This window comes from Trichomycterus rosablanca, chromosome 18, assembly GCF_030014385.1.
Source record: "Trichomycterus rosablanca isolate fTriRos1 chromosome 18, fTriRos1.hap1, whole genome shotgun sequence".
In the NCBI taxonomy this organism is placed as follows: Eukaryota; Metazoa; Chordata; class Actinopteri; order Siluriformes; family Trichomycteridae; genus Trichomycterus; species Trichomycterus rosablanca.
The window spans coordinates 28,234,597-28,347,924 of NC_086005.1; the positions used below are offsets into that span (position 1 = coordinate 28,234,597).

A 113,328-nucleotide genomic window follows, 5' to 3' on the forward strand; every position below is an offset into this window, starting at 1 on the left:
ATCCACCAATGATGGCTGGTGGCTCACCACTGTGTTCCAAACGTTGCAAGAGAATCGACACAAGACTGCAAATATTTTAGTGCTTTTACCATCTAGTGTACATAGTATTGTAAAAATAACACTGATGAATGTGTGTAAGCTTCGAACACACAAACAGCACTGCTGCAGTAAGAAACAGTCGTGCTGCAGTAAACAGTGTAAACGCCAACATGGCATGGTTTGGGTAGGTACTCACGCCATGGGCAACCTGCGAATGTGTGGCAATACTGGCATGCCCAGTGTTTTATCAGTAGACTCCGGACGAACTGTGACTCTTAACAGGATAAAGTGGTGAGTGAAAATCAATACATGAATAAATAAATTATTTTAAAATGATAATAAATTAAACATCATATAAGCGTGTAATGATAAACGTTACCAGTAGGTGGCAGTACAGGCTTAATTTTTTTTACTTCTCTCAATTTTTCAAAATTGTTTCTGTTCAGTGTTGCTGTTTAAATCTGTTTTTTTAATCAATCATCTCTAAAATCAGTGAAATAAATTATATATGAACAAATAAAATAGCTGTTTATACATGTTTATACAACAAACCACGGTTCCCTTCAGTGCACTGATTTATTAAGTACACACACGTCACAGTGTGTATGATGATGTTAAACAGTGCAGACATCATTAACTCATCAAACATCTTTTCATCATCATGGCGGTTCGATTGCCAGGGTACTTTCTGTGTGGAGTTTTGCATGTTCTCCCTGTGTCCGTGTTGGTTTCCTCTGGGCGCTCCGGTTTCCTTCCACAAGTACGAAGACATGCAGTCAGGATAATTGAAGATATTAGACATTACACTGTGTGTGTGTGTGCCTTTTGATTGTTACTAGGAATGTTATAGATAGACAGATAGACAGACAGACGGATAGATATACAAATAGATAGACAGATACAGTAGATACAGGGGTTGGACAAAATAACTGAAACACCTGGTTTTAGACCACAATAATTTATTAGTATGGTGTAGGGCCTCCTTTTGCGGCCAATACAGCGTCAATTCGTCTTGGAAATGACATATACAAGTCCTGCACAGTGGTCAGAGGGATTTTAAGCCATTCTTCTTGCAGGATAGTGGCCAGGTCACTACGTGATGCTGGTGGAGGAAAACGTTTCCTGACTCGCTTCTCCAAAACACCCCAAAGTGGCTCAATAATATTTAGATCTGGTGACTGTGCAGGCCATGGGAGATGTTCAACTTCCCTTTCATGTTCATCAAACCAATCTTTCACCAGTCTTGCTGTGTGTATTGGTGCATTGTCATCCTGATACACGGCACCGCCATTGGATGCACATGGTCCTCCAGAATGGTTCGGTAGTCCTTGGCAGTGACGCGCCCATCTAGCACAAGTATTGGGCCAAGGGAATGCCATGATATGGCAGCCCAAACCATCACTGATCCACCCCCATGCTTCACTCTGGGCATGCAACAGTCTGGGTGGTACGCTTCTTTGGGGCTTCTCCACACCGTAACTCTCCTGGATGTGGGGAAAACAGTAAAGGTGGACTCATCAGAGAACAATACATGTTTCACATTGTCCACAGCCTCATGTTCAGACAGCTTCCTCTTGCGTCCACAGTTAATCCTGTTGGATGTGGTTTGTCCTTCTTGGTGGTATGCTGACATTACCCTGGATACCGTGGCTCTTGATACATCACAAAGACTTGCTGTCTTGGTCACAGATGCGCCAGCAAGACGTGCACCAACAATTTGTCCTCTTTTGAACTCTGGTATGTCACCCATAATGTTGTGTGCATTGCAATATTTTGAGCAAAACTGTGCTCTTACCCTGCTAATTGAACCTTCACACTCTGCTCTTACTGGTGCAATGTGCAATTAATGAAGATTGGCCACCAGACTGGTCCAATTTAGCCATGAAACCTCCCACACTAAAATGACAGGTGTTTCAGTTATTTTGTCCAACCCCTGTAGATAGATATACAAATAGATACAAATAGATAGATAGACGGACGGACGGACAGACGGACGGATGGATTACTAGTATTTTATGCTTTGTCTAGGCCGGAAAAAGCTTTAAAGCTTCGGACTGAAAGCTTTCTTAGTACACTGGCCACAGTCGATGATGAATATGCTGTTAAACACTGTAGGGTGGTGCATGATGGGGCCTGATGTGACGCCATAGACTTTAAATATGAGCTGCAGGGACCTGATTGTATTCCTGATTAAAAACTCAAAAACAGCATCATGGTTTCATCTCTGCTAGTAAACAGACATTATTAGATATTCACGGTCGCCTGTGGCATCAGGGCCTGGAGAGGATGCTTATCATCTGGTTGCCTGGTTCCATCACCTCCATTTACTAAACACACACACACACACACACATGGGTGTCTGGTTCCCCTGTTGAAAAGGCTTTGAGGACTGTGTGTGTTTGCTTTTCCTTTGTACACAAATCACACGCAGCATTTATTACAGTTAAAAGAACTGATTTTGTAATTAAAAATAAAAAAATGCACAAAAAGCCACAAATTTTTATTTAAACTTTATTAATAATAATGCAATATTGACTTTTCCTATTTAGGAAACATTTACAAATTGTAAACAAACAAAGTTTAATTATAACAGGCCCACAGACACAACACTGTGTGTGTTTGTGTAATTAGAAAGTAAAGCAACATTAATCGACACAGAACATTAACACAGGATCAAATGTAAAGTCCTCACACAAAGATGCAAATTAAACTGGACACACACGACACGTTTCGGTCAGCGTACAGCGCAGACTGAGAAGTCTTTGGTTACGTCCAGGGTTTTCGCCTTCGCTTGTGTATTTATTTGTTTGGGCATGGCCCAAACCCTGTTCCCATCATTCCCAGTAACTAAAGTAATATGAGAAGCATTCGGTCCATCACAAAACCAAAACAAACCAGATTCAGGATGAACCCACGTCAGAGCCACATGTATATCATAAACTAAACGAAGGCGCTACTACTGAAAGACGTCAGAGGAGCCGCAGGTTTGACCCAGGGATCGACGTCCGAACCAATAATCAATAAATACGTTTATAAATAAATTGTGCAAATCGGGAACAGATGAGTCTCTTGATAGGAGACCTAATACTTTAGCATGTGCCACTTTATCATCATGTGGGACAGTGGTGGTCTAGTGCAGCCACCGTTGGGCTCTTGAGCAAGGCCCTTAACCCTGTCGGCTTCTTTATCGGTCACTAAGGCTATTCTCCATGGATCCAGCCACTGAGGAAATCAGCAAGTGTGACAACAAAAGCTTTTTTGGAAACCTACCTCCTCTAAATATCTGCTTTCTTTATCTTTATGCAGGCATGAATGTGCTACACGGGTGCGCCACATTTGCTCATGAACACACACACACACACACACACACACGCACAACCGCCTCAAAAAGCTTTCAGAGCCTCCATGTGACGCTGACAATCCCACAATCTCACCAATACATGATAGAAAGATCGACAGGTCGATGGATTCTGTGCTGATCCTGAAGGAATTAAAGATAACAGGAGGGAGACAGCGCTGATCACACATCACATCATCAGGTCAGGATCAGGTCAGGAGGGTGAGATTTCGTGTACGAGTCGATGGGGGGAGAGGGGGGCGTCAGTCCCACCCGTTGTCCTTGATCATGTGGGCGAGCTCGATGATGAACTTGCCCTCCTTGTACTTCTGACTGCTCTCAAAGGCGTGTTCCTAACGGGAGGAGAGAGTCATCATGAGTAGCTGCCGATCAAACGCACCAGCTATAAAATGAAGCAGCAGCCACGTTTCAGCGGACAGGTTTACTGACCACATTATACACACTATACACATTATACACACTATACACACTCTCCTCAATATAAACACCAGAAGAATTACAGACGAAAGAGAATCTGGACTTTTTAAAATAGATAAAATGCATTTGTGCCAGTATCACACTATATACTGCATACTGCACTTAGTATATGCTGTATACTGAGTCTATTATGTATACTGCATACTACATTCAGTATATACTCTGTCCTGCACTAAGTATATACTGTATACAACATTCGATATCTACTGTATACTACACTCAGTATATAGTGCATACTGTATATATGGTACACTACATTCAGTACGTATACTGTATATATGGTACACTACATTCAGTACGTATACTGTATATATGGTACACTACATTCAGTACGTATACTGTATATATGGTACACTACATTCAGTACGTATACTGTATATATGGTACACTACATTCAGTACGTATACTGTATATATGGTACACTACATTCAGTACGTATACTGTATATATGGTACACTACATTCAGTACGTATACTGTATATATGGTACACTACATTCAGTACGTATACTGTATACTACACTTAGTATATACTATACACAGTATATACTGCATAGTGTATATACTGTATAATACTGTACACTTAGTATGTGTAATGTATACTGCGTACTACACTCAGTATATATGGTATACTACACTCAGTATATACTGTATACTACACCCAGTATATAGTGCATACTGTATGTATGGTATACTACATTCAGTACGTATACTGTTTACTGCATACTACACTCAGTATATACTGCATACTACATTCAGTATGTATACTATATACTGTACACTTCATACTACGCTCAGTATATACTGCATACTACATTTAGTATATAATACATAGTGTACAGTATATACTGTATACTGCATTCAGTATATCCTCTGTACTACACTCACACTACTTGTAGTGTATACTACATACTGATTCAGAGCCCCATCAGTATACGAGTAGCTATTTGGAACACAGCCGTTGTCCTGTAAGCAAAACTGTGTGTATTTTGCTCTCGGTGAGTGTAACTGCTCAGTGGAAGAGCATCATCATCAAGGACTCACATATTTCCATCCTAAGGTGGTTTTACAGTTCTCACAGTAGATGTCCGCCACGGCATGAAGGCCTGTAAGCAGCACCCTCTCCTCCGCCGGCCCACAACCAATATTCACCCTGAGGAAGGGAGAGACGGGACATGTACAGTACAGATTCCTCCAGAACCCCCAAAAAAGTCTGACTCTGTGTGCTGGGTATGGTGGTGCACCGGTGGCTCGCGGTGGTCCATCACCTTAGTACTAGTGTTTGGACGACGATGCTTCTAGTGTGTATAAAAGATGAACAGAGGTTTACACTTACACAGAATTGAACAGGTACGCTCTGCCCTGACTTCCTTGAAAAGACTGTAAAATAAAAAGTAAAAAATATAGTTAGAAAATAGAATAAAACAAGTAAAGTGAGATCTGATTTATCAGCAGCCTTGTGTTACTGTGTTGACATGCACACTAATAATAATAATGTAATAATAACTGTACTAGTGGGTAGCGCGATCATCTCACAGCAAGAAGAGTTCTTTCTGTGTGGAGTTTGCATGTTCTCCTTGTGTCCTATGCTCGCGTGGGTTTCCTCCAGGTGCTCCGGTTTCCACCCACAAGTCCAAAGATGTGCAGTCAGGCTAACTCGAGCCCAATTGGAGCTCTGCCATGTGATGGACTGGCGGCCTGACCAGGATACAGCGACGAATGAATGAATGATTAATTATTATTATTATTAGTAGCAGTAGCAGTAGAGCTCAAAAGTTTAGGGATTAGTAAAGCTAATCTGGATTTTATTCCTAATGCCCGGACGTGGGCAATTAGCGATCGCTGTGATGCCAGTTACAGCTTGTGGCCCTCAAAGCCCGAGCGGCTTCGTTTAATCTGCCAGGATGCTGGTGTGTCCCACTGACCTACATTCTGCTCAACACGGGGAACTCAGATAATCATAGACATGCCACAACACACACACACACACACACTCACACTCACACACACACACACACACACACACACACACACTCACACACACTCTGTATCAGGGTCATGCAGCAACATACAGACATAATATTATATTTGATTTATTTATCTGTCAGTGTGGGGATTCACCTCACTGTCACTGCTGGACTGAAAATAGTCCACCAACCAAAAATATCCAGCCGTCCTGTGACCACTGATGAAGGTCTAGAAGATGACCGACTCAAACAGCAGCAATAGATGAGCGATCGTCTCTGACTTTACATCTACAAGGTGGACCGACTAGGTAGGAGTGTCTAATAGAGTGGACAGTGAGTGGACACGGTATTTAAAAACTCCAGCAGCGCTGCTGTGTCTGATCCACTCATACCAGCACAACACACACTAACACACCACCACCATGTCAGTGTCACTGCTGTGCTGAGAATCATCCACCACCTAAATAATACCTGCTCTGTGGGGGTCCTGACCATTGAAGAACAGCATGAAAGGGGGTAACAAAGCATGCAGAGAAACAGATGGACTACAGTCAGTAATTGTAGAACTACAAAGTGCTTCTATATGGTAAGTGGAGCTGATAAAATGGACAGGGAGTGTAGAAACGAGGAGGTGGTTGATCAGTGCATGGATATAACCGAGCTCAGTGGATGGTGCCAACCTTGGAGATGAGCTCGTCGTGGTTGGCCAGGTGAGCCCTGCAGTGGATGCAGCTGTAGGTTCGATGGCAGTTGGGCAGGTAGGCCTGGAAGGTCTTGGAGCGCGTCATGGTGGTACCGGCGGGCGAGACGGCGCGGGAGCGGAGCAGGAACGGCCGGTCCGACCAGGATGGCTCGCAGGGGAAGCAGCGGAGGACACAGGTGAGGGCCGTGGTGAAGCTCGAGAGAGGAAGGAGCCCTGCTGCAAGAGGACAGAGGTTCAAATGAATCCAGAAAGTGGTAGAAATCACAAGGTTGTGAGTTCTAACTTCTCAGCATTTATCATTGAGGAATGTGGTCTATTTTGTCCTATGGGAGAGTGATTTTGTATAATCTGTGCTATCGGCCGGTCAGGCGTCTACATACAGACATGATTTGCTGATTGTGGTATGGCTGTCCAGGGTGGGTTACAGCATTGTACTTAGTGATGCCAGGGGTGACCAGACCCTGACCAAAATAAAGCAACACACACACACACACACACACACACACACACTTAGGGCAATTTGTAGTACTTCTGAGCTTGTGTAAGGAAACCGGAGCACCTGTAGGAAACCCACATGAACGCAGGGAGAACATGCAAACTGCACTGGCATTTAACGTTGAGGAATGTGGTCTATTCTGTTTTACGAGTCTTTTTGCATAATGAGTATGAAGGATGGAATTATCCATGGGATGCAGGGTTCGAATCCCCAGCGCTGCTATCAGCCGGTCGGGCGTCTACCTACAGACATGATTTGCTGATTGTGGTGTGGCCGAGGCACCACGATGGATTGGCATCCTGTCCAGGGTGGGTTACAGACCCACTGTGACCCTGACCAAGATTAAGCAACACACACACACACACACCTGGGATAATTTCTAATCGCTCCACTGCATGTCTTCGGACTTGTGGAGTAAAACCGGAGCACCCGGAGGAAACCCGAACACAGGAACAACATGCAAACTGCACACAGAAAGGACCCTGAAGGTCCGGTCGGGGGTTCGAACCCATGCCCTTCTTGCTGAAACTTTAATGCATCATAGCAACCTGCAACAATCCACTGAATGATACAGAGGAGACCAGAACTTGATTCATTTACCTTTGAATGAAAAATCGTGAGTTTTTAGACTCTCCACCCGCGATCTTCAGTGAGTAACGGATTCAGGCGCAGTTTTGGCGCAAACATCCCCGCAGATGAAGTTGGAATAATCGCTCCATTTTGCAGCTCAGCTTGGAGAAGCGCGTCTGTATATAAATACTGCACCGTGGCGCATCGGCCTCATCACACCGCCTCCTGTTTGAGTGGCAGCGAGAACAACCAATCAGTATGCACAGGAGGCTTAGCAACAACAATCTGATTGGTTAATGCGGAAAGCCGAACGAGCCAATGTAGATGCGCTCATACAACCCAAAGCTTATGCTTGTGTTTGTAATTCCTAGTTAGTTAAACTTAATGACGGCCAGATTTAGAATTATAACTCATTATGAAACCCTAATTCATCTATTAATGAGTTATAATGCACGTAAGCATATGTATGTAAGTTTATTCCTGTGTTTAAGCACTTTGTGGAGGGTACGTGATGACTTGAGTTTTACTTTGTATTCCCGTGTGATTCAGCACCCACCGTAAACCTGATCATGGTGGGGCGTTTAATGCAAATGTTTAAGTACAATTGGCTTCACCCTATGTTGTCAATTTTGGTAATCACACTTTGAAGCCATGACCATGATAAAGCAACACACACACTTGGGATGATTTCTAGCACCATCAGTGCATGTCTTTGGACTTGTGGAGTCCCAGACACAGGGAGAACATGCAAACTCCACACAGAAAGGGCCGTATATTGACCTACTTTGCCGCCCCAAGTATTTTTAAGTTGGGGTCCAGAAGCACCGAGATCCTGATCAAGCTTCATAAACAGTTTATGAAAATAAATGATGACTTACACATCTTGGATACGAGTTTTATCTTGCAAAACACTTTGCACAACTTGGGGAAAGCAAATCACACCATCTTAAGAGGTGAAAGAAACCATAAAAGTAGCTAAATTTAGTTTGGTATTAAAATACAGACAAATAAAAAAGTAAAACCGCGATTCTTGGATAAATACACAAAACTTGGTTGTATAGACATTGTCTGTTCTATCTAATACTTATTAAAATCACCTGAAAGGTCACTTAGGACCAAATTTATAAATGTACATATTAACAATATAGAAAACACAATTTATAACCCGTGTGATAAAATTTAAAGAACGGTTCTATGTCATAATAAAAAATATTTTTAAGCTCCACTCAAGAGTAAGCACAATACAATATGATATAAATCATACTGGATGTTCTAATAATAATAATAATAATGAAGGTCTTTTTTATTTTACAGTATAGTATATCAGCTACTGTCTATCCCTTTTTTCTTAAATCCCTACCCAGCTTTGCATAGCCAATTCACCAGCTGGCATGTTTTAGGGAGTTAAGCTTCTTTAATACCCAGAAGAAACCCATGCGAAGACAAAGGACATGTTAAACATCACACAGACCACAGACAGTGAGTGTGTCGCATACAGTATGATTTTGTTTCTTGTATTTTAGCAGTAAAACAAAAGCTCCAAAAGTATTTCAGCAACAATCAGATTTATTTGCTGTAAATCAGATCCAAACATAATTTACAGGTACAGGTTATCAAAATGACTTAAATGCCAAACTTTAAACATAACTTAAGTAAAACTGCGTCTCATAATTAAATCTTTACAGCTGAGCATGAAGCAGTAACAAAGAAAAAGTCCAAACGTCTCATTCGACTCGCCGGTACGTTTATTAAAGTGCTGTGTGTGTGTGTGTGCATCATTGTGCAGGGGAACTGGCAGCGTTGGCACGCAAAATGCCCTTCAGCACTCTGAAGTTGGCCAGCGGTGTGTTCTCTTTAGGGGGGTAGCACGGCCCGCGGTCCGTCACGTAGGAGTACGGGAATCGTAGGACCCACATCCCGTCGGGGGGCAGCACGACCTCCGCCTGCTCGGGGTGGAAAACGGGACACGGCGGGGCGCCCGGCTGAATCTGTTCAGAGAGGTTAAAGAAAAAATATATATTATTAAATAAGAGTATATAAGTATAAATTAAGACTTTTGTTGTGTATATAAATGCTTAATTGACACCGTCAGCCTCCTCTAGTTTCTAGTTATCTTGTATTTGCTCACTATATCCCAAAATAAACAATAACTTACAATAACGTACCCTTGCATAAATATTATAAATTCAAATTCGACTGAGAAGAGATTAAACCCGTGTCATTAAAGCTGTCTGGCATGAGCTGCAACACCTTTCCGGACGTCAATTATCAAGAAAATTACATTTACATTTTCAGCATTTAGCAGACGCTTTTATCCAAAGCGACTTACAGTACTGTGACTGTATACAGTCTAAGCAATTGAGGGTTAAGGGCCTTGCTCAAGGGCCCAACAGCAGCAACCTGGCAGTGGTGGGGCTTGAACCAGCAACCTTCTGGTTACTAGTCCAGTACCTTAACCACTAGGCTACAATGTCCCAAATTAAAAATAACAACTTGACTCTAATAATTTTAGCAGTAAGAGGATAACAAGTGAGAAACTGTACCTGTGGACAGAGCGTGATTTCAATCGAAGCATCAGGAACCACCACAAACAGGCGGATCAGCTGAGCGTAGTGAGGTTTAAGCCCTCGACCCTGGGCGGGCGATGGAATGTACAGAGGCATGTCAGAGTTGAGGGCCCGTGTGGCCGGCTCCTTGGCCCCACCCTGTCCGAGGACCTTCACTATTTTATCAGGTCCGGAGCTGAAGAAGCGGCGGCCTCTGCCGTCCTCGTACTCGAAGCCGACGTACATGCGAGCGACGTCGTCCCGCCTCCGGCCACGCCCTAATCCGACGGAGCCGCGTTTTCCGGTCGGCACTTTGTTGGGAGCCGGCCATGATGACGCCCCGCCGTCGAGAATCTCCGTCAGGCTGGCGTCGTCCTCCGAGCGGCTCCGGATCACCACGTCCCAGGGGAGTAGAAATCCAGAGCCGGGGAGGAAACCCGGCTGCTCCAAACCCACCAGGCTGTTGTAGGATTTAGCTGATCCGAGCTTAACCAGGGACCAGCTGGAGAATTTAGGGAGGAGTCCTTTGGGACATCCGGAGTGGAGCATCCCGGGCAGGTACTCCACCGTGGAGGCCTGTCTGTCCACGCTCGGCCTCTTCTCGTGGCCCTCGGCGCCGTCCCCATATGGACCCAGGCTGCCCGTGGACTGACCCAGGCTGAGCGCCAGACTCAGGCTCGTGCTCTCCCCGGGCGTGTTCGTGATGGTTTCTTTCTCTTTCAGACGCTCGGCTTCGGACGCGGGCGCCTCCTGGGGTCCGGTCGCCTCGTCGCTGACGGGTGCCGGGTCGGGCGTGCTGGCCTGGAACACCGGGAAGTTGATCCTGTCCAATTTACTGCAGCACTTCTCCTCCAGCATCTGAATTACAGAATAAACATAAAAACATAAACAAGGGAGAAATATTAGGAATATTATACAGGCCCTAATCATCAAACTGCTCACATCAAAGGTCTGTTTCATCGCCGGCTTCACCCGGACTGGACAAAGTGACCGTTTAACATCAACGTCCTCATTTAGACTCAATATAATGTTTAAATATTATTTACAGACCAGATAAAAGTCATAGTTGGCAAACTGGATGTCGAACGGATCTTCCCGAGGTGCCTGCTTCCTGCCACAGTTACAGGAACTTGTAGAGCGCCCCCTGCTGTTGTGGTAGAGGATGGGTGGGTTGTGGTCCAGGTCCGGCTTCTCACCTGTCGTAAATAAGTCAATTCACTTTCTAAACTCTTTTGTGCACTTGTGTTGATTTTAAACAGATTTAGTTGCTGTTTTGTCCATAAATCTACATTTAATTACCCCTAATGACAAAGTAAAACGTGTTATTAATGGCCCACGAGTCCAAGGAACTGGCTGTGGATCTTCATGAAACTGGAAACTACACTAACTAACCTATAGTAAAGTTTACCTGGTTTGGGCAGGAGGTGAAACTTGTGTACGCAGTGCTGATCGGTGAGGCTGCGCTCCTCACACAGTTGGTGCCCGTTACTCCAGAACTTGTAGCAGTCCTCGTGAAGCTGCAGGGCGTAGCGCTGGAATGCCACCCCCCTGGCGTGCTGGCTGTACACCCTCAGAGCCTGCGCCAGCTGGTTCTTGTGCACCGTGGTCGTGTAGTTGTGAGGGAGGTTGGACTGGTACGCGCTGTGTGCCAGCGGCAGGGCCTTCTGACACCTGTTCTCAGAGAACTTGGCATCGGCGTCCAGGAAGCCCTCGAGCACCTTGAGCTGCCCCTGGACCTTCAGCGAGGCTTCGTCATCACTGGATTCGATGGTGAGCTGGTAGAACCTGGCGGCGACGTGCGCCCACTTGGAGTAGGTGGGCAGCTCGAAGTGAGCCGGCTGCGGGTTGCGGCCCACGCTGTCGTCGAAGCCTTTCTTGCTCAGGACCAGATCGATGTGCTGCCAGAGGAACTCCTTCAGGGTGCAGTCCACTAGCTGCCCCCCTGAGGACAACAAACCTGCGCTGTCGAGGTTGAACGACGGCTGCCTGTTGGAGTGGCGCATCTGCTGGTAGCGCCTCGGTCCGGGACCAGGCGTGCTCGGGTCGCAGTCGCGTAAGGCGCAGTTGGCACGCAGCTGGCCCAGCAGGGAGCCGACGGGGTCCTCCTCGGGACCCGGGACCACGTAGACGAAAGCCTGGTTGGAGGGCACGGTGAACAGGCAGTTGCTGCTCTGGTTGGTGAGGACCCGGCTCTTGCGGAAGATCCGGTAGATCTGGTCCTCCAAGGCGTGCTGCAGGCGTCTCCTGGGCGAGTGTTTCTTTGGCTTGTCACTCCCGGCAGTCTCATTCCCATTTCCGCCCAGGCCGGATCCGCTGACCCGGAGCGCCCCGTTCATCTGGAACACAAACAGCAGGCGAGGGGGGCAAGGCCTGCAGTTCGCCTTCCATTCTTTGGACACTGGGGAGTCCTTTATGGCACCTCGGAGTAAAGGTAGAGCTTTTTGGCGCAGGGCATCCAGGGCACGAAACAGGCGGTCATAGGTCACATCGAATGAGCAGGTGGGATGAACCAGGAGCAACACATGGCAAACAGAAAACAGGAAGAGCAGCTGTAAACAGTGATCCTTCTCTGCTCCTTTCCAAAACTCATGGGCTTCTGCATGACCCAGTCCCACTGTTAAAGTCTCACAAGCTTGGAGGAGCTGTCTGTTATCGAGAACCGAGGTGAGCACTAAATACAGAACCCGGTTCTCCTGACTGTAATGAGCTTTAATAGAAGCACCGACATCAGCACCGTCCGTCTCACCTCTCACCCCGAACCCAGAAAACACGTGTTTATCCGCCAGAACGTTCACCAGCGCCTCCTTGGTGCAACCGGACTGCAAAGCACTTTTCCCGAATATCCCTAAAACACAAACCCCCTCATCTTTATACACAGAATCCTCGATTAATTCCGACTGCAGTAACGAGCTGATGCTCACGGGCAGCGCCATTCTGGCTCAAAACAACAGACCAGAGGGCGTCAAGCTAATGTTACCGTGACGAAACCACGCAGCTACAGGAATGGTTCCGGACACAAAACTAAACAGAAAGCGATTAAATTACTTTAAAATGCAGTAAAATTCATTTTAAATATCCGCATTTTGTGTCATAGTTATATGTTCAGTCTGTATTTACTCAATTATTTATCATATGTATTTGTTGTGCTTGTGTAATAAGTTTCTAATAAGTTTACTCTTCGGTACATTTACATTTTCAGCATTTAGCAGACGCCTTTATCCAAAGCGACTTACATTACAGTTACAGTATACAGTCTGAGCAATTGAGGGTTAAGGGCCTTGCTCAAGGGCCAAACAGCAGCAACCAGGCAGTGGTAGGGCTTGAACCAGCGACCCTCTGATCACTGGTCCAGTACCTTAACCACTAGGCTACAACTGGCCCCAGATACAGGTACAGATTGTATATAGTACGTTTTGAGTATACAATTAATAAAACTGTTATTTTTATAATATATATTATTATTATTATTAACATAATAACATTATAATTTATTAAACTGTAATTAGTTGTTTTTTTATTTGATATTGTTTATATGATTTTGATGTCCATCATTAATGAGCAGTTTCACACATTCTGTAATAAATAAAACAATAAATTGACATTTATGGCATTTAGCAGACAGTTTTATTCAAAGTCACTAACAACTGTGACTGAATACAATGCAAGCAATTGAGGGTTAAGGGCCTTGCTCAGGGGCCCAACAGTGACAACCAGGCAGTGGCTGTGCTTGAACCAGAGACCTTCAGATCACGGCCCTACATAAGGTCCTTTAAAATAGAAGTACTTTCTGTACATTGATATTACAGACATTAAGACATAAAAACAATAAAATAAACAGCCAAACAAAGACACGATTAAATACTGCAAATACTTAAACACATTTAAATCATAAAAAAAAAAAAAAAAATACACATTATTTGTTCATGAACTTCATGTTTCTTTAAAAAAAAATTAAGCTCACTAGTGTAGAAAGCTTCAAAACACACGGCAGTATAACAGACATAAAGTGATGTGATGTTTATATTTCATTACAATCATCACTTTCACTCAGACACACACATTCATCATTGCAATTTAAAGCAGTACATCGAAACACACCAGAACAAACAAAATAAAAAAAAACTACAGTGGGTGCAGAACAAAGCAAGAAATATGTGCAACAGTCCATAAGAGAACGATAAACAGGCTTCAATGGTTGAGATTCTGTCAGAAAAGCACCCTGAAATACAACAAATATAATATATAAAAGAAGTTAATTAATGAATGCAGGAAGGAGCAAAATTTGAAATGAAAATCTAAACATTTTGGCTACTTTTACACTGCAGATAAACGTCACATTTAATCCATTTCTTCATCAGGTGACATTATTAAACAGTGCTGCTCACCTGCTGATGATTTATTCCTTCATGACGTTTTCTTTATTACACAGCGGGGTGTTTCCTGACCTACTGAGATATAAACACACAGTATTTGTGTAAGAGATTTATTTGAAAGTGTGCTCAGTCGTCTGTACTTGTACAACCCCAAATCAGAAAAAGCTAGGACAGTAGGGAAAATGCAAATAAAATAAAAATGCAGTGTTTGCATGTTCTCCCTCTACAGTGCAGAATATCATTAAATGATTCAAGGAATCAGGAGGAATTTCAGTGCGTAAAGGCCAAGGACACAAGCTTGACCTGAACGCTCGTGATCTTCCATCCCTCAGACGGCGCCGCATCAAGAACCTCCACTCAACACTAGCTGATATAACCACCTGGGTGAGGGATTCGTTTATCAAACCTTTATCAGCTCTACAATACAGAGTTACTGCACTAATCATACTTAAAACTTTACTGTACAAAAAAGAAGCCTTATGTTAACCATGTCCAGAAGCGGCATCGACTTCTCTGGGCTGGGAGGCATCTAGGATGGACCATCACACAGTGGAAACGTGTATTGTGGTCAGATGAATCAGCATTCCAGGTCTTTTTTTTTTTGGAAAAAACATGACTATGTAAACCAACACATTACAAAGGCGTGGCTGCGGAAGGAGAGGGTACGGGTACTGGACTGGCCTGCCTGCAGTCCTGACCCGTCCCCAATAGAGAACGTGTGGAGAATTTTGAAACGACGACGACCCCGCTTACTGTTGCACATCTTAAGACATGTTTGCAGGAAGAACGAGACAAAATAAAAGCTGAAACATTAAATCACTCGGCCTACTCGGTGCCAAAACCTCTTTTAAGTGGTGAAAAGGAACGGCGACATTACAAAGCGGTAAATGCTTTACTGTACCAACTTTTTTGGATTGTGTTGCAGGTATGAAATGCAGGAATGGATGTTTATTAATAAAGGAAATGAAGTTGAGCAGATAAAAGATGAAATATCTCAAGTTAATTCTGTCTGACATCAAATAAAAGTCAATGTAAGAAACTCTGTGTTTTAATTTTTATTTGCACCTTCCATGCTGTCCCAACTTTTTCTGCTTTGGGGTTGTATTATAATTACATGCAGATGAACTTACCGGACACTGTGGACTTTTCTAAGCTGTAGGTGCAGCTTCACGGGACTTGGTGTCCTTCAAGAGATAAATAAAAACACCTCTGCTGTTTATCATATCTTGATATATATTGACATATAATCGATATTTACAAACCCCAGTTCTGGAGAAGATCTAGAATTGACCCTGTTACTGAACCAGACACGAGTGTAAAACCTCACGCTGAAACTCACCTGCTGAGGCTGAGGCTTCGTCTCGTCGGCGTCGTGATGCTGAACTGAGTCCGTCTCAGACGCACCTTCTGTAGGTCGGCCAGTGTGATCAGGGGGGATCGTGTACCGTCAGGAGACTGCAGGAAAACACCACGGGACTCTTGAGCAATCTTGTAAACGTGCTTTATGCTGAATATTATTAGAATGACGAGTTAATAAAATAGAAATATTTACTTACCCGAATTTTCTTGTGGGCGGAAACTTTTCTGAGCTGCACAGCCTGGAGGTCCTTGAGAGTCACCACAGCACATCCATCCTGCTTCTCCTACACAGGGTAAAGTGGACAGGATCAGGTATGAAATATGAACCGTATTTGCTCTTTTCGCTGCTCCTGTATATATTTTAAGCGCCCCACATTTTGTGCATGATTTTAATGCATCTTATTTTTCATATACAGCATGTAACATAAAGCCTCCACAAAGGGGCGCTCACGTACAAGTTTAATAATTATTAATCGTCTTTGTGACCCATTTTTTCGGCTCGCAACCCCTCTTAGGGTTTGAAATCCCCTGTTTTAGGAGTCACTACAGTGGATCTGGTCCACTTCCTTCCTGACGGAACCCTTCTTCTATTTCTATCCGGGCTTGGGACCTGCACTGAGAGCGCACCGGCAAGTGCACCTCCCAAAAGCTATGCTGTTTCGGCCACACCCTTCATCAAACGTTTGCAAATCGCGGCCATGCAGATGCCCGACTGGCTGATAGCGACATATTGATTATCTTTTTATACATTTTACCCCCTTTTCCTCCCAATTCAACCTCATCAATCCACTGCTGGGGACGAGATTCGAATATTAATATTTTTAAAGTAAACAGACCCGTGTTGCTATTTTCTGTCATCCTAGTGTGACAATACTGAAATGTTAGCCGCTTAGGAATATGTTTAGATTATGTTTTTAAATGACGGTGTCTAAATAATGCACAATTCCACATTGTACTGAACAGTCTGTTGACTTTTTGTTGATTTTATGGCATTTAAAGAGCCACTCGACTCATTTAGACTTAAATAAATGAATTTCCTTCTATAACACTGCAGGGTCAGTTCACCTTTATTATTAATGACACTATACTGACAGCGTGCTGTGATTTAGTTTTGTAGTTTTCGAGCGAGTACCTGTAATGTAGACTGTGTTCTCTTTTTAGGGATTGAAGGCTTCTCTGGAGCTTTGATGGTCGGTGCTGAAGGAGTGGGAGGAAGAGGAAGAGGAGGAGGAGGTGGAGGAGGAGGTGGTAGTAAAGGAGGAGCAACAGAGCTGAGCTGATGCTGCTGTGGTTTGACATCATCAGACTGTCCACAGTTACATTTACACCCCTGAGGCATCTTAAAAAACACACACAAACAGGTTTATCAGTATTGTGTACAGAAAGTCACACACTAATCTCCGTTATCCTCCGTCCTTGTGCAGTACAATTGATCAGCCAGCAGAGGGCGTAACTGCAGCACTTATGAGGAATCCCTGTATTTGGCGCTCAAGAGCTCAGCGCTGGTGAGCGAGAGTATTTCACCGCTGCACCTTCTAAGAGCTTTGGTGACCTTTGTTACCCATCTAAAGGTTCTAATGTAAAAAATCAGGCTTTAGTTTCACTAACCAAACCATTAGACCGGAGCAGACGTAGTTCGCTTTGAAGTTCCTCCATTCTCTGGTGAAGAACCTCCACTCTCTGGGCGTACGCTCTCCAAAAAAAGAAAAAGCTCCGAACGTTTGTCCAGACCTTTAAACGAGACAGCTGAATGAGATTTCACACCCAGTGGTCTAAAACGTGGCACAGACCTGGCACTCAGTACTGAATCCTACCTGAGAGACTCTGTTTCTCACTGCATTAAAGAAGAACCCACCGCCCGAAGAGGAGACGAGTTCCACACTGTTCCTGGGTCTGGTCTCCACAACCAGCTCTGTCTCAGGTGGGTCATTTTGAGTCTTTTTACTGAAACCACAAAGATGAATAAAAAAAAGATTACAAAGATACTGACGCACACAAGACTTGAACACCGAGCTGTTCCTGTTAGGGGTCGCCACATCGGGTTACTCACGCTCCACACCAACTTTCATTCCCCTTCTCTCTAGGCTCTCGTCAACCTGCTCCCTACTCTCGCTACCAATCACAGTGTCATCTGCCAACATCACATTCCATGAAGACTGTCCATGACCAGTGCAAACAAGAAAAAACTCAGAGCTGACGCTCGATGCAGTCCTAACTTCATTTTAAACCCATCCATCACTCCTACTCCACATCTTACCACTGTCGCACTGTCCTCATACATAACCTTATACAATACCACTGCTTTTCTCTTATAACAGGCATTATTACAAGCTTCCTCTTCTGGCCTTCCTTATACAATACCCGACATGGACCTACTCACCCTAACAGTTCTCTAACACAGCGTAATTATACTCACATCTTTACTTGACTGTCAGATACTGGTTTTACTGACTTCCTGGCCTTGATGGCCCACCGTCGACTGCTGCCATGCTTTCTACGGTTCCTCTGCAAGGCTCTGCTTAATTGCTAAAAAACAATAATATAATAAAAATAAAACATATAATAAACGCATCAGTTTAGCAACTTTATACCTTTATTTGGACATTAATTCATTTTCAGTAACAGCATCATTCTGATCATGACATCATGATATCAGACCATGTACAACAACATTTATAATATTTATAATCATCATAAAATTTATATTATTATAATATTTATAATCATCATGAATCACTTTATACTATTACACTCATGTTAACCATCTCAATACATGCATTCTTGCATTTTTTATGCTTAATAATAATATTTAATTGCATTTACAAAATTACAATGTTTAAACTTAGAAGATAATGCATACTATATAAGAAAAGATCAAACAGATAATAAATAGATTAAAAATAAAACTTTATACAGACTCTGAACGTCATTCCAGCTTCTTGCAGCCTTTCGCAGGGTTTAAAAAATACCCCGGACATCTCTCTTAGCCAATCAGATCGCGTTTTTTAATCACGTGTACCAGTGGCGCGTTCTGATTTGCTGCAACGGTTGCCTGTGTGTCCCAAATCACACTCTGTTTACTAAGTAGTGCACTACTTATTTACTGTTATTTTCTTACTTCCAAAATGTAGTCTTTAAAACATAGGGCCCGGTCAGGGTCGCGGTTGGTCCAGACAGGACGCTTGTAGGGCAGACAGAGTAGGGAGCAAGATGCCGTTTGAGACATGATTTAGATTTAGACGTTAGAAAGTAAAAAGTACATTCACTCGTTTGTTCGCTGTCTGTTTTAGCGCCTCTTTATTCTGGTCAGTGTCGCAGTGGGTCAAATTCATTAGGCAAAAGACAGGAAACACCCCTGACAGGTCGCCAGTACATCAAAAGGCAAAAACACACACTCTCACACTTTAATTTTTTACACAATTTAAGCGGCTCAAATTAGCCTGACTGCATATCTGTACTGTGGGAGAAAACCGGAGCTTCCGGAGGAAATCCACGAGGACACAGGGAGAACATGCTAACTCCACACAGAAAGGAATTGAACCCAACATGCTGCCCTTCAACCAACCCTTTGAGCGACTGGTTTATTGGTTACTCTAACAACATAGTCCTTATTTAGATGCAGGCCAGTTTAGTTATGGTAGTGGGGGGTTGTAGCCTAGCGGTTAAGGTACTGGACGGTTGCAGAAGGTTGCTGGTTCAAGCCCCACCACTGCCAGGTTGCCACCGTTGGACCCTTGAGCAAGGCCCTTAACCCTCAGTTGCTTAGACTGTATAATGTAAGTCGCTTTGGATAAAAGCGTCTGCTGAAAATGTAGATGTTATGGTCTTAAATCATTCAGTTGTGGTTCGTGAATCTATTACACAGTCATAACATGTTTATGAAAGTGTAATGTTACATACTGTACGTTTTGCTTGTAAACCAGTCATAAGAGGTAACATAATAAAGTATAAGCACCTTGATTTGTCCTGCACAAAAGCCCTGACCTCAGCTCTACTGAACAGCTTTGGAATGAACTGGAACATCAACTTAGACTGTCTTGATTGACTTCAGTGCTCAGCCATACAAATAAATGCTCTTTTGACTGAACGGGCACAAATTCCCACAGACATACTTCAGTATATACTGTACTTCAGTCTTGTGAAAAGCTTCTTAGAAAAGTGGCTGTTATAGCTGGAAAGATCACATAGAGGTCACTGTGTGTTTAATACTGCTTGTTTTTGATATGTGAGGTCCAACAAGGTGTCCAAATACTTTTGGCCATATAGTGTAGCTTACATTAGGCTATGTAATCAGTCGTACACAGAGGTTAAACGCATCTTGACAGTATACGATTACAGTGAGAAGAAAATAGACCATTCTATCATGGAATAACAGGGTGGGGAAGGAGACGCAGGTCGCATCCCAAACAGCAAATAATTTTCTAATAAGTGCACTAGATAGCGCGTACAGTAATGGACCGTCTAAGCCACTATATATCCTAAAAGTAGCTATTTGAAATTGAACCATAAGTGACGCCACGTCGTCGTTCTCTGTGTAAGATTCTGGGTGCGTCTCAAACCGCGTACAGCGTACTACATAGTATGGCAAAATATAAAAGTGTATAAAATTAGCGTACTATGTAGCAAAGTTTTGATCAATTTGGAACGCATCCCTAGTTCTCGTCAGATAACGCACGCCTGTAAAAAAAGCGAAGTGTTTTATAAGAAGTGAAGAATAAACTGTTGTTTCTGTCAGACTGAAGAATATTAAACTCCTGCTAACAGCTAACCGGCTTTATTCAGGCACTAACCGGTATGTTATTTAACCCAAACTCGTTGGGAGAATGTTTACAGGAATGGGAAGAGCTCGAAAAGGATTATCAACAGATACATGTAAGCAATTTTTACTTTTATTTATGTAACCAAACTGTGGTAATAAGAACTGCAGCGATGTGAGCTAACAGGCTAATTTGAAGCTGTGTCTCAAACCGAATATGACAAAACGATAACGACCACATTATATTAATTTAGGTTAATTAGTTTAGAATTCAGCTTTAAGAGTATAAGGCAAGGAAATCTACCAGAAGTGCATCTACATAAATGTATGGAATTGTGTCTATATACATGTAAGAATAATAATAAATAACTATAGCTAGACATTTATTTTTGATTAAAATAGTACTACTGATAATACATATAAATATATAAAGATGTGATTAAATATATAAATATATGGGCAAGCTGTAGCCTAGTGGTTAAGGTACTGGTTTAGTCATCAGAAGGTTATTGGTTCAAGCCCCACCACTGCCAGGTTGCTGCTGTTGGGCCCTTGAGCAAGGCCCTTAACCCTCAATTGCTCAGACTGTTTACTGTAACTGTAATGTAAGTCGCTTTGAATAAAAGCGTCTGCTAAATGCAGAAAATGTAAATGTAAATATGGAAATTAATAAGCTCCTCATGTTGATTTAAATGTGTATAAAATAAATACAAAAATAAATGTATTTTATTTATTTATTAGGATTTGAAGGTGATGTTTTTCCACTTTTGTTCCATTCCTTGCTTACATGTGTTTGTACTGTGGGAGGAAACTGGAGAGCCCGGAGGAAACCAACACACACACAGAGACACGGGGAGAACATGCACACTCCACACAGAAAGGACCCGGACCGCTCCACGTGGGGATCGAACTCAAGACCTTCTTGCTGTGAAGCGACCGATCGAGCAACCGTAACACCCAAATAAATAATAATAATTAAATAAATCACACTGTTTAGCAACGTAGTATGCGGTTTGGGACACAGACTGGACAAAGTAACCATCCTGTATTTACCTGTAGGAAATATACTTAAATGTATAACATTATCCTACTGGCCTGCTTTATAATTAGCAGACGTTTTCTAAACCAAACTTTTGTTATAACTAAATACTAAATGCACTGTCCTAAATGTATTTCTTGATGCATTCCATTAAAACATAATTAATGAATTAATGCAAAGTGCCTGGGTTTGATCCCCCAACTGAGCGGCTGAGTCACGTTCTCACTGTGTCCACGCGCGTGGGTTTCCTCCAGGTGCTCCGGTTTCCTCCCACGAGTCCAAACACATGCATTCAGGTTAATCGGAGCTGACCAGAGTGCTATTTAAAACGTAATTTTACGTGCTTTTAGGAGACTCATCGGATCTACAAACAAAAGCTGGAGGAGGTTTCCAAACTACAGAACAGCTGCTCTGCTTCTATTGCACGACAGAAGAAGAGGCTGAAGGAGCTGTCTGCTTCACTTCAAGGGTAAATTGATCTTTGGCAGGAACTGATTTCAGACTAACGTACCAAAATGTGCTTTTATTTTACTAATTGCTTTCATAAAGGTGCTTTAATGGAAGGTTAAATGTGCCAACACTTGCCAAATCCCACCTGTGTTTAAGAATTTTACTATTTCACCTAAACAGTCTTGGATTTTTTGTATATCTAAGATCATTCTAAATTTGATGGCTACAACAAGGTCCAAAAAAGTCGGGACTGGGCGTGTTTACCACTGTTTTAAATCAGTATCCAGTATCTTGCCTGACATAATAACACTTAGTTGTTATTAGCTGCTTAACAGTCCAGGGTCTGACATGCTGTATAACACTCTTTATAAAGCGCCACACGTTTTAATGGAACAGATCTGGGCTGCAGGCAGGCCAGTCTAGCAGATTCGGTCTCTTACAGTGATGTTACGGTGGTGTAAATGTGCAGAATATGAGCCAGGATGTGTGTGTTGCTCCAAAATGCGCACGTACCCCTCAGAATCAATGGGCACTAACACACCGTGACATAATGCATGTCATCAGGAATTTGCTTATTTACAGAAAAGATTTAAAGACGTTCTCTTGATGGTGTTTTTAGTATAATACAAGTAAAGGACAGTTTACAGTTTAGTTTAGCCTTTATTGTCTTCGACCCACAGATGCCCAGAGAAAGGAAGCCCAGAGGAACTGAGGACCGTAGACGGTATCCAGGAGTCCATGAAAGAAAGACGGAATGTATTTTTTGAGATGGAGGCCTTCCTACCGAAGAAAAACGGGTAAAGGAACCGGGACACGACCACGCCTTTATTACACATTATAAGCCAGATCTGGCGAGCATGGCAGCTGCATTGTTGACACAGGAAGTGCATTTGCCTTCACACTAATAATCAGATGAAGCTCAGGATCCAGCCGTAATTCAGAAACGACTTAACATGATGGATATTAGAGTAAATATAATAATGTATAATGCTGGACCAGATCCACACTGGCAGTGCCTAAATATGGCAGCAGCTGAATACGCTCTGTAGGCTGGTGTGCATGTAAACCCAGCGCCAGTCTGATTTCTTGCAGTTGTTTGATTATTATGTGCATGTAAACGTGCATCAGACATTAACAGCCACGTCTGCACAGTTTAAACCCCTGTTCGTCTGGTCCTGTTTTCCTTTCTGTTGATATTCTGTTGATTTTTCTCACTTCCTGATGCAGGTTGTACCTCAATCTTGTGCTTGGAAATGTCAACGTTACACTCCTTAACAAACATGCCAAGTAAGTACCGGATCACACACTCACTGTGCATGATGTGTAACTTATTAAACTGATTATAACTGAATCTTTTATTCATTTTCCAGATTCGCTTATAAAGACGAATACGAGAAGTTCAAGCTCTACCTGACTTTCATACTTTTACTTTTCTCCTTTACGTGCCGGTTCGTGGTCAGCTACAGGTACGCCCACCCCTCAGTCATTTTTCTTGCTTAATTTTAGTTTTTTATTTCACTATTAAAAGGACGGAGAAACAAAACAATAAAAACTCGGACTAGCAGGCTGCGGAACAGCTTTTTCCCTAGAGCTGTGACCTCCATCCACCTTAAATCTGTGCTGCTGTTATTGACTGACTGCTTGTTCTGTCTGTGTGTTGTTTTCTTGTTGCTGTTGTTTTTCTTTTTATATGGTTCATTCATGTAAATAAAGTTTCTATTCTTTTTTATTCTATTCTAAAAGTGTGAAAATATGAGGGTTTTTCAAAAAGTTTCCGCACTTCTTTCAACTCTATTTATTAAGAATTTCAAAAACAAACTCCAGCATTTTTCCAGCGTCGTATCGACTTTTTAATACCGTTTTTGGTTGAGCTCATAGCCACTGATGCAGCGCTGCTTTCACATCATCACCACATGAAAATCTTCTTCCCCTTAAGGCTTCTTTAGCGTCCAAAAATGTGGAAATCAGACGGAGCTAAATCAGTACTAATCTCTCAGACTCTCAGACACGCTCGATTACTAATCCCACTCTCACCGCTTATAACCAAAAAATAAAAGTGAGGAAACTTTTTGAAGATCTGTCATAGCAACACATTCATGACAGCATGTTTTCTTCATGTACAGGGTCCTAGATGCACTTTTCAATTTTCTGTTGGTCTGGTATTACTGCACGCTGACGATAAGAGAGAGCATCCTGATCAATAACGGCTCCAAGTGAGTAACAACTACATCATAACACACACTGTATGGACAAAAGTATTGGGACGCCACTCTTAATTATTAAGTTTCTGTGTTTTCTGCCATAATTGGTTTCTTACAGGTGTAATAAATCAATGATATAAAGGAAATTCTATGCTTCCGACTTTGCAGCAAAGGTTTAGGGAAGTCCCTTTCCTGTTCCAGCTTTGAAATGATCTGGAACATCAACTGAGGCTTTCTGCTTTCTTTTAAAATCAGCACCCAGCGATAGAAACGCTCTTTTGTATTACTGAGTAGGCACAAATTCCCACAGACATACCTCAGAGTCTTGTGAGAAGCTTCTCAAAGGAGCGGCTGTTGTTCTAGCCCAAAATATAACACAGAGGTCGTTTTATTTTAATAAAGTTTGTTTATGATCGGGTGTCGCAATATTTTTGGTCATATAGTGACATTTCACTCACTCACTCACTTTCTTAACCGCTTATCCAATCAGGGTGGCAGGAAGGGGGGGATGCTGGAGCATATACCAGCTTCTTAATGGGCGCAAGGCACACAGTAACACCCTGGACGGGGCGCCAGTCAATTCAGTGTCTCCAATGAACCTGACTGCATGTTTTTGGACTGTGGGAGGAAACCGGAGCTCCCGGAGGAAACCCAAAACCATGCAGACATGGGGAGAACGTGCAAACTCCACACCCGGACCGCCCCTCCTGGGGATCGGACCCAGGGGATTGCTGTGAGCCACCAGTGTAACATTTGTGACAGATAATGTGTTGAAATTGTTGTTGTTTTTATATTCTAAATATCGGTGCCAAACGTGCTGTTATTCAGGTGTAGCTTCAAATCCTGTTAGCTGCATGTCGAACCCTGTACAGTGTTTTATTTTTGTCTTTACTGGTTGTTTCAGAATTAAAGGTTGGTGGGTGTTTCAACACTATGTCTCAACTTTTCTCTCTGGGGTGATGCTGACGTGGTAAGAGAAAGATATTCGTTCTACAGTCGTCTTCCATCGGCTAAAATCATAAAATCATAGACTGTAGTAGATTATTCCTACAAACTAACTGTAATCCAACTCTTGCTTTTATTGTATTGAAAATTCTCTGTCATTAACACATGAAATTTTCTTTACACATTTTCTTTACTCTCTTTATTTTGTCTCCTAGGCCTGAAGGAGAACTCTACCAAATGTTCAAGAACCAGTTCCTGTCTTACTCCATGTATATAAGTAATGAAGCTTCTGATAAAGTCTTGATGTTACATATTCAGCTATTTGTATATTTGTGGAACGTTTCAGACGTCTCTTGTTTCAAATCTATCACACAGATTTCGTCCAGTTTCTTCAGTATTACTACCAGAGTGGGTGTCTGTACCGGCTCCGGGCCCTGGGAGAGAGACACAACATGGACCTCACAGTGGGTGAGACACAGTGTACTCTAAAATGCCACCAGGAATGTAAAAAAAAAAATCCTCATCAGCTTGGTGTGGCTTTGTGATGGTTGGCTGCACTTTATCTCATGTCGCTTGTAGCAGGCGTTCCACAAGCCCTGACATAACAGTGTTATGATGTATTCAGTGTGATCATGTGGGCGCCTCATCACACGCCCACAGTAAAGTACTTAATGTGGTTCAGTAGCTCATTTTCTGTTCTGGCAGTCACGTACGCTTACTCCGAGTTTGTCATCTTCCTCCTTCCTTCCTTTATTCAGCGTCCAGGATAAACACCAAATATTAAATCTTTACGACTCTTGACTCCCTAACTTCCCACAGTCTTTCTCATACTTCAGGAAGCACTCGTAGTAAAAATGGCTGTTGCTGCGCCTACAAATGCAGATTAGAAGTAAACTACACTGAGCGGACGTCATATTATATATTTTATTGTCTTTGTTCTGTTTTCAGAGGGGTTTCAGTCCTGGATGTGCAGGGGACTGACTTTCCTGCTGCCTTTCCTTTTCTTCGGCCATGTAAGTACCACAATACACTGCTTTTAATTCTAACCAACTCTAGATATGCATGATACACCTGCTTTATTACTATTATTATTTATTACAGAGTAATTACAACACAGTATGAGTCTTAAACAGTTTAAATGTGTGTTAAAATTGTATAAACGACGCATTCGTGTCATTTTGGACAGTTTTGGCAGCTTTACAACGGAGTGACGCTTTTTCAGATGGCTCAGCTGCCCGAATGGAAAGAGTGGCAGGTAACGAATATAAATATTACAGTGGTTTTGTATTTTATGCACAGTTTATGCATAAAACAAGCTTTTAAAGGCTACCCAGAACAAACTGTGGAGATTCCAGTTTGTTAATGAATAGATTTTAGCTGTGGGGCTGGTAACATGCAGCAGTAATAGTTGATGTATTTATTAGGATTTTAACCTCATGTTTTGCACACTTTGGTTACATTCATGACAATTACTGCTTACACAAGATGAAAAAGGTTCAAGATAAAAAAACACCTTCTTGAGGTGCCAGTGCTACCCACCGAGCCAGCGTGCCGCCCCCAGTAGTAATAAAAGAGCACAGAAAAAGCTTACCACGTAATAGCTCAGTCATAATAGCTTAATACAACTTTTATCTTAGTGGGACTGTAATAATAACTATTGTAATAATATTGACGCTGTATTCACGCCTCCCTCAGGCACCGTTTATCTTAGGCTTTAAGGTGCGTCTTATCACAGCCAGTCATTGTTAATAACAAATATTTCCTGCCTAATCATTACACTAACTGTAAACACAACTGCCTCGCTCCCACCCGTCAGGATCATAAACCAGGATTTACTCGTTCTGCAGGAGTACAGAATTCACAAAAAATGCCTTCCTCTCGTACCTCAGCGGTTAATAAATGATCTCTTTTGTGTTCGCAGGTCCTCATGTGTGGCTCCACCTTCCTGGTGCTGTTCATGGGAAACTTTTTCACCACGCTGGGTGTAGTTTACCACAAATACACGAATCAGGACAAAGCCAAAGAGTTATAAGTCATTCAGATCTGTTTAAATAATAAGCTTTCTACGTCTTTATTTTTACGTCGTGTGTTACAGTGTAAGGTTCTTCAAAAAATGTGGAAGGTTTATTGAATATTTGTGGTTTTTACTTTATTAATAAATGTGCGCACAACACAGCAGGCTGAGGTGTGATTATTAACGTCGTCTACCTTTAAAGTGAAATGAATAATCAAATGTTTTTTACTGTGTACAAATGTATGATTTTAATTTAACGGTAATCACAGATACTGTGTCAGGTTGACTGTGGTTTATTTATTTAAGTTTTAACGCCATGTTTAACACATTGGTGTCATTTAATGGCAGTAATAGGTATTATCTATGTGTCTTCATATTTTGGTCCATATTATATGTTCATTTTTATTTTTATGGTTGCCAGGTAGGGTAAAAGTCTTCTTGTGTTGTCTTGTGTGAGAGTCTCTTTGATAGTTTCTGGCATGTGTGCTTGTTCTCTTTCTTTAGTGTATTTTGGGCATTCTATCAATGTGTTTTATTGGTTGACTGTGGTAACTCAACCAACCAGCCAATCACAGAAGCCCTGCATTGTTAGTTCTGGTTCTAGTAGCATTTTTAGTTGCGCTGGTCCGAGATGGGAAGCGCCACAGACCGTCGACAGGCTGTTCAGCATCCAAGACTCATTGCAGCCACTGAGGACAGAAACGCTGTGGCGTCTAGAACACATTAGTGGCTCAATTTGATGAGGTAAATGTGTCCAGACACACCCTGAATCGAGCCTTTTTGTTCTCAAGTCCTGGGCACGGTTGAGAACACCTAGGATGGGACAAGCAGGCACTGGAACCGACCAATCCTGTTTCCTCCACGTGCAATGTTTACCTGAGGAAGAGTTGGCACCCAGATGCCAGTTGAAGGACCTGCTGGTAACGTCCTGGTACCAGACACCACAGGACAGTAGCCTAGTGGTTGAATTACTGGACTAGTAATTGAAAGGTCGCCGGTTAAAGCCCCACCGCTGCCAGGTTACTAGTGATGGGCCCTTGAGCAAGGCCTTTAAACCTTGATTGCTTAGACAATATAGTTTCACAGTACTGTAAGTTATTTGGATAATTGACCATATAGAAGCACTTTGTAGTTCTACAATTACTGACTGTAGTCCATCTGTTTCTCTACATGCTTTGTTACCCCCTTTCACCCTGTTCTTCAATGGTCAGGACCCCCACAGAGCAGGTATTATTTAGGTGGTGGATGATTCTCAGCACTGCAGTGACACTGACATGGTGGTGGTGTGTTAGTGTGTGTTGTGCTGGTATGAGTGGATCAGACACAGCAGCGCTGCTGGACTTTTTAAACACCTCACTGTCACTGCTGGACTGAGAATAGTCCACCAACCAAAAATATCCACCCAACAGCGCCCCGTGGGCAGCGTCCTGTGCCCACTGATGAAGGTCTAGAAGATGAGCGACTCAAACAGCAGCAATAGATGAGCGATCGTCTCTGACTTTGCATCTACAAGGTGGACCGACTAGGTAGGAGTGTCTAATAGAGTGGACAGTGAATGGACACGGTATTTAAAAACTCCAGCAGCACTGCTGTGTCTGATCCACTCATACCAGCACAACACACACTAACACACCAGCACCATGTCATATAAACAACTTACTTTGCATGTATTTACACTATATAAAAACCACAGCATACTTTATTTAATACTTATTTATTATAAAACGTTTGAATTCGTGTTAATTTATGCTGAACGTTGCCTAGGTTACCGGGTTACTCGGAGGCTTGGGATGCCCCGAGTAAGAAGCCTGAGCTGTGGCGTGAACCGTTACGTGTGGCGAAGCACCAAAAGGCCGTGCAGCCATATTTACAGGTGGTCCAAAATGGGGATGGGCATAAGGACCCACTGGCATCCCCGAACTGCCCGCTGTGTGCTGATGACCGTGTCCATGTCCGTGGCTATGTCCATGTCCGCATTCATGGGAATGCCCGTGTCCTTGATGCCCATGGCTTGATTCGAACCTGGGTACGAAGCCGTTCCCGGAGTTTAGTGACGGTACTGCGTAGCCCTGCTGGATGAACGCTGAGTGCGGCCACCCATCGAGAGTGATGGGTGAGGTTCCTGTAGTGAACGTGGGCGCGGGAGCATACGCCTGCACAGGGTAAGACCCCGGTGGTGGGCTGCATCTAAACAAGGAAATGCAGCTCTTATTATTTACATACTTTATTAACTCAGGAGTGAAACAGTAAGTGATAAAGCTTAGACGCTCACGTGGTGTGAAGGATCTTCCTGCGCTCCTCTGCAGACGCAGGGACGAACTGCACACCAGGCATCTTCTTCATCCACTTAAACGGGGACTTCTTCTCGAGCAAGCACGCTCTGGACTCGGAGATCTCCACCAACCTAAACCAGCCCATGCCATCTAACATTACGTCTTCAGTTAAGTACAAAATATGAACCAAGTGTTTCTCACAGGTCTCAAATTAACACTAAATATGAACAACTAAGCACGCAGAGACTCAGTTCAGGGGTTTTAGGTAGCAGGGTAATAAATCGATTCTATAAATTGAATTATATGCCTCTAACTTTATGACAACAGATTGGAAACAGGCTTGTTCTTGTTCCCCTTGTGCACAAAGCACGGCTTCTGAAGACAAGCGTGGAGGAACTACAGTGGCCAGAGTAAAGCCTCGACCCCTGAACAAAACTGAAATAAACGAGAACATCAGTTGTGAGCCAGGCCGTCTCGTCCAACATTAGTGTCGTACCTCAGACACACAGAAATGTAGACTAGTAGTCACAAACGATAAAAAATCAAACAAAAAATAACCTCATATTGCTGCCCATGGTTTAGGATTAAAATGTCCAAGTACTTATAGAAATAAGTGAGCTAATTCGACATACTATTGTTATACTGCACAGATTTTAATTGTTAGAAATGACCATTTAATATCTACACGTGCACAACAGCAGACCAAATGGATACACATCTGCCCCGTGACTACAGCCAGGACGTTGCAGAGTAACACGGTATTCGGGACCAAGAGAGTGACGATGAGCATCAAAAGCCACGGAAGAGCAGCGGTGGGCACGTTAACCCCCATCAAATATGCCTTCCTCATGCGGGAGCTGATGGTCACCGTGCCCAGCATGGCGAGGGACACGGGAATCAGACCCGACACCGAACTCCTGGAGGACGCCGAAAACAGCAGAAGCTCCAGCAGGACGTGAAGGAGGCCGACAGAGGAGGCGAAGAGGAGTAAGAGATGCAGGAAGCGCACCGTGCCGACTCCTTTCTCTAAACCGCTGCAGAACACGGCCAGCACGGTCACGCTCAGCAGGAGCTGCTCCACGTCCGTGTGGTAGAAGCTGTAGGTGAGGAGTCTGTGGACTGGAGTAATGAGAGGAAGAGAAAAATATCTGTGAGATGAAAATACAGTTTTTAACAAGTCGACAAAGTCAAGCGACAGGTTTAATACTTATTACTGAAAATTAGCAGTTAAAATTAAACATGAGTGTTTTCCAGTGTTGTATACAAGACCCAACAGTTCTTTGCCCACATCCCAACTTTTTCGGAATGTGTGATAGCCATCAAATCAGAAATGTATTGTATATTTACAAAAATCAATTCAAGTAATGAAGTTATTTATTTTTTAGGATTTTAGAGATTCATCAGTTCACAAGGTTATATCACACACAGTCATGGACAATTTTGCATCTCCAATTCACCTCACTTGCATGTCTTTGGACTGTGGGAGGAAACCGGAGCACCCGGAGGAAACCCACACAAGACACAGGGAGAACATGCAAACTTCACACAGAAAAGACCCGGACCGCTCCACCTGGGGAATCGAACCCAGGACCTTCTTGCTGAGAGGCCACAGTGCTACCCATCAAGCCACTATGCTGCCCAAGTAATGAAGTAAAACACCTTATCTTTTCTTTGTACTGACATTTACATACCTGTAAAGGTAGATTTTTAAATAAACATTAAAATGCACAATTGTATTTACATGGAATTTGACCAGAAGTGTTTACAGGACTGTATTATTGTACTTTTTCTATAGAAATTAAACATACTATTTGTAAACAATAGAATATATCGTCAGAAAATGTTTTATCTATTAATAACATATTATAAATAAAAATCATTTATACATGTTAGGATGTTATTTATGTAGAACCAGTACTACAATGTACGGAATACTGTGACTTTACTCTAGGCCTGTAACTATAAACCTGACAATGTGCATGTTAAAATAGATGCAGTTTTACACAAACTACTGTTAAACAGAGTATTATTAAATAAAAGCTGACCATGGCCGCGGTGAAACACGCTGGACTCCAGGCTCAGATGATCTGCTGAGATATTAAAGTAACCGGCAACTGCAGTTAAAACACAAGAAACTAAACCTACACACACAATCCCGCTGCTAATCTCCAATCCACACACAAATCTACTAATACTCTGATAAACATGACGGAATCTGTTGCTCACATTCATTTCGGATAATTAAACATAACGTTTAAAGCGAAATAACATCAAATCAAACCGAAAACGAGGAGTTCTCTCGGATTTGTAGTTATATTGTGAAAACTACAAACTTCCGCATCGCGTTGGGTGAATTCAAGGCTCTAGAACTGCGTACCTTTTGCGCAGTGGTTGAAATTTCGGTTCTCTATATGCGCATTTGAGTCTTCGTGTTTAATTTTGAAAGAAAGTTCTTTAAATTCACATATTTCTCTCCTGAGGATGTTCCCAAACCATACACTGTGAAATAGAAACAAAATCCACTTCATCTGACATGTCTGACATGATAGCCCATAGTGGTTTGACATTTCTGGGTCAGATGATCAAGAAGCATAATTGATTATTGGTATAAAAATGACATACAATTAGCCTTATTTAAATGGTTTTTAAAAGCATAACTGATTTTTAAGTTTAATTTATTACAATGTAAATAAAACCTAAACTTATGAACAACATATCTAAAAAAATATGTTTCAAAAACAAGCCACATATATAATTTTTATTTAAAAATAGACAGGTTTATATTTTTTAAACCTTGTGGTACATGAGGAACAAAATTATCTCTGTGTCATATGTGTTTTGACATCTATAAGTCAAATGGTCAAGGAGCATTGATTATTGGTATAAAAATTGTACAAAAAAAAATTACAAAATGTGTAAATTTGTGGTAAATGAGAGAATATTATTCTGTACATTCTGTAAATAAAATACAAAATTATGAAAAAATATTCTAATCTAAAAACATTAAAACATTCAATTAAAAAGAAATTTCAAAAGCAAGCCTTGTAGTACATAAAGAATATTATTATCTATGATTTGTTTTTACATTCCTAGGTTCAATGGTCAAGGAGCATAACACATTAATGTTAAGCAACATTTTTAATTTATTTTGTTTAAATAGACAGATTTATATTATAAATAATACATTGTTATACATGAGGAACATAATTCTCATTTTGTCACATTTGTTTTTAAGTCAAATGTTAGCCAAATGGTCAGGGAGTATAATAGATTACTATTTAAAAAATTCTATATAAAATATACAACAGCATGTATACAGAACAGCTCAAAACTAACTGACCCAAACTTTTCTTTTGCATTAATCACATTATTTGCTGTCTTAAATAACATACTTAGAACCACTCGAGGGAAAGAGCTAAAGTATACTAGACTGATGTTTGAATTGTGAAGATTTAGAATGAGTTAAATATATGAGTTAAATATTCCACTACTGAATAGTTGAGAAAACTTTATTTAAAGTTATTTTGGGGAAAACAACTATTTCAGCATGCAAGTAAATAACGTGGTAAATTGGTACTTTACTATGTTTTAAATGTAAGTCTACATTGTGGTGGCTATAGTGATAGACCTGAAAGGAGAACCAGGGTGAACAAAGCGTTTAAAAGAGGAATTGGGTGAGACGAGGTGTGGACTAAGTGCCAGCAGGTATGATAGAGTTCTGGGTGGATCCGGCTGACGTGAAGGAGCAGAAATCACGCGTGATTCTGTCTGAGACAAAAACAAAGTTTCATTCCATTTTACTTCTGGATAATTTATCGAAATATTTGCTGGTCAGTTTGGTGAAAACGTACTAGAGTTTATCTTGGTCTCGTTTACAGTTTTTCCAGACTTTAGAAACTGGATTCTCGTCATGATCTGAACCTGAATGTTGAGGGACTGAAGTGCTCTCCTGGACTCCTGGACTCCTGGATTAAATCTCTGGTCTCCACCTGATCCACGCTGCAGGTCTGAAAGCTCTCACAGGTACCAGCACCAGTCCACAGACTAAACTGCTTCATTACCAAACCTTCCACTGTGTTCCACGTATTAGTCTTGTTTGCTTAATGGTTTTATTTGCTTTATTTGGTTGTTTTGTTTACAAAGTTGGTTAAAATGCTGGTAACTTGTGAAGATTTTATGTTTTAAAGATCCACTTTTAACAAGCAGAAGCTGCTAAAGTGTTTTATTAATACTCTTCTGTTATTATATTAAACACTTTTATAAGTTCAGGTTTCATCTTCCACGTTGTTGGTGATCAGGAGCTGGAGGTCTGGCAGCTATTAATATTAATATTATTAGTATATTATTGTGGGACAGTATAATGGGGAAGTATATTATAACATTATTACAGAATCAGGAGTGTAATGACTCGAGTAAAACGTGAAAAAACTTAACCTGGTTTAATGTACCAAAACAAAGATCCAGAAACACCAACCAAACTTCTCCCAGTTATTACTGGTTTTAAGTTCCTGGGTCATTGTTTTAGTACAAAAAGTCACATTAAGCTTTTTAAAATAATAATATGTTTTAATGTAAAGAACAAAAAAGCTTAGTGTTCCTTTAGACCACAGGTTCATCATTTCAGCAGGTGAGACTCATGTCCAGTAATAATTAAGAGAAGTTTGTTGTTCCTGGGTCATTGTTGTAGTACATTAAGCCACATTAAGCTTTTAAAAAAAATAATAATAGGTTTTATTGTGAAGAAGAAAAACGTACGTTAAATTATTACATTGTTTTTGGACCACAGGTTCATCATTTCAGCAGGTGAAAGCACTTTTGATAATTGGGAAAAGTTTGGTGTTCCTGTGTCATTGTTTTAGTACATTTAGTATATTTCACATGAAGCATTTCAGACTCTCGCATATTGGGTGTAAATAATGCTTGTAAATGATATGTGTATGATATTATTTTAATGTAGAACTTGCTCAAAAATGTCACATTTTCCTTCAGTGTTTTAGAACGAATGCAGCAGTTTATATCTAATAATATATTAACATATTAAAAGTAAATCATTTCTAGAGTAAAAACAATATCAGTAGTTGAATTAATATTCATACCAGTTATAATACAACACAAGACAAGGAACTCGACAGCATTATTTCACCCATCACATCCACAAAACACATGTTTTTAATAATTCTAGGAGAAGTCCTGATGTAAAATCTCCCATAACATTATTCATAAGGGTTAGATTTTTAAAAGTACTTTAACAACCGTTCTTGTGGTCCATGCTCAACTACTACTCACCAATATGTCAATTCTGCCTACCAACAACACTCACTGATAATACTACTACTTATTACTACTAATTATTATTTATTAAAATTAAATAATTAAAATAGCATACATTATATTCTTATTTTAAACATTATTTCCAATAATACTTGAAAACAATCCACATTTAGTTGTTTTTAAACAGAAATTTTAAGAAACTAGTATTTTATTCAGTAAATGTATTTTTTTGGACTGTGATTGCAGTTGGGAGCCGGAATTATGGAATTGTTCTTTTATCAGTTTATCAGTTTATTTAGTATAGGTCACGTTTAAGATTTGATTGGTTGGTTAATTCCTCTACCTGGCAGACTTGATAAAGTTCAACCGAATTTGTAGTTTTCTTGGTGTGGACTGTTTTTTGGACTATTTATATATCCTAGGCAGGCCAGGGAAGTGATACTGGACTAGTACATAGAGGATTGTTGGTTTAAGCCCCACCACTAGCTGGTTGTCCTTAAATCTCAGTTGCTGATCATAACCAAGTTGCTTTGGATAAAAAATACCAAAGATTTAAACACTGTTCCAAAAGCTTAATGTTGGCCAGACTCAGAACCAGTTTGGAGTGTTTATTTTTTCTGCCGATGTTCCTCTGTAATGTCTGATTGTGAAGCTTCTTTGACTCTGAACAGTGACACCGGCGTCTCACTGAACCGTGTTCCAGCAGCTTCTCATTCATGACAAACCAGTTTTCGGGTGTGTCCCTAATTCTTCAGATTTCTTTTCAGTGTTAGTTTACTGTTACTAAGGTTGTTTTTACCTGACCGCTGTAATACAAACCCTGGGACATTCTGTAAAACGTGGTACAACCTAAAAAAATCCACAAAAATGATTTGCTCTTTATCCTGAACCTTTATTTAATTAAAAAGTACAAATAAATACACGTAAATAAGTGAGGTGACTGACTTTAATGTATTTTGTAAACAAGTTTAAAATTTGAGCACTGTAACACACTCCAGAAAAGGTTGGGAAGTCAGGACAGGGGCGTGTTCCCCCCGTGTTCCATCAGCGTTCCTATTAATGAGAATTTTTAATGCTTTGGGAACTGAGGACATCTGATTCTCCTCTTCATTATGCATCCACTGGACTGCAAGCGGGCCGGTCAGGCACACGCACTCTGTGTCTATAAAGCCACTTGCAGAATGATCGTCCTGCTGAAATAACGATGGACTTTTCGGGAATAGTTGTCACCTTGATGGCAGCATGTGTGTCCTTTAAAATGGCAGTATTTATCACTGGTTACATTTGCTCTCTGACGCCACCTATCTGTTCGCAGAAGAATGATTCTTTACGGATGGTGCGGCCGGCACCAGAAACGTCTGGACCTGGTCCTTCTTACTGTCCTGGTATTACTGTCTCAAACAGGTACGATAAAGTATTTATTATTTATTTATTACACTAATTTCAGGAAAAGTTGGGACATATTGTAAGATTTCTATTTATATCTGGGCTTGGGACCAGCACTGAGAGTGCACTGACAAGTGTGCATCCCTATAGCTAGTCTGTTTCGGCTCTTATAGTCGTTTAATATAGTTAAACCCTGCATCCCCAGATCTCAGCAGTAGTGGGTTGGCGTGCTTTACCACCGCGCCACCAGAGCGCATCCCTGCCTACTATAAAATTGTTTTCACTTTATTAAAGCACAATAGGTGCTGTAGGTGTCGCTGATATTACGTCAGAAGACGGCATTCTGGCACGAAAACATTCCCTATTTATCGGCGTATACCACAATAACCTGACGCAGATAAAACCCAGCCAACCAGCCGGACCGGTCTGATCTCCGACCTCAAGCAAGTACCGGTGTCCTCAGAGGGAGTCAGAGGGAAACGGATACGCCGTAAATAACACATAATACACCTCTGTGCTTCTTCGTAGGTCATCCAGAAGCACTGATATGTTTGTAAACACAGCCCGGCCCAACTCAGGCACTGCCATTCCCAGCAGCATGGCTCTTACCATTACCAAGGGTCATGATGGGTAATTAAGTGTAGATTCATGAGTAAAAAAAGGCATTGTGTCCTTCTGCTTTCCCAAATGTGGCTGACAGAGGGGGCATGGAGGCGCAGATGACTGACGCAGTCCATGCCTAACACAGACTCACAAAACCAGTGCAAATTATACAGTGACAATTGGGAGTGGGGGTCAACTTATATTATATAGCTGTAGCCTAGTGGTTAAGGCACTGGACTAGTAATCAGAAGGTTGCTGGTTCAAGCCTCACAACTGCCAGGTTGCTATTGTTGGGCCCTTGAGCAAGGCCCTTAACCCTCAATTGCTCAGACTGTATACTGTAACTGTAATGTAAGTCGCTTTAGATAAAAAGCACCTGCTCAATGCCGAAAATGTAAAATGTAAATATATATATATCCCTAAAGTGGACCATACCATTTCTCATCTTTACTCATCGTTACAGTTTAGTTAACACCTGACCCCCCCTTTCCGAGCTGTTGTTTTTACCTCTTTTTTGAGGTTCAATTGTTAATTAGGAGGGTTAGACCCCCCCAATCCCCCCATAGTTCTAACCATGGTGTAAATTATAAAGTGAAAACATCTTTCTGATGAATAAGTTCAATAATTTTGGACTATAAGGACACAGTTCTGTAAATAATGTAGATCATGAGTAAAAAAGGCGATCATATCAATTCAAAATCAAATCCCATAATGAGCCCAGCCGCCATGCACAGTGGAGGCTCGGTTATGGAATCGTGTCCTTCTGCATTCCCAAATTTGACTGACAGAGTGGGCATGGAGGCGCAGATGATACACCTGACACAGTCCATGCTTAACATCAAGTCCACCGCTGCATCAAGAAACCAGTGCAAATTATACAGTGTAGTATTTATATACACCGCTACAGTGGACCGTACCACTTCTCATCTCGTGAGAGATGCTTTCCTTCACTTTTTACCTGACGTTACAGTTTAGTTAACACCTGACCCCCTGAGCTGTTGTTTTTACCTCTTTTTGTGAGGTTGAAGTGTTAATTAGGAGTCAGACCCCACCAACCCCCCCTGTAAATCAAAAAAAGTTAAAACATCTTTCTGATTAATAACTTGAGTAAAAGTTCAATAATTTAGGAATATAAGGACACTTCTGTAAAATAATTAGACATATCCAATACTCCAAAGTATTTCTGCTTTTTTACTGTTACTACCAAACCCCCCCCCCCCCCCCCACGTCCCCGCCGGCTCTCCTAGACGCTGCATTTAATGTATCTGTAAATAATTCTTGTTCTCTGTTTGTATTAATGGTTTAGTGATGGTGACAACCAAACAGATCACAACCAGTCCTGTCACCATCAACACCACCAACACCACCACAACCACTACAACCACCACCACTCAGCATGGAACTACGACGAGTGAGTTACAAAACACATCAGCCTTCATTCGTTAATAAAACAGACAACTTGATGAATCTGTAAATACATTTTTTTTATTCCATTTATTTTCATGGTTTAGTGAGCACCAAAATACATTAATTTTTTACGTCTGCCCTGGATTAGTTTTATTAAACTGATTTTACAGTGGACTTAGTAGGACAGCAGGTCACATATTTTTGGCCAAAAAATTAATGTTTTGTACTGGTTTGAGCTCCACATCTGCCAGGTCACCACTGCTGGGCCCTTGAGCAAGGCCCTTAACCCCCGATCGCTTGCAGTTTATGCGCTCTCAATTGTAACCGCTTGTAAAAAGGATAAAGGTGTCCGCTAAATGCTGAAAATGTAAATGTTAAATTTAAAATGAACTAATAATAATAATAAACCAGAGTTTGTTGTTTGTATTCCCCAGACACGACTACGTACTGTTACTGCACCTCCTACTGCAACCATACAGGTAAAATAATCTAATAAATACTAATAATTCATGTGGTCGTTATTTCCTTTTAATGTAATTGGGCTTCGTCTTATTTTCTAGCTTATTATTACACTTTCAACATCAACACGACGAACCAGCAGTATGTCGAATCTCAGGTGAGACTGTAGTGTTTGTGGAGTCAAATATAATAATATTTATATTTATATATTTTTATGTTATAAGGGGTGCTCATTTTATCTGTTTTCTTGCTCCACAGATTTTTGGAATTTTCAACAAGTGCATCAGCAATGAGTACGTGCGCCACCCACTGTCCTACTGTAATAATTCATGATCAGATTAGCTGTACAAATGTTTAAAGATGATTAAAACATACACTGATCTGCTCTTTCTCCATTTAGCTGTACTCAGCTGAAGGACATTTGGAAAGTTTTAGAAGTGAGATTTATTTACGAAAAAAAATAAAAAAACGTTTTGTTTTGTGTCTCGTTTCCTTCTGAGAACGGTTCTAACACTCGACATCTTTTGTTTGTACAGAACATCACAGTGGAACTGCATAACACGAGTGAAGGGTAAGTACAGCTGGAGGAACGTGGAGATCAGTGCGTGACTCTCCATGCGCGGGACCGACCTCACAAAGGGGTCGGTGGCGCGCATATGCGTCGGAGGGAGGGCGTGTCAGGAGAATATACCCTCCTCGTACACCATCGGGGTCTTTAGCAGAGGAAGAGGAACTGGTTACGACTAAACTGGGAGAAAATAGTAAAAACAACAAATAGAAGAAATGAATAGTATCTGTGGCATCATCACCACTGCAGAAATAGCGGCCTCTGCTGGCTGTTCGAGGTACTGCACAGAGACAATGAATAATGCAGACCAGTGCCTGACTCTCCATAACCAAGTCATGGCCAAATATGATTAGGGAATTAGATACGACTCAACTGGGAGGAGATTTCAAAGGGGAAAATGAGTAAAAGTGTGTAATCTAAACTGCTAAATCTAAACCGCTGTACTTTATGTGTATAATGATGAATATTTTATTTAAAAGGTCTGTAGGTCAGGTCTTCTTGAAGCTGAAGAATCCTATAGATGAATGTTCACTTAGGGAAGGACTAAAGACAGCGCTACAACAGAAAGGCATCGAACCTCTGAGCCTGATCACCGAAATAAGTACGTATTTATTATTATGGTATCAATATTACAGTTGGAGTAGAGTCAGAAAGTATTCAGACCCCCTGACTTTGCAATTTTTACTCGTCCATTTAGGCTTGATCACCCGTAACGTTTATTGACTTTTAAAGCATTAATTAACAATCAAAAACTGGAAACTGGAAGTTCCAAAAGTATTCAGACCCCCTGACTTTGCTATTTCTCCCCTTTTTCTCCCCCTTTTGCATCATGCTTCCTCTCTGCCAATGCCGATCCCTGCTCTGACCGAGGAGATCGAAGCTAACCCACACCCCCTCCGATACATGGGCAGCATGCCGCATGCATCTTATCACCCACACATTGACAAGTGTTGTGCCACCTAGCGTTGTGTATGGAGAGACACACCCTAAGAGCACTCCTTCCTCATCTCTGTGCAGGCGCCTCTAATCAGCCAGCAGAGGTCGTAATTGCACCAGTCTAACAGAGAGAGACCCACGTCCGGCTTAGTCCGCCCCACCTGAACAACCGGCCAATCATTGTTCATGTGGCCGCTCAGCCTTCAGCCGGCAAGGCAGAGCTGAGATTCGATACGATGTATTCAAGATCCCAGTCTGGTTGCAGTGTGTGTTTTTACCGCTGCACCACCTGAGCGGCACGTTTATTGACTTTTAAAGCGTTAATTAACAATCAAAAACTGGAAACTGGAAGTCCCAAAAGTATTCAGGCTTCTTTACTCAGTACTGTATACTGCTGAACACACAGCTGAACTGTTTGCATTTGGAGGAGCGCGTCAGTTAAATAAAAGTTCAGTAGATTAAAATTGTGTTTGTATTTTTGACCTGTAATGTAGTTCAATTTCACACTGCTAAACATGTACGCAAATTAATATTAATATATACATGAATTATTTATTAACATAATAATAAGTCTTCTTTTTTTTCTCTTTCAGGCAACACATGTAGCACGAACAGTAGCAGTCCTGAAATCCCGGCGCTTGTGACTCTTTGCCCGAATCAAAAGAACAAGGTCCCAAATTCCTGGTCAGTGCAGCAAATTTTATTCTTTTAAGCTTTAGCTTACTGATACAGCGGTACCCTGAAACTTGACGTCAGCCGGTTCTGGGAGTGGCGTCGATTTTTAAGGTATTTTTTCCCATAAGGATGCTACATGACCACCTTCCCATTGGAAAAACTTGCCCTTGATCCAATATGGCAGCTTTCAAGATGGCGGCCATGTTCCCGGACATAGCCTAAAATACCCATTACTTGCTGGGGTATTCAGTTATGTCATTTTCCCTTTTGTTTCTGAAATAAAAAAGTGTCCTGCGACTTTTGACTCACCCTCTATATTAGTCTAATGTAAAATAATGAGGTTGTTTTTTAACCTTATACACTGAAAAGAACACAAATATAATATAAACACACTGAAATACAATTAAAAACAGTTAAAAATCAATAAAAATACAATAAAAGCTGCACTTTAGTTTTGCTTCTTTATCGTTTACTTATGCTTTTGTGCTGCTTTTTAACCAGAAGCGTTTTAGACTCTGGGAGAAGCTGATTCTGATTCTCACCGTTTCTCAGAAGCTGGAGCTGTAACACAAGTTTAAAAGTGAAACAGGGAGGAGAATCCAGATAAACACAGATACATGTGGAGCTGTAACCCTGGATCTGACGCTTAGATTCACACACTGATCAGGTTTTACCGTTTAAGCCGAGAGCCGAAAAAAGCGGCTGTTTATTGTTAATTTGAAAATAAATAAATATTTTGTTTAAAACAGAAACTGAAAACGTTGAGTTTAATGGTACAAATGTTTTGATGAAGGGCATCAAGTTTTAAAGATTTTGATGTTAAGGGGACGTTGAGTTACAAGGTAGCGCTGTATAGGAATTATAGGAGAAATTAAGCAGAATTATTTTTCATTACAAAAACTATATTATTATTCATTTTAATGATATTTATAAACATATAATTTTTTAACAGTGGAACAAAGAATTCTGTATTCATATTTACACAATGTGCAACCAACCCTCCTCCTACAACCAAATCTCCACCCGGACCATACGGAAATACAGCATCCACCACGGCACTGTCAGCAACGACTAAACTCACCACAGGTTAGTTTCTACACCCCACAGTTACCGGGACACACAGATCTGTTTGTTTTTGTGTTGTATTTACATTAACTTGAGAACTAATTCTGTACAATTATTGTTATCTAAACACTGTATGGACAAAAGCGTTGAAACATCTTCCTAAATATTCTACATTCACACCCGTCTCTTTCAGATAAATGAAATTAATGATGTTAAATAAATATATGAAGGGAAAACATGTTCCCATTTCCTGTAGTATACCTGTTTCCATGCGGAGAAGCCTGACCTTTAACCCTGCCAAACCACCGGATGATTCAGAACCTTGATTGCAAGGCGAGCGAGGTTTTATTGTTCTGCATGGTTAAATAGGCATAAATTCCCACAGTCAAAAGCCTTTCCAAAACAATAAAGCCTGTCATCGCCTTAAAAAGAGGGAGGGGGGTGGTGCCACCATATTATTAACAAGCTCATTGTAAGGTGTCCAGATACATCTGGCCATGTAGTGTAATCAATTTATTGTCAATTTAAACAATTATTTTTTTATGCTTTTGCAGGCATCACCAGCACCAACGGCACCACTGGCACCAACGGCAATGGCACTAACGACACTAGCAGCACCAACAGCACCACCAGCACCACCAGCACTAACTGCATCAACAGCACCACCGGCACCAACTGCACCAGTGGCACCAACAGCACCACCGGCACCAACTGCACCAACAGCACCACCGGCACCAACTGCACCAACAGCACCACCGGCACCAACAGCACCAACTGCACCAACAGCACCACCGGCACCAACTGCACCAACAGCACCACCGGCACCAACTGCATCAACAGCAACAACTGCACCAGCTGCACCAACAGCACCAACTGCACCAACAGCACCACCGGCACCAACTGCACCAACTGCACCAACAGCACCACCGACACCAACTGCATCAACAGCAACAACTGCACCAGCTGCACCAACTGCACCAACAGCACCAACTGCACCAACAGCACCAACTGCACCAACTGCATCAACAGCAACAACTGCACCAACTGCATCAACTGCACCAACTGCATCAACAGCACCAACTGCACCAGCTGCACCAACTGCACCAACAGCAACAACTGCATCAACAGCACCAACTGCACCAGCTGCACCAACAGCACCAACTGCACCAACAGCACCAACTGCACCAACAGCACCAACTGCACCAGCTGCACCAACAGCACCAACTGCACCAACTGCACCAACAGCACCAACTGCACCAGCTGCACCAACAGCACCAACTGCACCAACAGCACCAACTGCACCAACTGCATCAACAGCACCAACTGCACCAGCTGCACCAACTGCACCAACAGCAACAACTGCATCCACAGCACCAACTGCACCAGCTGCACCAACTGCACCAACAGCAACAACTGCATCAACAGCACCACCGGCACCAACAGCACCAACTGCATCAACAGCAACAACTGCACCAGCTGCACCAACAGCACCAACTGCACCAACTGCACCAACTGCATCAACAGCACCAACTGCACCAACAGCACCAGCTGCACCAACTGCACCAACTGCACCAACAGCACCAACTGCATCAACAGCACCAACTGCACCAGCTGCACCAACTGCACCAACAGCACCAACTGCACCAACAGCACCAACTGCATCAACAGCAACAACTGCATCAACAGCATCAACAGCACCAACTGCACCAGCTGCACCAACTGCACCAACAGCAACAACTGCATCAACAGCACCAACTGCACCAGCTGCACCAACTGCACCAACTGCACCAACAGCACCAACTGCATCAACTGCACCAACTGCACCAGCTGCACCAACTGCACCAACAGCACCACCGGCACCAGCTGCACCAACAGCACCAACTGCACCAACTGCACCAGCTGCACCAACTGCACCAACTGCATCAACTGCACCAGCTGCACCAACTGCACCACCGGCACCAACTGCACCAACTGCACCAACTGCACCACCGGCACCAACTGCATCAACTGCACCAGCTGCACCAACTGCACCAACTGCACCAACAGCACCACCGGCACCAACAGCACCAACTGCATCAACAGCAACAACTGCACCAGCTGCACCAACAGCACCAACTGCACCAACTGCACCAACAGCACCAACTGCACCAACAGCACCAACTGCATCAACTGCAACAACTGCACCAACTGCACCAACTGCACCAACAGCAACAACTGCACCAACAGCACCAACTGCATCAACAGCACCAACTGCACCAGCTGCACCAACTGCACCAACTGCATCAACAGCACCAACTGCACCAACTGCATCAACAGCACCAACTGCACCAGCTGCACCAACTGCACCACCAGCGCCACCCCGTCATCAACTGTGCACACCACAATCACATCACACACAACATCAAACACAGCATCACACACATCACACACATCAAACACAACAAACATATCTAACACAACATCAAACACAACATCTAACACAACATTTATCAGTACCACAGCAGCCACGTCATCGCCGGCAACTACCACAAACAAAACAGGTTGGTAACATAAACTTTCCTTAGCTAAAACACTCACAGTCACCTCAGGTGCCACGACCAACCAATATTCAGGAAATGCTGTGACCGTTCAGGATGCCCTCACCTTGGGTGTCACACCGGGCGACCTTGCTTGCACAACATCATGTATCATCCCAAACACCCATAGAAGAGGTGTTTAAGTGCCGAGGTGATATCCAGCCCGATGACAAAGACGAGTAGCTCGTCCTGGTTGAGCAACACTTGGTTTATATAATGGTTGGTCATTTTAGCACGGGGCACTGAGTACCCGAGGAAGGTGCCTGGTGTATCAGCACCAAAGAAAAAAAACATACCACATGAGTTCCTGGAAACCAGACACCAAACAAAAGAGGCCACCGGGAGTCCAGACCAAACCATAAACTGCAGGAAACTAAGTTAATCTGCACCAACATGGCACAGCGGATGGGCACAGTTCAAAAGTAGAATGTTTTTTCAGCCTGTTTTGTTTATTTGTTTGCTTTAAAGCAGATAAAATTAAAGCGGCTGATAAAAATTAGATGAAAAATAAAAGTGAATTGAATAAATGAACTAAGAAACGATTTAATTACAGCGACAGCCGAAGGTCTGATGAATTCGAGCCAGAACGCATCTGCGCTGAACTCTACAGAGATGGAACAGTTGGTGAAAGGACTAGAATCACTTCTTTCTGGACCCAATATCAGCTTTGCTGTGGCGAGCACGTCCATTAACATCATCAGCAATTTAATGGGTGCATCATCCGAGGCGCTGGCGTCGTCTTCAAACAAGTAAGAGGGGAGCCGATGGAACTGTGACCATTAAATTCATTTTAATTTAATAAATAACGTCATTTATGCTCAGCAACCAACTGCTCACTGACTGGTAACACAACATTCATTTAAAAAAGATTAAAATGTTTAACAAACACGCCTGGGTTCTTCATGATGTACCAAAATTCATTCTGGATTGTATTGGGACTCAATCAATTAATCATATAAAGGAATTATATGCTTCCGACTTTGCAGCAACAGTTTAGGGAAGCCCCTTTACTGTTCAAGTCTATAAAGACATCAAGAAAAGCTCCAGCGTCCAGCACAGAGCCCTGAGCTCAGCCCTATTCAACAGCTCTGGGATGAACCGGAACGTCAACTGTGTCAATCATCAGTCAGCGCCTAGCCATACTGATGACTGAATGGGCACAAATTCCCATACTTTGATAATTTAAAGCTATTTACATTTACATTTTCAGCATTTAGCAGATGCCTTTATCCAAAGCGACTTACATTAGTGTGACAGTATACTGTCTGAGCAATTGAGGGTTAAGGGCCTTGCTCAAGGGCCCAACAGCAGCAACCCGGCAGTGGTGGGGCTTGAACCAGTGACCTTGTGATTACTAGTCCAGGACCTTAACCACTAGGCTACAACACCCTCGTCATATATTATTTAGAAGCGCATCTGTATGTTATAGCTGAAACAATCACATGAGGTTGCTCTGTTTTAATAACGTTAGTTTGCTCAGTCAGGCGTCTAAATACTTTTGGCCATCTTGTAAATATTTATTGTTTACGTTTTTTTATTATTATTATTTGAAACGTTGTATTCTTTGTAAATATTAGTTCTGATGAACACGGTACATGCCGATCTTCTTTTTTTGCTTCCGTTCAGGATTATCGGCATCGTGGACACAGTTGGATTGAAGCTGAACGTGGACGGAGAAAGTAAAGATATTCTCACTCAGTCTTTGGCTCTGGCTGTGAAACCGGTGAACGGGGTGAATTTTCAGAAGACCACGTTCACCATCAATAACTCCTCCAGCATCGAGGTACCAACTTTAATCTGTGCCTTTAATTTGAATTGTGTGAATTATTTAACAGCAGACTTCAAAATGTTGGACTGTAGGACCACGTCTGGTCTGGTGGAGTCAAAACTGGTTCATATGAAGCCAAGTTCACAGAAAAAAGGCAGTCAGCATGATGTGCTGTTTGCACCGAGTCTTTAAGGTTCACCTCCTCATGTATTTCAGATGAGCCCCCGGTCCAAGAGGAGTTCAGAGGCCAAGGCGGTCACTTCTCAGGGTTCGATCGATCTCCCGGCCACCCTCACGGAGAACCTCACACCCCAGCAGCAGCAACAGGCCTCCAGACTGCAGTTTAATTTTTACCAGAACGGCGCCCTGTTTCAGGTACATACTGAAGTTTAGTTTTAACCAGCTGTAGCTAAACAGAATCATATTATAAATGAACGTTTTATTGTTTCAACTAATTAATGTTATTGTTTTTGAGTCAGCAGCATTTCTGGATGTTGTTTATTTATGGTTTCTGCTTTGCATAGTAAAGTTAAACTTTGGTGTGTTGATGCTCCACAAACCGATTTAACTGACAGGGATTTTCTGAGCCTGAGTTATTAAATACGCGGTACCTTGAAACTCGACGTCAGTTGGTTTTAAGGTATTTTTCCCCATAAGGATGTTTGGAGAACCTGTTAATGCGTCCATGGTCCCGTGGAGCTGCAGATATTTGAGTCTCATGTAAAATAAGGAGGTTGTTTTTGACACTTATACACTGAAAATAAGACAAATATAATATAAACACACTGAAATACAATTACAAACAGTTAAACATCAATAAAAATACAATAAAAGCTGCACTTTAGTTTTACTTCTTTATTGTTTCCTGATGCTTCTTAATGCTGGAGATGCTCGATCTTGGAATACCATATTCCCTTCAGCACCAGCGCATTCACATGAGAAACTTAGCGTGACTTATTGTAGTAAAACAGCGAGTGAGGAATGTGATTAGTGGAGGAACTTATGAGCAGTAATAATGAAGAGAAGTTTAGTGCTCCTGTCTCCTTATTTTACTACATTAAACCACGTTAAGCTTTATTTTCAACCAGAAGCATTTTAGACTCTGGGAGAAGCTGATTCTGATTCTCACCATTTCTCAGAAGCTGGAGCTGTAACACAAGTTTAAAAGTGAAACAGGGAGGAGAATCCAGATAAACACAGATACATGTGGAGCTGTAACCCTGGATCTGACGCTTATTCCACACTGATGCAGATTCAGCTCAGATTCACACGCTGATCAGGTTTTACCGCTCAAGCCGAGCGCTGAACAAAGTGACTGTCGCACACACGTCGAGTTTAAGGTACAAATTTCTCAATGAAGGGGATCGAGTTTCAAACGTCAAGTTACAAGGTACCGCTGCATACATTTCGGAGGAATTGAGTGCGGTCTAAGGGATAAAAGATCAGAGGCGTTCACCGCTGGTTTTCAGCTTTGCCTTTTACACACAGATCTTCCCAGATTCTACTGAATCTTTTAATAATGCTGTGGACTGTAGATGGCAAATATCTCAAAATTCATGATATTATGACAGTGCTGCATGGTTGTCACACCAAACTACCTAAAGGTGTTTAAGTTTAGAAACTCTCCACTATAACGTTGATTAAAGCCCCAGCTGTACCTGGATAGGTAAAAATCTGAGTTATTTCTTTTGTACTTTTAATGTAAATTCTGTACCTGCATTTACTGCATTACTGTCCCGACCGTCTGTAGGACAAAGCGGTGCAGGCGAACGAGAGCAGACTGATCAGCGGGGTTCTGTCCTGCAGTGTGGCTAACCTGTCCATCTCCAACCTTAGTAAAAACATCACCATCACCCTGAGGAACACACAGACTGTTCAGGTCAGTAAAAGAGAGATAAAAATCATACAAAGACCAATAAATCCACACAAAATTATGTGTTTAATTCTCTGCTGTGTTACTGTCCCTGTGTTTACAGAGTAACCGAACCATTTCCTGTGTATTCTGGGATTTTAAGCTGAATGGTAAGAGCTATAAGAACAATAAAATGTGCATTATGTTGATTTTTTTTGCAGTAGACACTATTAAGCTAGATTGGCTAGATCTCGTTATCTGTAATCTCTGTGCCGGTTGATGATGGATTAGATGAACTGTGTTGTTGACGTTTAGGTGGATCTGGAGGCTGGAGTAATGACAGTTGTACTGTGATCAGTCGAACAGAAAATGAGACGGTCTGTGGATGTAATCACCTAACCAGCTTTGGAGTGCTGATGGTAAGAGAATTGTTTATTATTATTATGTTATTATTATTATCATTATTATATTGTTATTATAATGTTATAAGTATTATTGCTATGATTATTCTTGCTATATTTTTTATAATTTATTATTAGATCATTATTATTATTATTATTATTATTGTGGTTAATGTTATCATTGTTTTTTACTGCTGTTATTATTATTATTAATAATATTTGTTTCTAGGCGCCCAGGTGGCACAGCGGTATATTCCGCTAGCATACCGGCACCGAGATTCTAAACCCCGTCAAAACGCGACGTTGCCACCAGTCAGCTGGGCCCCATCCAGCAGTAATTGGCAGTGCCTACAGGGAGGGATGACCGGAATGTGTGGGTGGGGTCTTCAAACGCTGTGTAAGGACCCTGACTGGCGGATAGAGGCGCCTGTGCAGAATGCATGGGTGAAAAAGGGTTCCGCTAAGGGCTGCGCGCGGGTTGGAGGAGGCGTGAGCAGCAATATACCCACCTCAACTGCAATCAGGGATCCACCAGCAGGGGGAGACAAACTCACTACAAGAAAATTCAGAAATAAAATAGAAATATATACGGTATATATACAGGTCCTTCTCAAAAAATTAGCATATTGTGATAAAGTTCATTATTTTTCATAATGTAATGATAAAAATTAAACTTTCATATATTTTAGATTCATTGCACACCAACTGAAATATTTCAGGTCTTTTATTGTTTTAATACTGATGATTTTGGCATACAGCTCATGAAAACCCAAAATTCCTATCTCAAAAAATTAGCATATCATGAAAAGGTTCTCTAAACGAGCTATTAACCTAATCATCTGAATCAACGAATTAACTCTAAACACCTGCAAAAGATTCCTGAGGCTTTTAAAAACTCCCAGCCTGGTTCATTACTCAAAACTGCAATCATGGGTAAGACTGCCGACCTGACTGCTGTCCAGAAGGCCATCATTGACACCCTCAAGCAAGAGGGTAAGACACAGAAAGAAATTTCTGAACGAATAGGCTGTTCCCAGAGTGCTGTATCAAGGCACCTCAGTGGGAAGTCTGTGGGAAGGAAAAAGTGTGGCAGAAAACGCTGCACAACGAGAAGAGGTGACCGGACCCTGAGGAAGATTGTGGAGAAGGGCCGATTCCAGACCTTGGGGGACCTGCGGAAGCAGTGGACTGAGTCTGGAGTAGAAACATCCAGAGCCACCGTGCACAGGCGTGTGCAGGAAATGGGCTACAGGTGCCGCATTCCCCAGGTCAAGCCACTTTTGAACCAGAAACAGCAGCACTGGACTGTTGCACAGTGGTCCAAAGTACTGTTTTCGGATGAAAGCAAATTTTGCATGTCATTCGGAAATCAAGGTGCCAGAGTCTGGAGGAAGACTGGGGAGAAGGAAATGCCAAAATGCCTGAAGTCCAGTGTCAAGTACCCACAGTCAGTGATGGTCTGGGGTGCCATGTCAGCTGCTGGTGTTGGTCCACTGTGTTTTATCAAGGGCAGGGTCAATGCAGCTAGCTATCAGGAGATTTTGGAGCACTTCATGCTTCCATCTGCTGAAAAGCTTTATGGAGATGAAGATTTCATTTTTCAGCACGACCTGGCACCTGCTCACAGTGCCAAAACCACTGGTGAATGGTTTACTGACCATGGTATTACTGTGCTCAATTGGCCTGCCAACTCTCCTGACCTGAACCCCATAGAGAATCTGTGGGATATTGTGAAGAGAAAGTTGAGAGACACAAGACCCAACACTCTGGATGAGCTTAAGGCCGCTATCGAAGCATCCTGGGCCTCCATAACACCTCAGCAGTGCCACAGGCTGATTGCCTCCGTGCCACGCCGCATTGAAGCAGTCATTTCTGCAAAAGGATTCCCGACCAAGTATTGAGTGCATAACTGAACATAATTATTTGAAGGTTGACTTTTTTTGTATTAAAAACACTTTTCTTTTATTGGTCGGATGAAATATGCAAATTTTTTGAGATAGGAATTTTGGGTTTTCATGAGCTGTATGCCAAAATCATCAGTATTAAAACAATAAAAGACCTGAAATATTTCAGTTGGTGTGCAATGAATCTAAAATATCTGAAAGTTTAATTTTTATCATTACATTATGGAAAATAATGAACTTTATCACAATATGCTATTTTTTTGAGAAGGACCTGTATATATATACTGTATATATATATATATATATATGGGTCATTCTATAATTTGGGGTACATTTCACATCTCCAAAAAAGTACAAAAAAATTGTTCTCTCAATAGAACAATCAGTGGTTCAAATTAATATATTCCTTTAGTGTAACATATCCACTAGTTGCAAAGCTTAAACATAATTATTTTTTATTTTATTTAAAAGGGCAAGTAGATGTAGACTACTAGGTAACTTAGTTGACAGGTAACATAGTTGACAATTTCCCTATTTTGACCCATAACTTCAGTGGTAGACCTTGCCTGGCTGACCACATGTCATTTCTTGAACAGAATAATGTCTAATTTGAACATACATTTGAATTAAAATTATTTAAAAAATTGTAACCATAACAATGTATGTAACATAGTTGACGGTCAATTAATATACTCATTGACAATGTTCTATTATAGATAAAATATTAAAAAAAATAAGAGAACATTCACCACAGTTTGTTCAATATGCCCTCCACAGAGAAAAATTATATCATGTCATGCTGGTCACATAGTTTTAGAACAAACCATTTTTGAGTTGCTGAGTGGAGTTCTGTTAGTAACATAGTTGACAGAACTTTTGCGGACAATAATAAATAAATATATTTAAATTATTTAAAAGAGATATTTAAAATATAAAATATTATTTTTCTTTAGTATTTAAACTATTTAAATAAAATAATAATCTTAATAAATCTTAATAATTTTATTCATTATTTTGAAACCAAGGCACCCTCAACTTAAAAAACAGACACAGCAAAAACTGTTCATTTAGGAACATCATGACAAATTTCAAGCTAAATGAAGCATAGGATGCACATAATGTTTTTGTGATATTACAACATGTTTTCCATTAATAGGTAAAATATGACATTTTTAAAGAAAATAGTTAGAATAAATATAATTATCATCATTGGACATGGAATGTACCCCAAATTATAGAATGACTCATATATATATATATATATACAGTGTATCACAAAAGTGAGTACACCCCTCACATTTCTGCAGACATTTAAGTATATCTTTTCATGGGACAACACTGACAAAATGACACTTTGACACAATGAAAAGTAGTCTGTGTGCAGCTAATATAACAGTGTAAATTTATTCTTCCCTTAAAATAACTCAATATACAGCCATTAATGTCTAAACCACCGGCAACAAAAGTGAGTACACCCCTAAGTGAAAGTTCCTGAAGTGTCAATATTTTGTGTGGCCACCATTATTTCCCAGAACTGCCTTAACTCTCCTGGGCATGGAGTTTACCAGAGCTTCACAGGTTGCCACTGGAATGCTTTTCCACTCCTCCATGACGACACCACGGAGCTGGCAGATATTCGAGACTTTGCGCTCCTCCACCTTCCGCTTGAGGATGCCCCAAAGATGTTCTATTGGGTTTAGGTCTGGAGACATGCTTGGCCAGTCCATCACCTTTACCCTCAGCCTCTTCAATAAAGCAGTGGTCGTGTTAGAGGTGTGTTTGGGGTCATTATCATGCTGGAACACTGCCCTGCGACCCAGTTTCCGGAGGGAGGGGATCATGCTCTGCTTCAGTATTTCACAGTACATATTGGAGTTCATGTGTCCCTCAATGAAATGTAACTCCCCAACACCTGCTGCACTCATGCAGCCCCAGACCATCGCATTCCCACCACCATGCTTGACTGTAGGCATGACACACTTATCTTTGTACTCCTCACCTGATTGCTGCCACACATGCTTGAGACCATCTGAACCAAACAAATTAATCTTGGTCTCATCAGACCATAGGACATGGTTCCAGTAATCCATGTCCTTTGTTGACATGTCTTCAGCAAACTGTTTGCGGGCTTTCTTGTGTAGAGACTTCAGAAGAGGCTTCCTTCTGGGGTGACAGCCATGCAGACCAATTTGATGTAGTGTGCGGCGTATGGTCTGAGCACTGACAGGCTGACCCCCCACCTTTTCAATCTCTGCAGCAATGCTGACAGCACTCCTGTGCCTATCTTTCAAAGACAGCAGTTGGATGTGACGCTGAGCACGTGCACTCAGCTTCTTTGGACGACCAACGCGAGGTCTGTTCTGAGTGGACCCTGCTCTTTTAAAACGCTGGATGATCTTGGCCACTGTGCTGCAGCTCAGTTTCAGGGTGTTGACAATCTTCTTGTAGCCTTGGCCATCTTCATGTAGCGCAACAATTCGTCTTTTAAGATCCTCAGAGAGTTCTTTGCCATGAGGTGCCATGTTGGAACTTTCAGTGACCAGTATGAGAGAGTGTGAGAGCTGTACTACTAAATTGAACACACCTGCTCCCTATGCACACCTGAGACCTAGTAACACTAACGTGTCACATGACATTTTGGAGGGAAAATGACAAGCAGTGCTCAATTTGGACATTTAGGGGTGTAGTCTCTTAGGGGTGTACTCACTTTTGTTGCCGGTGGTTTAGACATTAATGGTTGTATATTGAGTTATTTTGAGGGAAGAATAAATTTACACTGTTATATAAGCTGCACACAGACTACTTTTCATTGTGTCAAAGTGTCATTTTGTCAGTGTTGTCCCATGAAAAGATATACTTAAATATCTGCAGAAATGTGAGGGGTGTACTCACTTTTGTGATACACTGTATATATGTTTTTAGTACTGTATTATTATTATTATTGCTGTTATCATTATTATTATTATTTTATTAGAATATTACAGCCTGGTTGTGTGTTGTAATTGTTCTTAACAGGACATTTCGAGAGGCGGCTCAATCAGTAAACTGCAGGCCATGATCCTGACCTACATCACGTATATCGGTTGTGGGATCTCGGTTATCTTCCTGTCTCTCACCCTCCTCACGTATCTGGCTTTTGAGTAAGTCAAGTCAAGTCAAGTCAACTTTATTTATATAGCGCTTTTTACAATAGACATTGTCACAAAGCAACTTTACAAAATCCATGACCAATAGATACAAAAACCCCTATTGAGCAAGCCGAGGGCGACTGTGGCAAGGAAAAACTGCCTGAAAATTACAGGAAGAAACCTTGAGAGGAACCAGACTCAGCAGGGCCCATCCTTCTTGGGTGGTCTGGAGGATACTTTAAATAAATACATAATTTACACAAAGCATCTAAACACAGAATTAAATGAACTAAAAGTTATAACTGGTAATAAATAGATAAATAATCTTCAATAAAGTCTGTAGTGATTTCTTGTCATTCTTGGTGGAAATTACTCCAGACCCGTCACATCCGGCAGGAACAGTGTCGTCGCCACGGCAGTCTCGACTTTAATCCTTAACCTTGGCGTGTAAACAGGTTCCCACCAGAATGCCCTTGGAGTAAAACAACAAAGAATGTAGTTAATAATGTACAATGCTAGTTGAGTAAAACAGTTTTACAGAGAGTTTTAGTAAGTCAGTCACGTCAATGTTTATGTTACACAATAATGTACAGTAAGCGCCAGGATTACATTTATTACATCGGTCAGCTCGGCACACGCACATTTGGACAGTGAACTGACATCTTCAGGGTCCTCCTGGGCCACTCGAGGACATTCAGAGACAGTACTGAAGCTGTTCTGATGGTTTTGGGTCTATGCTTTGGTTTAATGTTGCTCTGAAAGATGAACTGTTGTCTTATTACATTAGTGAATTTGAAGAAGGTGAAATATCTGTTTCCGCTCCTGCAGGAAGCTGCGTAAGGACACGCCGTCGAAGATCCTGATCCACTTGTGCTTGGCTCTGCTCCTGCTGAACCTGGTGTTCCTGCTGGATTCCTGGCTGGCTCTGTACCCCAAAGCCACGGGTCTGTGCATCTCCACCGCCTTCTTCCTGCACTACTTCCTGCTGGCCTCGTTCACCTGGATGGGTCTGGAGGCCATCCACATGTACATGGCTCTCGTCAAGGTCTTCAACAGCTACGTGTCCAGATTAATGCTCAAATTCGGACTTGTCGGCTGGGGTACGTCGATTTACGTCACCAGAAAATAAGAGGCGGTTGTTTTGTTAAAATATTAATATTATTTCGTGCCTTTCGATTGAAGGTCTTCCTCTGATCGTCGTCGTCATCGTCATATCGATTAAACGAGGCGACAATTACGGACTGATCTCTTACGGGAAATTCGAAGATGGAACCTCAGATGAATTGTAAGTGGAAATATTTTATTTTAATTTACTCGCAGTACTGTGACTGTATACTGTCTAAGCAGTTGAGGGTTAAGGGCCTTGCTCAAGGGCCCAACAGTTTGCAACCTGTGGTGGTGGGGCTTAAACCAGCGACCTTTTGATTACTAGTCCAGTACCTTAACCTCTAGGCTACAACGGCCCATTATAATAATGTGTACATTCATTACATGGCCACCTGATCTCGAGCATTTCACCTAGAAGCTTCTCATGAGACTTTGATGTGTGTCTGTGTGTGGGAATTTGTGCCCGTTCAGCCAAAACATGACAGCATTTGAGTATTTGTATGGCTGGCTGCTTATTAATCAGTCGGTGTTCCGGTTCATCCCAGAGCTGCTGAGTGGGGCTGAGGTCAGGGCTCTGTGTGGCTTTTCTTCACGTCTTCATAGAGCTCACTCATGCTGGAACAGGACAGGACCTTCCCTAAAGTGTTGCTGCAAACTCGAAGGCATATAATCTCCTTTATATGATTGATTTATTACACCTTATAGAGACTGTCGTGTCTAAAACACATAAATTCCACACGAGGACAGGTGTAGCCTAGCGGTTAAGGTACCGGACTAGTAATCAAAAGGTCGCTGGTTCAAGCCCCACCACTGCCACCGTTGGGCCCTTGAGTAGGTTGCTTTGGATAAAAGAATCAGCTATATGCTGTAAACGTAATTCCAGAATCAGAAGGGCGTGTTCGTAAACTCGCCGTTCGTAAACTCGCCGTCTCTCCCCTCGCAGCTGCTGGTTGAAGGACAACACGGCCTTCTACGTGGCGGTGGTGGGGTATTTCTGCGTCGTTTTCCTGCTGAACTTTAGCATGTTCATCGTGGTGATGATTCAGCTCTGCCGCATCAAGAGACAAAACCCTCAGACTCTGCAGCATCGCAACATCCTGCAGGACATCAGGAGCGTGTCCGGCCTCACCGTGCTCCTGGGCCTCTCCTGGGGCTTCGCCTTCTTCGCCTGGGGTAAAGTTAACCTGCCCTTCATGTACCTGTTCGCCATCTTCAACTCGCTGCAGGGTACGTTATCAAAATCCTCTCACAAATCATGTAAATAATGTAAATAAAGCTTTAAGGAGCTTTAAGGTTGAGATATTCTAGCTAACACACACACACACATTGTTCTGATGGTTTTGGGTCTATGCTTTGGTTTAATGTCGTGCTGAAAGGTGAACAGTTGTGTGATTACATTTGTGTATTTAAAATATTATTACATGCCGAGGAACGACACGAACTGCACACACACACACACACACACAAACACACACACACAAACACACACACAAACACACACAACCACACACACACACACTGTTCCTTTGGTTTTGTGTCTACGCTTTGGTTTAGTGTTGTTCTACAAGAACTGCAGACACACACGCACACAAACACACACCAGCACACACAACCACACACACACACACTGTTCCAATGGTTTTGGGTGTATGCTTTGGTTTAGTGTTGTTCTACTGCAGACACACACACACACACACACACACACACACAAACACACTGTTCCAATGGTTTTGGGTGTATGCTTTGGTTTAATGTTTAATGTCGGCTCTTATGCTGTTGCATTTATCCATATTTAATATTATTATTTAATATTATTATTTAATATTATTATTTAATATTACTTATCGCCCCTCGTCGTCTCCCGCAGGCTTCTTCATTTTCATCTTCCACTGTGCGGTGAAGGAGAACGTGCGCAGGCAGTGGAGGATGTACCTGTGCTGTGGAAAACTCCGCCTGACCGAGAACTCGGGTGAGTCTTCGTCAATTCGTCGTTTTGTCGCCGAGTTCGGTTTCCTGCACGATTCGATTCTAACGGAACTTCCTGTTTTTCTTCTGTACCAGACTGGAGCAACACGGCTACTCAGAAGACCAAGAATCTTTCCGCTAAAAGATCGCCCTCGTTTAGATCCATGAGATCAGACCGATCCAACCAGTCCTCAAACTCTAGAACCTGTCTGGTCAACAACGGAGCCGGACCAGACCGGACGATGGGGATCAGTAAGTGTTGGTCACGGTCTAATTCAATTACACTCGGCGTAAATAAATGCAATAAATAAAGTGGCAAAAATATACTGCCTCCCTTATTAATGATGAATTATGAAAACTGGATCAAGATAAATTGTACAATAAAAATATATACAGTCGACCCTTGACTTACGAATGTAATTGGTTCTGAGCGGCTGTTCTTAAGTCAGAATGTTTGTTAGTTAAACTTATTTTTCCCATTAGAAATAACGTAAATCCGTGCCAGACCTCCCAACCCCCCCCCCCCCCCCCCTTACTCCTAACCTCTCTAATGTCTTAAATGCTCTTTTTTGTTATAAATACACGTATATTTTCCCTTAAATATTAAATTATAGAATATACATTACTGTAATAAACAATAATAAACAACAATACACAGCAGTACTGTACATAAACACACATCACATTTCAGTACAGTACGTGTGCTGCACCGTACACCATAATACATCTACCAGAAACAACAATAACTCTCATATTTCTCTATTTTTTCCTTCTTTATTCAATAACGTTGTATTCTGTAGGTGTAATCCCCTCTGTCTGATACACAGTGACACCTACTGGCAGGAGTAATTATACAACAACAAACACCACTGCACTTTCTCTGCACCTTCTTTGGGGACATTTTAATATAGAATTTTACAAAATATAAAGAAAACATCGGAAAAACACCGTCCTCTGTCCGAATGTTCGCTCACTGTATATATATATATATATATATAAAGAGAGAGAGAGAGAGGGCGAGAGAGAGACGGTCGGAGTCAACTTGTTCGTGATGTCACGTGTTTTGCGAATTTCGGTACGAAATCTGAAGTTTGTTCATACGTTAAGTTAAAAAAGATCGTTCGTAACCCAAAATGTTCGTATGGTAAACCGTTCGTAACTCAAGGGTCGACTGTATCTTTAAAACACAACCAGAGTTTCCCAATTTTGGAGAATCTGGGACGTTTTGTACAACACAGTAACATTTTAATCTGTGACGTCGTTAATCTCTTAAATCTTTATTTAACTGATGAAAGTAGAAAGAAAAGATTTCCATTGTTTCACTCATCAACTTCATTATAGTTTGCAAATAAAAGCACGTTTAGAACGTGATGCTTTAAATCAGGGTCGCAAGCCGAAAAAAATTAAATAAATGAATTTTAACAGGCATGTAAACTCAAAATAAACGTGTACACAAGCACCCCCTTGTGGAGGCTTTACGTTACATCTTGTAAACCAGAGAGAAACCAGACTGCCACCATTTTTATTGTTTTGATGCGTCGTTTGTGTTGCCTGGGTCTTAAACACACTCCAAAAATGTTAGGACTGACTCAAAATGAGAGTGAAAAGCTGATAGAATTTTTAAGTTCCAGTGTTGGAAAGGTTCCACCATGAGCAGGCGAGGGAATCATGATCGGGTATTAAAGGAGGACCTACCAAAGGATCACCACTGTGTTCCAAACTTCACAAGAGAATTGTTAAAAATGTATTAATGCAGGATTGCAATTTTTTTTTAGATTTTTTACCATCTTCCGTAATATTATGAAAAGGTTTAGGAAATCTTGGTGTGTTTAATAAGAAACCATCATGCTGTTGTGATAAATATAGTCACATGGGTTCTGCAGTGCAGTCCGCCGCTGCATCGATACATGCAACCTGATACTGCAGGTTGATACTGATGTATTATGAGCCAGTCGTACGTCACTCATATGCAAAAGACGGCGGAAACGTGTGCTGTAGACTGATGGGAAATAACAGACCTGTGATATGCGGGTGCATCAGTGCCATGGCGTGGGTGCCGTGCACATGTGTGACGTCTTTTCCCGTGAAGTCTGTGATTACTTTAGTAAGACGATGCCAGGCCTTAACAGAGTGGCTTCATGGATACAGAGTGCATGTGCTTGACCAGCCTGCCTGCAGTCCAGATGCGCATCATGAAGAGGAGAATCAGAACACGGCGACCGCGGACGTCCTCAGTTCCCAAAGCATTAAAAAGTCTCATTAATAGGAACGCTGTCCCAACTTTTTTGGAGCGTCTTTCTTCTGCGTTTACTGCGTTTTACAAAACTTAAATGAACTTCTTAACAATTACAGACTCATTCTGATAAGAAACACGTGTACGATTGAGCTAATTAAGCCCAGACTTTTAAATGTGTATCATGTTATTATTATTTTTTACCTCATTTAACCCACATAGTAAAATAATCCAGCCAAGACGTGCATTTTTAAATCTGTTTTAAATTTGTAATTGTTTTTCTTTTTTTAAATAAAACAATTTAAAACTAATTATTTTTAATTTCTCTCCATCAGGCAGCCCGTTAGATGACACGACAATAAGAGCGCAGGAGCGGCCCGAACCGGACGTGGTTCTGAACGAGATCAACCACAGGCACAGGAGATACCAGTGACCACTGACCACATTTATATTATTATTATTAATATTATTATTGTTGCATTTAATATGTTTAATTTTGTATTTCAACAATATAATGTAAACTTAATTTGTTAGAAGTATATCTGACTGGGCTGATTAAGTTAACTGGATTATCGATTGTTAACCAGGCACCAGTTCACAAACCCGCTCCATAATCTCAGAACTCTTCAGAAGAGCGGAGGCTGTTACAGACACAAGGGCGACTGTTTAATTAATGCCTAGTGTCCACATACTTTTGTTCATACAGTGTGCACACGCACTTTCATGAGTGTTATATAATTCTAGTAAATGTAATGATCTCATTATGTTTATTGTGGGTTTATTATTATCAAAGGGGTCAGAAATATACACACAGCAGCTAGAACTTTGTGTCGGTTTACCTTGTGACTTCTCTGTGCCCATATTTAATATAAGGATGGTTTGACAGCATCTGTGTGAAATGACATGGAACAGGCGTCTCAGACAACAACAGATTCAATTACAGTAGCAGTGAAAACAGCTCTGCTGTACATAAAAAGCTGATGGAACAAGGGTGGTGTGTCCACTGTCAAGCAAGTTTTACACGACCTTGCAAAAAAAAAAGAGTGTTTGTTGTTTTTTTTTTGCAGAAAATAGGTTTTATAATCAAGGTCACATCATTACTGCCACATTTCTGAGCATTTACACAAAATGTTTAAATGTTTTAAAATCTAAATAAAACATTAAATGAGTGTAATAAGGTGAAGCTTTTTAGTGTGATGTGTTTATTTTATTTATCTTATTGCTGAATGATCGGAGTCATCGGAAAATCCAGATAAACACAGATACACGTGCTGTAACCCTGGATCACATTTCAGAACCAAAAAAGTGAAGACAATGACCAAAAGTCGAGTGTGTTAATGGCAGAACACAGTACACAGTCTATATGTCAAAGAACTGCACAAAAAAGTAAATTGTTATTCAGTCCGCTAAAACAACAGCTGATTTCCTTCTGATTTTCATATCTGCACATCTTGCTTTAACACAGTAACTAACAGATAAACATGAGCTCTACCTGCTTTGTGGAATCTCTTCCTGTCTTGCAGAATTTTGCATTTTTGCCTTCAGCTCTTTAAATACGCAGAAACGTGCGGATGTTGTGCATTATAACACATTATAGCACAGTACAACACAGTATAACACAGTAGTCTCATGTAGGTGCACGACTTACATGGTTACTTATTGAGGAATCTTCTAAAAAGCTTATTTAGTTAATTTATATATATAAAGAATCATTTGTAAGACTTAAGATTTACTTTTGCAGAAACATGCAGACCTTATTACTGAGTGGATGGAGCAGCAGAGAGCAAAAACACTTAAATCATCTTGTACTCTGTGCTGCTGTCCTTCTGGTTTATACAGGTAAGACAGACGTTAAAGAAAAGTTGATAAATGATAAATCTGTATTGCAGTGGTGTTGATGTAGATTTATATGCACAGTGATGTTTAGTATTTATTTTAAATCTTAAAACAAGCTTCTGAGGAGTAGAATCGTAATAAAAATCATCTGAGCATCTGCGCAGGCATCAAAAATGGAAGATTCTCATGAAAATGTTGATCTTTTTATGCACTTTTACATGAGCTTTTAGTACAAGACAATCTAATAATTTTAAGTAAATAGTTTGATTTAAAACGTCTTACTCATTGAGTGCAATTTGAGTGATTTGTAATAAACAAAAACATTCTAGCTATAGATAAAATGTATAAAATATATGAATATAAAATATAGAAATAAATAAAATATAGCCAGAATTCTAGCTTAGATTTAATATATTAAATCCAAAAAGAAAAAAAACTAGAAGCATTCAAACACATACAAAAGGCAGACAAATTGATTTTTATTTGCTTTAACACAAAAATCTTTTAAATGTCTTTTCATGTTTTCTATCGAGAACAGATCAAATATTATAATCTTTACAAATCTTTGTTATCTGTTTTTTTTATCGTCCCAAGTTAATTAAATAGATTCATAATCTACATAATCATTAATAATCAGTACATTTCTAGAATCGATGTCTTTGGAGATTATAAAAGTATTGATTATCAGGTCACACACTGCAGGGCACAATAATCAACAAGGCGGTAATTACAATCACAAGTGCATCATTTGTTTGTTGTTTTTTTACTTGGATCAGGAAAACAAACAACAAAGAATTAGGAGTTACACTCGTTATTGTTTATTATTATTATTAATTTAGTGTTGTCCACTTTACTAGCACTACAACATATAAAAGCAATAATAGTGGTTTAAACAGGGTCACATATAAACTTGCATTTACTTTATCTTGTATCGAAGTCTTGAGGAGTCATTTCTTTCTAAAATGTTGTAACTTTAGTGACTTTATTTTTTAGGATGCGGGACATGTTATAAATCGTGTTCATCAAGCTGCACAAGGGGTAAACTACAATTCACATAATTCATCTATTAAAATTACACTTTATAAAGTGCTGTTATAAATGATAAACTATGAACACTGTGTTTTGTTTTCTTTGTTATAGTTACACTGAACGACAATATAACAATCAGCGAACAGACCTGGAGTTTAAGATCCGTTCAGTTCCAGAACCAGAACCAGTTACTGGTGAGTTTATTATTGTTCTAAAACTACACTTACATCTGGTGTCGTTTCAAGTAAGAATTTTGTTTGTCAGGTAACAAGATGTTCTATGTTAAAAACAATCCTTAAATATCCTATTTTAGCATTTTAGCATTTTATTATATAAATAATTGTAAACAAATAAAAACCCATTTATCACACTAAGTTAATAAAACATAATCAGTGGTCTCCATGCTTTATTCTTCGCCTCTAATTAAATTCTATATTTTATGAATCTGCTATTTTAATGACACTTTTAGTCACCCAACACTGAAGTCTTTCACTGTTCCTCTCTGTGTTTATTTCCAGCCTGAGCGTCTCAATAATCTGTTGTTTTTTTCATGCAAATTAATTTGACATTCAGTTCGGCTCAGTGGTGCAGCAGCTCTTTCACCTCACACCAAAAATAGCCTGGGTTCCATTTCCCTCTCTGTGTGGAATTTGCATGTTCTCTCCGTGTCCTCAGGGTTTTCCTCCGCGTGCTCCGGTTTCCTCCCACAGGTCCAAAAACATGCATGACCTCTAAGTGTGTGTGTGTGTTAATGTGGAGGTGTGTGAAGGGGTTTTCTGCCTTTTACCCAGTAAATCAGACCCACCGTGACCTTGACCAGGATACATCAGTGGATAAAATGAATGAATGAATAATAACTTATAGCCTCAAAATGTTTTATTCACACAGAACCCTGGACAGTTGGAACAAGTCGAGTTCAATTGTGTCTCACAGTAAGTGAAGTTTTAAACTAGTTTTATTTATTTATTTATTTTATATTTGATTAAATCCTGATATTTAAGCAGTTTAAAACTTTAGGCTTCATAAAGTCATTAAAATAAATAATTAGGTATATTTTGCTAGCTCACCAGCAATGGGATTCTGAACTCCCTGAGTCAGCTGGGCACCCCTTAGCAGGCATAACTGCCCTCTAGTCTGCTGGGTAGGACACCGGACTACAAAGTGGGCGGGGTCTTCCATGCCATGTAAGGACCTTGGTTAGTAGCCCAAGGCGCCTGTACAGAAGTGGAGATCAGCGTGTGACTCTCCATGCGCAAGAGCGACCTCACGCGCCGATCCACCGAAGTACGGGTGAAAAAGAAGGGGTCGGTGGAGCGCACAGGCGTCAGAGGGAGGGTGTGTTTGGAGAACATACCCTCCTCGTACACTATTGGGGTCTCCAGCAGAGGGAGAGGAACTGGCTATGACTAAATTCAGAGAAAAAGGGAGAAAATAGTAAAAATAAGTAATTAATTAGATTTGAACTGAGATGCAGGTAAATGTGGTACACTGGTTAAGAGATGATATGCAAATTAGACTGGACTGTGTTATGTTTGTGTTTATTATTTTGTAGGTCTCAGTTCTGCCCCGACAACAACACACTGAAAAAAATGTTAAATTCCACTTGGGAAAAAATGTCTGCATCAAACATCTGTGCTAATAACTCTAATCAGACTGATCAGCTCAAAGCAGGTAAAGCTCATTCACACACAGTAATGAAGAATCATATTTTATATGTGACTCCTCTGTACTTATAATCATGTTTGTTAGATAGTATTTCGGGAGTGTGTGTGTGTGTGGGGGGGGGGGGGGGGGGGGGGGCGCGCTCATGTGGCATGGCGATAACCATGCTAGCCCACCAGCACTGACATCTACACACAGACATGATTGGCTGACGTCTGCCGGGTGGGAGGGGGGCAGCACAGATACGGTGAATAACAGAGAGCAGTGCGTACCTGTACAGCCCAATGCGGACAGAATACAGGGAACTGGATATGACTAGATTGGGAGAATGCATTTCAAGTGGTTTTCTGTCATAAAAATACGGTGATTTAAACGATTGAAATATATATATATTTTTTTGAATTACAGGCGTGATCTTCAAAAATAATCAAGATAAAGATGTGCTGTTACTGCTTGATCTCCATAACACTAACATCTCTGTCGCCGTGGTGAACCTGAAAAACTTTACCTGCAAAGAGACCACCAGCAACTCGTCTCCCAATAATCCGACCACCAGCAACTCGTCTACCAGTGCTCCGACCACCAGCAACTCGTCTACCAGTGCTCCGACCACCAGCAACTCGTCTACCAGTGCTCCGACCGCCAGCAACTCGTCTACCAATGCTCCGACCACCAGCAACTCGTCTACCAATAATCAGACCACCAGCAACTCGTCTACCAATGCTCCGACCACCAGCAAATCGTCTACCAATAATCAGACCACCAGCAACTCGTCTACCAATAATCAGACCACCAGCAACTCGTCTACCAATGCTCCGACCACCAGCAACTCGTCTACCAATAATAAGACCACCAGCAACTCGTCTACCAATAATAAGACCACCAGCAACTCGTCTACCAATAATAAGACCACCAGCAACTCGTCTACCAATAATAAGACCACCAGCAACTCGTCTACCAATAATAAGACCACCAGTAACTTGTGTCCCAATACTCAGAACATCAGCGACTCGTCTCTCAATACTCAGAACATCAGCGACTACCTCGACTGTCTTCTTAATGAATTCTCAAACAATTCTAGCAAGTAAGACGGATTTAGGTTCGATTTGTATCAGCACTTTAATGCTAAACGTTAGTAGCAAAGCCTAAAAAGTCCAAAATATCTTTACATTAGCTACTTGACTTGTTAAAAGCTGTAGGTAAACACAAATTTGACACAAATAGTGTGGACATGTTAATATTTAAATACAGTCATGTGAACAGTCGCGTGATCTCGCTCAGCATGGACGCTAACTGGTGCTTTTTCTGTTTGTTTGATCAGGATCTTTAACTTGGTGGAAGAAGAAGGTTTGAAACTTAATTTTTCGGGGCAGAATGTCACCGTTCTGAGAACAGACGTGGCTCTGGCTGTAAAAAAAGTGAACGCCTCTAATTTTAAGAAGACCACGTTTGCTATAACTAACTCATCCAAATTAGAGGTAACGCTGTTTTGGTGACATTTTTATTTGTACGTCACTTATATAAAATATAGATAAAATAAAAAAAGTAGATTTTAAGTAAATAAAAACAAAAAATAAAAATGTTTATACTGATTTTCATTGTTTTGAGACGTTTTACTGTCTAAAATTGACCTGCAGTTTTTAGGTTGTACTGAATGTTTGAATTCTGCTCAGACGGATTAGGATTAGAATGATAAAATAAGATAAAATGCCTTTATTGTCATTGCACAATGTACAACGAAATTGAGTAGCAATCCGACGGTGCTTACACATACAATAAGTAAAAATAGAAGCAAAATTTATATACATATACACAACACACACACACGTGTATGTATGCCTAAGAATCTTAATATAAAGAATAAAGACTAAACTATAATCGATTGTTCTTAAATGTTTGTTTATATCACAGCTGGAGTTTCTGTTTTTGCTGTATTTTAGATCGACCCCGTGAATGTAGATGAACCTGTGCAGGGTTCCATCATTCTTCCTGCCTCCCTCCCCCAGAATCTCACCTCCGAGCAGAAGCAACAGGCCTCTAGAGTCGTGTTTACGTTCTATCAGTGGACCGCTGTCCTCCAGGTTTGTACTTCTCATCCATCTGATGTGTTTTACAGCATGTCGTGCCCACTAGGGGGCGCCCAGCAAACTACTTACTTACTATCATGTGTCACCTTGATGCTGGGGGTGTTACATTAAAAACACATTCTCCACACGCTGTATTGACCATAAGATGGACGTGATGCCGTTCTGACTGTTGTAGAATGAAGGGCTGAATCCGAGTGGCAGCAAACTGATCAGCGGAGTTCTGGGCTGCAGCCTGGCTAACCAGTCCATCTCCAACCTGAGCGAGAACATCACCATCACCCTGAAGAACACACAAGACGTTACGGTAAGTAAAATCAAGTTACAATGAATGAAAATACGGTCCACCGGCTGTGCAATTATCTAGCCAGCTTGTCATGAAGCAGCAGCACAATGGAATTCTCCTTTATATTGTGGCGCCGGCGAGCAGGAAGGAGAGCGTCAGGGCCACGAGTGAGCTGCCTTTGGCAGTTCATTCAGTGGTTTAGGGACAGACACCCATTCATACACACATACATTCATACAACAGATAAACATATTAGCTACTTACCCAACCCTCACCGCAGCCACCCCACTCCCAACAACGGGATACACGGCTACGGTGAGCTTAGACACCACTGCCGCAAGGCTTTCTGGGTAAAGCCTGTGCCGGGCCCCTAGAGCGACGCTACACTATGTACCCATCATTCCCTCCTCTTGCCCTTGATTAATCATCATGAGCAGCCCTACAACAGGACCCTGACATCCACACAGTTTCCCAAGAGGGATAAAAACATCCGAAAATCATTTTAGACTCTCAGCAGATCTACAGCGTTTCATGATGACCGATTTCTGTTTCTGCATCTCACACTCCCGCCTCCAACTCAAACATCAACTCAAACATCACAAATCACACCTCTGCTTTTTAATTACTGTCCCAACTAGGGACAATACTCATGCATTATATGATTACACTGTAATAAAACCCTAAAACATGTGATGTGTGACTGTTTCTCTCTTTACAGAATAACTCCTCAGTGTCCTGTGTGTTTTGGAATTTTAGTCTGAACGGTGAGGGTCATTAATAACCCCTGCGGTCGATCTCAGCAACAGCTCACAGATCTTTTATTATTAAAAATACTGATTTTAAGAACAATGTTTTAGATTTGAGTTGTTGTTATCCAGGGGGTCTGGGGGGCTGGAGCAGCGAGGGCTGCAGTGTGCAGAGCCAAAATGAAACCGAGACGGTGTGTACCTGTAATCATCTGTCCAACTTCGCTCTGCTGCTGGTGAGAAAATCATTTTTTTTCTTTACTGATGTTTATCTTTCTTTGTTAATGAAGCCAACTGACGTATTTTAATTTGTTACACTTGTCTCTCGATACTCAGAACATCAGTGACTTCCTCGACTGTCTTGAATTCTCAAGCAACAATTTTAACAAGTAAGACGGGTTCAGGTTTGGGAGGAGAAATTCCTTTTTGTATCAGCACTTTAATGCTAAACGTTAGTAGCAAAACCTAAAAAGTCCAAAATATCTTTACATTAGCCACTTAACTTTTTAAAAGCTGTAGGTAAACACAAATATGGCACACAGTTGCGTGATTCCCCTCAGCATGGACACTAACTGGTGCTTTTTCTGTTTGTTTGATCAGGATCTTTACCTTGGTGGAAAAAGTAGGTTTGGAACTTGCTTTTACGGGGCCGAATGTCTCCATTCTAAGCAAAGCCGTGGCTCTGGCTGTAAAGAAAGTGAACGCCTCTAATTTTGAGCAGACCTCGTTTCGTATAACTGACCCGTCGAAGTTAGAGGTAACGCTGTTTTAGTGACATTTTTATTTGTACGTCACTTATATAAAATAAAAAGTTGATTTTAAGTAAATGAAAACAAAACATTTTTATTATGATTTTCATTGTTTTGTTTAAAATTTACCTGCAGTTTTTAGGATGTACCGAATCTTTGAACCCTGCGTTCTGACCGGCAGCTACATGACACGACAAAGAAACCAGAGCTGCGCTTTTGGGCAACAGAAGGCGTAGCAGACGTTAGCGGCGCAAAGTGGGCGGAGTCTGTGACACAAAAAAGTTGAGCAAAATGTATGCAAATTAGATGTGATGTGGCGATCACAGCAGCAATTGAGCGTCGATCAGAGCATAAACGCTAAGCTCTGTTTTTGGTTCCTAGATACTCGTTCCTACTAGAGAAAGAAGAGAAACTCACTGTCGCAGCGTTAAACTGGTCACTGGTTGACTGTACAGTCAGTGATGGGCTACACAGGGATGAAATTTACAGACGAGATTCCGTCCAGAATGTTTATTTTTAGCGGGATTGTTTTTTCTATACTCTCAGTAGATACTACCCAAAAAAATTCGCCGTACTGCCGTGCCATTGTCTTTTTTTTCACCCAGAGATGGTGATGACATTTCTGGTGTGAACACAAGGCGACAAACGATGAGTGGTTCAGGCGACAAGAGGTGAAAAATCGCTGCTGGTCTGAACGTTGGGCCAGAATTATGAATTGTTATTAAATGTTTATTTGTATCGCAGCTACCATGCAGGTTCTCTCTGAAGTTTCTGTTTTTGCTGTATTTTAGATCGGCCCCGTGAATGTGGAGGAACCTGTGCAGGGTTCCATCAGTCTTCCTGCCTCCCTCCCCCAGAATCTCACCTCCGAGCAGAAGCAACAGGCCTCTAGAGTCGTGCTTACGTTCTATCAGTTGACCGCTGTCCTCCGGGTTTGTACTTCACATCCGTCTGATGTGTTTTACAGCATGTCGTGCCCACTAGGGGGCGCCCAGCAAACTACAGGGTGGGCCATTTATATGGATACACCTAAATAAAATGGGAATGGTTGGTGATATTAACTTCCTGTTTGTGGCACATTAGTATATGGGAGGGGGAAAACTTTTCAAGATGGCTGGTGACCATGGCGGCCATTTTGAAGTCGGCCATTTTGGATCCAACTTTAGTTTTTTCAATGGGAAGAGGGTCATGTGACACATCAAACTTATTGAGAATTTCACAAGAAAAACAATGGTGTGCTTGGTTTTAACGTAACTTTATTCTTTCATGAGTTATTTACAAGTTTCTTATAAAATGTGTTCAAAGTGCTGCCCATTGTGTTGGATTGTCAATGCAACCCTCTTCTCCCACTCTTCACACACTGATAGCAACACCGCAGAAGAAATGCTAGCACAGGCTTCCAGTATCCGTAGTTTCAGGTGCTGCACATCTCGTATCTTCACAGCATAGACAATTGCCTTCAGATGACCCCAAAGATAAAAGTCTAAGGGGGTCAGATCGGGAGACCTTGGGGGCCATTCAACTTGCCCACGACGACCAATCCACTTTCCAGGAAACTGTTCATCTAGGAATGCTCGGACCTGACACCCATAATGTGGTGGTGCACCATCTTGCTGGAAAAACTCAGGGAACGTGCCAGCTTCAGTGCATAAAGAGAGAAACACATCATCATGTAGCAATTTCAAATATCCAGTGGCCTTGAGGTTTCCATTGATGAAGAATGGCCCCACTATCTTTGTACCCCATATACCACACCATACCATCAATTTTTGTGTTCCAACAGTCTTGGAGGGATCTATCCAATGTGGGTTAGTGTCAGACCAATAGCGGTGATTTTGTTTGTTAACTTCACCATTCACATAAAAGTTTGCCTCATCACTGAACAAAATGTTCTGTGTAAACTGAGGGTCCTGTTCCAATTTTTGTTTTGCCCATTCTGCAAATTCAGTGCGCCGATCTGGGTCATCCTCGTTGAGATGCTGCAGGGGTGCCATTTGTGAGTAGCTAATATCCGCCGAAGGGATGTTCGACTGATGCCACTCTCCAGTGACATGCGGCGAGTGCTACGCTGTGGGCTCTTGCTGAATGAAGCTAGGACAGCCACTGATGTTTCTTCATTAGTGACAGTTTTCATGCGTCCACATTTTGGCAAATCCAACACTGAACCAGTTTCATGAAACTTGGCAAGCAGTTTGCTAACTGTAGCATGGGAGATGGGTGGTCTTGTAGGGTGTCTTGCATTGAAATCTGCTGCAATGACCCGGGTACTGCGTTTACCAGACATCAACACAATTTCTATCCGCTCCTCACGTGTTAACCTCTGCGACATGTCAATGGCTGTAAACAAAGAGAAGCTAGTAAATAACTCATGAAAGAATAAAGTTACGTTAAAACCAAGCACACCATTGTTTTTCTTGTGAAATTCTCAATAAGTTTGATGTGTCACATGACCCTCTTCCCATTGAAAAAACTAAAGTTGGATCCAAAATGGCCGACTTCAAAATGGCCGCCATGGTCACCACTCATCTTGAAAAGTTTCCCCCCTCCCATATACTAATGTGCCACAAACAAGTTAATATCACCAACCATTCCCATTTTATTTAGGTGTATCCATATAAATGGCCCACCCTGTACTTACTTACTATCATGTGTCACATTGATGCTGGGGGTGTTACATTAAAAAAAGGTTCTTTTTCACACACGCTGTATTGACCATAAGATGGACGTGATGCCGTTCTGACCGTTTGTAGGGTGCAGCAGCGCTGAATCCGAGTGGTAGCAAACTGATCAGTGGAGTTCTGGGCTGCAGCCTGGCTAACCAGTCCATCTCCAACCTGAGCGAGAACATCACCATCACCCTGAAGAACGAACAAGACGTTACGGTAAGTAAAATCAAGTTACAGTAAATGAAAAATAGGGTCAATATACAATCACGGTCCACCGGCTGTGCAATTATCCAGCCAGCTTGTCATGAAGCAGCAGCACAATGGAATCCTGCTGATTCCTGATCGGCTGCCTTTATATTTACCCATCATTCCCTATGAGCAGCCCTACAACAGGACCCTGACATCCACGCTTCACGTCAGAGTCTGTGCAGTTTCCCAAGAGGGATAAAAACATCCAAAAATCATTTTAGACTCTCAGCAGATCTACGGCGTTTCATGACGATCGATTTCTGTTTCTGCATCTCACACTCCCGCCTCCTCATCAACTCAAACATCACAAATCAAGTCTCTGCTTTTTATTTACTGTCTCAACTTTAGAGAACTAGGGTTGTAAAATCATGTATTATATGATTACACTGTAATAATAACCATTAACATGTGATGTGTGACTGTTTCTCTCTTTACAGAATAACTCCTCAGTGTCCTGTGTGTTTTGGAATTTTAGTCTGAACGGTGAGGGTCATTAATAACCCCATGCGCTCAATCTCAGCAACAGCTCACAGATCTTTTATTATTAAAAATACTGATTTTAAGAACAATGTTTTAGATTTGAGTTTTTGTTATCCAGAGTATCGGGGGGGCTGGAGCAGCGAGGGCTGCAGTGTGCAGAGCCGAAATAAAACCGAGACGGTGTGTACCTGCAATCATCTGTCCAACTTCGCTCTGCTGCTGGTGAGAAAATCGTTTCTTACTTTACTGATGTTTGTCTTTCTTTGTTAATGAAGCCAACTGACGTATTTTAATTTGTTAAAACGTTTTGTTTAGTTAAACAGTATATTTTCTGATGCTGAAAGCCTAAAACCAGTTCCAGGGCGGACAGGCACCAGAATGGGTCTGAAAGTGGAAATGGGAAATAACGTCAGACAAAAACAAGAGACCAAAATAGAGCCAAAAGTGATAACATGGTCAGACACATAGACGGATTTTGGGTTTGACCTGTGACAGATCTTTGAGATGAATAAAAAACGAAAACTGAGACTGACCCAGGTTATTAGGTTCCTTTATTTAGTAGGTTAATGCAGTGGTCCCAGACCGCGGACCGGTACCAGTCCAATTATTAAAGTAGGACAGTGGTACTGGACTAGTAATCAGAAGGTGTCTGGCTCAAGCCCCACCTCCACAAAATTTCCATTGTTGGACAATTTACAAGACCATTAATTCTTAATTGCTCTTAATTGTATCTGGTCATAATTGTAAGTCGGTTTTAAACAATAGTGAAACGTTTGGCTGGTTATAACGCACATTATCGATGCAAAATCAATTTTTTAACAGGACATTTCCCGAGAAGGAGTAGGCGGTGTGCATAATACTATCATGAGCTACATCAGTTATATCAGCTGTGGCTTCTCGGCCATTTTCCTCTCGATTACTCTGGTCACCTACCTGGCATTTAGGTAAGTCACGGTACATTTGTTGATTCTGCGTGAGTGTATATTACCAATAATATAACCTGGGGGGGGGGGGGGGGGGATTAATTCTCTAAATAAATAGATGCCTTGATGCACCATGTATTCCTGTTTCAGTTGTATTGATAAGTTAAACAGTTATAGCTGGTTGATTAACTGGGTTAGATGCAGCCTGGAGGAACAATGTGGGTTGCAGTTCCTGCACTGACCACCAGGGGCTATAAAATCATCGTCAAAGGCCATGCACGAGGCCTCATGCATTGGCTTTAACCTAGTCAGAATTAGGCAGGGGGGTGAGAGGAAGAGGACCTTTATCACCCCTTCAGGTCACTATGAGTACATAGTGATGCCCTTTGGGTTTATGAACACCCCGGGCATCTCACACACATCGGATGGAGGGCGTGTCAGGAGAATATACCCAGAAAACTTAGACAGTCACATGGCAAATGTTAGGCGCTATATAGAACAACGACACTTTTTTTTAAGAACTGCCTGTGTTGATGACATTTAATATAAAACTGCTTATAAAAATCAGTGGTTTCTCTTCCCGCAGGTCACTGCACACTGAGAATCTGTCCAAAATCACCATCCACTTGTGCTTCTCGCTGCTTTTTCTGAATCTGAGGTTTCTTCTGGACTCTTGGCTGTCTTCGTACTCCAGCAGAACAGAAGTGTGCATCTTCATGGCGCTGGTCCTGCACTACTTCCTGCTGGCCTCCTTCACCTGGTGCTGTGTGCAGGCTTTTCAGCTGTACCTGACCATCGTCAAAGTGTTCAACACCCACTGTGCTCATTTTATGATTAAAGCAGGACTGGCTGGCTGGGGTGGGTAAACATATTGTAAATGTTAAAAGCTCTAAAGGTTCATAATGAGCAGCTGTAATAATACGAGATGATCATTTTCTCTATAAGGAATTCCTCTGTCTGTGGTCATCATCGTTGTTTCTGTCGATACGAACAACTACGGATGTGTGGGTCCACTGCTTGATGTTGGATCTGCAGGCTGCTCGTAAGTGGGTTTAATGATTTTGATTAATCACAGTGAAATTTATCACCCCGTTACTTACACTCCTTATTTTTTTTTATTTTTTTATTTTTTTAAATTATTTTTCTCCGATTTTTCTCCCCAATCTTTCTCCCAATTTTTAACGCTTCCAATCTGTCCTCCGCTGTTAACAGGCACACCAGACCTGCATCCAAGGAGAGCACGCCGCTGCCCCACGCCTTCTTTACACGTGTACAGCCCTCCTCTTCTCGTCCGTGCATTCTGCACGGGCGTCTCTTCTGCAAATCAGGGTCCTTACACAGCGCATGAAGACCCACCCACCCACATATAGTCCGGTCCCCCACCCTGCAGGCACTGCCAATTATGCCCGCCAGATGGTGCCCAGCCGACCGGTGGCAACACCGAGCCTCGAACCGCGAGGTTCAGAAACTCGGTGCTGGTGCGTCAGCGGAATATCCCGCTGCGCCACCTGGGCGCCTACACTCCTTATTTTACTATAGTGTTATACTTTATGTTCACTGTATGTTAGACCCAACTTACATGTTGTTTATTAGTTTCATTTTTTCTTATTATTATTTTTGTTCAACTACTGAGAGCAAGAAATATATCTGCCTGCCTGTCTGTCTGTCTGTCTGTCTGTCTGTCTGTCTGTCTATCTATCCATCTGTCTGTTTATAAGTCTCTCTGTTTGTCTGTCTATCTGTCTGTCTGTCTATCTATCTATCTATCTATCTATCTATCTATCTATCTATCTATCTATCTATCTATCTATCTATCTCTGTCTGTTTGTCTACTTTTTTGACTGTCTGTCTCTCTGTCTGTCTATCCTTCTGTCTGTATCTGTCTGTCTATCCTTCTGTCTGTCTATCTGTCAATCAGTCCATCCGTCCGTCTGTCCGTCCGTCCATCCGTCCATCCATCTATCTATCCATCCATCTATCTATCTATTAAGTGTATTACATCAAATTAAACACAGATGTTTTTTCTTTATTAATATTCATGCAGTAAGTCATTAAAACCACGTCCTCGTCAGGAAATGAACTTTAATAGCTTTTAATAATTTATCATTAATAATTAATTCATTATAATAATTAGATTAAAATGTGGGTTTTTTATATGACTCTTTAACATGTTTAAATTTTTTTCCAGCTGCTGGTTGAAAAATGCCATTGCCTTCTACGTGGGTGTGGTGGCGTATTTCTGTCTGGCCTTCCTGCTGAACTTTGGCATGTTCGTGGTGGTGATGGTTGAGCTCTGTACCGTCAGAAGGCGAAACCCTAATTGTGTTCAGAACCGGAGTCGGCTGCGGGACGTCTGGAGCGTGGTGTCTCTCTGTGTTCTCCTGGGTCTCACCTGGGGCTTGGAATTTTTCGCCTGGGGTCCCGTCAGGCTGCCGTTTAAGTACCTGTCTCTCTTCTGTAACTCCATGCAGGGTGAGACTCCTGCATCCGGAATGTAACCGTACCTCTGATGTTCTCCTTTTTGGGGTCTGATGTTCTCCTTTTTGGGGTCTGATGTTTTTTTTTTTGGTCTGATGTTCTCCTTTTTGGGGTCTGATGTTCTCCTTTTTGGGGTCTAATGTCCTCCTTTTTGGGGTCTGAAGTTCTCCTTTTTGGGTTCTGATGCCCTCGTTTTGGGGTCTGATGTTCTTGTTTTGGGGGTCAGATATCCTCCTTTTTCAGGGTCTGATCTCCTTTTTTGGATCTAATGTCCTGTTTTTGATGTCTGATCTCCTCCTTTTTAGCCTCTGATGTTTCTCCTTTTTGGGGTCTGATGTTCTTGTTTTGGGGGTCAGATATCCTCCTTTTTCAGGGTCTGATCTCCTTTTTTGGATCTAATGTCCTGTTTTTGATGTCTGATCTCCTCCTTTTTAGCCTCTGATGTTTCTCCTTTTTGGGGTCTGATGTTTTCCTTTTGGGGGGTCGGATGTTCTCCTTTTTGGGGTCTAATGTTCTCCTTTTTGGGGTCTGAAGTTCTCCTTTTTGGGGTCTGATGCCCTCCTTTTTGGGGTCGGATGTTCTCCTTTTTGGGGTCTAATGTCCTCCTTTTTGGGGTCTGAAGTTCTCCTTTTTGGGGTCTGATGCCCTCCTTTTTGGGGTCGGATGTTCTCATTTTTGGGTTCTGATGCCCTCGTTTTGGGGTCTGATGTTCTTGTTTTGGGGGTCAGATATCCTCCTTTTTCAGGGTCTGATCTCCTTTTTTGGATCTAATGTCCTGTTTTTGATGTCTGATCTCCTCCTTTTTAGCCTCTGATGTTTCTCCTTTTTGGGGTCTGATGTTTTCCTTTTGGGATGTGATGTTCTCCTTTTTTTAATCTGATGCCCTCTTTTTGGGATCTGATCTTCTTTTTGGGGTCTAATGCACTCCTTTTTGAGAGTTTGATCTCCTCCCTCTTTGGGTTTGATGCCCTTTTTGGGATCTGATGCATGTTGTGATACGTAGTTGCAGAAATAAAAAGACATGCTGCTCTGAGTGATCTTGTAAGAACTAGAATAAACGTGTTACCCCACGTACCTCTAACAAAAACAACCTGTTCCCTCCCACAGGCTTCTTCATCTTTGTGTTCCAATGTGCTGCGAAGGAGAACGTCAGGAGGCAGTACAAGCTGTGTGTGCAGAACCAGCAACAGAAGATGAAAGGTGTGTAAAACACTCATGTTAGACTGAATCATAAACGTTTATAACGTTTTTATTTACTTTATTCTGCACGTTTGTGATTACAGGAAGTGTCTCGAGTCATTTCACTCTCTCTACCCGATCACACCTCTCCTCTGTGTACTCCAGCACACCGGACGCTGATCACTCGCAATTTACAGAATCATTTAAAGCCAAGTGAGTGTTTACATTAGATTATAATGTACGATGCAATGAATCAGACACAAACTGCACCGACGCTGAAGGTGAACGCAGCCGAGGGACGCCGGGATTACATTTACATACGGTGACCATGTTTTGGTTTTAAAAAAAGAGGACACTTGGTCTCTATGTAAGTGGTGGTACCATAACCATGTGTACAGGGTAGAGGTTTAAATATTTGACATATGGATTAATAATCATCCAACTACAGCTACTCTGTAACAAGACAACTAACGAATGCATTTATGAACAGAAAATCGTTCACTAATCGATAATCAGTTAATAAAGAAGTGTTTTTAACCTTGAATAAATAATAATGATAATTCCATAAACCTTCATAAAAAGGAAGTTTACCTTCATACTCTACTGTATAATTTACCAGACATGCTGTTCTACAACAATATGACAGGAAAGAGTTAAATTGAACTACAGGCTCGTTTTAATGTACGTTTCTGTACCTGCAGATGAACCCCATGCCGAGAGACCGACCCCCACCCAGCTCAGACACAGAAGTGATGAAGATCAGCCAGTAGTTTCTGGATTTTGGTGTATTTGTAAGAAAGAAGCTTTTAATTTGATTGCTAACGAGCTCTTGAATGTTTGAAGAGCTGAAACACTCTCTACATGTGAGATATGAGTACATAATAAATAATATACTAAATATCAGTCCTGGTACAGAGACGACTTATAATAAAGGTCTTATTATTTTGGCCTGGTCGGGTCTGTAATTCAGTGTAAGGATTAATATTATCACAGACTTTTTAAAATAATTTAATTCAGAACTAAACTAGTTTAAGTTTTAAAAATTAGCCTGTAGTAGTTTAGGGGGGAGTGGACGGAGGTCAGTACTCCCCGGTCTGTTTATCCCCCTCACAGCAACAGAATCATTTTGTGCTATTTCATTTTTCCACGATGACTGAATTTATTATTTCATTTATTCAATTAACGTCTGTTTTACCACCATTTTATCCTGGTCAGTGTCACAGTGGGTCTGATACATAGGTCGAAAGGCAGGAAACACTCCAGACGGAGCGCCAGTCCATCACAGGGCAATTTTGGTATCTCCAGGTAACCTGACTGCATGTCTTTGGACTGTGGGTGGAAACCAGAGCACCTGGAGGAAACCCACACAGATGCAGGAAGAACAAGCAAACTTCATTTATTTAAACCTTTTGTATATTTACACTGACACATTTTTATAGAATTGTATTTCTGTAAAACCAAAGTAGAAATAAAGTGTGTTTGCAGTAAAAAAAGCAGCTGTTTTCACATCTGTAAAACTGTAAAAGTTCCCTGTTTTAGCAGTAACAATAAATAAAAGTCATTTAAATGTGCATGTTTTAATAAAACTAGTTTAATGGGGATGGGTGTGTGACTCTCTGCGCGATACGGATCTCCGTATGAATTCATCTCATGCAGGTGAAAAGAAGCAGAGGAGAAATCTGGGAATTGGATATGACTTAATTTAATAATAAGTAAGTGACTCAGGAGTACATGGACCAGTAGACGATGTTAAACAGCAGGTACGCCAGAGGGAAGACGATGCGAGAGTACGAGTCGATCACGTAGCTGTTGCTCATGATGAAGTTGATGTTGTGCCGGAGCGAGCGCCTCCTCCACAGCCGGACGCCCTCGGGAGGCGGAGTCGTGACGGGCGAGTTCGTGGGCGCCGCAGCCTGGGCCGTGCTGGGCGTGGTCGGCACCTCTGATAAAGGTGAGAGGTCATTCTCATCGTCGTGGAAACAGCCATCATACGCCATGGCCTGGGTGGCATCGTAGGAGGCCATCAGCTGGTAACAAAAAGAGAAAAGGTTTGTCATTTTTAATGTGACCTCAGGAGGTCACCAACAAAGCTGGTATTTAAAGATCTCTCCCAGCTGCAGTGGGTGAACTAATAAGGTCCAAAATGGCAGGGCAGGTGGACATGATTCTGTAACCCCCATACCTGACAATCAGGTTGGCCCGTTAAAGGGATTACTTTAAAATCTTTGCCTTAATTGCTTATACTTAATTACTGATTACGGGTTACATCTTTGTCTAGGTGTAATTGGTGTGGAATGGGTTCATACACGTCTGTAAGTGCAGGATTTGAACGAGAAATGGCGAGTAAAGGTTACGATCATGTTAACCTCTGACCTTTCCGCACTTGAGCTTCTTCATCTCCTCCACGGTGGTGAAGTAGTTGACGGCGGCGTATTCGATGACTGACAGGAAGACAAAGAGGAAACTGGCCCACAGGTAAATATCCACGGCTTTAACGTAGGACACCTGAGGCATGGACGCTGAGACGCCGGTGATTATGGTGGACATGGTCAGCACTGTGGTGATTCCTGCACACAGAGGGACCGAACAGAGAAAGATAGGGTTTTCAGCCTGGTAGTAATAATAAAAATAATAAGAATAAGAATAACGGTAATAATAATAATAGTGATTATAATAATAAAATTAATAATAATAATAATAATAATAACAATATTGATAATAAAATAATAATAATAATAAAATAATAATAGTAATAATATTTAATAAAAATAATAATAATATTAATGAAATAATAATATTGGTAATAAAATAATAATGATAATAATAAATAATTAATAATAATAATAATAATAGTCATATTAATAATATTAATATTGATAATAAAATAATAATAATAATAATAATAGTAATAATAATAATAAAATAATATTAAAAATAATAATAACAACAGTAAAACTACTACTACTTATAATAAAATATTAATATTATAAGTGTTATTATTAAACTGAATAAAGTTTAGATTATAAATTGTCTTTCTCATACCCGAGGTCACTTTAGAGTAGAAAACAAACCTTCAGTCAGTAGAAGAATGAAAGGAGCTTTTAGGCTGTTGGGGTAACGTGTTCCAAGGTTTGGCGGCCATGATGCTGAACGATCTGCCCCCAACAGTGACCAATCTACATTTCTGGACCATAAACGCCCTGAACCAGAGGACCTGAGTGTCCGGGCAGGGCAATAAGGGAGTGGCTAAATAGACTGTATACTAGATAGCTGAGTATTGTTACGTGTTGTTTTGATCAAACCCCTGAAGCACTGATGCAACACAATCATCTTTTCATTTCAGCATCAGAGACGAGATGATCTGTGAGCTCACATTAGAATAAACGATGACGAGGTTTTGTGTTATTATTTATCACAATGGTTTAAAGCACCACCCTGAAACTCAGGAACTCGAGTTCCTCACGTTTCCTTTCATCTCCTGACCACACGGAGTACAGGCGTGAAGATCAGGTGATGCCACCCGTCTCAGTTTAATACCTAGTGAAACTCGGGCAGGGACGGCCCTCCTGTCGATCCAGAACGACACCCAGGACAGCATGACCATGAGCATGGTGGGGAAGTACGTCTGCAGCATGAAGAAGAAGATGTGCCTCCTGAGGATGAAGTTTATGTAGAGTCGGTTATACCAGCCTGAGAGAGGAAGAACAACATTTAGGAAAAGAAATAACTTTAAATCACATTAAATATTCTAAAGGAACACTTCACAACAGTGTAGGGAACTTCACAAGAGCTGAGGGGGAGAAGTTACAGAGAAACTTGACCCTAAATTATGGAAATTTAAAGAAATCTACTTAAAGGAGCGAGTGGGCTATAAATAATAATAATAATAATAATAATAATAATAATAATAATAATAATAATAATAATAAAGATGATAACAATAATAATAAAGATGATAATAATAATAATAATAAAGAGAATAATAATAATAATAAAGAGAATAATAATAATAATAAAGATACAAATTATGATGATGATGATGATAATAATAATAATAATAATAATAATAATAAAGATAAAGATGATAATATAATAATAATAATAACAATAATAATAATAATAAAGATAAATATGATAATAATAATACCGTCAATATTAATACAAATAATAATAATAATAATAAAGATAAAGATGATATTATAATAATAATAATAATAACAATAATAATAATAATAATAAAGATAAATATGATAATAATAATACCGTTAATATTAATACAAATAATAATAATAATAATAATAATAATAATAATAATTAGAAGGTTGCCAGTTCAAGCCCCACCACCACCAAGTAGTCACTGTTGGGCCCCTGAGCAAGACCCTTAACCCTCAGTTACTCAAATTGTATTTAGTCATTATTGTAAGCTTTGAAAGCTTTGGATAAACGTGTCTGCTGAATACTGTAAAAATAAAAATATCTTTTTACTCATCTATTTTTACTAACTTTACCTCTTTTTGGGGGGTCAGACCCCTTCAGTTGCCCCGTAATTTTAACCATGAACCATGTTGTACTCACCACAGAAGTAATAAAACCCCATTACACTGATGGTACTGGTATTAAATCACTCCTGAACATGGAGGAATCAGCAGGTTAAACTCGTACCTGTGCTGCTGTAGAAGGCCAGACCGTATGAGGGATGGAATTCTTCAACAAAGAACTGGGAGAGAACGATCTCGTCCGTCCTTAATGAATCGTTTCCGTTCTTCCAGTAAAGCACCAGGTCCTTTTCATCATAGGCGTCTTTAACAGCACAATACAGCAGGAGAGAGGAGAGGATCATGGGAACAGACCAGAGAAACGACAAAACACATACACACTCGGCTCTGTAATTTCTTCTCCAAACACTTTTGTATTATTATCAAGAGTTAAAAAATAACACTTACTCTCTAAAAATAACGAAGAAGGAATCGAGAAGGGGGCAAATACTTTTTCACAGCACAGTATTTAGAGTACTGACATTATTTGAGATAATATTTATTAATATTCACTCAGGTTCACATTCCTGTCGTACTCACAGCTCTCCAGTTCCAGAGAACAGTTCTGTGTATCAAGAGGAAAACTGCTGAAGTCCATCGAGCACAAAGCAGTGACAGTAATTCTGTAAAAAACACACGTTTATTATTATTATTATTATTATTATTATTATTATTATTATTATTATTATTATTACAGCTATTATTATTATTACTACTGCTATTATTAATTTATTAGTTATTTATTATTAGTACTATTATTAAATTTTTATCTCCGATATATAACCGGTTAAATGTAAATATATACCAAATGACCAAAAGTTCAGATTTTACTATAACTATTAACCAGACAATAACTATAAACTATGATAATGGGAGTTTCTTGATTCGGGTCAGTGAAGGATACAGTGAAACATGGTGGAGGATCCATATTGTTGTGGGGCTGCTTTGCTGCCTCGGACAGGAGGCCTTAAACGTGTTACATGAACAATGAAATCAGGGCATGATTTTTGTGTTCCGAACATTTACATTATGAAAAATAACCTTGAAAATGTAAAGTCGCTACAAAAACGCCAAATTTTAATTGTTCAGATTAATAAATATAATATTCGTACAGCATCTAATTTAATGTGCTGTTGTTTGTAGTTATTTTGTAATCATCAGAAGACCCGTTCTGGTACCTGACGCTGTAGAGAATGTTTCCGTCCGGATAAACCCTCAGCATGATGTTCTCCATCGTGGTGTCGTGGATGTAAGAACGTTTGGAGTGAACGAAGAACACGTCCGGGACCCAGATTTTCTTCACCAGCCGTGCGTCGAAGGTTCGGCTCTTGTTGTTGGTGGATCTGAAGGCCAAGCGGTCGTCCTGCCAGTAGTGCCTCAGGTAAAGGGTCATGGTGAAGTCCTGCACACACACACACACACACACACACTTTTATGTGATGTGAATTGTCCTATTCTTCTATCAGGTCAGGGACAAAAGTATTTGGACAGCAGAATCGAGACAAACGTCTGACTGACTCACCATGTTCACCTCGGAGATGCTGTCAATACTCTCCACCTGCACGTCGATCCCCACCGGTACGGACGACCCTAGGAAATACACCAGAGACCCATGAGCCACTGAGCACCTATACAGACAATGATCGGCTTGTCTGAGGGAGGGAGGGTGTAGGGGTTCATGATAACTGCTGCAATTATGCCCTCTGCCGGCTGATTGATGGTGCTGCACAGAAATGGAGGATGATAGTGGGATATTCTGCTAGTGCACCAGCCTCAGGCACCGATACACTGAAGTACGGGCGAATAAGAAGAGATCGGTCCTCCTCCTCCTTTTCCTCGTACGCCATCGGGGTCTCCAGCAGAGCAAGAGGAACATGGTACAAAAAAACTGGGAGATAATGCAGAAATAAAATAGCAAAATAAAGAAGAACGGTTATGTTTGTGTGAGCCGTGTCCGTGCTTAGATCTCCAGGGTTTAGCTCCTCTGAGCTTCGTAAACAGAAACGCTCTTTACGTTAATCCTTCTTCTGTAAATATTTTCTTTTTTCTCTCTGTGAGATAAACAGAGATGTCGGGTTCACCCGAAAATTAACACAGCTGCAGAAATCCAAACAAAAGCAGGAGCTTTTTCGCTTTTTCGCTTTTTTTGCAAAGATAATTCCATGTATTAGAAGCAAAAGCTGGTTAATCACGCCTGTTCACTATGAAGAATGAGATAAAGCGCCTAAATCTAGGTGTGCAAAGCTTGTACAGGAGCTTCTACCAAGTGTGGAGTGAAGTGTTTATTTTTGAAATACTAGCTCGTGTAGCATAATGATAAGAGCCACGGTGCTGGGTTTAAATCCCACACTGGGCACACAAATACAGAGGGTGCATGGGGTAATAAACCCAGTCATTGGAGGGGGCAAATCAGTGTACTTTAGTGCAGGGTTGCATTAGGAAGGGCATCCAGTGTAAAAACTAGTGTTGCACCAAATCAAATATATTGATGTAGGGATGTTATAGCCTAGCGGTTAAGGTACTGGACTATTAATCAAAAGGTTGCTGGTTCAAGCCCCATCTGTTAGGCCCTTGAGCAAGGCCCTTAACATTCAATTGCTTAGACTGTATTCTGTCATCTTTCTGCATCTACTGTGAATCCTTTTGAGGCATTAACAGGCACATCTTATCACTCACACAGAACAGAACGTAATCTAAACACGACAGGAACAAATAATGTCTGAATCTAATCTCAGCATGTACGATTCCACTCCTGACCACGTTCCTTTCAGTGCTGTTTAAGAGACGGTCTGATTATAAATCCAGATTAGTGCAAATAAAACAAAAGCATCTGTGTCCTCACATCTGGGTCAGACGACACTCTAACCTACATTCTCCTACAGTACAGCCGTGACAAACAGCGGTCATCAGGGCCTCAGCAGGGGGATTAAAACCCAACATAACATTTATATAAAATAGATCTGATGAGACCAGGTCGTACAGCCTCCACCAATCTTGCATGCATAAATCTGCATATTTAACCTTAATCATCATGTTTTGTTTGTTTTTTGGAAGGATGGATGCTCAGTGCTCCTTATAGGGCATCAGCAATGTCCAATAAAAGGTAACTAAAATAAGATATAAGGCCACCCACACACACACACACACACACACACACACACGCGCACACACACACACACACACACAGACCTCCGAATCCTGGTCTCATAGCAAAATCATGTTCCTCGATGCGCAGGAGCTGCTCAGATTTAATCAGCAGAGACTTGGTGCTGTCAGATTTCTTTCTTCTAAAGTCTGCTTGTCTGAAAGAAATCATTTATAGACAAATATAAATCAAAACATAATATTAATATCAAAATATTAAATGCATACCTAATAATATATCAACAATAAACGGCACCAAGAAAATATTCAAGAAAAGATGGTTATTATTATTATTATTATTATTATTAATAATAATATTATTATTATTTTTATTATTGTTATTATTATTACTATTATTGTTATTATTATTATTATTATTATTATTAATATTACTATTAATAATATTATTATTATTAATATTATTATTATTAGTAGTAGTATTATTAATATTATTTGTATTATTACTGTTATTGTTATTATTATTATTAATATTATGATTATTATTAATGTTATTATTATTAGTAGTAGTAGTATTGTTGTTGTTATTGTTATAATTAATTTTCATTGGTATTATTTTTTTACTATCATTATTATTGGTATAAATACTATTATTGTTATTAATTTTATTATTATTTTTACTATTAATTTTACTATTTCTATTACTATTATTATTATTATTAATTTTATTATTATTATTATCAATGTTATTATTTTTTAAATTTTTTTAATATATTTTTTTATATTATTATTATTATTCTGTACATTTTATGCATGTGAATAATTAATCATTTCAATAAAAACACTTTGATCTTGACTCTTGCTCTTTGCTCCTGAACCAACACACCGTCTAACCGAGCAGAATTCTCACTCACCCTCTGTGTCTGTGCCAGGCGTTCTTTTCCAGATCCACAGTCTTGTGTTTTCGGTGGTTTGGAAACTGGTTATCACCAAACAGGGTGAGGGGCCAGAACAACGTCAGCCACAAATACTGCAGCATCAGCAACATCCAGTTCATGGCAAATATCAGCCTGAGACTTCAGAACAAACAGTCCTGCTTTTAAAAGATGTAAATAAATCAAAGTGTGACTAAGGCTCCTCTCATCGTGGGATCAGGTCCATCAGTTCCATCTCCAGAGCATCTTCTGATCCTTCCATATCCACGCTTCATCCGTCTAACACTGTGCTCATGTTCTGCAGTGGTGTTCAGTCCTGCTGAGATCAGTACGAGCTGCAGATCCAGGATGAGCTTGTGTGTCTCTGGACGTGAACCGTTTTACTGAAATACCAATTTTCAGTTCATTCCTACACAAAAAGAATTGATGTTAATTCCTTTCTAATCTTCTTATGACGGCTGAAATCTTTCAGTAACCCATAAACTCATAGTGAGAGAGGGGAGGGTGGAGGGGTGAACCTAATGTGGTTCTAATCAGGAATCTGGACGTTCAAAAACTACCCGTTTAGAAGAGTAAATAATAGAGATTTCCCAGTAAAAAGATCAGTAAATTTAATGATTATTAAAATCACTTGTTTCAGAAGTTTTTATGAGTGCAGGGGGCGGCACTGTGGCTCAGTGGATAGCACTCTTGCCTTACTGCGAGAAGGTTCTGGGTTTAATCTCTAGGTGGAACAATCAGGGTCCTTTCTGTGTAGAGTTTGCATGTTCTCCCCATGTCTGAGGGGGGAAAGTGGGTATATATACGTATCCCCACTATATACATATACATACATCCACTTCTCTCTATATATACAGGGTGGCAACAACAGCACAACTAAAATACAACTTGTTTTGGAGCAATGTGATGAATATTTTAAAAGCTATTGAAGTTATTAATATGCTGAATACTTTAAATGCTATTGAAGTTATGAATAAAAATCTGTTTTTTATTATGTAATAAAGGGTAAAAGTGTCAGTATAAGAGTTGTAGTATGTAATGTGGGTTACACTTGATAAAATACAACTTGTTTTGGAGCAATTTGATGAATATTTTAAGCTATTGAAGTTATTAATATGATGAATACTTGAAATGCTATTGAAGTTATTAATAAAAATCTGTTTTTGCCATTACAACAGCAGATTAACGTGATGTAAAATAAAATCAGACATGAATCGTTTTGGAACTTTAATGTGACCCATAATCTGTCCAATTCAATTATAATTTTTTTATTTTGTTTCCAGCTGCTTTTGTATTCAGGCATCGCCATAGCAGATCTGGTCCTCATACCAAACTCAACACGGTTTTTACGCTGAATGCAACCCTCCCAGTAGCTAGGCTGTTTCGGCCACCCATGGTGGATGGAGGTCCCTGGTGATTCTGGTTCATGTCAATATTTCTTCCTTATATTAATATTTAGGCAGTTTTTCCTGCCACTGTCGCATCACCGTTTAAAACTCTCCTCTTCTGTGCATTATTTCCCACAATTTATTCATTTATAAATGTGAACCTTGTTCTGATACATACAAAAATGAATCTGCAGTGATTTTATAAAGGTTTTGAAGAAAGGGGCTGTTTTTGGGACCCTTTTAGGTAAAGTACATTAGCCCAATACTGCTGAGAATCTGTGGATCCAGGGTTCCAATACTGCAGTGCTATCAGCCGGTCAGGCATCTGCATGGACGTGATTGGGCAATGTCCAAGGAAGGTGGGGTGGGTAACTTAAACTAGCCATTTAAAGGTGAACTTGTCAGTTTGCTGTCAGTGCAGGTCCCAAGCCCGGGTAGAAATAGAAGTGTTGAATCAGGTAGGGGTTTGGTGTAAAAACTGGTCTGGTCTGGTCTGGTCTGGTATGAAGACCAGATCTGCTGTGGTAGACGAAAGAAGAAAAAAAACATTTAAATAATTGGAATAAACAATCCTGATGTTAGTATTAGGCTAAAACATACAATTCTAGCCCCTGTTTTAGGCTAAACGTGACCTGTGTGAACTTTAAAGTTTTGTTGAATCATTCCTTTAATTATTCACACTGCAGGAGAGTCCGATGACATGAACATTAGTGTGTTAACCTGCCCCTCTTTTCATGGCTTTGATTCAGACACACCTCTAACCAAACACTGCTCGGTCACAGTCACACCCCTCCTTCAGCTTCAAATATCACCAACTTTTGAGCCGAAATCCACTCAGGACTTTTCCTCTCCTTCTCCTTCTTCTTTCTTTATGCTGAAGGTCTCTCAGGTGAACCTGGGACTTTAAAACCTGCAGTTTCTATTGAGCTCACTAAGTAGACGAGCTCAGATTACTGCTCAGTCAGGAACCTTTCTGAAGACCTTCTTTGTCTGTTGCCTTCTGGTTTTACCTTCTCACACACTCTTACACACACATGCTGCACATGAGGCTGTTTTTAAATCCAAGTGTGTCATACACACTCCTTGGGATTTACAGTCCTTTATGCCTTATTTCTTTAGCCTACAGTAAAATTCCAGGTAAGATAAAAGTTTTACTTATTTATTTTTGTGATCACATATATGTATTAGTAAGTTAAATGTTTAACTTTTTCTTCACAGTGCTACTAACCTTATCTAATCATAACCGACTGTTTAATGATTAAGTCTCTGAATCACAGATCAGAAAGGAGGATTTAAATGGATTCAAAAAGTGCTTGTAACAATAAAAGATCTTTGATGCTTAATTATAGTACAATGAATCACACCCACAGCAACCCTGACCAGGATAAGGGAATAAATAAATGAATTTAAACATTCTATAAAGCTATAACTAAACAAAGACGTTTTAAATCCTGCTGTATCTGATTGGAACCTCGCCGTTCTGCATTAGGACACATCTGGGCTCCATGTGTAGATACTTTGCTAGATACGTCTGTAGATACGTCTAATTACTTTTATTTAGTTTTTTTCCTCTCTTTTAAGTACTATTACATCAAACTGGTTGGAATTTATTACAGAGAGGAAAATGTTTTTGAAAATACTTCATTTTCCATTTGGTAAACCACTGAGAGCTGTTACATTCCTACGAATAAATTCCTGGGAACTAGAGCATTGTTCAGAGCCAAAACATCTACCGAACAACCAACATGCTTTAAAATGATTTTAATTTCTCTAAAGGAGATCAAGCTAAAATAAACATTATTTATATGTTTGGCATTTAAGTGACTCCCTGCTGTTAATAAAATAATAAAAGCTAATAAAAGCCATAACATTAAAACCACCCATTTGTTTCTACACTCACTCTCCATTTTATCAGCTCCACTTACCATATAGAAGCACTTTGTAGTTCTACAATTACTGACTGTAGTCCATCTGTTTCTCTGCATGCTTTGTTACCCCCTTTCATGCTGTTCTTCAATGGTCAGGACCCCCACAGGACCACCACAGAGCAGGTATTATTTAGGTGGTGGATGATTCTCAGCACTGCAGTGACACTGACATGGTGGTGGTGTGTTAGTGTGTGTTGTGCTGTTATGAGTGGATCAGACACAGCAGCACTGCTGGAGTTTTTAAACACCTCACTGTCACTGCTGGACTGGGAATAGTCCACCAACCAAAAATATCCAGCCAACACTTCTAGGAGTGAAATTAAGGTTTTATGTGCATTACTGTGCATATTTTACCAATGCAGGAGAAACTAAGGAAAACGATCTGTCCAGCCATCGCTGTTTCTGGCTACGTTTATGTTTGGATTTGTTAGAACTGCCGCTGAGAAGAAAGGCACCCATACATTATGGAAAGTTCTCCCTGCATTCAGAGTCTAAGTCAGCTGTAAATATTCAGTCTTTCCGTGTCTAACTGAACAAGTCTCAGCAAGAGAAGAAATGCTTATGCGTCGGCCTTAATGACACGATACCTGTCGAAACATCTTCTACCTGTTTTGTTTGAGGTCTGCGCTCATTGTTTACACTCACACCGTGTCTGTTAAATGCAGAAACCATCATCCATCACTACTACTTCACCTTTAATAAACAAGACATGTTTTGCACCATCAGTAATGTGCATAAATGCTCAGATCTGGGGATCCAGGGTTTGAATCTTAGAGGTGCTATCGGCCAATCAGGCATCTGCATGGACGTGGTTGGCTAATGTCTGAGGGGGAGGGTTGACCAAAACAGTCTAGCTACTAGGAGGTGCATATATCAGTGCTCTCTCAGTACAGGTCCCCAGTGTTGCCAACTTAGCGACTTTGTCGCTATATTTAGCGACTTTTCAGACCCCTCTAGCGACTTTTTTTCAAAAAAGCGACTAGCGACAAATCTAGCGACTTTTTCTGGTATTATTGGAGACTTTTGGAGACTCGAACGTGAAAACACACATATTGTTCTGCAGTTACTGTCCTCAAGCACGGGCGGTCAGTATCAGTCAGTGTTGCCAGATTGGGCGGGTTTCAACCAAAATGAGCGGATTTTGTTGGAAATTGGCAGGGAAAAACACACTTTGGCAGGTGGACAAAATTTGGGCTGGTTTGTAATTATTTTGGCAGCTTAAAATATAAATAAAAAAAGCTATTGCTAAAGCAGGTGGAATATAAATAGGTCTCCCTTCTCCCTACCTTCTCCCACCACATCCAACCCGTTGTCAAAAGTTTGATTGACAGGTTATTCTTTCCAGTCCAAGACACTGTTGCCACGCCCATCAATACAGTGATTCATATGTTAGACAAGTGATTTGAGTTGAATATGAAGGTAAGCAAGTCTCATATGTACGAGAGGTTAAACTTTCATTGCTTGCAAGTTTATTTTTATTTACATGCAAAGGGTTGTGTGTCTGTTAGGATAAATCTTTTGTTCAAAAGGTCCTGAAGAAAGCAGTCGAAGGAAGTCCAGAAAGTACTCTTTAAAACACTTTATTAAGTGTAAAAATAATCTGTGAATATATATCAGATCTAAGCCGGCCGGCGCTCCTTTTCTCCTGCAGTCTAGACACACCACGTAAGAAAGAGGCCGATCTGAGCCCGCCATCCCTTTTTTTAAACTAGTCTAGGCTCCTCCTACGCCGCTGCTGTTGGAGCCAATGAAATGTGCTAAAAAGCCCCGGGCTCCGCCTCCCCCCTTCGGTATGAGTCATTTTGAACAATAGACCATGTGGTCTGGATGTAATTTATGTTTAATAATGATATGTTAAAAACCTAACAAACCCCCCTTGAAAGCATCTTAATGCTTTCACAATAACTTTTAACTATAGGTTAGGTGTTTCTAGATCCCAGGAGATAAGGATAGCTGTCAGCAACCCCCCAATTTAACCCCTTCTGACTACATGGCCACTGGGCTGAATTTTATACAATAAAACGTTTCTAAAAATAAAAAGGCTACCAGTTAAACTAAAGGAACCGTACCTATCGCAACAGCTCCTAACCCTGAAACAAACAAACAAACAAAAAATAATAAAAACAGGAAATCAAAATAAAGTAATTAAAAAAATAGGAAATCAAACACGAGAAAAATAAAATAAAAACAATGGGTGCGTGGCTTCTACAGGAAGTCCGTTCAGGTTGTCCTCCACCAGACAGAGCTGCAGATATTCAGAAGGGGCCCATAGCTCCTGTGTCTCTGCATGACTCCTAATGTCTTATGGATTCTCCCCTGTCGGCCTTACCTGTTTCCACAGCAGCACAAACATTTCCTAAAAATAGCAGAGTACCAAACATATATACATTGTAAACAATCCTGAACTAACCCCTTGCGTCTTGTAGCTAAACTATGTGTGTTGCACTTAACTAGTGTTTTCAAAGATGGTCTATGTGTCTGCGAACTATATGTTTATGTTTTTGTCTCCTAGTCTAACTAAATTCTCCCCCCTTGTCTTGTTCCGCTCCGTTGATTCCGCTGGACTCTTCTTCCACATAGTCGGTTTTGTCGGGCTTTTCTGCTGTGGGTTGTTCCCTGTAGGCAGGTCCAGTTAGTGCCACTTCTGTCCCTTGGAGTGGGTCTTCCAGTCCCCTCAGTGTCTGCCTCTGCCAGTCCTTCCAAGTCTCCTTCCTTCATCACGGTGTGTGATCAGTAGTGCTGGTCCTCTCTCCTCATCTTGTCTGGTCGGTTTTACCTTTAATTAAGCAGAGTTAGTAGCACTTATGCCGCTCGAAGTGGGTCTTCCGGCCCACCTTCAAGGGTATCCTCCTCATCATCATCTACATGATATCTCGACAAATCAGCCAACACCATCTGGATAACTGGTGGATCCTGCCCCCCTTTGCTTCCTCTACACACTACTTCTATCACAAATTTTTCTATTACTACCCTGATGCACGGGATACCACAACAACAACATATCACTAAAATTACCAATCCTACACATACTGACCTCACCAAGTAAGTAGTTTCCCTGACCAGTTCTAGCCTCACTGACTTTACTAACCAATTGCTAACCATGCAATAGGAAACTTAATCAATTCCACTGATTATTCCACAAAGCAATTGCTATATTGGTTTTCAGGGCCGACTGCTCGACACGGACCAGAAAATAACTTACCACACAAACGGTTGGACTTTAACCAACCGACCTGAACCCGTTCAGGCTTTTACAGTTGGACTCGGACCAACTGACCTGGTACCAGGCTTTGAGTTTGGACTCTAACCAAACTGTCATGGACTCTAACCACACCGGATCCTTTGGACTCACCAGGAGTCAAGGCATGCCCACCATACCTTTGTCAGTGAAAGAGGAACCACACCTTAACATTTATCAGTAATTATTTCGAATTATCTACAAGAGAATTCTCAACATACCACTAAAATTGCCAATCCCACACTCTCATACTGACATCACTAAACCCGTAATAACTTCCTTCCATGGCCCAAACATCCCTTCTAGCCACTTAACCCATTCATACACACATACAATCATACAACAGACAAACATATAAGCTACTTACCCAGCCCTCACCGCAGCCACCCCACTCCCAACAACGGGATACACGGCCACAGTGAGCTTAGACACCACTGCCGCAAGGCTTTCTGGGTAAAGCCCGTGCCAGACCCAGTGGCGACGCTACACTGCCCCCTTCCTAATGGTCAACCGTCCCGGTGACCCACTCACCAGCGTCCACTGGGTGGCTCCATGTCCGGACCGCACCCCATTACACTGCCGAGTCGCTCTTCCACCCACTGCTGGACCGGGCACCCTGCCCCTACAGCCACCTGGGCTAGCGCACTCCGACAGACCGGGCATATTGGCTCACCAAACCATCAGAGCCACCCAAACACCACGATCCCACTTCTGACACCAATGTGGCACCGGCGAGTAAGGAAGGTTAGCGTCAGGGCCGCAAGTGAGCTGCCTTTGGCAGTTCATTCAGTGTTTTAGCGACACCCATTCATACACACATCCCTTCTGAAAAATGTCCCCTGTTTATCGGTTCTGGTTTGTTGCTCCTGAAACAGGTGTAATTGTCTTTATAAGCTTTGATGTTGGTTGGAGTTGGTTCCTGAGTTAGTGGGTGAGACATGGATAAATTCTCTATGTGTTAAATTAGACATTTTAGACCGCTTTAAACAACCTTTCGAGAACATTCACTGGCACAACTCACTCGGTTGTCCAAACACAACTCAGACAAAAGAACGTAAACCTCAGTACAACAACAGTGTCTACTGGAAACAGACAATTACTTCACCGCGACCGACAATGGCCCTATGGAAACAAACATATAGTTCAGGGCAATCGACAGTGATCCCCTGGAAACAAACAATTACTTCACCGCGACCGACAGTGGTCCTATGGAAACAAACATATAGTTCAGGGCAATCGACAGTGATCCCCTGGAAACAAACAATTACTTCACCGCGACCGACAATGGCCCTATGGAAACAAACATATACTTCACCGCGACCGACAATGGCCCTATGGAAACAAACATATACTTCAGGGCAATCGACAGTGATCCCCTGGAAACAAACAATTACTTCACCGCGACCGACAATGGCCCTATGGAAACAAACATATACTTCAAGGCAATCGACAGTGATCCCCTGGAAACAAACAATTACTTCACAACCCTTCCTGCTATATAAAATTCCACTTCAAAGAGTTCAAACTGATCAGAGCAGAAGGTGCATACACATTACATCTAACATTTTCTACACTTATTCTACTTCATCATCGTCGCATGCTAGAGAGCCTTCAAATTTTCTAAATCACATTTTTTCCAATACAAATCACCAATCCACTATTTATTATTTTCTCTGCCATACTTAAAATAACAACAGCTCTGCTATATCAACTTCCATCAGTCCTACAAACCCCTGACTTATATTATTTATTCATTCAGATTTTTACCCCAACTTTTGGTCACTGGTACTAACACACCTCCTGCTTCTAACAATACAGACTACATTTCCCACAATCCAACAGACTCTCACATGACCATCTCCTGCTCCTAGTCAGCCAATCCCTCATGCTCATCATCACCAGCGCTTTGATCCACTTTGGCTTTCTTGAATCACATTAAACTCTACTTAAACAGTTCCATTTAGTTAACTCACTGCAAAGTACTACCAACCTACACTATCTCTATTGTATTATTGTTACATCTCCCTACAAATGTCATTAACCCCACATCACTATGGTACCTGCATCCCTACTCTCACTAAAACACAAGCACTTGTAGCTCTTTCTAATTTACTCTTGTAACCAAAACTTTTTCTACACGAATTATTGTTATTCTAATACCTTACTGTAAAATACATCCAAAACCTCTATAAGATGTTACCGAACCCCTCACTTTTTATTATGGAACCCAGATCTTCAGGTGGATGTCTATTAAAACACACTACTGTCCCACACGGTCTTGAGATTTCACTGCATAACGTCTCCATCCAGTCTCACATCAGCTTTCCCTTCCTCTTGTCTGATGATGTCATTACTTTGGCATTCTGTACCTCAGCACCCCATATGCCTCTTGAACACTGCTTTACTCAAACATCAGAATGCAACAACAGCCATGACACACATCTGCAAGATCTGGTATTCATAATTTTTTACATCATCTTTGGTACTGCATAAGTGTCCACCATCCTCAGCCAGTACACAGTAGATTAAATATCAGACTTCTCTTTACTCATGCAGGGCCTGCAGTTTATGGCCTCAACCCCCCGCTGGGTTGCTGTGTGTCTGTGAAACCTATGGCCTGGGTCTCCAGTCACCCCCCTTCATGTACTTCTCTCCTAACAAGTTATTTTCTTCTCACGGTTTCCTCAATCTTTAAATTGCACTCGTCTGCCACTCATCTATGATCATGCATAGTATTGCCACAAGGTTTACTGCACCACATTGAACCAATCTAACTTCTTCAATAAACTATATAGTATAAAATGAGTGAGTTGACCTGATCAATTAGCTAGAAAAGATTCATCGGATACAACACAAGCATCAAATATTACCAATTGCCAATTAACAATTTCCAAAAAATATTACCAATTAAATTGAATCTTACCGGAGTTCGTGTAAGCAATTATATTTAATCTCCTGAGACCCGAGCTTTGATTTTTTCAATGCATTTTTCCTATTCCTTATGTTTTTAACCTTAGTTGGGCGACACGGTGGCTCAGTGGGTAGTACCGTTGCACACTGTCACAGCAAGAAGGTCCCCCCTCCGCGGAGCCCGCATGTGGGTTTTCCCCGGGTGCTCCGGTTTCCTCCCACAGTCCAAAGACATGCCAGCGAGGCGAACCAGAGACACTGAACTGTCCATGTCTGTGCCCAATATAACCTGAATCCCGTGCAATGAGCAACCACCGCTCCTGTCATAAATGTAACCAAAGTGCAAAACATAACGTCAAAATCCCAATAAAGAAGCAAACAAACTTTATTAGTGTTCTAGTACTTTTGCTACCACTAGCTGGCAGACAAAAGTGTCCACTAATGGGGACAATCGATCGAAGTTTAGCAGGTCAAGGAATAAGGCATAACAAAATCAAAATGTAATGTCCTCATATGTGACCGCAGGGTCGCAAAAGGTTAATCTCACCTGAGTCCATCTCATCTGAGTCCGTGCAAGCAGCAGCGCTGAGAGATACTACAGATTGCTACAACTCGCTTTTCTCTAAACAGGAGGTAAGGCTGAAGATTACCTTCACCAGGCGTCCCTGAATCTGCATGCATATACATACCTGAATCTGCATGCATATCCGTAGGTCTGCCAGTCCAGCTGCCCCAGCACAATGTATCACAGGATTTAATACACAAAGCGGCATATTAAACATAAATTCTTATTCCTGCCATAATACTCCCCCCTTTTTCAAATTTTACAATCAAATCTTGAAAATAAAATATTAAATAAACCTTCTAAATGTGCTTATCCTGTTGGAAAGCACAGAATTTTAAAGTTAGTTCAATCAAAGTCTGGTGTTAGCTGGACCTGTAAACAAATAATGTCGTTAGTGAGCAGTGGAAGGTGTGCAACAGCTTTGTCGGCAGTGTCACCTCTGGCATTGTCCTGTAAAATTGGAACAAAACTTTACTTAAATAGTTCCACTTAAATTGAATAGGAGGGACAATGACACAAAGTATCATTTGCTAAAATTTTAACTAAGCCCACTTGTTTCCTGTCTGTTGCAGCATCTCTGGATGCAAATCCTTTCACAAACATTTCCAATTCAGGATTCCTATCAGGCCCAGAAAAAATAGATAGAGTAATACAGTCATGATGTTCACCATCTCCTGCAATTAGTAAAAAGTGGTAGGATTAAGTACATTACAGCATTTGATAATAATGTTCAATTTTAGGAGTACACTGTAGTATTTATACAATCATTAACTTGATACGTGAGATGTTTTCCTTTCAGTTATAGAATATAATTTGGCACTAACCGAGTTAGATAAGTATGACCCTCAAGATCACCTATTATAACTACGGATATTTCTGTAGCAGACAGAGACAGAAAGAAAATTCTGCACAAATCCAGAAGGGATCAGAGTCCCTGTCTTGTACAGAAATAGTGGTACCTTCTGGCATTATTTCCAATTTAATTCAAGAGGCAAACAAATGATCACACCTCATAAGATTTATAGGGCTATGAAATCTCACTCTTTACAACTACACAATATTGTAGATATAGTAACATATTAGCTTTTACCTTTTACTTGTATTCAGCATTTGTACACAGTGAAAAACACGACCTCACTCTCAAATAAACATAAGCTTTGACAATATATAATCTAATATATCAACACATGTCTTAATCAGAGGTGGAAAGAGTACAAAAAATTGTATTCAAGTAAAAGTACTATTACTTTAATTAATCTTTACTTAATTACAAGTAAAGTTACTACTCTGAAAATCCACTCAAGCAAAAAGTAGAAAATAACTCATTTAAAATGTACTCACCGAGTAAACAGCAGGGGGTCTCCTCTGTGTAATGTAAACGGGAGTGGATACAAACCTCAACAGTAGTTTTTAATTCAAATGTAATAGAAGAAACGTTGTCCTTAACTCAAAAGCAATAGAAGAAACATGATGATGCAACAATTAAAACAGTTAGGGATGTGTAATGTGTCATTTCAAATGACATAAAACTTTTTTTCAAACGTTATAACCACTAGCGATGTGTCGTAAAATGATTCGAATCTATGAATCGGCTCTTCTAACCGAAACAAAGGAACCGACTCTTCCGGCAGTCGCCATGTAAACACGCGGCTCTTCAAAAGGAACCGAGACAAAAGACTCGACTCACTGTCGCAAAATTCGCTGCAGCAGTTTCACAGCCGCGATTTCTTTCGATTTTTATTTTATTTATTTTGCTCGGTAACAGATGCTATTCAAAATGTAACAATTACTAATACAAAACATACTTAAGCAAAAGCAAAATTACAGTCTGTGAAATGTGCTTTAAAAACTACTGTGTTACAGTAACCAGTGCGATCAGAGCGGTAACACTAAGCACTGGATTCGTGTATGTATGTGTATTGATCGAATTTGTTTAAAATCATATCCCCGCTATTGAAACATTCCCCACTTGCGACATATTGATGTCGAATTATTGCCCAGCATTACCCCACACATTAAAACAAAAAACAATATAACAATCTCTCAACAATACATGCAAAGCTCCTAACACGATTAACAAGCGTTGGGTTAGTCAAAATTTTTTTTAATCTTATTCACTATAACAACTCTGATTAAGGAGATTTTCCTTAACTATTTGTGTGAAAATGTCTTATGTCACACATGGATGAATTCCACTCTTTCCTGGTTTAAGAACCTTAAAGTTCAAGAGCGCTATCTACCTTAAAACACACTTAATAAGGTACCATAAATACTTCATCTTAACTCAGTTATCTTAAGATTATAAAAATAAAGTTGATTATAAAATTAACTGCAGCACTTACCCAATCCAGGCGTACAAAGATAGCCGATGGACAAAGATACGGCAAGCTGCTCACATAGAGCCAAAAAGGCGGATACACAGAAAACCACGCTCAGCTCTCCCAGAGCCAAAAATGGTGGACAGACAGAAAACCACGCTCAGCTCTCTGGTCCAAAATGGCCGCCGAACAAAAGAAACCACGCTGCCCAGTGCCAAAATGGCGGACAGACAGAGCCAAAATGGCGGACAGACAGAAAGCCACGCTGCGTTCTCAAGAAACAAAATGGCGGATAGACGGGAGACCACGTTGCATTCCCAAGACAAAATGGCGTACAGACAGAAAGCCACGCTGCGTTCTCAAGAAACAAAATGGCGCCGACAACAAAAGAAACCACGTTGCACATCCAGCACACGGTTTCACAGACAAACATACACAGAGACTTACTGACGAACAAAACTCCTGATGTACTGTTTTTCGAACCTGATTTAGAATTTAAAGTAGTCTAATTAACCGAACCCCGCTCCCATAACAGTCAGGTCCGAATTTAGAATAATCTTAATGATCAAATCTAGTTTCCAGCACCAAAAGATTCTTTCAAGATTAAACGGCGCTCCGTTACCGTAACAGACAAGCCCGTATATAGGACAATCTTATAGATCGAATCCCGTTTCCAGCACCGGCAGATTCTTTCAAGATTTCCCACACGAATTTACGAATTCCGCTCCCATAACCGACAAATTCGTTATAATTTAGAACTATCAAATTAATTAAACCCCGCTCCCATAACAGTCAGGCTAATTAAAATGTAGAACAATTCGAATTAGACGAGTCTCGCTCCCATAGCCGACAGACTCCCCTTTCCCTCCAATAGTGTTCCATACACAATGGCGCCCTTAACATTTATTTTAACCGGTTTGGTTCAAATTCAGATATCAGGAAACACACATTTTTTAGCTCCAACATATATTCACAGTTTTAAACTATCTAATGATACTTTAGTAATTTAATCAGACACTTACGGAATCTGTGATTCACTTTCACACTCAGTACACTAAATAATAAATGCATCTAATATATATACAGAGAACGTCTGTTTACTTTAAGCAGGCGCGCCTCGTACTGAGTACAAAAGATTTTTTCAGAATTCCTGGTCTTACCTCAGTCAGCTGAATTAATTCTGATGCAATCCTCAGACCTCTTGAACCATCCTCTGGCTACCATTTGTTAGGATAAATCTTTTGTTCAAAAGGTCCTGAAGAAAGCAGTCGAAGGAAGTCCAGAAAGTACTCTTTAAAACACTTTATTAAGTGTAAAAATAATCTGTGAATATATATCAGATCTAAGCCGGCCGGCGCTCCTTTTCTCCTGCAGTCTAGACACACCACGTAAGAAAGAGGCCGATCTGAGCCCGCCATCCCTTTTTTTAAACTAGTCTAGGCTCCTCCTACGCCGCTGCTGTTGGAGCCAATGAAATGTGCTAAAAAGCCCCGGGCTCCGCCTCCCCCCTTCGGTATGAGTCAGGGGGGGGGGGGGGATCCGGGTCACGGCGTCATTTTGAACAATAGACCATGTGGTCTGGATGTAATTTATGTTTAATAATGATATGTTAAAAACCTAACATGTCCTAACAAATAATGCATTTTACAAACTTGGCAGGCTACTTTATGCAAGCAAAAAAAATGTGTCCTTTATAATGTATAATTACTGATCTGTACATTTTAAGATATTAATTTGTAGGTCATGATGGTTTAACTGGTTTATTATTTGTGGAATGCTAAACACCATCTGCTTATCCTGTGTTTTGGGCGTTTTTTCATGCATTTTGGCTGAAAATTACTGTCACAATCTGGCAACCCTGCCCAGAGTAGCTCAGTGTTTTCTTAAAAAACAAAAACAAACCACGAATTAACAGAAGAACGTTCATTTGTAGTTCTAAACATATTTAGGGTGGTTTTTTTTACCCACTTTTTGTCTTTCCCACGATGTTATTCCTCTTCTACAGCGTCAACTACATGCAAATGAATCATATGCAAATTAGGCAATGACGTCATTTAGCGACTTTTAGGACAGCCAATAGCTACTTTCCTTACTGAGGAGTTGGCAACACTGCAGGTCCCAAGCCTGGATAGAAATAAGAGGAAAAAATGAATATTCTGCATTTTTATATTATTATATTTATAATATATCAAACCCAGTATAGATTATCTTGGAAAAAATGAAGAATGATTAAAAGGAAAGGGATAACTAAAATAAGTGGATAAATAAATGAAATAAGCTAGATTAAATAAACTAAGTCCACTAAGTGTGCACTAATCACATATACAGTTTATACAGTTTATTATGACTTTCTGTCCTCTTTTATTCTGTAATGTGTCTTTAAGCATTTTATTTCATTTATTTTTATCATGTTTACCCTTCCCATTCTCATCATCAGACACTCATGTCACCTGCATCTACTCTGAAGACTGCATCCTGCCCTGCTCCTTCCTTCCCTCTGCTGAGGACGTGGTTATTCGGTGGTACAAACAGGGGACGTTGATATACACTTTTTTGGAGGATGAAGATGAAGCTGATGATGGTAATGTGTCCGTGTTCACTGATGAGGTGGCGCAGGGAAATGCCTCCTTGCTGTTGCAGGACAGCGATATCAAGAGCAGAGGACGTTACAAGTGCGTGGTCAACACAACCGAGGCTGTTCAGGAGTCCTTCGTCATCGTCAGAGTTGAAGGTTAGAACTGCTGGGAAAACAAGTTATGCCCCACTCCAAATTTCTCCCAATCTAGTCATATCCATTTACCTAATCACATTTTACCTCAACTTCTGCAGACTTTAGGTTCATATGGGGGTCCGTATCACGCAGTGAGTGCCACTTGGGTGGCTCCACGATAAAGCAGGCCAGCCTACTCTTGCTGAGATCTGGGGATTCAGGGTTCGAATCTCAATGGTGATATCAGCCAGTAGAACATTTGTATGGATGTGGGGGCCAAAACAGCCAAGCCATTGGGATTTGCACCTCTCAGCACTGTTCCCAAGCCCAGATAAAAATAGGACTATATAACTGGAGGTGTGAATACGAGTGCAATCACGTGTAAGGAGTGTGAAAAGCAGAGGGCTTAGCACACAGCCCTGTGGAGTTCATGTGTTTAGGACATGTTAGGTTTTTCAGAACAAAGACGTACATTTAATATGGGAAATTTGACGGCATTTTCCAAGCTTTACGACATGCATGCCACATGTCCCCCACATGGTCTATTCAAAATGGCGGCTGCCATAATCTCTTGGCAAAGGGCGGAGCCTGGGCCTCTTTAGCACATTTCATTGGCTCCACCAGCAGTAAAGGAGGAGGAGCCTAGCTGAGTTTAAAAACCGGCGGGGAGAAAGGTTCGGCCTCTTTCTTACGTGGTGTGTCTAGACTGCAGGAGTAAGGAGCGCCGGCCGGCTTAGCTCTGATATATATTCACAGATTATTTTTACACTTAATAAAGTGTTTTAAAGAGTACTTTCTGGACTTCCTTCGACTGCTTTCTTCAGGACCTTTTGAACAAAAGATTTATCCTAACAAATGGTAGCCAGAGGATGGTTCAGGAGGTCTGAGGATAGCATCGAATTAATTCAGCTGACTGAGGTAAGACCAGGAATTCTGAAAAAATCTTTTGTACTCAGTACAAAGGCGCGCGCCTACTACAAGGTAAACAGATGTTCTCTGAATATATTAGATGCATTTATTATTTAGTGTACTGAGTGTGAAAGTGAATCTCAGAATCCGTAAGTGTCTGATTAAATTACTAAAGTATCATTAGATAGTTTAAAACTGTGAATATATGTTGGAGCTAAAAAATTTATGTTTCCTGATTGCTGAGTTTGAATCAGACCGAGCAAAATAAACGGTAAAGGGCTGTTCGGCAGAGGCTTCACCCGGAACACCATTGGAGCGAAACGTGTCTGTCTGTTTCAAAAGCAGGGGCGCGTGATTCGAAAGATCTAAGTTTTAACGAGTCTGGGACTGGGTTAATTCTATAGATCTCAAATTTTCGAGCGTTGGATCTAGAAGTCTGGCAGTTTGAAAAACGAGATTCTATGATTCGAGCGTTGGAAATAATAGGGTCTGGCAGTTTTAAAAACGAGATTCTATAATTCGAGCGTTGTAAAACCTAGGGTCTGGCAGTTTTAAAAACGGGATTCTATGAATGAGCAAACGTTGGAAATCTATTACCTGGCAGTTCAAAGAACGGGGTTCTATGATTTGAACGTGGAAATCTTAGGCGTCTGGCAGTTTAAAAAAACGGGATTCTATGAAAAAGATTGTCCTAAAATTCGGACTTGACTGTTTCGGGAACGGAGTTCGGTTAATTAGACTACTTTAAATTCTAAATTTGGTTCGAAAACAGTACATCGGGAGTTTGTTTGTCAGTGTTTCTGTGCGTATTTATATGTAACCTTTTGTTTGTCCGCCATCTTGAACGCAGCGTGTTTTTCTGTCTGTCCGCCATTTTGGCTTTCTGTCTGTCCGCCATTTTGTCTTGGGAATGCAACGTGGTCTCCCGTCTATCCGCCATTTTGTTTCTTGAAGAACGCAGCGTGGTTTTCTGTCTGTCCACCATTTTGGCTCTGGGAGAGCTGAGCGTGGTTTTCTGTCTGTCCACCATTTTGGCTCTGGGAGAGCTGAGCGTGGTTTTCTGTGTATCCGCCATTTTTGGCTCTATGTGAGCAGCTTGCCGTATCTTGTCCATCGGCTATCTTTGTACGCCTGGATTGGGTAAGTACTGCAGTTAATTTTATAATCAACTTTATTTTTATAATCTTAAGATAACTGAGTTAAGATGAAGTATGTATGGTACCTTATTAAGTGTGTTTTAAGGTAGATAGCGTTCTTGAACTTTAAGGTTCTTAAACCAGGAAAGGGGGGTACTTAGAGTGGAATTCATCCATGTGTGACATAGGACATTTTCACACATAATTAAGGAAAATCTCCTTAATCAGAGTTGTTATAGTGAATAAGATTAAAATTTTGTGAGTAACACAGCGCTTGTTAGTCGTGATAGGAGATTTGCTGGGTGTATTGGTTCATGTATTATTGAGAGATTGCTATATTGTTTCTTTGTTTAATGTATGGGGTAGTACTGGACAATAATTCGACATCAAAATGTCGCAAGTGGGGAATGTTTCAATGGCGGGGATATGATTTTAAACAAATTCGATCAATACACATACATACACGAATCCAGTGCTTAGTGTTACCGCTCTGATCGCACTGGTTACTGTAACACAGTAGTTTTTAAAGCACATTTCACAGACTGTAATTTTGCTTTTGCTTAAGTATGTTTTGTATTAGTAATTGTTACATTTTGAATAGCATCTGTTACCGAGCAAAATAAAAATAAAAAACGCTAAAGAAATCGCGAATTCAGTGAGTTGCGACAGGGAGTCGAGTCTTTTGTCTCGGTTCCTTTTGAAGAGCCGCGTGTTTACATGGCGACTGCCGGAAGAGTCGGTTCCTTTGTTTCGGTTAGAAGAACCAATTCATGGATTCGAATCATTTTGCGACACATCGCTGGTGGTTGTACAGTTTGAAAAAAAGTTTTATGTCATTTGAAATGACACATTACACATCCCTAACTGTTTTGATTGTTGCATCAACATGTTTCTTCTATTGCATTTGAGTTAAGGACAACGTTTCTTCTATTACATTTGAATTAAAAACTACTGTTGAGGTTTGTATCCACTCCTGTTTACATTACACAGAGGAGACCCCCTGCTGTTTACTCGGTGAGTACATTTTAAATGAGTTATTTTCTACTTTTTGCTTGAGTGGATTTTCAAAGTAGTAACTTTACTCGTAATTGAGTAAAGATTCATTAAGGTAATAGTACTTTTACTTGAATACAGTTTTTTTGGTACTCTTTCCACCTCTGATTAAAACATATGGTAATATATTAGATCATATATTGTCAAAGCTTATGTTTATTTGAGAGTGAGGTCGTGTTTTTCTCTGTGTACAAATGCTGAATACAAGTAAAAGGTAAAAGCTAATATGTTACTATATCTACAATATTGTGTAGTTGTAAAGAGTGAGATTTCATAGCCCTATAAATCTTATGAGGTGTGATCATTTGTTTGCCTCTTGAATTAAATTGGAAATAATGCCAGAAGGTACCACTATTTCTGTACAAGACAGGGACTCTGATCCCTTCTGGATTTGTGCAGAATTTTCTTTCTGTCTCTGTCTGCTACAGAAATATCCGTAGTTATAATAGGTGATCTTGAGGGTCATACTTATCTAACTCGGTTAGTGCCAAATTATATTCTATAACTGAAAGGAAAACATCTCACGTATCAAGTTAATGATTGTATAAATACTACAGTGTACTCCTAAAATTGAACATTATTATCAAATGCTGTAATGTACTTAATCCTACCACTTTTTACTAATTGCAGGAGATGGTGAACATCATGACTGTATTACTCTATCTATTTTTTCTGGGCCTGATAGGAATCCTGAATTGGAAATGTTTGTGAAAGGATTTGCATCCAGAGATGCTGCAACAGACAGGAAACAAGTGGGCTTAGTTAAAATTTTAGCAAATGATACTTTGTGTCATTGTCCCTCCTATTCAATTTAAGTGGAACTATTTAAGTAAAGTTTTGTTCCAATTTTACAGGACAATGCCAGAGGTGACACTGCCGACAAAGCTGTTGCACACCTTCCACTGCTCACTAACGACATTATTTGTTTACAGGTCCAGCTAACACCAGACTTTGATTGAACTAACTTTAAAATTCTGTGCTTTCCAACAGGATAAGCACATTTAGAAGGTTTATTTAATATTTTATTTTCAAGATTTGATTGTAAAATTTGAAAAAGGGGGGAGTATTATGGCAGGAATAAGAATTTATGTTTAATATGCCGCTTTGTGTATTAAATCCTGTGATACATTGTGCTGGGGCAGCTGGACTGGCAGACCTACGGATATGCATGCAGATTCAGGTATGTATATGCATGCAGATTCAGGGACGCCTGGTGAAGGTAATCTTCAGCCTTACCTCCTGTTTAGAGAAAAGCGAGTTGTAGCAATCTGTAGTATCTCTCAGCGCTGCTGCTTGCACGGACTCAGATGAGATGGACTCAGGTGAGATTAACCTTTTGCGACCCTGCGGTCACATATGAGGACATTACATTTTGATTTTGTTATGCCTTATTCCTTGACCTGCTAAACTTCGATCGATTGTCCCCATTAGTGGACACTTTTGTCTGCCAGCTAGTGGTAGCAAAAGTACTAGAACACTAATAAAGTTTGTTTGCTTCTTTATTGGGATTTTGACGTTATGTTTTGCACTTTGGTTACATTTATGACAGGAGCGGTGGTTGCTCATTGCACGGGATTCAGGTTATATCGGGCACAGACATGGACAGTTCAGTGTCTCTGGTTCGCCTCGCTGGCATGTCTTTGGACTGTGGGAGGAAACCGGAGCACCCGGGGAAAACCCACATGCGGGCTCCGCGGAGGGGGGACCTTCTTGCTGTGACAGTGTGCAACGGTACTACCCACTGAGCCACCGTGTCGCCCAACTAAGGTTAAAAACATAAGGAATAGGAAAAATGCATTGAAAAAATCAAAGCTCGGGTCTCAGGAGATTAAATATAATTGCTTACACGAACTCCGGTAAGATTCAATTTAATTGGTAATATTTTTTGGAAATTGTTAATTGGCAATTGGTAATATTTGATGCTTGTGTTGTATCCGATGAATCTTTTCTAGCTAATTGATCAGGTCAACTCACTCATTTTATATTATATAGTTTATTGAAGAAGTTAGATTGGTTCAATGTGGTGCAGTAAACCTTGTGGCAATACTATGCATGATCATAGATGAGTGCAATTTAAAGATTGAGGGAATAGTGAGAAGAAAATAACTTGTTAGGAGAGAAGTACATGAAGGGGGGTGACTGGAGACCCAGGTCATAGGTTTCACAGACACACAGCAACCCAGCGGGGGGTTGAGGAAAAATTATGAATACCAGATCTTGCAGATGTGTGTCAAGGCTGTTGTTGCATTCTGATGTTTGAGTAAAGCAGTGTTCAAGAGGCATATGGGGTGCTGAGGTACAGAATGCCAAAGTAATGACATCATCAGACAAGAGGAAGGGAAAGCTGATGTGAGGCTGGATGGAGACGTTATGCAGTGAAATCTCAAGACCGTGTGGGACAGTAGTGTGTTTTAATAGACATCCACCTGAAGATCTGGGTTCCATAATAAAAAGTGAGGGGTTCGGTAACATCTTATAGAGGTTTTGGATGTATTTTACAGTAAGGTATTAGAATAACAATAATACGTGTAGTAAGTTTAGATAATTCATATGAAGTGGATAAATTAGGTTTATGTATATTAATAATATTGAGATTTTGCAGACTAGAGAAAATATAAGTAGGCATATATTGCTGTTCTGTAGATTATGATGGAGAAACATGAGGAGTTTAATACAGAGAAGTGTCATGTGGTGGAAAGAGCAGATGCTCACAGAGAGTAGAGAGGGGTTTATTATTGTGATAGCAATAAACGCTAGTGAAGCATGAATGCTAGGTATGCAGACTAGGTTGGTAGTATTTTGCAGTGAGTTAACTAAATGGAACTGTTTAAGTAGAGTTTAATGTGATTCAAGATAGCCAAAGTGGATCAAAGTGCTGGTGATGATGAGCGTGAGGGATTGGCTGACTAGGAGCAGGAGATGGTCATGTGAGAGTCTGTTGGATTATGGGAAATGTAGTCTGTATTGTTAGAAGCAGGATGTGTGTTAGTACCAGTGACAAAGTTGGGGTAAAAATCTGAATGAATATATAATATAAGTCAGGGGTTTGTAGGACTGATGGAAGTTGATATAGCAGAGCTGTTATTTTAAGTATGGCAGAGTAAATAATAAATAGTGGATTGGTGATTTGTATTGGGAAAAAGGTGATTTAGAAAATTTGAAGGCTCTCTAGCATGCGGCGATGATGAAGTAGAATAAGTGTAGAAAATGTTAGATGTAATGTGTATGCACCTTCTGCTCTGATCAGTTTGAACTGTTTGAAGGGGAATTTTATATAGCAGGAAGGGTTAATGCAGTATGAGAGACAAGTATTGAAGTATATGTTTGTTTCCATAGGACCATTGTCGGTCGCTGTGAAGTAATTGTTTGTTTCCAGGGGATCACTGTCGATTGCCTTGAAGTATATGTTTGTTTCCATAGGACCATTGTCGGTCGCGGTGAAGTGATTGTTTGTTTCCATAGGGCCATTGTCGGTCGCGGTGAAGTAATTGTTTGTTTCCATAGGGCCATTGTCGGTCGCGGTGAAGTAATTGTTTGTTTCCAGGGGATCACTGTCGATTGCCCTGAACTATATGTTTGTTTCCATAGGGCCATTGTCGGTCGCGGTGAAGTAATTGTTTGTTTCCAGTAGACACTGTTGTTGTACTGAGGTTTACGTTCTTTTGTCTGAGTTGTGTTTGGACAACCGAGTGAGTTGTGCCAGTGAATGTTAAAAGAATACTCGTATTCTTCGACTAGGCAGGAATCTTCTGTTCTAGGGTGTGTCTCGTTAAAACCTATTAGTTTATCTTTGTCTTAATACGTGTCACAGATTTTGCTCGAAAGGTTGTTTAAAGCGGTCTAAAATGTCTAATTTAACACAGAGAATTTATCCATGTCTCACCCACTAACTCAGGAACCAACTCCAACCAACATCAAAGCTTATAAAGACAATTACACCTGTTTCAGGAGCAACAAACCAGAACCGATAAACAGGGGACATTTTTCAGAAGGGATGTGTGTATGAATGGGTGTCTGTCCCTAAACCACTGAATGAACTACCAAAGGCAGCTCACTTGCGGCCCTGACGCTAACCTTCCTTACTCGCCGGTGCCACATTGGTGTCAGAAGTGGGATCGTGGTGTTTGGGTGGCTCTGATGGTTTGGTGAGCCAATATGCCCGGTCTGTGCGAGTGCGCTAGCCCAGGTGGCTGCAGGGGCAGGGTGCCCGGTCCAGCAGTGGGTGGAAGAGCGACTCGGCAGTGTAATGGGGTGCGGTCCAGACATGGAGCCACCCAGTGGACGCTGGTGAGTGGGTCACCGGGACGGTTGACCATTAGGGAGGGGACAGTGTAGCGTCGCCACTGGGTCTGGCACGGGCTTTACCCAGAAAGCCTTGCGGCAGTGGTGTCTAAGCTCACCGTGGCCGTGTATCCCGATGTTGGGAGTGGGGTGGCTGCGGTGAGGGCTGGGTAAGTAGCTTATATGTTTGTCTGTTGTATGATTGTATGTGTGTATGAATGGGTTAAGTGGCTAGAAGGGATGTTTGGGCCATGGAAGGAAGTTATTACGAGTTTGGTGATGTCAGCATGCGTAGGATTGGTAATTTTAGTGATATGTTGTTGTTGTGGTATCCCGTGCATCAGGGTATTAATAGAAAATTTTTTAATAGATATAGTGAGTAGAGGAAGCAGAGGGGGGCAGGATCCACCAGTTATCCAGATGGTGTTGGCTGATTTGTCGAGATATCATGTAGATGATGATGAGGAGGATACCCTTGAAGGTGGGCCGGAAGACCCACTTCGAGCGGCATAAGTGCTACTAACTCTGCTCAATTAAAGGTAAAACCGACCAGACAAGACGAGGGGAGAGGACCAGCACTACTAATCACACACCGTGATGAAGGAAGGAGACTTGGAAGGACTGGCAGAGGCAGACACTGAGGGGACTGGAAGACCCACTCCGAGAGACAGAAGTGACACCAACTGAACCAGCCAACAGGGAACTAAACACAGCAGAAAGCCCGACAAAACCGACTATGTGGAAGAAGAGTCCAGCGGAATCAACGGAGCGGAACAAGACGAGGGGGGAGAATTTAGTTAGACTAGAAAAAAACAAAACATAAACATATAGTTCGCAGACACATAGACCATCTTTGAAAACACTAGTTAAGTGCAACACACATAGTTTAGCTGCAAAACGCAAGGGGTTAGTTCAGGATTGTTTACAATGTATATATGTTTGGTAATCTGCTATTTTTAGGAAATGTTTGTGCTGCTGTGGAAACAGGTAAGGCCGACAGGGGAGAATCCATAAGACATTAGGAGTCATGCAGAGACACAGGAGCTATGGGCCCCTTCTGAATATCTGCAGCTCCGTCTGGTGGAGGACAACCTGAACGGACTTCCTGTAGAAGCCACGCACCCATTGTGTTTATTTTATTTTTCTTCTCTTTTTGATTTCCTATTTTTTAAATTACTTTATTTAGATTTCCTGTTTTTATTATTTTTTGTTTGTTTGTTTGTTTCAGGGTTAGGAGCTGTTGCGATAGGTACGGTTCCTTTAGTTTAACTGGTAGCCTTTTTATTTTTTAGAAACGTTTTATTGTATAAAATTCAGCCCAGTGGCCATGTAGTCAGAAGGGGTTAAATTGGGGGGTTGCTGACGGCTATCCTTATCTCCTGGGATCTAGAAACACCTAACCTATAGTTAAAAGTTATTGTGAAAGCATTAAGATGCTTTCAAGGGGGGATTGTTAGGTTTTTCAGAACAAAGACGTACATTTAATATGGGAAATTTGACGGCATTTTCCAAGCTTTACGACATGCATGCCACATGTCCCCCACATGGTCTATTCAAAATGGCGGCTGCCATAATCTCTTGGCAAAGGGCGGAGCCTGGGCCTCTTTAGCACATTTCATTGGCTCCACCAGCAGTAAAGGAGGAGGAGCCTAGCTGAGTTTAAAAACCGGCGGGGAGAAAGGTTCGGCCTCTTTCTTACGTGGTGTGTCTAGACTGCAGGAGTAAGGAGTGCCGGCCGGCTTAGCTCTGATATATATTCACAGATTATTTTTACACTTAATAAAGTGTTTTAAAGAGTACTTTCTGGACTTCCTTCGACTGCTTTCTTCAGGACCTTTTGAACAAAAGATTTATCCTAACAGACATGATCTTGACCTGCGGTGGTTGGCCCATGAAGAGTAATATTAATATAATTCAGAAACAAATTGTATTAATATAGAGCTACATCTATGTGATCTTTTTAGCTAGAACAACAGACGCTCTTCTGAGAAGGCTTCTCACAAGACTTAAGTATGTCTGTGTTTGGGAATCTGTGCCTACAGATGTTCCAATTTATCCCAGTTGAGTCAGGGCTCAAGAGTTTCTTGGGTTTTAATGTTTTTTTTAATAAACATAAAAGTGTGATTTTGTGCTCTACTCAAATACCGCTAATTTATTTTCTCCACAGCTCTGATTAGCAGCGTTGCTATCGAGGCCACCCCCACTGCGCATGTGCAGTGCTCGTCAAGTGGTGTTTACCCCGCTCCTGTGCTCCAGTGGTCCACAGAGCCAGACTTCGCTCCGGATTCACTTCGACCCACCACGCGAATGGGCGCAGATTCGAAACAGCTGTTCAGGGTCGAGAGTTCAGTGAGGAAAATAAACACCAGTGTGGATGTTACCTACATCTGCAGCCTCAGCTCCAAATACAACTCACAGACATGGAAAGCGTCACTGCTTCAAACAGGTATGATGCACCTGTAACAGATATGATACACCTGTCATGATGCACCTGTACCTGTCATGTAGTGTGTAACAGGTATGATGCACCTGTACCTCATGTAGTGTGTAACAGGTATGATGCACCTGTATCTCATGTAGTGTGTAACAGGTATGATGCACCTGTATCTCATGTAGTGTGTAACAGGTATGATGCACCTGTAACAGGTATGATACACCTGTCATGATGCACCTGTACCTGTCATGTAGTGTGTAACAGGTATGATGCACCTGTACCTCATGTAGTGTGTAACAGGTATGATGCACCTGTATCTCATGTAGTGTGTAACAGGTATGATGCACCTGTATCTCATGTAGTGTGTAACAGGTATGATGCACCTGTATCTCATGTAGTGTGTAACAGGTATGATGCACCTGTATCTCATGTAGTGTGTTACAGGTATGATGCACCTGTATCTGTCGTGTAGTGTGTAACAGGTATGATGCACCTGTAACAGGTATGATGTACCTGTATCTGTCGTGTAGTGTGTAACAGATAGGATGCACCTGTATCTCATGTAGTGTGTTACAGGTATGATGCACCTGTATCTGTCGTGTAGTGTGTAACAGGTATGATGCACCTGTAACAGGTATGATGTACCTGTATCTGTCGTGTAGTGTGTAACAGATAGGATGCACCTGTATCTCATGTAGTGTGTTACAGGTATGATGCACCTGTATCTGTCGTGTAGTGTGTAACAGGTATGATGCACCTGTAACAGGTATGATGCACCTGTACCTCATGTAGTGTGTAACAGGTATGATGCACCTGTATCTCATGTAGTGTGTAACAGGTATGATGCACCTGTATCTCATGTAGTGTGTAACAGGTATGATGTACCTGTATCTGTCGTGTAGTGTGTAACAGATAGGATGCACCTGTATCTCATGTAGTGTGTAACAGGTATGATGCACCTGTATCTCATGTAGTGTGTAACAGGTATGATGCACCTGTATCTCATGTAGTGTGTAACAGGTATGATGCACCTGTATCTGTTTATTTGTGTTTATTTGTGTACAAAATTCTTTGGCTTTGTTTCGTCTGCAGAACTGACCGGAGTGGACGGGCAGGACCTGGTCATTCCCTGTCAGGCTCTGAAGAATCTGCACAGCTTTACACTCACCTGGACGTTTACGAGGCCGAACAGCCGCTCACACGTCCTGACTTATCACAGTAAAACCAGGAAAACGATAAACGACTGGGACGGGGAGGCAGAACTGGACCAGGACCGGGCTCATATGGGGGATGGATCCCTTCACCTTAAAAACCTCGACTCGGAACATTCTGGAACGTACACGTGTGTGTTTATGGACTCACAGGTCAATCAGACGGTACAGACCGCGGTCAGGATACGTGATTCCAGTTCGATAGCACAGACGGGTGAGGAATCAAGGATCTAAAATAGCTTTTAATTCAACATTATTGCTTTTATTATTATTTCTAAATGCTTGTTTTGTTTGTTTATAGACAACAGTCAGTCCGGGCTGTGGGTGCTGACTGTCGTTGTGGCTGTGCTGATTCTCCTCTGTGTCTTTTTATTCATTTGTTGGAAATACAGAGGTAATAAAAACCTTTATTTTGATGTTATTACATTTAAATATTTAAGGTGTATTTTTACTTATCAGTGGCGGCCTCTGCTGGTGCAGTGGTGAACTACAGTAGCCCACTACTGCTGAGATCTGAGGATCCAGGGATTCGAATCTCAGTGGTGCTATCGGCCAATTGGGCGTCTGCTTGGACGTGACTAATGTCTGTAGGGGTGGTGGGAGGGGTGGTGGGAGGGGTGGAGGCCGTAACAGTCTAGCTTGTTGGAAGGTGCACTTGTTAGTGTGCAGGTCCCAGGCCCGGATAGAAATAGGAGGGTTCAATTTGGTGTAAAAACTGACCCAGATCTGCTGTGGCGATGCCTAAATACGGGAGCAGATAAAAGGTAAAACTAAATATAAATATATTTATCAATAATAAGTACAATTTCTGTATGTTTGTAGGTAAATCTAAACATTCAGACCAAGACCAGCAGCAGGATACAGAGATGCAAGCTGTACATAAAGGTATCAGAGGAGTTTAAATGTTAATTAACCATTAATATGAATTTCAAACAATTTACTTATTATTTATATATGTAAACATTCCTATAAAATGTCTGAATTGCTGCTTACAGCTCACTTGTGTTTCTTTCTTACAGCCAATCCGGGGGAGAACCTACCAACAGAAAACTGCCCGCTATCACAGAACAATACAGAGGATTTACAATAGCTGCAGAAAAAATATATATTATTTTTAATAGTATGTGATAGACGTCATGCATTTGAACCAGAGAGGAACCGTCAGAACCCTTCAGGACCTCACAGAGTGCCTAAAATGTCCTTAAAATAATATAATATAAATAATAATATAATAGGTGTTCAGTTCTTGATTTATCTACTCACAGTTTGACAATCAGCATTTAAACAAATACAAATCTGAGCGAATTAATCCTTCATACCTGCCTGTTCAGTTTGTATCAGGATGTGAAGGGTTAAATTAAAGACGCAGACACAATCATGTGTATAAAGTGGCGTAAAATCTAAATAAAATAAAATAAAATAAAACAAAAAAATAAATAAATAAAACAAGCCTATTTGTCGCCCCCTGCTGTTGATGGTTGGTAATTGGTGGTTCAATTGAAACATTTTCCCGGTCCAGAGCGTTTCGATTCAATGACAGACCAGTTTCAGATTAGAGTAAAACTGACCAATCATATTGTCCTATTTTTCTAAATGGGCGGGCTTTGTTATCACTGACTTTATGGCAAGTTCCGCCAGCTGTGCCAGCTGTGATAATAACAGTCTGCAGTGCAGAGCCGCATGGGCGTGACTGTCATGTATTTTGTAGTACGTCTTGTTGTTTACATAGTGCTTTCTAAGGCTGAATTGGTCTGAGGGCCGACATTTAAGGGCCCCGATTCACTCAGTGATAATTAAACGGAATTCACATTGTGCACTAACGTTAACATTTTGATTTTTTATAGAATAAAGCTCTTGAAAACTAGCCATTACTGTGTGGAAATGTTATTAACTGTCTGTTTACTTCCGAGAAATAGAATAAAAAATAAACACAGACTATGTAACCGCATAATAACATAAAAATATAATAAAATCTATACAAGCATGTGATTACAGTAATACAACAAACAGACCTCTACAGAGAATGAAGAGTAAAGTGTGAATAAATATAAATAATATAAATATTGCGGGTGTGTTTGTGCCTGTAGGGAACGTGACGGGGTACTGTAGTGTGTGATGTGTTGATGTATGTAAATCGGTCCTGGACCCCGAACAGCCTGCAGAATGAAGCTGTGTTTGGCCCTCAGGGAGCAGAAGTGCTGAGTGTCTGAGGTCTTTCACCATCTACTGTACTGATATTATGATCACGTTCAGTCCAGAATATTTAAGGTGGACCTGTATAATTCCTTCGCGAGGTAGAACCTCTATACTAAGCAGAGCCGTGTGTAAGATCCTGTCTGTAACGACCTTTAATGAGAAAAATGTCTGGGCTGGGGAGGGATTTTTATTTATAGATCATTTGTTTTTTGTTTGGTGGTATCAGTTTGTTGGCAGATTAAAAGCCACTTTTTAGGATACGTCGCATCATAGGACAGCGTTTCTGGGTGGCGTCACACCCATGCCGATTATGACCAGGATAAAGCGGTTAGTGAAAATAAAAATAATCAAAGTTTATTAAAGTTTATCAGTTTATAATCTGATTAAAATGGTGCCGTTTATTATGTTCCAGTCATGGTAATGACAGTGAAGTTTTTATACACCAATCAGGCATAACATTATGACCACCTTTGTAATATTGTGTTGGTCCCCCTTTTGCTGCCTGATAACTGTGATGCTCTGTGTGTTCTGACTCCTTTCTATCAGAACCAGCAAGAACTTCTTCAGCAGTTTGAGTTTGAGTAGCTCGTCTGTTGGATCGGACCACACGTGCATCAATGAGCCTTGGCCGCCCATGACCCTGTCGCCGGTTTACCACTGTTCCTGATAGATGCTGACCACTGCAGACTGTGAACTGACCCAGTCGTCTAACCATCACAATTCGGCCCTCGTCAAACTCACTCAGATCCTCACGCTCGACCATTTTCCTGCTTCTAACATTAACTTTGAGGATAAAATGCACTTGCTGCCTAATATATCCCCCCCCCCCCCCCCCCCCGCCCCCACTAACAGGTGCCGTGATGAAGAGATAATCAGTGCTATTCACTTCACCTATGGTCATAATGTTATGCCTAGTCGGAGTATTTTTTATTATAGTGCAACTGCTGCTTCAACTGCTGGGATCTGGGGTGCAGGGTTCAAATGCCGGGGGTGCTATCGACCGGTCGGGCGTCTGCTTGGACATGATCGGCTAACGTCCGAGGGTGGATGACTGAAACAGCCCGGCTATAGGGAGGTGCACGCAGTGCGCTCTCAGTGCAGGTCCACACTAATCACTTATCTATTATCAATACTATTATTTTCTGGTTACTAGACTTTAAATGCTGGATCGTTACCCAGCGTAATAAATAAAAATAAACATTTAGTTATTTAAAACATAAACTAAGCAGCAGTAATCACCCCCT

At 41.1% G+C, this 113,328-nt stretch overlaps 10 protein-coding genes across 11 annotated transcripts; 5 read left to right on the plus strand and 5 right to left on the minus strand.

Moving 5' to 3' along the window:
- Positions 1 to 2,567: 2,567 nt before the first annotated feature.
- Positions 2,568 to 6,714, minus strand: ypel2a (yippee-like 2a). The gene is made up of 4 exons (XM_063014180.1): positions 6,520 to 6,714; positions 5,209 to 5,252; positions 4,917 to 5,025; positions 2,568 to 3,729 (listed from the first exon to the last, which is right to left on the minus strand). The coding sequence occupies exons 1-4, from the start codon at positions 6,625 to 6,627 to the stop codon at positions 3,640 to 3,642; spliced, it is 351 nt and encodes a 116-aa protein (XP_062870250.1). The 5' UTR covers positions 6,628 to 6,714; the 3' UTR covers positions 2,568 to 3,639.
- A 2,442-nt stretch (positions 6,715 to 9,156) lies between these two features.
- smg8 (SMG8 nonsense mediated mRNA decay factor) lies at positions 9,157 to 13,098 on the minus strand. The gene is made up of 4 exons (XM_063013874.1): positions 11,563 to 13,098; positions 11,205 to 11,350; positions 10,152 to 11,012; positions 9,157 to 9,596 (listed from the first exon to the last, which is right to left on the minus strand). Exons 1-4 carry the CDS (start codon positions 13,085 to 13,087, stop codon positions 9,384 to 9,386), a joined length of 2,745 nt encoding a protein of 914 aa, XP_062869944.1. The 5' UTR covers positions 13,088 to 13,098; the 3' UTR covers positions 9,157 to 9,383.
- A 1,150-nt stretch (positions 13,099 to 14,248) lies between these two features.
- Positions 14,249 to 17,604, minus strand: prr11 (proline rich 11). Its single transcript, XM_063014587.1, has 7 exons — positions 17,495 to 17,604; positions 17,019 to 17,225; positions 16,084 to 16,170; positions 15,867 to 15,982; positions 15,658 to 15,711; positions 14,540 to 14,602; positions 14,249 to 14,373 (listed from the first exon to the last, which is right to left on the minus strand). The coding sequence occupies exons 1-6, from the start codon at positions 17,540 to 17,542 to the stop codon at positions 14,551 to 14,553; spliced, it is 564 nt and encodes a 187-aa protein (XP_062870657.1). The 5' UTR covers positions 17,543 to 17,604; the 3' UTR covers positions 14,249 to 14,373; positions 14,540 to 14,550.
- Positions 17,605 to 20,553: 2,949 nt separating this feature from the next.
- tmem120aa (transmembrane protein 120Aa) lies at positions 20,554 to 27,450 on the plus strand. The gene is made up of 12 exons (XM_063013835.1): positions 20,554 to 20,758; positions 22,032 to 22,150; positions 22,812 to 22,928; positions 23,359 to 23,418; positions 23,502 to 23,597; positions 24,255 to 24,344; positions 25,237 to 25,302; positions 25,493 to 25,554; positions 25,653 to 25,745; positions 26,226 to 26,290; positions 26,464 to 26,532; positions 27,199 to 27,450. Exons 1-12 carry the CDS (start codon positions 20,681 to 20,683, stop codon positions 27,307 to 27,309), a joined length of 1,026 nt encoding a protein of 341 aa, XP_062869905.1. The 5' UTR covers positions 20,554 to 20,680; the 3' UTR covers positions 27,310 to 27,450.
- A 1,539-nt stretch (positions 27,451 to 28,989) lies between these two features.
- Positions 28,990 to 31,822, minus strand: rhbdd2 (rhomboid domain containing 2). Its single transcript, XM_063014337.1, has 4 exons — positions 31,610 to 31,822; positions 30,279 to 30,683; positions 29,564 to 29,714; positions 28,990 to 29,478 (listed from the first exon to the last, which is right to left on the minus strand). The coding sequence occupies exons 1-4, from the start codon at positions 31,794 to 31,796 to the stop codon at positions 29,052 to 29,054; spliced, it is 1,170 nt and encodes a 389-aa protein (XP_062870407.1). The 5' UTR covers positions 31,797 to 31,822; the 3' UTR covers positions 28,990 to 29,051.
- Positions 31,823 to 39,717: 7,895 nt separating this feature from the next.
- LOC134332241 (prestalk protein-like) lies at positions 39,718 to 44,693 on the plus strand. The gene is made up of 5 exons (XM_063013803.1): positions 39,718 to 39,859; positions 40,788 to 40,878; positions 41,822 to 41,955; positions 42,489 to 44,305; positions 44,673 to 44,693. The coding sequence occupies exons 1-5, from the start codon at positions 39,718 to 39,720 to the stop codon at positions 44,691 to 44,693; spliced, it is 2,205 nt and encodes a 734-aa protein (XP_062869873.1).
- Positions 44,694 to 44,992: 299 nt separating this feature from the next.
- On the plus strand, positions 44,993 to 60,051 carry LOC134332133 (adhesion G-protein coupled receptor G2-like). Of its 2 annotated transcripts, none has more exons than XM_063013617.1 (13): positions 44,993 to 45,259; positions 46,137 to 46,293; positions 46,495 to 46,653; positions 48,029 to 48,157; positions 48,255 to 48,300; positions 48,446 to 48,549; positions 53,451 to 53,575; positions 54,392 to 54,663; positions 54,746 to 54,848; positions 55,614 to 55,897; positions 56,538 to 56,639; positions 56,732 to 56,887; positions 59,204 to 60,051. In XM_063013617.1, the coding sequence occupies exons 1-13, from the start codon at positions 45,081 to 45,083 to the stop codon at positions 59,299 to 59,301; spliced, it is 1,914 nt and encodes a 637-aa protein (XP_062869687.1). In that variant the 5' UTR covers positions 44,993 to 45,080; the 3' UTR covers positions 59,302 to 60,051. The 2 variants fall into 2 exon arrangements, with proteins under 2 accessions (XP_062869687.1, XP_062869688.1); XM_063013618.1 differs by having other exon boundaries at positions 55,692 to 55,897.
- Positions 60,052 to 63,211: 3,160 nt separating this feature from the next.
- On the plus strand, positions 63,212 to 75,264 carry LOC134332242 (adhesion G-protein coupled receptor G2-like). The gene is made up of 11 exons (XM_063013804.1): positions 63,212 to 63,216; positions 64,717 to 64,873; positions 65,336 to 65,476; positions 65,658 to 65,786; positions 66,484 to 66,529; positions 66,644 to 66,747; positions 71,478 to 71,599; positions 72,165 to 72,436; positions 72,524 to 72,620; positions 73,767 to 74,050; positions 75,164 to 75,264. The coding sequence occupies exons 1-11, from the start codon at positions 63,212 to 63,214 to the stop codon at positions 75,262 to 75,264; spliced, it is 1,458 nt and encodes a 485-aa protein (XP_062869874.1).
- A 1,692-nt stretch (positions 75,265 to 76,956) lies between these two features.
- On the minus strand, positions 76,957 to 83,929 carry gabrr3a (gamma-aminobutyric acid type A receptor subunit rho3a). Its single transcript, XM_063014021.1, has 9 exons — positions 83,787 to 83,929; positions 82,960 to 83,072; positions 81,293 to 81,360; positions 80,949 to 81,172; positions 80,311 to 80,393; positions 79,898 to 80,035; positions 78,773 to 78,925; positions 77,609 to 77,802; positions 76,957 to 77,262 (listed from the first exon to the last, which is right to left on the minus strand). The coding sequence occupies exons 1-9, from the start codon at positions 83,927 to 83,929 to the stop codon at positions 76,957 to 76,959; spliced, it is 1,422 nt and encodes a 473-aa protein (XP_062870091.1).
- Positions 83,930 to 86,221: 2,292 nt separating this feature from the next.
- hhla2a.1 (HERV-H LTR-associating 2a, tandem duplicate 1) lies at positions 86,222 to 111,733 on the plus strand. The gene is made up of 7 exons (XM_063014440.1): positions 86,222 to 86,332; positions 98,592 to 98,885; positions 108,411 to 108,689; positions 109,770 to 110,102; positions 110,190 to 110,282; positions 110,711 to 110,773; positions 110,908 to 111,733. Exons 1-7 carry the CDS (start codon positions 86,230 to 86,232, stop codon positions 110,976 to 110,978), a joined length of 1,236 nt encoding a protein of 411 aa, XP_062870510.1. The 5' UTR covers positions 86,222 to 86,229; the 3' UTR covers positions 110,979 to 111,733.
- The last annotated feature ends 1,595 nt before the right edge of the window (positions 111,734 to 113,328 follow it).

Coding starts and splice junctions, on each gene's coding strand:
- ypel2a (XM_063014180.1), bottom strand. CDS start 6,627: ATGACGCGCTCCAAGACCTTCCAGGCCTACCTGCCCAACTGCCATCGA. Junction 5,253..6,519: donor ACGACGAGCTCATCTCCAAG/GTTGGCACCATC, acceptor TTTATTTTACAG/TCTTTTCAAGGAAGTCAGGG. Junction 3,730..4,916: donor CCACCTTAGGATGGAAATAT/GTGAGTCCTTGA, acceptor TCCTCCCGTTAG/GAACACGCCTTTGAGAGCAG.
- smg8 (XM_063013874.1), bottom strand. CDS start 13,087: ATGGCGCTGCCCGTGAGCATCAGCTCGTTACTGCAGTCGGAATTAATC. Junction 11,351..11,562: donor TCACCTCCTGCCCAAACCAG/GTAAACTTTACT, acceptor TATTTACGACAG/GTGAGAAGCCGGACCTGGAC. Junction 9,597..10,151: donor AAATCACGCTCTGTCCACAG/GTACAGTTTCTC, acceptor CTCTCTGAACAG/ATTCAGCCGGGCGCCCCGCC.
- prr11 (XM_063014587.1), bottom strand. CDS start 17,542: ATGGAGGAACTTCAAAGCGAACTACGTCTGCTCCGGTCTAATGGTTTG. Junction 15,712..15,866: donor CGAAGCCTCAGCCTCAGCAG/GTGAGTTTCAGC, acceptor TATCTCTTGAAG/GACACCAAGTCCCGTGAAGC. Junction 14,603..15,657: donor AGAAAAGTCCACAGTGTCCG/GTAAGTTCATCT, acceptor TTTATATCTCAG/TAGGTCAGGAAACACCCCGC.
- tmem120aa (XM_063013835.1), top strand. CDS start 20,681: ATGTTATTTAACCCAAACTCGTTGGGAGAATGTTTACAGGAATGGGAA. Junction 25,303..25,492: donor TCTGGGGTGATGCTGACGTG/GTAAGAGAAAGA, acceptor TTTGTCTCCTAG/GCCTGAAGGAGAACTCTACC. Junction 25,746..26,225: donor CAACATGGACCTCACAGTGG/GTGAGACACAGT, acceptor TTCTGTTTTCAG/AGGGGTTTCAGTCCTGGATG.
- rhbdd2 (XM_063014337.1), bottom strand. CDS start 31,796: ATGAATGTGAGCAACAGATTCCGTCATGTTTATCAGAGTATTAGTAGA. Junction 30,684..31,609: donor CGTGTTTCACCGCGGCCATG/GTCAGCTTTTAT, acceptor TCATTACTCCAG/TCCACAGACTCCTCACCTAC. Junction 29,715..30,278: donor TGTAGTCACGGGGCAGATGT/GTATCCATTTGG, acceptor ACGTAATGTTAG/ATGGCATGGGCTGGTTTAGG.
- LOC134332241 (XM_063013803.1), top strand. CDS start 39,718: ATGAATATTTTATTTAAAAGGTCTGTAGGTCAGGTCTTCTTGAAGCTG. Junction 41,956..42,488: donor AACGACTAAACTCACCACAG/GTTAGTTTCTAC, acceptor ATGCTTTTGCAG/GCATCACCAGCACCAACGGC. Junction 44,306..44,672: donor GCGCCACCCCGTCATCAACT/GTGCACACCACA, acceptor GGTGATATCCAG/CCCGATGACAAAGACGAGTA.
- LOC134332133 (XM_063013617.1), top strand. CDS start 45,081: ATGAATTCGAGCCAGAACGCATCTGCGCTGAACTCTACAGAGATGGAA. Junction 48,301..48,445: donor CTGGGATTTTAAGCTGAATG/GTAAGAGCTATA, acceptor GTTGACGTTTAG/GTGGATCTGGAGGCTGGAGT. Junction 48,550..53,450: donor CCAGCTTTGGAGTGCTGATG/GTAAGAGAATTG, acceptor TGTTCTTAACAG/GACATTTCGAGAGGCGGCTC.
- LOC134332242 (XM_063013804.1), top strand. Junction 71,600..72,164: donor GTCACCTACCTGGCATTTAG/GTAAGTCACGGT, acceptor CTCTTCCCGCAG/GTCACTGCACACTGAGAATC. Junction 74,051..75,163: donor CTTCTGTAACTCCATGCAGG/GTGAGACTCCTG, acceptor TCCCTCCCACAG/GCTTCTTCATCTTTGTGTTC.
- gabrr3a (XM_063014021.1), bottom strand. CDS start 83,929: ATGAACTGGATGTTGCTGATGCTGCAGTATTTGTGGCTGACGTTGTTC. Junction 81,173..81,292: donor GCATCTCCGAGGTGAACATG/GTGAGTCAGTCA, acceptor GTGTGTGTGCAG/GACTTCACCATGACCCTTTA. Junction 80,036..80,310: donor TTCTCTGGAACTGGAGAGCT/GTGAGTACGACA, acceptor GTGCTGTTAAAG/ACGCCTATGATGAAAAGGAC.
- hhla2a.1 (XM_063014440.1), top strand. CDS start 86,230: ATGCTGCACATGAGGCTGTTTTTAAATCCAAGTGTGTCATACACACTC. Junction 108,690..109,769: donor AGCGTCACTGCTTCAAACAG/GTATGATGCACC, acceptor TTTCGTCTGCAG/AACTGACCGGAGTGGACGGG. Junction 110,103..110,189: donor CAGTTCGATAGCACAGACGG/GTGAGGAATCAA, acceptor GTTTGTTTATAG/ACAACAGTCAGTCCGGGCTG.